At 42.5% G+C, this 144,179-nt stretch overlaps 6 protein-coding genes and 1 long non-coding RNA gene across 15 annotated transcripts; 3 read left to right on the forward strand and 4 right to left on the reverse strand.

The window, feature by feature from the left end:
• Positions 1–12,615: 12,615 nt before the first annotated feature.
• Positions 12,616–32,071, reverse strand: trmt11 (tRNA methyltransferase 11 homolog). Of its 2 annotated transcripts, none has more exons than XM_047040993.1 (13): positions 31,973–32,071; positions 31,711–31,776; positions 31,530–31,603; positions 31,218–31,299; positions 31,030–31,122; positions 30,774–30,908; positions 30,227–30,383; positions 30,048–30,128; positions 29,771–29,935; positions 29,155–29,227; positions 28,239–28,373; positions 26,485–26,605; positions 12,616–13,142 (listed from the first exon to the last, which is right to left on the reverse strand). In XM_047040993.1, exons 1-13 carry the CDS (start codon positions 32,048–32,050, stop codon positions 13,131–13,133), a joined length of 1,272 nt encoding a protein of 423 aa, XP_046896949.1. In that variant the 5' UTR covers positions 32,051–32,071; the 3' UTR covers positions 12,616–13,130. The 2 variants fall into 2 exon arrangements, with proteins under 2 accessions (XP_046896949.1, XP_046896941.1); XM_047040985.1 differs by lacking the exon at positions 12,616–13,142 and adding an exon at positions 23,756–24,066.
• A 473-nt stretch (positions 32,072–32,544) lies between these two features.
• Positions 32,545–45,638, forward strand: si:dkey-29b11.3 (actin-binding Rho-activating protein-like). 2 transcript variants are annotated; one of them, XM_047035289.1, is made up of 2 exons: positions 32,545–32,621; positions 44,444–45,638. In XM_047035289.1, exon 2 carries the CDS (start codon positions 44,521–44,523, stop codon positions 44,998–45,000), a length of 480 nt encoding a protein of 159 aa, XP_046891245.1. In that variant the 5' UTR covers positions 32,545–32,621; positions 44,444–44,520; the 3' UTR covers positions 45,001–45,638. The 2 variants fall into 2 exon arrangements, with proteins under 2 accessions (XP_046891245.1, XP_046891250.1); XM_047035294.1 differs by lacking the exon at positions 32,545–32,621 and adding an exon at positions 43,330–43,436.
• A 571-nt stretch (positions 45,639–46,209) lies between these two features.
• On the reverse strand, positions 46,210–48,932 carry hint3 (histidine triad nucleotide binding protein 3). The gene is made up of 5 exons (XM_047035276.1): positions 48,777–48,932; positions 48,101–48,218; positions 47,747–47,816; positions 47,001–47,127; positions 46,210–46,779 (listed from the first exon to the last, which is right to left on the reverse strand). Exons 1-5 carry the CDS (start codon positions 48,894–48,896, stop codon positions 46,732–46,734), a joined length of 483 nt encoding a protein of 160 aa, XP_046891232.1. The 5' UTR covers positions 48,897–48,932; the 3' UTR covers positions 46,210–46,731.
• Positions 48,933–60,432: 11,500 nt separating this feature from the next.
• LOC124476889 (nuclear receptor coactivator 7-like) lies at positions 60,433–64,411 on the reverse strand. Its single transcript, XM_047034322.1, has 6 exons — positions 64,198–64,411; positions 63,210–63,347; positions 62,904–63,056; positions 61,851–61,946; positions 61,694–61,767; positions 60,433–61,578 (listed from the first exon to the last, which is right to left on the reverse strand). Exons 1-6 carry the CDS (start codon positions 64,264–64,266, stop codon positions 61,443–61,445), a joined length of 666 nt encoding a protein of 221 aa, XP_046890278.1. The 5' UTR covers positions 64,267–64,411; the 3' UTR covers positions 60,433–61,442.
• Positions 64,412–70,398: 5,987 nt separating this feature from the next.
• LOC124482623 (nuclear receptor coactivator 7-like) lies at positions 70,399–78,253 on the forward strand. Of its 3 annotated transcripts, XM_047043061.1 has the most exons (8): positions 70,402–70,439; positions 74,816–74,969; positions 75,228–75,465; positions 76,311–76,448; positions 76,602–76,754; positions 77,712–77,807; positions 77,891–77,964; positions 78,080–78,253. In XM_047043061.1, the coding sequence occupies exons 3-8, from the start codon at positions 75,397–75,399 to the stop codon at positions 78,213–78,215; spliced, it is 666 nt and encodes a 221-aa protein (XP_046899017.1). In that variant the 5' UTR covers positions 70,402–70,439; positions 74,816–74,969; positions 75,228–75,396; the 3' UTR covers positions 78,216–78,253. The 3 variants fall into 3 exon arrangements, with proteins under 3 accessions (XP_046899008.1, XP_046899017.1, XP_046899025.1); XM_047043052.1 differs by lacking the exon at positions 75,228–75,465 and having other exon boundaries at positions 70,399–70,439; XM_047043069.1 differs by lacking the exons at positions 70,402–70,439; positions 74,816–74,969; positions 75,228–75,465 and adding an exon at positions 75,670–75,732.
• A 4,375-nt stretch (positions 78,254–82,628) lies between these two features.
• Positions 82,629–87,892, reverse strand: LOC124477625. Its single transcript, XR_006957171.1, has 4 exons — positions 87,565–87,892; positions 85,819–85,957; positions 85,643–85,715; positions 82,629–85,416 (listed from the first exon to the last, which is right to left on the reverse strand). It is a non-coding gene; the product is annotated as an uncharacterized LOC124477625 (long non-coding RNA).
• Positions 87,893–87,930: 38 nt separating this feature from the next.
• Positions 87,931–120,320, forward strand: LOC124477599 (cytosolic non-specific dipeptidase-like). 5 transcript variants are annotated; one of them, XM_047035513.1, is made up of 14 exons: positions 87,931–88,122; positions 101,501–101,539; positions 101,641–101,769; positions 101,955–102,065; positions 102,211–102,354; positions 116,243–116,405; positions 116,844–116,932; positions 117,277–117,474; positions 117,875–117,959; positions 118,490–118,650; positions 118,848–119,012; positions 119,178–119,319; positions 119,463–119,610; positions 119,887–120,320. In XM_047035513.1, exons 4-14 carry the CDS (start codon positions 101,955–101,957, stop codon positions 119,963–119,965), a joined length of 1,485 nt encoding a protein of 494 aa, XP_046891469.1. In that variant the 5' UTR covers positions 87,931–88,122; positions 101,501–101,539; positions 101,641–101,769; the 3' UTR covers positions 119,966–120,320. The 5 variants fall into 5 exon arrangements, with proteins under 5 accessions (XP_046891469.1, XP_046891486.1, XP_046891461.1 ...); XM_047035530.1 differs by having other exon boundaries at positions 87,931–88,074; XM_047035505.1 differs by lacking the exon at positions 101,501–101,539 and having other exon boundaries at positions 101,608–101,769.
• The last annotated feature ends 23,859 nt before the right edge of the window (positions 120,321–144,179 follow it).

Below are 144,179 nucleotides of genomic sequence, written 5' to 3' on the forward strand. Positions count from 1 at the left end.
AAAAGTTTGTAAAATGTTTGTAGATCATGCTGATAGGACCGGAGAGGAGGATTGGGAGGAAGAAGTGGCATAGCTGAATGTCCCGATAAAGATAACAGCCTATCTAATGAGAGGGGGATTTAGCAGATTTAGTAGTTCTGATTTAGCAGTTCTGCATCATGAGTCCCACATTATTATGTTAGAATAAATCACTTATTTAAAGATGTTATCCCCCCCCCCCCCGCCTCCACATAACCGAGGGCATCTCAAAGGTGTTGCCTACCCACGTTAATGCCCGTGGTTCTCGTAAGTCCTCATGGGGAAGCACCATAAAGTGATCCCCTTGAAACAAAGGACACATTTTCCATCAAGGGCTGGTGTGATTTAATCAACTAGCTATTTCCATCTCTGGGACACAAAATTCCCAGATCAAGTGTGTGCGTTTCTATTCAATGTCAATACCCTTTGTTAATACACCATTCCAGCAGGACTGGTACTGCAGATCCATGTTGGGCCAGGAGTCCCAGTATAGACTCAACAACAAAGGTCCAAATGTAGTAGAGGTACTGCAGCAGGAGAGAGATTGTTTCTTCTTTATTCCAACAGCTACACCACAAGCTCTCCTCCTACAGTAACTTTTTGGATGATGTCACCTCAATAAAACTGTTATTCCCTAATGAGCCCTGTTCCACATTAATAAGTTGATTTGGAAAGGAGCTGTGGATGTGTGAGTGTATAGAAGGTAGGGGGTATGCCAGGTAGGTACCATGACCACCAGGTCTGTTTTGCTGCAGGGGCGAGGTTTTACACATCTGATACAGAATCAGTTCAGCAGTTCCACCATTCGTGCCGAGAAGTTTGAAACTGACCAAGGATCAGTGTCTGGAGGTAATCTACACTGTATGTTAATCAGCCTGTCTCCAACCCCTCCCTGTGTTTCCTTGTTAATAACCACTTTAGTTTATGCAGTGGTTTGCCTCTGTTACTGTAGTCCTGGTGAGGTTGCTGGGAAAACGGCAAAGAGAGAGTCACAGAGAATTATGTAGAAAGAGAGGTGTATGTGTACTGCGAGCATATGTGTGTTTGTGTGTGAGACCACCTTGTTGGCCCAGATTAGACTGTGTGAAGGGCACTGTCTAAGCTCCCTGTAGGGTGCTGACACTACGCCTGCTCCCCCTGCCAAGTGGAAAAGGTCAAACACTCATCCCTTTAACCACACGCCGTCGTAAACAGCAGGTTTGAACTGTAAAGTTCTCAAGAGGACTCAGGAGGTCTGGGGTGGGCTGAGTACAGTATGGTTGAAGAGGGATTAGGAGGTCTGTGAAGTGGGATGTTGAAGGCTGGGGAGGGATAATTATAGGGCTGATTACATCTGGGAGGGCTGAGGAGGGCAGCATAAGTCTGAGGAGGGCAGAGGAGCACTGCAGTGGTCTAGTGAGGGATAGACAGGGTCAGGGAGAGCTCAGAAGGACTGGATAGACCTACATTATGAAGGGCTGTGAGGTTTAACAGGGCTACGGAGAACTAGTGAAGGCTAAACATTATGTTTATGTTTTACTTTTTGATATTTCCAAAAGTTTATATTTATGATTGTACTCTTTTTTCCTGCGCCAGCAAGCCTGGCTGGCCTAGACTCTGAGGCACAAACTAAGGTTGGATGGCACTAAAAAGCGGGAATATGTTAACAGCCGTTACCTCAAACAGTGCACTCTCATGGCTAGCATAAAAATGGACTTGCCAATGAGAGGTGAGAAAATAAAGTGAAGTGGAACTTGCAATGGGTCTCGCAATTTATGTTCAGTAAAAAAACTAACAGATTAATTCAAGCGCATTAGTGTCAGTTACACCTACATTAAATATCTTGAGGTTTAGCTTTAGGAAAGTTAGATGTCAACACTGGCAGAGAAATCTACTTTACATCCCTGCTCACTGGCATCTCATGGATGGAAAATTATACCAAAGTAATGGGAATGGGGGTATAGGTTGACTGCTTCAGACCCATGGTGTGTTTGTTTTAGCACAGATCCTATAAAACCAAGGATCATCTGACTACCATGTTTTATCCAATCCCTAATTCATTCCTTATAATGTAAAGTTTCCCCCACCTCAAGGGAACCCTGGCAGTAAATGAAACAGACCCTCAGTCTTCTCCTGGTGCTTGGAATATCTGCTTTTTATTAAATGTCTGATGTTTTTTCTTACAGTTTTTCTTCAACTTTCATTACACAAAAAAGTGTTGGATTTTTGGAAATACTTTAGATGAACGACTTTTGGAACCACACACTGTAATTCTCCATTAGACACTTACTTATCGGTGATCAAGGGTGTTTTGGAGGGCCAAGGAGACAATGTCCCATATCCTTTTTTAAATATGGTCATATCATGCACAGCATGTCTCACAGCAAGGTTACCATAATGGCAAACCAACCACACAGTGTCCTTTAAACTGTAATTCAAGATTTAACTTTACTGTCATTGTACACAGTACGAGTACAGAGGCAATGAAATGCAATTAGAATCTAACTAAAAGTCAACATTTATTATAAACTGAGGTATAAAGTGTGCACGAGGTATGATGGCAAAAGAACAAGGTAAATTGACTCAAAAATGTAAGCTCTACCAAACAACAGTGAGAGAGAAAAGGACTGTTTTGGCGTAGCAGTCAGAATGTTATGTTATCTCATGATATGTTAAGCCCAGAGACATGCTGTTCAAAATAATTATCGGGGAGTAAGCCTGAAATAGCTTGAGTCTCATGAGGCACAATTTAGCATAGTCATAGTTTTGACCCTCTGGCCCAAACTGTGGAGAACATACCAGGGATGGTGCTGGAGTTGGTCCGGACCAAGGTTGGTTTAACGGCTTTGTCTGGCTGTGTCTGATGTGGTGCTAAGTGTCCAATAAGACATATCAACACTAATCGGTAGAGGGTTTCTTTCAAGACACCCCAACCCCAACTTGGCTTGTGTGCCTGTACAAATACACACACACTCCTAAACACAGGTGAAGCCAGTTTACTTCCACTTATTGCTTAACGGATGATAACATTATGAGAGAAGTTGATCAGCCTTTAAAAGCATATCATTTTGAAATGTCCCTGTTTTCTTGTCATTGGCTAAAAAATTTAAAATGTCTTGTAATTAAGGGAATATGTAAAAAGTTTTCAGTTTTGAAAATGTCTGTGCCATGTGCTTAATGCGAAAGCACAAAATATTTTGACAGCTTTTGTGTTTTTTATACAGTATCCCAAATTATTTTTTAAAGCTATTTTTGTTATAAATGCAGGGTCAACAAGAAACGCAGCAAGGTGAGGGTCAGCAATGATGTCATATTCAGCTTGAATGACTGTTAACTATCCAAATTGTGTATATTTGAGGTATTTGTAAATTTGATTCCCCAATGATATTACCTTATATAAAATGAATGTGTAACTTTTAGTCATTTGTACATTAGGTCATGTATTTGTGCAGTTGATGTCCGGCCCCAGTAGCCTACCTGTCATCAGGGCAGTATATTTCTGTAGGGCTGTTTTGGCAGCCCCTTTGTCGTTGGTCACCAAGACACTCGTCTGGGACAGTCGTTGATTTGCATGTATGCTAAAATAACAATCACACCTTAATGACACACCTCTGGAGAGGTAGTTTCAACAGTTGAAGAGGATGGTGGACAGAGGAAGACTCTGAAATATCATTAAAAGTTGTGTTCTTGAAAATAAGGTTCTAAACAGCTTTTAACATAATGTTTGATATGCTTTTGTTATTTTATGTATTACATGCTTGTAATAATTTTTATACTGTAACATGTACATGTACAGGGTTTACAGAGTTTGTGCCTGCAGCAGACCAACATGTGTTTAACATATTCCCTTGTCTTGCAAGGGCACCACTTGGTCTACTGTGTTAGTTAGTTAGGCCTTTATATTTATATTAGTTAGTTATGGCCTATATATACGGAACATAGGCCATTGATGAATTGTTTCCAACCTCGTCTGTCTTGAGCCATCCTTTCCAGCTGTTTCAGGGGGAGTCAGATGGCTGAGCGGTGAGGGAGTTGGGCTAGTAATCAGAAGGTTGCTGGATCGATTCCCTGCCGTGTCAAATGTTGTTGTGTCCTTGGGCAAGGCACTTCACCCTACTTGCCTCGGGGGGAATGTCCCTGTACTTACTGTAAGTCGCTCTGGAGAAGAGCGTCTGCTAAATGACTAATTGTAAATGTTTCCACGTCAGCCCCTTCTTTATGAATTCCTGCTCTGTGCTCCTTCTCCAGGTGTTTTTGGGTCGTCCTCCATCCCGTTTGCCTTGTGGGTTCCATGTCAATGCCTGTTTTGTTATTGCTGTTGTGTTTCTTCGTATTGTGTGTCCAATCCAGCTCCATTTTCTCCTTAACAGCTGTATATCTACTGTTTCCTGTTTTGTGCATTCCCACAGGTTGATGTTGCTAATTGTATTTGGCCAGAAGACTCCAAGGATGCGTCTTAGACAGTGGTTTATGAAGGTTTGTAGTTTGTTTGTGGTGTTAGTGGTGGTTCTCCAGGTTTCGGAGCCATAGAGCAGCACGGTTTTAACGTTGGAGTTGAAGATTTGGAGCTTCGTCTTGAGGGAGATGTTTTTACTTTTCCAAATTTTGTTTAGATGTTAAATGCTGTTCTTGCTCTCCCAATTCTTTTATTCACGTCCCCCTCTGTCCCACCATCAACAGCTATCACACTTCCCAGGTAGGTGAATTTGTCGACATCTTCCAGCGTCTGGTCCCCGATGGTTATTGGGTCCGTGTTCTTGGTGTTTATCAGCATTACTTTGGTTTTTGGTCCATTTAGTCCAAGTCCAGCTGTCGTTTTTTCTAGCAGTTTGGATTTGGCCTGCATCTGTTGATGGCAATGGGAGAGTAGTGCGATGTCGTCTGCAAAGTCGAGATCCTCCAGATGTTCTGTTAGACTCCACTGGATGCCAGTCTTTTTATTGTGGGTTGATTGTATCATGATCCAGTCAATGCACAGAAGGAAGAGGAAAGGGGAAAGCAGGCAGCCCTGTTTCACACCAGTGAGCACTTTGAATTTTTCTTGTGCGCATCCCTGGAAGAGTACGCTGCATTGCATGTCCCAGCACATGTTCTTATTAATTTTGGTATACTTTGGGGGGATTCCATTGTGTGCCATGAGTTTCCAAAGCATTTCACGGTCTACACTGTCAAATGCCTTTTCAAAGTCTATGAAATTGATATGGACAGGTGTTCGCCATTCTATAGACTGCTCAATAATGATCCTGAAGCTAGCAATTTGGTCGCTGCATGATCTTTTATTTCTGAAACCAGCTTGGTTTTCTCTCAATTCATCATCGACCCCCTAGCGCAGTCTCTCCAAGATGATGCGGCTGAACACTTTGCCTGGTGTTGATAGCAACATGATCCCTCAGTAGCTGTTGCAATCCCTGAGGTTTCCTTTCTTTGGTATGACAGCAATGAGCCCGTCCTTCCAGTCTGTTGGTATGTTTCCTTCTTCCCACCATATGGTCTTTATTAGCTGGCGGAGCATGTTTGATGCATGGTTGCATGGTTGAGGTGTCGAGATCCACTTGTAGAGCCTCTGATGGGATGTCATTTGGCCCTGCTGCTTTACCACATCACAATGCCTTGATGGCCTTCCTCACCTCAGATCTTGTTGGGGGGCCACAGTTGATGTCCAGCGAGTGTGTGGCTGGTGGGATCTCTACCTTTTGGGCTGGGGGCTGTCTGTTGAGCAGCTCCTTAAAGTGTTCTGTCCACCTTTGATGTTGTTCTTTCTTGGTGGTGAAGAGTCGTCCCTGTTTGTCCCTGATCTGGGTGTTTGTCTGCCTAAACTTTACAGCTAGTTTCTTGGTGGTCATGTAGAGTTCTTTGAGGTTGTTTTTTCCAGCTGCTTCCTCTGCTTCCTGTGCCAAATTCTAAATGTTATTCCGCTTGTCACATTTTGCACTTTTCTTCACTTCTTTATTTGCTGTTTCATATTCTTCGTGAGCTGCTGCCTTTTTTGCTCAGGTTTTGCTTATGTTTAGTGTGTCTTTTTTTGCCCTCCTTTCTTCAATTTTCTTCAGTGTGTTTGTTGATAACCAAGGTTTATGGTTTGTTGCTTTTCTCCCCACTACTTCTAGGCACGTCTCCTTCCATATGTTTTTCAGGTTGCTCCAGTGCTCTTCCACTGATTTGTGCTGTTCTTCTTGTAGGGCTTGGAACCTGTTCTGTAGGGTGGTTTGGTACAGTTCAGTTGATCCTATGTCCTGGAAGAGCTGGATGTTGAACTTTGTTCTTGTGTTGACGGGGTTGTCGCATCGCTTGAGCTTGAGCTAGAGTTTTGCAGCCAGTAGGTGGTGGTCTGCCCCCCTCTTCACACGGACATCTAGGAGAGAGCGCCTGAACTTCCTGTTCATGCATATGTGGTCGATTTGATTTTCGGTAGTGTGGTCAGGTGACATCCAGGTGGCTTTGTGGGTGGGTTTATGTGGAAAGACTGTCCCACCTATGACCAGATTGTTATCAGCACAGGTGTCTGCAAATCTCTCGCCGTTTTCGTTCATGCAGCCGATTCCATGGTTCCCCATCACCAGCTGGTCTCCGCTGTTGTTGTTTCCCACCTTTGCATTCATGTCGCCCATGAGTAGAAATATGTATTTTTCTCTCTTGGCCTAGAGTAGCTGTTGTAGTTGGTTATAGAAAATGTCTTTCGTTTCCTCCTCAGTGTTGTTGGTGGGTGCATAACACTGTATGAGTTGTAGGTTGATTCTTTTATGGGTAGTTTTGAATCTTGCTGTAATAAGCCTGGGATTGATGGGCTCCCAGCTGATGAGGGCCTTCTGTGCTTCTTTGGAGAGCATGAAGGCCAATCCCTCTGTGTGTGGTGCTTTATCATCCGGGTGTCCAGAATAGAGTATGGACTCGCCACTGGCCAGTTTCACCTCTCCTGTCTGGAGCCATCTGGTTTCTCACAGGCCGAGGATAGAGATCCTGTATCTCCTCATCTCACTTGCTATGACTGACGTCTTTCCTGCTGTGTACATGGTCCTGATGTTCCAGGTTGCAATGTTGGTGGGTTTCCTGGGAGATAGAAGATTCCAATGCACACTCTCCGAATGGTTTTCGAAATGCGTCTTCATTTCCTCTTCAGCCTGTATGGTTGGAGAGTCTTCTTCTCCCAGGTTGCAGGGTTTCTTTTTCTTCATCAATGTTTCAGAAATAATTTTTATCCACTTCACAGGTGATTGGCCTATGAGCTTCACCAGTGCCCTATTGGCCATCATTACCTGTTTCCACCTCTCACGACGAGGACGTTAAGGTTGGACTTTGAGAGGCACTTGGTCTACTGCAGCCTTGATTAATGATCCAATTTGAATTTGCATGCGTTAGACAACTTTTCAGTCATGTGACCGGTGACCCCATTTTAGTCAGGTTTGGGTGTATATAGGAAGAAGTTTTACCAATCACTTCGAGTTCTGTTTGCGATACAGCTCCGGTGCGTTAGGCGCCTAGTCTTCATTGTGAATACCTTTGTTAACCATTGCTCTGAAGGTATGTTTTGTATTGGATTATATTTCAGTATCATTGTATTGATTATCTTACTATTTAGATAATTAACTATTATTGTGCATTTTGAAGTTACTTGTTCTCCTTGAAACGTATCTACCAAGCTACGGCGGTGAAAACTTTGATCTAGTCTGGTTGATGCGGCTAACTGATTATAAACATAGACTTTTGGAGTAGGTTTTAACTTAAGGCCTCTGAGTCACTTACAGTGGATCTCCACGCTCCGAAGGAATTTACCGGAGCCTCTGAGTGATCGATTGCATATCCTAATAGGTCTGCTATAATAAATCCATATAATAGTAAAGATAAACGACTGTTCAGTGAACACGCATACTTTACGTTGCGTGTCCACTACAGCGGAGCAAGCGGCGCGTGTCCACTACAGCGGAGCGGCGGCTTCCAATTCATTTTCAATGAAACCGGGCGTTGACGCTCGCTTACGCTCCCAAAATGCCCTACACGAGCGTCAACGCCCGGTTTCATTGAAAATGAATTGGAAGCCGCCGCTCCGCGCCGCTGTAGTGGACACGCACGGTTAGGGTCGGTGCTCTGATCAAGCAGACGATTTTTACCTACGTCAGAGTTTCATGTCATTAACTGTTTAGCGCTCAAGGTTACAGGTAACGAACTTGTGCACATGTTTAAAATTAGAGTCAGATATTAACGAGTCAATTATCTCCCTGAGAATCTAACCAAAAGTGAATTGTGGTTCCCAAGCCAGGGACAAACACCAAGCGTCTCTGGCCTTTCAATTCACCGCCTACATTTCCAAGACAAACACCTTCATCTTCCACATTTCAGTCAATCAATCAGACTGCATTTTAATAGAAATACTACCAGTCTGACAGATGGACTGACTGGCTTACTGATACTGTAGACTCCACTGGCATGCTTACTATCTGCTTCAAATAAAACCTGATTCAAGTACAAGGGAAGGGTTTTGCTATTTTACAGTTGATGAATCACTCCACTAGTCCCTCTGGTGTGAGTACATCGGATCCAAGGGCGTAACCACGCATTCTTTGGCGGGGTCGTGTCCCCCCCAATATTGAGAAAATACGTATCTGCCCCCCCCAATATGTAGCAGAAAATATGTAAAATATACCTTCTCCTTTTATGAACCCTGTCAATGGACCGGTCTCTTGTTATGTCTTATTTATTTTACATTTATTTCCATTTGTTGAGAAAAACATAAGTGTGTAAATCCCCCCTCCTAATTGTACACTTGTGTGATTTTGTTTGAATCCACCTTGCGTCGTTCTGCATTGTCATGGTTACCTAACACTTTTTCGTCAGTCAGTTGAGCGCAAAGAAAGTAATGTTAGTTAACTTGTTGTAGAGGAGGTACAGTAATGGAGGATTTGAGGTTACCTAAAAAGCTGAGAAAACTGCACCAGCAGCCAAGCATACGCAGTTTTTTTCAGACAGTAAGTAACTTGATACCGAGCTAAATGAGTCGCTGTTTTTCTGATAAAATGACATGTGGTCACAATGCAGGCAGTCACTGTCTCAGAGAAATTACACGATTCCTTTAGATGTGAATTAAAATGGTCAATGCAGTCCTCGAAACTGTTCTAAATGTGCACATTTTCATATATAAATATAGAATTGTAGGCAATGCATTTAACAACAACGACAAAATATGGGGAAGGGTATTCATTTGGACCCCCCCATTGTCCAAACCATGGTTACGACCTTGATCAGATCAGTAGGAATTAGGAATGTGAACATTTGTACAACACAAGCACATTTATTGTGGAATATTTAAACACAGGCTAGAAGGAAAGAATATACTGTGTGACTAATATTTGGCATAAAACATTTAAAAAGCAAAGTGTAAATATACATTCATATCATGCAATTTAAGGAAACTAAATGTTTGTGTTGCTATAATGCCCATTAATTGAATTTAAAAAGTCAGTGGTGACATTACTTTTGTATTCTTAACTTAATTGGATGCCCCCCCAATTCACGACTGCTCCCCCCTGTGCCCTAGCCTGGTCCTAACCAAACCCTCGTACATTTCATTTGTAAAGAGGGTCTGGGATATCTCCATTGACAAACGTTAACTTCCTTGAAGGCGGGTCCTCTGTTGAAGTTGAAAACTATTGAATCCGCCCAGAGCCACTCTGATTTGCCATAACCAATCGCAAGCGTTCGCCTTAGCCAACTCCTTCACCACTACTGTAACGGAGCTAGCTGCCGTAGCTGGAAAATCAAACTTTTCCCAAACCCCGTGGGGAGGAGGGCCACAACATCATGGCCACCAACAAAACTCAGCAAGGAATGTTCTTGCTCCGGCTTTAACCTATATTCGGCAGCGTTGCCACAACCGCAGAATAGTTTCGCTCGCATCTTTCTCCGCCGCCATTACTGAACTACTCAAACAAGTGCAGACATTAACGTCATCGTTCTCAGCCACTCCCTCTGTTCGCTGATTGGACCTACAAAAAATGTGTTTCTGGAAACCGACTTCAGAGCCGATATCCCAGACCTAGTACAAAAGCAAAATCCAAATTGAGCGGAAGTACGTAGGAGGGCAGAGCCAGGCTACCTGTGCCCCTCCACTGAAAATATTCTGAAACCACCCCTGGCTGGGAGAGATTGTCCTGAAGCAGGTCTGTAACTATGGCTTGAGTGCATAAAAAAATCCTTTAATAAGAATGTTCCACAATATATCACACGGCTGTTCTTGCTGTAGAATGCTTTATTCACTTGAATGGGGCTTCCCAACGTTCTGCGGTGAACTATATTTTATATTTGACCGTTGCTATGCATATTTGACCACTGTCAAGGGAAGTGGCCTTTTTGCCTCGGATTCACGTCTTCCGCAACTAGTCCGGTAACTTTTCAACCCCAGCGTACTTCGTTGCTTAGCGACGTCAGCTGATTTGAAGCCTGAAGAATGTTCAACGTCTATGAAGTTCAACGTGTTTGATGAACTATTTCTCTGCTGATCAACACTATGAATGGTAAGACATACCTTGTAAAAAGGCACACTATGTTGTGTTATTTTATCGGCAAGTAGCCGTGTAATAGGCGGGATAATGTATAGCATGCTGTTCGCCCTGTTGGGGTTTATTTTCCCGATAATGACCGGCGTTCTAAACATTATCCCTTACTTATTACACGGCTGTTCTTAACGCTGAATGCTCCATTCACTTGAATGGGGCTTCCCAACGTTCTGCGGTGAACAATTTTCAAAGGTCTAGGGTAACTTTTCAGCCCCAGCGTACCCAGCGAGACGTCTGCTGATCAACACTACGAATGGTAACAAATAAATGGTAAAAAGACACACTATGTTACATTATCCCTTACTTATAACACGCTGTTCTTAAGGCTGTTGAATTTAGTAGACTTAGCATGATCAATATATGTGATCATCAATATACTGTTTTGTAGCCTAACCGTGGCTCACCAGCAAAAACAATATCCAGAAACAGGGCTGGCCAAAGCCTTTATGGGGCCTTAAGCAGAATAAGAGGCATAACAAAAATTAAATGATTTTTTGATTAATTAACCTGTAATTTCATGTGCTCTTGGGGGCCCTCTGGTGGCCACTGGGGCCCTAAGCAGCCGTTTAATACGCTTATTCCTTGGGCCGGCTCTGTCCAGAAGGTCTCGAGCTTCTATTATGTCACAAGTATTCACAGCTCACTTATTCACAGCTCGCATATTTATGGTGTACTTATTTGTTTTCTACGTCAAGCAACATTCTGGATGCCTAAAAGGGATATAGGCCATAGCTTCTATCGGCTATTCATTGGTTACTCTTTATGAGACATCTTTATCACCTTCTTCTATCTTTTAATGCCAATAATCTGTGTGTCTGTGTTTTTATTATGGGATTTTAGGGGAGCCAATAAATGAATAGTTAAAAACATGACTGAATTTATAATGATATCATACAATTAGAGCTGTCAAACGATTAAAATATTTAATCACGATTAATCGCATTAATGTCATAGTTAACTCAAATTTTTATCTATTCTAAATGTCACTTGATTTCTTTTTTATCCATTATTTGTTCAAATTTTAATACTCTTATCAACATGGAAAAGTGGTTCGGATTGCTTTGTGCAACCACCAAATTTAAATTGAAAACGACATTGCAATCGCCTGGCATTGACGAGCGGGCGGAGAATTCGCATCAGCTGTGTGCTTGGCCATTAAAATTGTATTTTAGACTCCACGACGTGCTGCGATGATAGCTCAGTTCACAACGACAGAACACACTGATCACTTTCGTCTTGTCAATGGAACCATTTGGCAACCTTTTAAAAGTAAACTTTCCATTCAGAATCTTATTGGCATCTATTTTGGCGTCTGGCGCTGGCAATCAACTCAAAACGTAATGTTAGCCTACTACCAGAGAATGTCTAATATCCGTAAACGGGCTCTGCTACTACTCCTTAGCCGGCTCGCAAGCCCAAACAAGTGTGTGTGGCGTGCTATTGTTTTGTTTCCGGTCTAGCTAGATCCGGTGCGATATTGTAGTTTTTCTAACGTCAGTGGTTGTTGCAACAGAATGTGAAAAAAACTAGAAAGTTTGCTAGGTCAAAAAGAGCGTTAATCGCGCGATAAAAAAATGTACGCCGTTAATTTGGGTTTGCGTTAACGCCGTTATAACGCGTTTAACTGACAGCACTACATACAATGCTTAAATAAATTACTTAATTATATAATTAAATGCCTAATTTACATTCAAAATGTATGAATTACAAAACACTTAATTTCATAATGGTCAAAACGTGTCACAACCCGTCAAACGCGTGGTGAAGTAACATGAACGAGACACATCTGTCGCTCCCTGCATTGAATGATTATTGTAGGCGAGATTTATTGAATCTGGCCTAGATGAGGCAGTCCCTGAATCTGTGATGCAGCTGTTAAATATAATGTTGGTTAGTTAATTTGGTGTTAGGTATTTGGAGTTTATGCACAATTGCAATGTGGAGTGTTTGCATCAGGCTCACCCGTTCTCATTCCCAAGTCGTCAAATACCGACACTGTCATGGCCGTAGGTGTCGGATGTGGACGCACATGGTACCCTGTGGCGTCAGTATGAGACAATGAAAATTAGGGTTAGGGTTTTGAGTTCCTTTTATTGTACATAGTCATGGCTTGGTACAGTGAATATGTGGGGTTAGTTATACACAATTGTTCAATATCATAACCCTAGTACCAACAGGGGATCAACAGTGCCACCTACAATACCACATTTTTGGGTAAAAGTTCAGATGTCAATATTTCACATCAGGAACCAAGTAGAGCCTTCAGAATGACATTGTGTTACTCTACTAATCAAAACCTATGCAATTATATATTTGGTTTGATCCGATGACAAATTCAAATTTTCACCCTGCTGGACCTTGACCTTGTGTCGGGCTGTAATGATCGAACTCAGGAGAAGTGGTAGCAATCCAAGTGCGGGCTTTTAATGAGAGTACAGAGTAGTCAGACAGGCACAGGTCGGCAACAGGCAAACAGCAAGGCAGCCAAATCCAAAGGGTGGTCGGGTCACAGGCTTGGGTCGAGCAGGGGCTGACAGGAATTGCACAGACGAGGCACAGAGCAGGTATGATGTCAAGCAGGGGTCGTTATCTCCGTTTCTAGGAATCCAAGGGGAAGAGCAGAAGAATAGGCGAGGCAAAAACAAAGGTTCGGTACACACATGAATCTCTTAGAAAGTAACGCTCGGTATTGCAGGCAAGAAATAACTAACAAGACTTTGTAAAGAAGAAACAAGCTAAGCTGGTATATATAAATTGACATCTAATCAGGCAAACAAGATGCAGGTGTGGGTGTGGAGGAACTTCAAAACTTTGGTGACAGTGATCTGGGAAGGGGAGCCACCACTGTCACACGGGCATACATTTCAAAGAGACGAGGAAAGGTCAAATGCAAAAAAAATGATTTTGGGTATATAGTGGCCAAATTCCTAAATTATATTATTTTTTTAACTTACTATTATTGTTAAGTATTTTACATGGGGCCAAATACAACTTTTACACAAATGTACAATATTAATAGGGGGTTGCAGTTACACATGCAGTTTTGGTCCAAAAATAGGGTTAGGGATTTGAGTTCCTTTCATGGTATATAGTCATGGCTTGGTACAGTGAATAACTGGGGTTAGTTAAACACAATCGTTCAATATTATGACCCTAGTTCCAACAGGGTATCAACAGCACCGCCTAGAATAGTTAATGTATTAAAATTAAATTCTACTTTTTATTTCATCTGATGCTATAATCTTCTTGAGATTTTGTATTCAGACTCAAAAGGGTTTTCTTTAAGTACAATGTCAAACCACGCTAAAACGTTGTAGAATAAGGTTAATTAAAAGTAACATATAAAGCGGTTACATTTGGACTAATTGATAACTGATAAATTATGACTTTTCAAAGAGACTGATGTAAGTAAATATTACATAATAAGATAATCTGGTACTACTTTAGGACGAAGAAAGTATCAAATGAATATGAACAGACAGAACTACAATTCCCAGAATGAATTCCACCAGAACGTTTTGACGACAAACATGCGCCATTTTTGTAGTCTGCTTATATGCACATTTGTGCTAGTTGCTACTGCTAGACTCCATGACTTCATTTTCCATTAATTTCCACCAAAAAACTCTCTCTCTCTCATTGTATATTCCAGGAGGAGATTCCCCCGCCATCTAAAGAAGGGGGGAAACTGACAAACTAGCACTAGCTAATATCCCTTTGTATTGTAAATAAAAATACATACATGCGAATAATCTTAACATTTACAAACACTACCCAACACTCATTGTCCCTTTTAATATTAAAGATAAAACATGCATGTTCCTCAAAACACAACTTTGCATGCCAGAATCAGAGCTAGATATGTTTGCTACTTTACCGGGAGAATGATGAAAACGCACTGAAGAATTACTGCGGTAAAATACTAAGGGCAGCCTCTGAGGGTCGTTCCAATACAAATGCGTTGATCCTTTATCATGTCCTTATCTTACCTTGTTAAATATTTCACTCATTAATGCATTTCCCCTAAACTATTAATAATATGCTTACAGGGCTGCCAACTTTTCCAAAAACCTTGGCGTGAGATTTGGTAGCCCCCCCCGGGCGAGCTTTTGCGAGCTTTACTCCCCCCAAAGGCGAGTTTACACGGCTGCATAGCCGCGGGAACATATTTTGGCCCTGGACTTTGATCCAGACCGGCCCACCAGAACTGTATGGAGGATTATAGGGGCCAAAACTAAATAAATAAATATTATAACACAAAGCTTAAATAAATGACTAATTATATAATGTAATGCCTAATTGACAGACAAAATATATAAATTACAAATTAAATGAGACACTAAATATATAAATGTTACATGTAATTGTGTATATATATATATATTTACGTTTTAATGTGTTCACATTTATTTATTTATACTTACATTTATTTATTTATCCTTACATATATTTATTTATTCTTACATTTATTTACTTATCCTTACATTTATCCACGGTCTAACTTGCTGCAGCAAAATAAATCCGTCGTCCCGCGTCACCAAGTCAGGGGGAGGGTTAAAGCCTCTGATTGGTGGTTCAACTTGAATCGACTGCTTTTGACTATTCCAAGATGGCAGCACCTTGTGCGGATTCAATGAATGAAATATTGAATGCTACAGTGGGCGAAATGTTGGCGGAAGCTGAAGAGATGGAGGCACCTGCCAGTTCACTTCTTTTTCACATCATATTGAGAGCTTCGCTGAAATTATAGGAATGATATTGGCCCCAACTGACACAGACATCAATGAAAATGTGTTCACGATCCTCAGCGAGATGATACAGCATAGGGGTGGGCATATCAATCTTAAAACCGACAGTGGCCGGGTTGGGAAACCCGGCAACTATCGATACCAACGTTGGTATCAATAGCCTGATTGATAGCGTGATAAGATGGATACTTAAGTTTCATTCCACACTGAGTACACAACTCCCTTTACATCATAGTGGTTGTGCAAACACCGTCTAACTTCGCTCAAACTCACTTTGCACCTCCACTGCTTTTCTAAGCCAAAAGTATCGGTATTGGCAATACTGGCCCTGTGTTTACTCATTGGTATCGGATCTATACCACATCATGCAGTGTCGCACACCCCTGCCAGCTGTAGAGTGAGGCGATAGAGGATCCCTCTAGATTGAAGAGAGCTTGTTCGACTGGTTGAGCCTGCCTGGTGTGTAATACTGTTCATTCACCAATCAGAGGCTTTGACCCGCCCCCTGACTTGGTGACGGGGGGACGACAGATTTATTTTGCTGCAGCAAGTTTCACCGTGGATAAATGTAAGTATAAATAAATAATTGTAAGGATAAATAAATAAATGTAAGTACAAATAAATAAATGTAAGTATAAATAAATAAATGTAAACACATGAAAACGTAAACATATATATATATATACACACAAATACATGTAACATTTATATTTTGTGTCATTTATTTAAGCTTTGTGTTATATAATTATTTATTTATCCAAGTATTTATTTATTTAAATTTGGCCCCTATAATCCTCCATAGAACTGGCCCCCATATACGCCACCACAGCTGCCCTGCTAATGCAAGCATAGGCTGTTTATCAATCCACGTTTTTTTCTGTTCTTGTGTTCTTGCGTACTGGTTTGACGTCATCTTTTATTGCCCAAGTACGGTTCCAATCCAAAGAACACAAGTCACCAAGAACACCCGGAAATGTTCTTGATCCGCCCCTTTTATCGAGGATGCATCGGATGGTGACTTGACCAGCGAGAACGCTTCTGATTCCCCAGAAGTCATTGCAAGATGTCAAGCGAGGCGGACAAACCTCACAACTGTACATTTTTACCTTTCATATTTCAGCTAAACGGAATACGTGTAAATCAGCATCTGAATTAAAATGTGACGAGAAATAGGCAGTTCAGTCGCTGAAAATGTTCTTATTTTATTGATGAAACGGCTAATTTGTAAATTTGCTCCGACTTGTCGATAACCTAGCTCAGTGCAGTGCAGACACTTGTTAACAGGTACTGTAAGTTAGCAAGGGCTACAGAAGACGTAAAATTACAGGTAGACGGACCATTTTTTAGCTTTGTTATCTAGTTTTTGTAGTTAGTCAGTGTTATCATAATGCTGTGAGTCCAGGAAAACCCTAACCACCTCAATTCATTCTCCGTCCTTGCAAGACCATTCTTGCAAGGAGGCTTGCCAGAACGTTCTTCAAAAGACTGTACTTGCGTTCTCAGCGTTCTTCGGATTGATAAACAGCCATAGTCTGTGTTCAATGGGATGCGAGTTAGGGAGTTCAATCCTTAAAGCAAGCGCGCATAGCGCGCGAGCCAAACATTTTTGGGCCTTTATTTGAGCGCAAAATAGTTGAGCTTCATGTAAAATAAACAGCCGTTTTTCAATTGGTAAAACCTTGTCTAGTGAATGTAATTTCTTTGTCTCTTAATTTTTCAGCCCCACCCTACGTTTCTTAGCCTGGTTTTCCATAGTTATTCCTTTCCCGGTGCTCCCAAATGCCAGTCCGCTACTGCGGAGCTGTGCCACGGTGGTGGATTTTTAAGTCATATCATTTTAAATTCTCGTGCGATCAGGGGGTGCTGCAGCACCCTCGAGCACCCCTAGTTCCCGCGGCCATGCACGGCTGTTTGCGCGTCAATGTTGCTTCACTCGTTTAACCTGCGCGTCGTCCGTTAATGTTTACAACGTTAGTTTGGCTACTTGTTTGGCTTTGCCTTTACAGCGTGAGATATACAAGGTGTGGCGTGAGAGCGTGAGAAATGGGTGAAATGCGTGTGTCACACGGCGAAACCGTGAGAGTTGGCAGCATTGAACTAATCTCTCTCCGGTACTGTACAGTAGGCCTACATGCATGAAGCGCAAGATGAAATCAGAATATTTTATAATTATAATAAGTAGTGGTGGGCCGTTATCGGCGTTAACATGCTGCGTTAACGTGAGACTTATCGGGCGAAAAATATCGCCGGTAATCTATTCTCAAAGTTGGGTTGGGAGCTGGGTCTATACTACGCAAGCTATGATGACTTTCACCTTCATATTTTAGTGCGGATGTATACCTAGCCGAATTGCATTGTAGGGGGCGGGAACGAGTCTTCTAACCTGTGTGTATGCCTTGTGTATGAAATTACCACATCAAACATGACGTGGTAACATGGATGCAGCTATGAAGCCGCCGGGTTTGTTTCAGGGAAAATTTATTTTTAAGAAGCTTCCCAACGGAATCCTCGACAAGACTAAGGTTGTTTGCACCTTGTGCAATGCGACGCCTAGGGCCGTGACAAAGCGTTGGTATTTGATGACTTGGGAATGAGAACGGGTTCTCTGGCTCTGCGATCACTATATGAAAGAGACGAGCATAAACTAATGCCCCTCTACTTGTTTAAGGTCCAGGGTGGCTCATTATTAACACACACGGCTTAGCATATCATTAGACAAATCAAGTAATTCCAACCTTCTAAACTACTAGTAGGTCAAGAGGTGCCCTACTACTTGATTCAGATGGCTGATTTTTTTTTATTTTTTCTGTGAATAAATTGACAGATTCATACTGTATCGGGTGACATGGCAGTTAGCTCCGCCTCTTTCTTCACGCACGCACTCACAGTCACACACATACAAAGAAACACAATATTTGAAAAGCCATGGAATATACTGACATAGTCACATCAAATCCAAACTACCTGCATGTAGTGTAGATAACTGATATTCCTACCACAGCCCTCATCCAGATGTATTCAAGCAAGACAACAGAGACGGGTCTCTGTTTGGTTAGCAGAAGGAGTGTGTGTGTGCGCATCTACCACTCAACCCAGTGACCTAGACCTGACAACCTTTGGCAGGCTGGCCTCGCTGGAGTTAGCGGTTTGTTTATAATTTCATAGTGAAAAGGGGTTGCATAGCAACATTGTTTAAAAAAAGTAAAAAACTGAAAATAGCAAAAATAAACAGCATTTCTGGCAGTGGCCTCTTAAAGGCTCTGGTCTGACAAAAATCAAGTTGTTAACCTGCCCACAACACTTGATTTTACACATGCCATACTGAAGTACCTCCTTGTACTCTAGGCTCCTGTGGGAAAAGGAGGGAGAGAGGGAGAGCAAGCTAGAGAGAGAGGGAGAAACAGAGAGACATAAATAAAGCATATCAAATTATGGTGGGAGTCAAAAAGAGACTGTTTTACAGGTCCAATGCTATCAAGAATACAGTGAGACAAGACTACAGTAAGCCAAATCAATGTAACTTGTTTCTTAACAGCACTTTCACAATAATTACTGACCACAAATATGTAATTAAACTGAACTGTGACTTCATGTCTGCAGCATTGTGAGGATTGAAACCTTGGCAACAGTATACAAGTACTTTTACAAGTTGGTACGTTTCTGTGACCACATCATTATCCTGAGATTATACATGTGAATGGACTGGGGCCGATCAACCAGATGGCTCACCTGTGCACGGCAGACAGGTGTGGTTGCGTCTGTCTCTGGCCGCCACATACCCAGCTGCCTGCACGGATCTGCTCCTGCCGGGATAGGGGCGACTGTATCCCCACGTCCTGAGACGGACGGAGACGGCTCCGGCTCAATAGCGTGCGCACTTCCTGGCCTCCACAAACGCACGCCCTCATGGAGCAAGCATTCCAGTAAGTAATGCAGCCGTGAGGCGCAGCACCAACTCCCTCCCCCCACTCCCCCGGATTCTCACTACATACACACACACACCAATACCCAAAGTCCACACGCACCCACACTTCCACAATCAGACACTCCCCACACTAAAAATGCTACACATTGCCAAAATGTTAACCCAGAACCACTCCCCACCCCCACCCCCAGCCGACACTCTGCCTTGCAGAGGGATGAAGGCTTTGAGGGTGGAGGCCTGGTGGTAGCAGGTAGGCCTTGTCGAGATAGAAGCTGGTAGCTAAAGCCACTGCTCACTGAGAACACCTGTGCCATGCAAGTTCTAATCCTGAGGTCAAATTTGAGCAACAAGGAGTAATAGGATCAGAGACAAACTAAGAGATGGATAGACCATTCCTGGTTTTGTGACATTTTAAAGCTGTTGAGAACCGTAAAAGGTATTAATAGCAAAAAAAATGAAAAAGAGTAAACTAACATATTTGTTGGTGTACAGTAAAATACAATTAAAGCCGGCTAAAGGAGTGTTCCGGAACAAGACTTTGGTTTGTTTACTCTCATGCTGTATTTCACCCCAATCAAAAACATGTGCATTGGATATACTCTCACTACAAGGTCAATATCGAACCTCAAAATAAAACCTTGCTTTTATTGTTGTGTTTTTGTGGCAGCAGTGTTGTCTTTCATGCACTTGCAATAGGTGCCACTGACACGCAATAAATTAGTAAGTATTTGTCTCCGTTGAGACGTCACATCCCGCCACGTGTTATAAGCATCTTCAATATTCATTTGGTTTCGATTTATTATCGTTATTGAATGTTTTCTTACCCATATTCTTTCCAGGTGTATGTTTATAAACAACGTGTAACTTAAGCACAAGGGAGAAGGTGTGTAAGCTATGCAGGACTTTGCTAGATTGCATGAACCCGTCAGGAAGACGGAAACGGTAAGTCACAGTGGGAGGCTGACATGGATTGGCCGTCACTTATTGTCAGCCATTACTTCAATTACAGGTGTCGCCAATTCCAGCGGTTAATTAGCGACAATTCACTTCAAATGTATCCGGTTGAACTTCCTTTAACTCCCATAACAAGCTCTTAAATTGATTTTATTAACAGTATTAGCGGTGCGATTCCTTACCATTCTGGAACAGGAAATGTGCTGCTGATGCGTCAAGTTTGTCCACTTGGCAATGTGGCGTCATTAAAAAAGGGCAGGACGAACCAGTCCGGAGGTTCGTCTCATTAACAAAGCGTGGCTGAGAAGGCAAACGCCAGTATAGTTTACTGACTTTTTCCTTTTCCGTCGCTCTCTCTTACTCACTCAGCCACGGGCATATTCCGTATTTCTCAGTTTAGTCTGCCAGCTGCTATGTAAATAACACCTTTTTTCTTTCTGTGCCCGCCAAATAAAGTAATGATAGTTTTATTTTCACACGTGGAAATCAGAACAGAAAAGCCTCCAATCGCATGCAGTTAGGACAGGCCAGCCTCTGTAAACCAGGCCCACTTTTCATTCTCTAAACCCATATGCAGGGACCTCAGAGCTGTTGTTGATGCCAGTGCTGAACTAAACAACTCTGTGTGGTCAAACCAGGCCATGGAGAATAGTTCCTGATAAAAGGCGCCGTTGCAAAGGGTCTCGGAGTGTATGTCACCGATTGGTCGGGCAATGGCCTCCCTTACTTCCGTGTACCTGACCTGCATCACTTCTAGGCATCTATTCCTCACTTGTCTGCCTTTTCTCACACACTCCTCTCTGATGGGCATCTCAATAGGCAAAGCTGGGGCCTCGTCCCAATACAGTCCCTGATCCCTATGCCCAGACATTATGCACTTGAATTCTGAGAAGAATAAGACGCAAAAAGTTGGAAAGGGCTATCCCTTTAAATGTTCCACAAGGGCAGTGTAACGTTGTGAGATCAGACTCCGCAGCTGTAATGAAGTACTGGAAGTACTGGACTTAACATGCAGGGATACGGACATGGCAGGAAAAACAAAGTGTTGAATAGTGAAGTGTTCCAGTTGCCACCATTGAAACCCATCCTCCCATCTCTGCATGATTTGGCCATTTAATTAACCTTTACTCAAGCCTGTCACCTAGTGGTGACAGGCTAGAGGCTATCTTCACTTAAAACAACAAACAGCTAGGCTCTGAGGTATTCTTCTCTACTCCTCTCGCCTGAGTTGGAGTTGGGGACTCGAGCAGTTGATGTCGCAACCCCATGTATTTTCTTTGTCAGTGGTTTATGTTTCACAGCTGTGCTTGTATGAGTGTGTGTGTGTGTGTGTGTGGGGGGGGGGGGGGGGGGGGTAGGTTGTAAGGGTTAAGAATGATGCAGTGATTTGACCGCAGCTATATAGTGACTTTGTTGCTAAATAATGACCCTCTTCACACTAGTGTTTCTCGAGTAGATCCCAAAATGAGTGGAGTAGTGGGAGTGGGATAGGAAGGATAGGTAGACAGGGGCTATATAGTTACCTGAGGGCAGGGGTTGAGGGAGGTAGGGGGCGAGGGTTGTGGAGGAGGATAAACCTGCAGGTGTGTAAACTTCTATGGCTACAGACAGATGGGCAACGCACCTGCAGCAACTATCTGTAATCACTCACAGATACATTCAACACCACACACACACAGTGTCCCCTCCTCCCTGTACTTTGAGCAATTTTGAGCTGTCTTGCGTGTGTAGATGGAGTGCTGTGTGTTGTGTGTCAACACCCCCTGACCTAGGCGTCTCTGGGAAGGTATAGAACTTGGTTTGGTGTACCAGTCTGACTCAGCAGAGTAGAGGGCACTTTCACACGGACAAACATAGCAATCAGGGGGCAGTGTTCCAGGACAATGGTTTTGTGATGGTTTTCCTGAGGCCTGTCTAACCAGAAAGGGAGGAGAGAAGACATAGTATGACCACATGCATCCCCTGCAGTCTGTAACAACAAGCCATCTGTTGTAGCATTTCATAAAAATAAATACCTAATGCACCTTCTCAATATTCATTCAGAAGTAATATACTACAATCATAAACTACCAAATTACAGCATACCAAGACATCTAAAGTATTTCCCAATGTTGGCCTTATTAGGAGGAGAAAAAAAAACTGAAAACAAACTTCAGTTCAGAACAACCAAAACCCAACATGGCTGAACACAGAGAGTTGTGTCTGGACAGCATTAATGTGTGCCGAGAGGACCCCAAATCCTTAGCAAACCACAGGGCCATGCTGGAGGAAGAGGAGCAGTAAACATTGTATCGCTGGTGTTGTGGCTACACTACAAAATGAAAAATACATAAATAAACCTTTGATGAGATCCTCTCATTTCCTCTCATGAATAGTTTGTTTATATGTGATTGGAGCAGGAGTGAGGGAAGAGGAAGAGCGGACATGTCTCCTTGTCGTGTGGTAAGGGTCGTTTCGCCCCGATGGAAAGTTGAAGGGAGAGTGGGGGCATCGCGTGATCATCCTTTTATCCTTTTTGTTGGCTGGTTGAAAGGATTGGTTGTGGTAGTGTGGTGAAATTGGAGAATTATGGTGAAAGCAGTACCCTCCACCCCATCCACTTGATAAACAGTCAGAAGGGTAGAGTAAAGGCAGAGGCAGGCTGCCCGGTCTTTGGAGATGAAAAATCGGTCGGCCACACGTAAACTGTGGTCGGAAAACACAAGAGCTGCTGACTAGCTGCAGGAGAGGAGGGAGGTGGGGGCGTCCTGTTATTTGGTCTGGGCTTGGCTGCTAGAGCCTCTTTCGCCTAAACATGTAAAACAAAATGTGTCTGGCTGTATTTTGAGTCACCATCTGCATCGTGTAAAGCACCGCTCAGCACCTTCCTCAGAGAAGCCATCTTTTCGAAGACACCCTGCTGATGTTACCAGCATGTGAGGCCAGACACATCCTACACCATTGACATTTCACTTCGCTCACCCTTACTTTTTTAATACCCCTTTACATTTTCTGCCTGTTTTACAACCGAGTCGATAGCTACTGGTTGGCAGTACAGTCTCGGATGAATCTAAAGTCTTTCTCTACGCAGGGGGAGTTCATCCATCCCACCCCCACCACATCCAGTTCAGAATACTGCCCTCATCTGATGGCTCATGGAACAGACACTCAGGCAGTTCCATTTCATACAACCTGGAAAAGGCTTTGCTCTTGGCGACCACAAACGTCATGCTTACGCACACACGCATGTCTAACCAGGCGAGCCAAGAATTTGGCATCACTTCCGAGAGAGACACTTAACAAAACAATGGAATTGGCAGGTCATTTTGTAATGGAAAAACAATGAATCTCGATCCTAGCTATGATAAAAATTGGATGTAGGTATCTCTGTTGATGGTTCGCTGTCCTAATTCTCAGTGGCGGCATGTCTTTATGAACTTATAAGGTTTGGGAATGTGGATTTATTATGAAAATCAGCGCTGAAAGAGGAAACCCTGTCCATAAGCGAGCAGTACCAGATCTGACCGGGGACAAGGCAGCATTGTTTTATTACAGTCACACAATTATATTTTCAGAAACATTAACTTCTGTCCATTCATAATGCATATTTTTATATGGTATTTTATTTGTTTATAAAGGGTAGCAGGCATAGAAAATCATGATGATAACAACAACAAAAAAAGATTAAAAGAGAGAGGTGTTTGAAACAGAAGTGGAGCCACTGACGCAGGCATTATCAAGTCACCTTGATAACGCAGGCATTATCAAGTCACCTCTTTCACTTTCCATTGTCGGCCCTTTTGTCATCCTTGGTGGTTTTCTTGGTAACACCGCTAAAGTACTTGTCCCTGAAGGCGTTGTGTCCTTGGTAGGGGCTATATCGGGGGTCAAACAGGTGGGCCAGTACATCTGCCTCCTTAGAAGATAAAGACATAATGGTCTGTTCCTGTTATGTCTATACCTTGTCAAACCCTTACCCCAAAAACCCCCTCAGCCCTAGTACCCACAAAAGCCAGCCATGTCAAGTCAGGTCTACTATCCATCTTTCCATTATCTAGCTGTATTTCCCCCCCCAGAAATAATAAATGTACAGTCCTTGGCCTTAAATTTTGGCCTACTAAAAAAATATTCTCAAGCAATATCATTTTGCAGCACACAAAGAAGCAAAGACAAGGAACTAAAATAATAAACCCTTTGGTCTTAGCCAGGTATCTTTACTAATAAACCCCCGAGAGGAAGACACAGTGTTCCGTATCCACTCCTAGCAATGTGAGGTACATGCTAGCAGACAGTTGAAACGCTTGCTGGAGCTAAAACAGGGGAGATGTCTCAACTGGAGCAGTTCAGAAACTGAGCAACTGAGTTTTTGATAGCTGCTGGGGCAGAGTACCTGGCTGAAACTGGGTTACCTAGCTGGGGCATCTAGCTGAGGCTGGGTTACAGAGCTTGGGCTGGAGTAACTGGCTGGGGTATATAGCTGGGGCTGATGTATCTTGATGGGGTATCTAGCTGGGGCTGGTGTATCTTGTTGAGGTATCTAGCTGGGGTTGGTGTAGGGCATTTAGCGTCAATGTCCTACTACTAACTTACAAATCACTTCACAAATTAGCACCGCCTTACCTTCTGGTATCCTCGCACCCTATCACCCAATAAGGAAACTATAATCCAAGATGCCGGTTATCTGGTGATTCCCTAAATCAACAAAAGAAACTGCTTGGGGCAGGGCGCTCTCACATAGAGCACCTCTTCTCTGAAACAAACTTCCTGTTTTAATTAAGGAGGCCGACACCGTCTTGACATTGAAAGCTAGATTAAAAACCTTCCTGTTTCGTCAGTTTTACGGCTGCTGAAGTTTGTGTCTGTATTTATAAAAATGTAATTAAATACAATTTAAATACAATTTATTACAAATAAAACAATATGCCTGTGTCTATATGTCTGTATGTGTATCATACAACTTTAAATTACAAATGAAGTGAGCCTGAACTTGTTTGTTACTTCTGTTGCTAGTTGGAGTACAGGGCAGGCTTATTTAGAGTTTCTTTTCTCTGGAATAAATGTAATGTTCCAATCTAGGGGGGCTGGGGTTGTGTTGGTGTCTAGGGCTACATCAAATACCCTTTTTTGCCTGCTAAACTGCTGCACTAGTTCACACTTGACCGTTACTGTTACAATTTGTTGTTCCTTTGCATTTTCTAATCCTGCGCTCTTCTCTCTGTCCCCCCTCCACACCTCCACTGTGGTGTGGGGGGTTGAGCTGCCAACATCTGCCTGGTCGCTGGTCTGCCAAAGTTGGACTTAGTCGCCAAGTGGACATCGGTCTCCACTCCCGGGGCTGGGGTATCTAGCTAGGGCTGGGGGTACCTGGCTGGGGTTTAGAGCTGGTGTTGGAATCAGACCAAGCAAGGGGCAGTGTTTGGCGTGGCTATGCATGAGGTGGTCAGATGGAGGCGTTTGCATAGGGAGTAATGAGGCGTCAGGAGAAAGAGCGATGACTCCACCACCCGCCTGCTTATCATCAGCGCCACCTTGCTTCATCGCCAAAGACAATGATGCCAGGCAACCTAAAGACTATATCCACATCTATCCACATCCAGGAGCCAAGTGCATAACAAGACAGGCGGACAGCACTTTCTGGTTGGGATTTCAACCTCCGCCTGAGAGGCAGAGTCTGAACAGAGTATTCACCCTGACAGGCAGCCTTCTAGCTGCACTCTGAAAACAGCTAGGAGGTATTACGGAAACAGAACATGTGTACCTTAGTATCTGGGTATAGCTATTTACTGAATAAACAGCAGTCTGTCTCCTACTCCACTAGGAGCCTTAGACACATGCCAGTTGATTTTGATTAAATAGCAACGTGTTAGCGTGTGTGAGGGCGATATTGTGTGTGTGTATGATTCACTGAGGCCTTTATGGGAGCAATTTGGGGTTTTGAAGTGAAATGAGACGGTTGTCAAGTCCAAAGATGGATTATTTTCCATACAATGTGTGATTAAGTCATTTAAGTGTAGTATAAAAATAAGTCAATCACAGCCAGATGGTGAGGTTTAGCCCAGGTTCTATCAGTCTCAACACTCTCTCAAACACACACATATACAGTATGCACAAACAGTGTCACTCCACACAAAGCACATGCAGGTCTATGTGCATGTTCACACATACAAACAGAATGTAAACATATTCGGTGGCACACACAGGAAGTTACTCTTGTGAATGTAGAAAGATTCATTATAATGTGTCCACACACACACACATATATATATACATATACACAGTAGGGGGACAGTAGGGAGATTCCTATGAATGGATTATCACGTTATCAACTAAATACCTCCGGCTCCTTGATCTTCTCCATGGTGATGAGTCGTCGGGAGGTGTGGCTAGAAAGGGTCTGTTCACAGTTACTGGTCAGCTGGAGGCAGGGATGCAGGGGGACCATCTCCTCACAGTACCTGGCACACACACAAACACAAACAAACAACAACAAACACATTTACAATTGCCTGACATCCAACCCAAATGAAGAAGCCAAACAGAGGCAGTAGGCCTCAAATCCTGGGTCACCCTCTCTTCTCCTCAACCCTCTAGGTACAGAGGGTCTGTAAGGCCCAGCACAGCATTCATCCAGGATGCAATCCCCCCACACCACCACTCCTCTCCAGCCTGTAATCCCTTCAAAATTACACTTCCCTTCTTTGCCAGCTTCTATCCCAGTCTACTGGTTCCTCCCTCACATCTTGGTGTTGCTAGCCCGTCAGTGACCAGGAGGGAGGGAAAGCTACTGTGAAAGGTAGATTACACTAAGGCAGCGGAAAAATTGAGTCGTTGTCAGGAGCCCTGTGAACTCCAGCCAAGCAGCACTGCTACAGCAGACCAGAGAGCGGGACCACGGCCAGACTAGGTATTTTGGCTGGGTGATGTATGTGTTACAAAGTCAGTCAGTAGCTCCATTCTCAACCCTCAACATAATGTTTTTGTGTGTTTTATTTCTTGCGTTTTGTCGGCAGCGTTGCTATGGACACTATGGCATATGGGCCTCTCGAGTGGTGTGGGATGTTTGTCGGCACAACGACCAACGGCATAGCTGCCAGTTCTCTCTTAAACCAATCATGTGACACCTGGTGGAGTGTTGGACTTGCCCTTGTGCCAACCACAGGTCTTTACACTGAATAGTGGAGTGTGACTAGGCTTTTCCTTGTCAAATGGCATCCCTATAAAGATGTGGAATGGGCAAGGGCCAGTCTTTGCTACATGTGTATAGGATACATAAATATGCACTTAAAAGCGACAACTAAAATAGCATTGATTCCTGCAAAAGGTCCCCCCCCAATCCCCTAAAACGTACCATCACGCAACCAAAATGTTTTATAAGCAACCCTGTTACTAGAAAGTCGCACCATCAGACTGAATCCTCTCGCTCAACACTTTCTCAAACGCCTCAGGTGTGGCATCAGTCAACAGTGCCCTCTGGCTGCAGCAAGGAAGTCGACACTCAACAAAGGCGAGCAGTGTCAGACTCATGTTCTGGGATCTCTCAGTGACATTACTCGCAGTGACCCCCTGCACCTCCTCCTCCCTCCCCAGCTATGAGGCCTGCAGCTGTCTCCAGGGAACTCCAGTGTGTCTCTGACAGAACAGGCTGGGGCCTGTCATGACTTCATCTTCCTCCTTACACCTGCCAGCCTGTTATCCTGTGGTCAGTTTATTTTGCCTTATGGGGTCGCACACATGCACACACACGTGCACACAGGTCCAATCATGTGGACAGAACAGGTGTTGTTGATAATCAGATTTTTGGAGGACTCTGTAGGACTAGCCACAGATTAAACCACTGGTTTATGAAGACAGACGGTAAAAAACCCTGACAAGGTTGTCCCCTAGTGGTCATGACATGGATATACAGGAATAGGCAGTGTACCAGCCAAATCTCTGACTGATATACTTAATGGACCTGCTAGTAAGGATAGCGATTAGACACTGTTCATAGTCTACGATTGAAGATCCTGTGTACCCAGTAGATTTGTGATTAGAAGAACACAAAACTATAAACTGACATACATAACTTAATCTCTATAGCGTACTCACTCTGGTCTGTAGATCGGCAACCAATAAACAAGTCTACCGCCCAAAACCAAGTGGTGAACAGCAAAGTTCAATAGGTCGGTGAAGATGTCACTCAAGTGGTAAGCCATGGATACAGGGACGTGGCTCTCTCCAAAGCTGGGGGAGGGGTTACAGTGGTATGTTACAGAATGTAGGTACCTTTAAATACAAACTAACTAGGATATGTTAAAGACCAACGTTATCATAGATCTGACTAACTGAATGGATGTGGTGTTTCATGTAGACATCCCCATTGTCATGGCACACATTTTGGTTAACACACAAGCAGTTGAAAAGGAGCTTCTATTTAACATGTAGGGGACTAGCAAGTTAAACAGATAAGTGCCTTTAGCTTGGGTGCCGCCCAAACTTAGCCCCACCTTCAGCATTTGAGGTCTGGCATTGCTCCGTTGGGGCGCAACTATGCCCGAACCAGAGCTGTTCGTACCAATCAAATTGTCAAGGCAGGCTTTATACAATAATGGACAGATGATCAACAGTAACGTAATCAACCACGTCACCAAAGAGTACTTGGGTTGAATTAGTTTTCAACAAAAATGGCTGCCGATTGGTTGTAAGTCTATCCAAATGACTGAACAGGCATTTTTTTCCGGGTTTGGTTGAAACACGCCACAACGTCAGGCTAAAGTGCCTTAGCATTTTACAAAGATGTCTGTTTACATCTCACTTAAATAGTGGCAATAATTCATGAAAATACAGCTTGTATCCCACAACATGTAGAATTCCAGTCTCATTTAAAACAAATGTTGGTCCATCAGTTTGAAATGTTATGTTGACATTGGTATTATGTGTTGACATAAAGCACAGGGCCCAATATAAGGCATGAGTATGGTTGATTAGGTTGCTGACATCTAAGAGACAAAGAAAATGATCTTACAAGTCTTCACTGGGTTTGGAGGAGTCCTTCTGAGATCCTGTCCTCCTGGTGGATTCGCGAATCCCATAGGGGGCTTAGAATAGATCATGCACTCTGTCAATCACAGATCAATGTGGGGATCCATAGCCATGTCCTCCATTTCTAAGAAGGCTGGAACCCTCGTCTTAATTTTTTTTTAACCATTTCATAAATAAGAAAAATCTAAACTATTTTAAGAATGTAGGCTTTACTGACATTTTACATTTACATTTAGTTATTTAGCAGACGCTCTTATCCAGTGCGACTAACACTTAAGTACAGGGCCATTCCCCCGAGGCAAGTAGGGTGAAGTGCCTTACATTTACATTTTACATTTAGTCATGTAGCAGACGCTCTTATCCAGAGCGACTTACAGGGACATTCCCCCGAGGCAAGTTGGGTGAAGTGCCTTGCCCAAGGACACATAGTCATTTTGACTCGGCCGGGAATTCGAACTGGCGACCTTCAAATTACTAGCCCGATTCCCTAACCCCTCAACCACCTGACTCCCCTGAGGCTGAGGCTCACACTGATAAAAAAAAAATACACTTTCCCTTAACAGAACTTAAAAGTGTGTGGTCTGTTAAACAGAACCTACGGTCTGTGATGATGGCGTCGAACAGGAGCGCGTGCCTCCAGACAGACTTGGCGGCGTCAGACACCAGCACGTCCACGTACAGCCTCTCCGTGCCATACTGGCGCAGGTTGGCTCGGATGTTCTCATCGGGGCCTCGCCACTTTTGGTTTTTACGACTTGCCTTGCCTGGAACCACACACATTTTACACAGCAAATCTGTACATTCAACACAAGCGAAACATTTTATTGCAGAAAAAGAAAACTAGTGTTTGTATCATTGATAGATTTTGGGTCCTACCTATACCATGGATAGTGTTGTAATCGATATCTGTTCCACATACATAGGCACCGAACTGAGAGCAAGCAACTAGCAGGCTTCCTACAGGAGACACATCGAGAACAGACAGTTAGAGTGGGACTACCCTACCAGTGTTTTAAGAGACAACAGGAGATATTTGGGTTCCTAAAATCCCTTGCCTGTCCCAACGAAAGGGTCATAGACGAGGTCATGCTCTTTGACCTTGGCATGGTTAGCCATGATGAAGGACAGGCCGGCGTCCATGCTGGTATTGCCGATGAAGTGCCTGTTCTTCACACTGTGGGACCGTATAAGCTCCCTCTGACCATCAGCAATCTGACAATATAAAAGAGAATGAACAGTCCAACACTGGCATGTCAAACATACCACATTACACTAGCAAGTAAGCTTCTGCTTTGCATTATAGAAGATAAAAACCAAAGTTTAGTTAGACGTGTGCTTCGGATCTAAGTTTTTTTTGACTATTTGGTACCAAGGACTAGAAAAGGCATTGTCTGTGTGTCCTAGGAGGAGATATCGGCTTCAATGTGCAGAGCAAGTTAATGGATCTGGTTGTCTCTACAGACCAGCACTAGTCCTCAGGGCCGTGTTTGAGAACTGCTTATCTAAATGACCCAGATGAAAAGGTTAAACTGAACGTAACACGTTTCTTTTTCAACAAAATTGAAACGTTTCTGACACACCTATGTGTGTGCCATTACTTACCCATCTTCCAAAGTAGATGTGGAAGGGCTCTTCTGGGATGTTGTTGGGGTCTGTACCATAGTCCTCCAGCAGACAGAAGATCTGTTGTGGGTTCTTCAGACTGACACTGCCCTGAAAGGGAAGATGTTCCAGTGCCTGGGGAGAGACACAGATGAACATCATGGGCATATGGAAACAGGAAGGCAAATATGGACATACAATCCTACTGAAATATTTGCATCATGTCCATAAACACGAAAGGGTATCTTCAACTCACATCTATCTTTTTAATCCTGTCCTGGAACTCCAGAGTCTTGTTGAAGGTGTACACATTGATTTTATATGTTGAACTCTTCTGTAGGAAGGGTGTCTGTTGAGAGGCATGGTCAAGTGAAACATTTGTAGTGGTGTTTTTATGTAAAAAGTCTACAAGAATCTGTGTTGTTAAAAACATGTCAAACCAACCATGTCCTCTGTTGGATATTGCAGGAGAGACATCTTAAGTTCACTCTGTGTTTTTCCATGCCCCCACAGTTCAAATGCAGACCTGATGTACACAAAACAATACATGATCCTGACAAATGCCAAAGAAACGATAAACTCCAGGAAGGAACTTATCAACAACCAGCATGATTAAAATCTTGTTTCCCCTGTCTTGTTGCTACATAAGTTGTCACATTTTAGCTGTAACGTCACAGGGGACTGAGGTTACAAAGCAACGTTGTACCTGCATCTCCCACCAGTCAATGTACTGTAAGGTTAGCGAATGTCACTCACTTGGCACACACTGATCTGCCCATGATGTTATGGACATCCTCTTCTGATAAACCATCGAGCAGCCAGAAGGGAGACTAGTTAGGAGAAGAGTGACATTTGGAAACAGAGTAAGCATTAATAGAATTTGAGCTTGCGAGCTACAGACAAAACTCTAAAGCAGGAGGAAGTTGACACATATCACCTTTTCTTTGAAGTGTTCCCCTGGATGAAAAGGTTTTCCTCTTAAAGAGAGCAGCGCCTTGATTTCCTGTATGAGGTGAGGAATTATACAGCTGTAATGTATTTAGAATGGTACTGGGTAGCTAGTTGGCTAGCTTAGATATGAGGCAACATGGAAATTGTAACAAACAACTTGCGGTGCATATGCAGTTTTTCATTATTTGTTATAAGCCGCGTGGCGTCTGTGTGACAGTAAGCTAAGATATGAATGAAAAACGCCATACCGGTAGCCTAAAATCAAGATGATCGTGAGCAAGATGAAACAAATACTGCAAGCATGATCTACTGTAGTGCGTCGCCATTTTTTTCTCCCTCAAAATATATCCGGCCAGAATACATACATGGTTCCAGAGGGTTCCGGATTCAATCCAATAATGGAACATTGTTTAGCCTAAAGTAAGACATAACAAAAATTGCATTAGGCTGTAACTACCAGTGATTCAGTAGGCCTGTGACCTACATGGGCAACAGCTATTTTATATATGCGTATTTTGTTTTATTCAGATTTGAGCATAAACAATCAATTTACGGTCAACATTACTTGTCTTGAAATTCAAGTCAGTTACTTTGGTACTGGGACTTGCTGGGTGCAACTAAACATATCTCTTCTTTAAGCTGCTTTACTTCAGAACGGCATTGACAGCTAAGCACATGACATCTCCTAAACGATTGGGTCATCCTTGGAGCATCTCATCAGCACCAGGCTGTCATTGGTCGATGTCAATGTCTGTCAGCATTTTAGCCGAGATAATTCTCAGCCGGACAGTGTAATGTAAAGTTCCATAGAATGGACTGTGTTGCCGACGCAGAAAGGTGACTCGGCTTAACTGGAGCAAAGGACGCAACAAGTAGAGATGCACAGAGGTTTATGAGGTAAGACATCATGATTGTGACAAGTTTGTTCTTTACTGTAGCTAGTCTATAGTGAATAAGCCAGAATATTTTTTGATCTGGACTATAATCAGTTGGACTATGCTTTTCATGAATTTGACCTGCTCTGATGTGCTGCAGAACACTTGTTCATAAAATCACTTCAAGTTGTAGCCTATAGGGTTAGGGTTAGGTCTGTCCATTTTGCAATTACACTATTTATGAACTTAATAACGTATTGAAATCAAAACATTGTTTTACGTTTTAATATGGAGCTAGAAAGCTGACAAAAGTATCTGAATTTGAATGTGAAAGATTTGAATTATTTGTATGTCGAATTTCATAAAACTGAAATATTTTACTGTTGAATATATACTATCTGATTTATTTGTATGCCGAATTTAACAAAACTGAATTATTTTGATCCAGAAATACAAATATCTAAAATTCAGATTGCGTGAATTCAGATTCTTGAAATTCAGATTGCGTGAATTCAGATTCTTGAAATTCAGATTGCTAAAATTCAGATTCTTGAAATTCAGATTGCTTAAATTCAGATTGCGGAAATTCAGATTCAGATTTTGTCTGAACTAGGCCAAAGGTGAAACAGTTTGCCTTCACAGGGAAAAGTAGACGATTTCAGAACGACCAAATCTAGACGTTCTCTGACCGAATTTGACCTCAAAACAAAAACTAAGAGTTGCTGGTTGGAGGAAGAATATGTAGCAAGTGCTTATGAAACTTATAAAAACTTGTGTCTTCTCCTCTGCCAAAATCGGCAGTTACTGTTACCAAGTGAGTCGAGACGGAGTCGGAGGGCGGCGGAGACCGATGGAAGACGCGGAACAACTGGCAAAGCTATAGCCTATATATTAATGTTCCGTTGTTGTCTTTTTCTGTGTTGGAGTTCTTTTAAGAGCTTGATGGCATCAACATCCAGCCTGATAGTGCAAAGTGCCTGTGATAAAATTGGTGGCACACACACACATTCCTGGAATTATAGATAAGGCACAGCGCCCACAATGATGTTGGTGACACACAGATTTCTGGAATTATAGATAAATAGTGCAGTGCCCGTGATGCAGCTGGTGATGACATTTCTTCTCAGTGGTTTTGGTACCTATATCTCTCAGATCACAATTGAAATGCATATCATCTCTAAAGTTCTTGGTCGACCTTCACATCTATTCTATCAATCAATCAAAATGTATTTGTACAGTGCATTTCATACACAGAGGTAACACAATGCGCCACACAGTAAAAAGGATTTAAAAAAAGGGGGAGGGTGGGTTAAAAACACAAATAAATAAATATTCCATACATGTTAAATAAATACATTTTACAGTGAGTGATAAGCAAGATCAAAGAGGTACGTCTAAAGTGTATGTTTAAAAGTTTTAACCGTTTCAGCCATTCTAAGGTATTCTGGCAGAGTGTTCAAAAGGCTGGGAGCATAGAAACTGAAAGCTGCTTCCCTATGTTTCTCTGTCCTGGCTTTTGGAACTGTTAGGAGTTCAGTACCGGAGGACCTTAGGGATCTAATGGGTGTGTACCTTGAGAGCATATCTGTAATATATTCAGGTGCATGATTATGGAGTGATTTATAGATTAGTCGGTGAATCTTGAACTCTATTGTAAAACTAACAGGTAACCAGTGCAGTGATTTTAATACTGGTGTGATGTGCGCTCTCCTTCTTGTTTTAGTAAAGACTCGCGCTGCTGCATTCTGTATAGTTGGTAGCTGACTAATGGCTTTTTTTAGTAGACCGGACAAAAGCGAGTTACAGTAGTCTAGCCTGCTTGTGATAAATGCGTGCATCAGTCTTTCAGTGTCAGCCTGAGCGAGAAACGGTTGCACCTTAGCAATGTTTCTTAAGTGATAAAAATATGTTTTAATTATATTTTTTATATGGGTTTCAAAATTGAGATCTGAGTCAAATATGACGCTTAGGTTTCTGGCTTGGTGCTTGGCGTTAAGTGCTAGTGTTTTTAAGTGTGCAGATAGTTTCTCTCTTTTGTTTTTTTCACCAATGACTCTGTTTTATCTTGGTTGAGCTGGAGAAAGTTTTGTGACATCCATACATTTATATCAGAAATACAATTTACCAAACAATCAATAGAGCTGTAGTTATTGGGTGTTACAGAAATATAAAGCTGGGTGTCATCTGCATAGCTATGATAGTCGATGTTGTGCCTCCTAATTACACTACCAAGGGGTATAGACTGAAAAGTAAGGGCCCTAAAATGGATCCTTGAGGGACCCCACAGGTCATAGAAATGTTTTTTGAGCTGTGGTCTCCGAGGGCGACAAAGTGTATAGACTGAAAAGTAAGGGCCCTAAAATGGATCCTTGAGGGACCACACAGGTCATAGAAATGTTTTTTGAGCTGTGGTCTCCGAGGGCGTCGTCGTCGTCGTCATCTGCCGCTTGTCCGGGGATCGGGTCGCGGGGGCAGCGACCTAAGCAGGGAGGCCCAGACTTCCCTCCCCCCGGCCACTTCCGCCAGCTCTTCCTGGGGGACCCCAAGGCGTTCCCAGGCCAGCTGAGAGACATAGTCCCTCCAGCGTGTCCTGGGTCTTCCCCGGGGCCTCTTCCCAGTGGGACGTGCCCGGAACACCTCACCAGGGAGGCGTCCAGGAGGCATCCTAATCAGATGCCCGAGCCACCTCAGCTGGCTCCTCTCGACGCGGAGGAGCAGCGGTTCTACTCTGAGCCCCTCCCGGATGACCGAGCTTCTCACCCTATCTCTAAGGGAGAGCCCGGACACCCTACGGAGAAAGCTCATTTCGGCCGCTTGTATTCGCGATCTCGTTCTTTCGGTCACTACCCATAGTTCGTGACCATAGGTGAGGGTAGGAACGTAGATCGACTGGTAAATAGAGAGCTTCGCCTTTCGACTCAGCTCCTTCTTCACCACGACGGACCGATGCAGAGCCCGCATCACTGCGGACGCCGCACCGATCCGCCTGTCGACCTCGCGCTCCATTCTTCCCTCACTCGTGAACAAGACCCCGAGATACTTGAACTCCTCCGCTTGGTTCAGGATCTCCTCCCCGACCCGGAGATGGCACTCCACCCTTTTCCGGTCGATTACCATGGCCTCAGATTTGGAGGTGCTGATTCGCATCCCAGCCGCTTCACATTCGGTTGCGAACCGCTCCAGTGAGAGCTGAAGGTCACGGCCCGATGAAGCCAACAGGACCACATCATCCGCAAAAAGCAGCGACCCGATCCTGAGGTCACCAAACCGGACCCCCTCAACACCCTGGCTGCGCCTAGAAATTCTGTCCATATAGGTAATGAACAGAATCGGTGACATAGGGCAGCCCTGGCGGAGTCCAACCCTCACCGGAAACAAGTTCGACTTACTACCGGCAATGCGGACCAAACTCTGGCACCGGTCGTACAGGGACCGGACAGCCCCGATCAGGAAATCCGGTACCCCGTACTCTCGGAGCACCCCCCACATGAGCCCCCGAGGGACACGGTCGAACGCCTTTTCCAAATCCACAAAACATGTGTAGACTGGTTGGGCGAACTCCCATGTACCCTCCAGGACTCCGCGGAGGGTATAAAGCTGGTCCACTGTTCCACGGCCAGGACGAAAACCACATTGCTCCTCCTGAATCCGAGGTTCGACAATCCGACGGACCCTCCTCTCCAGGACCCCTGAATAGACTTTCCCAGGGAGGCTGAGGAGTGTGATCCCCCTAAAGTTGGAGCACACCCTCCGGTCCCCCTTTTTAAAGAGGGGAACCACCACCCCGGTCTGCCAGTCCAGAGGCACTGTCCCCGATGTCCACGCGATGTTGCAGAGTCGTGTCAACCAAGACAGCCCTACAACATCCAGAGCCTTAAGGAACTCCGGGCGGACCTCATCCACCCCAGGGGCCCTGCCACCGCGGAGCTTTTCAACCACCTCGGCGACCTCAGCCCCAGAGATAGAAGGGCCCCCCCCGACGTCCCCAGACTCTGCCTCCACGTCGGAAAGCGTGTTGGTGGAATTAAGGAGGTCTTCGAAGTATTCCTTCCACCGATCCAGGACGTCCCCCGTCGAGGTCAGCAGCGCACCATCCCCACCGTATACAGTGTTGACAGAGCACTGCTTCCCCCTCCTGAGCCGCCGGATGGTGGTCCAGAACCTTTTTGAAGCCGTTCGGAAGTCATTCTCCATGGCCTCGCCGAACTCCTCCCATGCCCGGGTTTTTGCCTCCGCGACCGCCAAAGCCGCGTTCCGCTTGGCCTGCCGGTACACATCAGCTGCCTCTGGAGTCCTACCAGCCAATAAAGTCCGATAGGCCTCCTTCTTCAGCTTGACGGCATCCCTCACCTCCGGAGTCCACCACCGGGTCCGAGGGTTACCGCCGCGACATGCACCGACCGCCCTGCGGCCGCAGCTCCGGTCAGCCGCTTCAACAATGGAGGCCCGGAACATGGCCCATTCGGACTCAATGTCCCCGGCCCCCCCCGAGACATGATCGAAACTCTCCCGGAGGTGGGAGTTGAAGCTCCTTCTGACAGAGGGTTCCGCCAGACGTTCCCAGCAGACCCTCACATTACGTTTGGGCCTGCCAGGCCTGACCGGCGTCCTCCCCCACCATCGAAGCCAACTCACCACCAGGTGGTGATCAGTTGACAGCTCCGCCCCTCTCCTCACCCGAGTGTCCAAGACATGCGGCCCCAAGTCCGATGACACGACTACAAAGTCGATCATCGAACTGAGACCTCGGGTGTCCTGGTGCCAGGTGCACATATGGACACCCTTATGCTTGAACATGGTGTTCGTTATGGACAAACCGTGTCTAGCACAGAAGTCCAACAACAAAACACCACTCGGGTTCAGATCGGGGGGGCCGTTCCTCCCAATCACGCCCCTCCAGGTCTCACTGTCATTGCCCACATGAGCATTGAAGTCCCCCAGGAGGACGAGGGAATCCCCAGGAGGAGCGCTTTCCAGCACCCCCCCCAGAGACTCCAAAAAGGGTGGGTACTCTGAGCTGCCGTTTGGTGCATAAGCACAAACGACAGTGAGGACCCGTCCCCCCACCCGAAGGCGGAGGGAGGCTACCCTCTCGTCCACCGGGGTGAACCCCAATGTACAGGCGCCGAACCGAGGGGAAACCAGTATTCCCACCCCAGCTCGACGCCTCTCACCAAGGGCAACTCCAGAGTGGAAGAGAGTCCAGCCCCTCTCAAGGAGACTGGTTCCGGAGCCCACGCTGTGCGTCGAGGCGAGGCCGACTATATCTAGCCGGAAACTCTCTACCTCGCGCACCAGCTCAGGCTCCTTTCCCGCCAGCGAGGTGACGTTCCACGTCCCCAAAGCTAACTTTTGCAGCCGAGGATCGGACCGCCAAGGCCCCCGCCTTCGGCCGCCGCCCGTCTCACACTGCACCCGACCCCCATGACCCCTCCTGCGGATGGTGAGCCCACTGGAAGAGGGTCCCACGTTGTCTCTTCGGGCTGTGCCCGACCGGGCCCCATGGGAAAAGGCCCGGCCACCAGGCGCTCGCCATCGAGCCCCACCCCCGGGCCTGGCTCCAGGGGGGGGCCCCGGTGACCCGCTTCCGGGCAGGGGCAACTGAGAACCATTGTTGTATTTCTTCATGGTTGGTTTTTTGAGCCACTCTTTGTCTGGTCTTTCACCTGGAACCTGTTTGCCTTGGGTGACCCTACCAGGGGCATGAAGCCCCCGACAACATAGCTTCCAGGATCACTAGGACACGCAAACCCCTCCACCGCGGTAAGGTGGTGACTCAAGGAGGGGGGTCTCCGAGGGCGACAAAGCATTCTCGGTCAGTTAGATAGGTCCTAAACCAGTTTAGGACCGGGCCAGCGAGGCCAACCCAATTTCCAAGTCTATCCATAAGGATATCGTGATCAACAGTATCAAAGGCTGCACTCAGATCCAGAAGGGCCAGGACAGATCGTTTTTTGGAATCAGCATTAATCCTGAGATCATTTACAACCTTCTAGTCAAACTGCCAATGCTGTATAGCCTTCATTTGTTCAAGTTCAAGTCTTTTATTGTCAGGTACACAGAACAACACAAGGTCAGACTGAGCACTGAAATTCTTAAGACAAGACAACGCAAGCACCTGGCATAACATAATATAACATGTAAGTACACAGAATATAATTTACATCTATGCTAAGCTTAAATAAGTAAAACTTCCTAAATATACAAATAACAATAAATAATACACTATACTAACCCTAAATACACAAACGTCCTAAATATACAGATACAAATAAATAATACACTATACTAACCCCAAATACACATAAAACCTAGTACAACCTGTAATGGAAATGTTGGTCATATGCATAGATGTATGTGTATGAAATCTATAATCTTCTATGTTCATTGGTAAGAGACAGGAAGGGAAAATAATTAAGTTGAGTTCAAAGGAATGTGAGGTGCTGATGGCTCTGTGGGCAGCTTGCCCTGGGGGATGGGTGAAGCATTTTATATGGCCTTCTGTCCTCTGGTTACTGTAAGGGGTCAATGAGACAGCTGCTCTGAACTTTGGCTAGAAGGACTGTGTCCTGTTTCATTGCTTGTGTTAATTAAAAGTATTGTTTGAAGATGGTCACACAAAGGACAGTTGACCATTTGACTGGTCAACCCCTGTGGCTTTATTATCTACTGCTCTGGAGAGAGCTGTGACATCAAAGAACTTTGGGACACACCGGAGATGTATTGTTTCAAACTGTCACTAAGTTGAGTTAGCCAATCACAGAGTTTGCTACATTGATTGATTGACCATATAGAATGCCATTTGATCTTAAGTTTATATAAGGCAGTGCATGTGTGATGGCTGACCATCACTCCTGCGAACGACCTGTGTAGATGACACCTCCTTCGCTGTGATTGATCAGCAAAGCTTTGTTTATGTAATTGTATAGTCTAATAAATTGTATTAAAACTAGTGCTGTCAGTTTAACGCGTTATTAACGGCGTTAACGCAAACCCAAATTAACGGCGTCAATTTTTTTATCGCGCGATTAACGCTCTTTTTGGCCTAGCAAACTTTGTAGTTTTTTTTCACATGCTGTTGCAACAACTACCGAAGTTAGAAAAACTACAACACCACACCGGATCTAGCTAGACCGGAAACAAAACAACAGGCACGCCACACACTTGTTTGGCTTGCGATCCGGCTAGAGCGTAGTAGCAGAGCCCGTTTACGGATATGAGACATTCTCTGGTAGTAGGTTAACGTTACGTTTTGAGTTGATGGCGAGCGCGAGACGCCGAAATGGATGCCAATAAGATTCTGAATGGAAAGTTTACTTTTAAAAAGTTGCCAAATGGTTCCATTGACAAGACCAAAGTGATCTGTGTGTTTTGTCGTTGTAAACTGAGCTATCATCGCAGCACGTCCAGTCTGAAATACCACTTGATGGCCAAGCACACAGATGATGCGAATTCTCCGCCCCCTCGTCAAAGCCAGGCGATTGCAATGTTGTTTTCAATAACAAAAAATATTTGCACGAAGCAATCCGAACCACTTTTCCATGTTGATAAGAGCATTACAATTTGAAAAAAGAATGGGACAAAAAGAAATCAAGGGACATTTAGAATAGATACAAATGTGCGATTAATTGTGATTAATCGCGAGTTAACTATGACATTAATGCGATTAATCGCGATTAAACATTTTAATCGTTTGACAGCACTAATTAAAACCATATTTACATTTACATTTAGCAGACGCTCTTATCCAGAGCGACTTACAGTAAGTACATGGACATTCCCCCTGAGGCAAGTAAGGTGAAGTGCCTTGCCCAAGGACACAATGTCATTTGGCACGGCGGGGAATCGATCCAGCAACCTTCTGATTACTAGCCCGACTCCCTCACCGCTCAGCCATCTGACTCACATTGTCCCATTGTCCCATATCCCTTGACTATTTAGATCTACACAGTGCCACTCGAATTCTTCCTTAACAAACCCTCTAACCTTCTTCTAGCCTGTGGAGTACAGTGAGTGCAATAGTGCAAGATTACAGAAAGAGCAACTAGCCCCTCACACTGTGACCTGAAAGTCACAGTGTGAGGGGCTTAATAGCACTTGAGGCCCCTGGGCTATGGATTTTTTTCTCAATTTTTTGAGACCCCCCGCCCGCTAATCTCACAATCAATTTCTCAACAGCGATATAGCCGAATAGCCTACATAAGATCATTGCCTGCGTGATTGAACCGTTGCACGGTTTAGGCTGAAATTCAGTTTTTGTGGCAAAAATTGGCTTTTGTCAACAAAGGGAACTCAGTGCTAGCCTACGTCACAATGTCAGCACAGACGCATGGATACAACGTGCATTGCTGTTGCACAGCCTTGCATTGCTGTTGCACAGCAAGGATCATATCGTGCCATGGTGTACTAGCAGCCTTGTAGACCAATTATCACCCTACGTCACACAACTGTCAAGCAGGCTCAACTGCGCATGTCGGTTGCAAAAGACGAACTTCTCCCCGGTCTATTACACTTGGAGTGTCGATCAGGTCATCATATATCTCTGGCCACTGGATTGCAGGGCTTGATATTAACTTTTTGAGGCTCTTGGCCTTTGGACAAATACATTTACGTTTCACTTGTCTATACACAAAAGTCACTTGACCCCGATACCCTTAAATAGCCTGACAAAGTGATCGGGCAAAACTAGCCTGGTGGAGGTCGCTTTCTCAGGCAATTGACGAATGAAACAGGCTCAGTTAAAGAAATCCGAGATGCTGGCTATCTTCATCAGGCTCATATCTACATTAGGCAGTCCTCCCTGACGTTTCTGGTGTAGAATGGAGTGAAATACAACATTGTGCACACTGCCAGTGAGCGAGTCTGACTGAGACTAAAGTCAAGGAGGCATTCTCACTCAGATTGCTAGTTTAAACAGATCAGAAAAATAATCGGACCAGCTGGCAAAAAGCAGAATTCCCCTATCTCTTGAAAGCTGCCCTGCTCGACTTTTTAGATCTAGAATTGACTGTAAAACTGTAAAATTATTAACTTTGTGACTTGACGACATGGTTGCCGCTGGACTATGCGGTCTGTACCGGGCGACATTCTCACTCAAATTTCAAGACTTTCGTGACCCAAATCAAAATTCTGATGCGACAGATCAATGGGTAATCGCTTTCACTCTTATAGGCTGTCCTCCTCGACGTTTTTGGTCTTTTTAAATCTAACTATTTGTATTATCCGTGTGGTCCTTTTGCCATTTAAAATGCTATCCCAGCTAACACATGACGTTGTGGCAATGTTGCCAGTAAGTGCTCAGTTGGTAACCCGCGACGTTACCTTCTGGCAACGTTGTGGCACGTCGTACCTTGGTTGGCTGGTTACTTTGTGACCCGTGGACAACGTTGCCGCAACGTTGTACCTTGGTTGGCTGGTTACGTTATTTTTTGGTCCCATGGACAACGTTATTTTTTGGTCGCATGGACAACGTTGCCGCAACGTTGTACCTTGGTCGGCTGGTTACCTTATTCGACTGGATACATTAATTTTGGTATCATTAAGTTGCCGTTAAGTTGCTCTTTGGTCGCAGCGTGTATCCCTTGCGCCAAAACAGACAACACAACTTCAAAATTCGTTTTTAATGTATTTCTAGATAATATAGTGGTGACGACTCGCAAGCAAACTTTTAATGTCCTTAAAAGTCATTTCCACGCATGAAAACAGCAGATCTAATGCACGCTTCTGTGCATGCGATATCCATCAGATACTTAAGCGTGGTAACGAGAAGGTTTCTGGAGCTCCCCAGAAACTTTGTTGTGCGCACCAGATTTTTTTTCATGTCCCTTTAGGGGCTCTGTATGAATATGTTAACTGGAGTTAATAAAATAAAATAGGGGTTATGCGGAGCGCTCAGCGTTCGAACCGGAAAACAGATGTAATCGTTTCCGCTTCTCACTTCTGTACACATCTGCAGCGCTGGGTGATCCAAATAACTTATATTGAAGGGGAAGTTCAAGGATTCAAGGAAGGGAAGTTGTATTACTCTCTACATTAGGGTAAGTGTGACAGGAATAAAGTGATGAGTTCATATAACGTTATAACAGCCTAATGTTAGACCGTTTCCCAGGAGGTAGCACTAACACTAGCTCTACACATTAACTACAATGTTACAGTAGGCTACATAGCTACACAACTAGTGCTAAGTTATCAATGAAATATATGAATTCAGCAAATTAATTTAAAAAGCCAATTTTAATTTAGTGTCATATCCATATCATTATTCTGGTTTCTATAGCTAGGATCTATCGTTCCTAGAAGGAATTACGTTTACTAGCCTACTACTAGGCCAAAAAAAACGTTAAAGTTAGCAGGTGTATAAGATTACGCTACGACAAAATTGACCGGTAAATAAATACTGTCACACTGGTAGTTGTTGCAGTTGATTGCCAAACACTGCATTCTTTGAGTCCACTTGGACTTATACAGGTACAGTCTTCGTTTGACTGTTTTAATCGTCTGCAAGCAACAACAAAAAAAGGCTACTCCCCAGGGTACTCGGGGCTCTGGAAGTCCGTTTGGCAATCCTGTGTACATGGGAAATTGTAATTAAGGGTAGCTCCTTTAAACACCGGCTATAGTAGGTGGCCTTTACTACGCTGTGTTTACCTCTAAAGCGGCCGGCCGGAAGTAGTTACATCTGTTTTGTAGAACCCGGAAGAATGTTGCGCATAACCCCTATTGACCGGACGAGTTGGGTACCTAATCGGAAATGCAATACCACCAACATCCACCGGGCCTTTACCTCAAGCCAAGAGCTCGCGGCAACCTGTACAACTCTCGGTTGTTGAATTTGTGCGTAAGTGTCTTATAACTTGCGGGTGAAAAATTCCCACGCTTAGAAAAAACTAAGCGTGGGAAATAGTCTACGCGCTCACGACTTTTGCCATCAATCTGACACCACAGCCAGTGCTCTGTTCTGGCAAATCTACCAACATAATTTGATTTCGTTGTTGTTTTGGGAATTTAAATTGTTTAATTAAAGAGTAGCCTAATATATTGGCATTGCCATGATATGTTGAAGCATTTATCATTGAATTAAATAGTTAAATAACTGACTAACTGCTAATAAGTAGGCTACAAAGCCTATAGCTGTCCGCCCTACCCCCCAGCCAACGAAGGATACAATCATAGCAAGAAGTTTGTTGTGGGGAAAAAGGTAACCAACGCCAAATTAGACTCAAAGCAGCAAATGTAATTATGGGCTGATTATGGTTATTAAGCCATCCATTTCACTTAGCAAGCTGGACAAATATTGTGTTCACTCTTTTAAACATAGGCTACATCGTAGCTAGAAAAGCTTGGATTCTGGAGTTGTGAGTAAATTGTAATGATTATAATAACCGTCCTTAGGATCCTATTGTTCAAGGTAAGACTGTCATTGTTATCAAACGACTTCGTTTGAAATCTCTGCTAGATGGGGACATATAGAAACAGGCTAAGGGCAACCCTTTATATTAAGGTTACATTAACTTACATCTAACTACATAGCTGCATATCCTTACATGTAAATTGCTAGCCCATGGTAAAAACATTATAGGTACATATACATTGTTATGTAATGAAATTGTATTAAGTGTTAGGGTATAGTTTATTGCAATGTAAGAAGGCATTTTTCCAAGGGCTCCAAGGTAGAATTATCCTAAAGCAGTTAAACAAAACAAAATAACCATTTATTATGAAAATGTCAAACAAAAGGTTTGGCATGGAGAGGTCAACTCTACAGTATATATGCTAAACTACCTTGTTTTACGTAGGCTCTATGGTTCTTTAACTATCTTGTTCTGTGTTCCTGCTTGTCTGCAGAATGTAGGCCTAGACCATGTCCAAAAGTGGAACACCTGAGGATAAACCAGCCAAAGTACCAGCGCCGGATAGGCACCATGGAGATGGCCAATGACGCCCCACCCCCCTTTGAAGATGACCGGACTGTGTGCATGGTGTCTGTGAAAGGTCTGAAGGAGAACTGGCAGAGGTGGTCCAACGAACACCAGGAGCACCAAAAACACAACCCCTTCAGCAGCAATGGCCTGCCAGTCTGCATGCAGCCCCTGCTGGGTCAGAATGGCTATGGCCGCCCCCAGGAGGGCTCCCTCACTCAGCGGCGGGGCCAAGACGCCCAGTCCCACATTGGCCGCGAGGTCCAGGAGCTCTGCCTGGTCATCAAGGAGATGGGAGGAGGGCATGGGGAGGAGGGGCAGCCAGTGGTAGAGTTTGGCCAGCTGTTTGAACGCTATGTGACCATCTCCAATAAGTTGGTGGGGATACTGCTGCGAGCCAGGAAGCAGGGCTTGGTCCAATTTGAGGGGGAGATGCTTTGGCAGGGTCAGGATGACCATGTGCTCATCACACTGCTGCAGTGACTTTCACAGATGGCACCATAGAAAAGTCAGATACTGTATAGGCAAGAGAGGTCCCTTCTTTTTGAGGGTCATTGAGTATCAGCAGATCACTACTCTACTCTAAAATGTCACCATTGATTGTATATTTTGCTGGACATCTTATCCTAAGTGTACACTTCACATGACCACGGTTCTATGGATTAGAAAGACTGGGAGGCGATGTAGAAGAGAAAGGGGGAACAGACAGATAAATAGTCACACACTTCAAATAGACAAACCAGGCTTTTGTCAGAGAACGTTGCAAAATAAGATGCAGATAGTAGATTAGTACTGTATTGATCCTCAGGGGCAAAGTGCACTGTACAGCCACATTGACAGGCACAGTAAAAATATACCTAAAAAGTAATATATATTAGCATAAAAACACTGGTTGTCTGTAAATCCACTGTATGAGTCCTAGCACTCTTTGTGCAGATTTCTCTTTTCAGGTATTTTACACCTCAACCTCTTACATGGAGAAGTGAAAAGGTCCACACTGAATTAGAAAAATTGTAGGGAATCGAGACAGAGCCCTAGAGAACCTGAGGAGGCAACAGTGACATGTAATATAGGGCTTAAGAACAAACCCGATCCCGCTGGCCTAAATGGACACTGTTTCCTGCTGCACTCTAATAGAATAAGGGTGATAACAAAAACACTGACAAGATTCTGAGGCTGCCAACAAAGTACTCACCTGTGAAACACTGCATACTTTCACTGAAGATGGTAAAACACTCCATCATAAGAAATACAAATGACAAAAAAAGGCTTTTTCAGGCATACACACACATCCCATAGTTAAAAGTCATGAACTCTTTCAGAAATCTACAAGATGTCCAATAATGTCATGCATTCACATCCAACAGTTTTACTTTGCAGGTACATAAAGGTAAAACAATGTTGTTGATTTTTTCCTTTATTTAAAGTACTGTACACAGCTATTTATGTTTACATCGCATTATGTTTTTTGTAAGAACATTGACACTAATTCATTGTCTGAGATAAATTCGGAATGTCAATCCAGGCAGTCCTGAGCTTTCACATAATTATTGGGAAATCAGCTGGAGCAACTGTTAGCTGTTCCATTAGAATGGTGCTTCCCTTGCAGGGGGAAACATGGTATCATCCCAGTCATCATTAAACTGATACTGGTTAGCAGCAGCATCACATTCATTAAACATAATCCATCAATCAATAGATAAAACACATTTTATTGTAATGTAGCACTCAGTCAAGAATACATTGTCATTCACTTCAACATTCAGCTGTATAATAATTAACTTGACAATATTCTACAACAAATGTTGCTACATGCTCATGAGTGTCCTTTGTTGACTGTGCTCCCTGACAGACACAAATATAATGGGATGAAAGAGACCTCTATTGATCTTTTTACAGGTCAAACTTGGAACATTTGTCATTACTTATAAGATCGATGTATTGACAATCATTTCACAAACATGCTGTACGTTTCCATGCATCTTTTGGTGGCCAATTTTAAAACAGCTCAAAAGATATATTTTTGATTGAGTTTGATTGACTTGATACGACAAAAAAAATTATGTTTGTCATCATGGCAATAGCACCCCTACTAGTCATCAAACACATATATAAAAGCTCACCCACACACACATTCCTCACATGCACATACCTTCTCACACAATCAGACTCGAGCCCAAAATCAGCTTCAAATGATGTAATTATGTTTTTCACTTAATTTGGCACTCCTTTGGAGTTCAGGTGTTCAATTAGCTGGTCTGCCTGCGGGGGATGAACAGACACAAGGCATTGTTTATGTCAAGAATGGCAAAATAATATATTTGCTATTGGCAAGACAGAGAAAGTGAGACAGTCAAGAACTAAGAAGCTATAGTTGCTACAGGAGGAGGGACATTTATGTGCTTGAGTGTATGTGTTTGAGTATGTTAATTCATACAACTGAAGAACTAGACCCAGATGACATGCATGTAATTGGAGCTTACTGTGATGAACCAATAAGAGTTGAGGCGGTAAAAGAGGCGGGACATCAGGCCCATTTGACTGGCAGGAGCCAGGACATGCAGGTGCAGGTGACTGACAGAACAGAAAGGAGGCAAGTGGAAACCAAACCTGCAGATACAGACAAGGGATGTATTATTAGGTGTCTAATCTTCACACATCCTGCCTAGATCAATATTGACATTATGGGTCTCATCTAGTACTGTTGTGGTCACAAAATAACGAATGTATTCAAACTACATGAAATTATGTAACTACGTAATGGTAAACTATTGCTTTGTGTTTGTAGCTGGGTCCTTAGTTAAGTTTTGGTCTATTTTTGCTTTGTCAGTAACTTGCTTCAGTATGAAATCACTCAATCAAAACTAGTTTGGATGTTTTACTTTTGATTTCCTTTCACAAGATTCAAAATTCAAATAATTAATTTGGCAACACAACATTAAGGTTAGGCTACATTAACTACCACGTAATTAAATAGTTACACTTCATTACGGTTTAATGGTACAAGTTATTACACATGTGAAAACGTGTGTAAGGTTTGAGTTTTCAGAAGTAAGTAGGTATTAACATCAAATTTGTATTGCTAATAATCCTCAACTGCCCCTTTTTACATAGCAATTAATGTTTACATATAATGTTTTTACTATACTTTTGCTATATAGCTATAGTGTAGTGAATGTAATCTTAATGTAAAGTTTTGCAGGGTTTGTATGGTTGTGGGCTGGCCTACCTGGCATCGCTGAGGTCTGTCACTCTGTTCTCCAGCAGTATCTTCTTCCCAGTATCCACCATGCGCTCCACTGTGGGCACATAATACACTGCTTTACATTTACAACTAAATATGGATGACATGCAAGATTTAAGAACCATCAAGGTTATTCCTAACTCCTGTATTCATATGACATGATGCCTTAGCACGTCAAATTAAATCCTGTCAACAATAGGCCTACATTAGAAGTGAATTTGCATAAGGATTTTTATTTCAGTGTTTTGTGTTACCTCTGCTACTGTAGCAAGTGCTGCACAACTCTACACATGCATGTATATAATACTGGATTCTTTAATAAAACACTACTAAACCTACCCAGGTGCACGTGCGCTTTGCTTAGTGATTTACAGTTGCCAACGTGTCTGGTGGGCACGACAAGGTAGTGATGGGGTGCTCCAGGCCTGATGTCTTTGAAACAGGAGATTTCCTCGTCCTGTCAGACAAGGGTCGGTTATTGTCAGCCACGCCTTAAACGACGGTTTGTATAGCTAGGCCAGGGGAAGCCAACCCTGGTCCTCGATAGCCTCAGTCCTGCATGTTTTAGATGTTTCCCTGCTCCAGCACACCTGATTCAAATGAATGGTCGTTATCTAAGCCTGAGAATAACGTTCCACCTTCGTGCTAGAGCTCTGACTGTATAGAGAACTGTCATTGGTCGCCCGCCTCTCAGTGTTGCCAGATGCATAATAATTATCCTCCAAATGCGATCATTTTGATCCGATGGTTTGATCCCAAAGTTTTTTTTTTTTTACTCAAATCTGGTCACCCTAATATAGCACAAGATCTATCCACGTTGTAATGCTCATTGCTCTGAAAATAAACATCTTTGTGTGGTTTCATGTAAACCACAAAATTGTATTTGTATCCAGTATTTTGCCTTGTGAATCACTAGCCTATCAATGGTGCTAGCATCATGCTATCTTATGTCTTTCAGTCTGTCATTAGTATACCTAGGATCTACAGTTTGTTGGTCCTGTCTCGTCATACATACCGAATGAAGAAGCTCTGTGCCCATTTCTTTGTTAACTATTTTACAAAATATACACTTTTTGTCGTAACCTTCGCCTGAAATCTCAACTTGGCTAGAGCCTATATCCTCGTTTGTTGCCATGATAATAATTAATGAAAGACCTTGCAAAGGAATCTAGAAATCATCGCGTCAAAGGGAAAGCAATCAATTATCCATGTAATCGATAAGAACTTGCAGTAAAGACAAAAAACACCAGAGAGCGCTATCCTCAGTCAGTCAAGATTGGAACTTATATTTTGAGTTCTTTCCCCTGGAACAGATTTCATGTTCCAACCGAGGGAGGCTGTCGCTGTCTTGGGGGCTGCAACAAATACCCCCCTTTGCTCTGTTAAATCGCTGTACTAGTCCACCCTTGACCGGTGGGGATCTCATTCTATTATGCCTGTAACTCTTGCCCCCCCCACACACACACACATCCCCTGTGGTTTGGGGGTGTTTGAGCTGTCAGCACCTGCCTGGTCGTCAGTCGGCCAATGCTGGACCTGGTCGTCAACCGGAAACCAGTCCATGACGGCCAACAGCGAGTCTCCCGGTCCTGTCCTACATCTATAAAGTTGAACAATGGATTTTGGTGTTTCAAAACCCATTGACACTGTATGACTATGTTTAGCCTGTGTTCTGCTCCTCTCTCTCACCAACCGTCTATGGAGGAGGGGATCCCTCTCTGAATTGCTCCTCCCAAGGTTTCTTCCATTTTTTCTCCTGTTTGGAGTTTTTCTGGGAGTTTTTCCTTTTCTTTCTTGAGGGTTTAGGTTGGTTGACGGGCAGTTCTATGTGAAGCCCTCCCAATAAAATATGCTAAGTATACTACATCTTAGCATACTTGAGTATACTTGAAGCCTGATTAATCATCAGTATACTTCAAGTTGTTGAGTGATTAGTTGATTTGAAGTGTGCTATTTTAGAACAACTTTTTTTGTACAAAGTATAGTTTAGTTACACTTTAAGTGTACTAACTATACTTGAAGTTGTTCCACTTTAGCACTTAAAAGTACACTTAATACCCTTTAAATTGTGCTTTAGTATAATTTAATTACAACTAAAATACACTTGGTACAAAATAAGTTGTTCCAAAATAGCACACTTAAAATTAACTATTCATTCATTAACTTGAACTATGCTGATGCTTTACAAGTCTCAAGTTCACTCAACATTGCACATTTTAGTATACTAGTCTTTTTTAATTTTTATTACATGGACCCCAGAGTTGATACTTCATCTTATTTGGAGTACAAGCCGCATTGATATACAAGTCGCACTTCCAATGCAGCCGTTACCATTGCACCACCAACGATGGGCGAAATTACACTCACTCTTGATTACTTGCAATCAACTGCTGTGTGTTGCGGATAGCTTGGATACGTATCTAACTAGACAACATTCCCAATCAGGGTGAACACTCAAATTATCTCAACTATAGACCATAGCATTACACATATCAAAACAAACAATGCTTATTTAACTAAGGTAATGCCCTTAACTTAGTAGCTTTTCAGTTTGCCGCAGGGCATTCTAGGTACCAAGAGCAGCATTGTTTAACACACTTCGGTTGTGGATAGTATCTCCAGAAATAAAGCCAAGTCACTCATTTTGTCCATTGTATGTCTACAAACTTATTTTAGTATAAGTTTAGCTAGCTTGCAAATCATGAGGATAGCCTATTGTAGCAGACCTTTCTATGTGACAACGGTCCCTCGGGAGTTGCCGTAGGCTTGATGGTGAAACCATGACGTGAAATCAGTGAGGGCTGTTCGAATGGCTATGTCAAGAAGCGCAGCGGTAAAATTAAAGTTTTGAAAAGAGACCACGTTCGTGTCTCATTGTCCACACGATCATGTACAATTATATCTAAAACGAACTTACAAAGAGCTCGGTCACACTACCAAAGTTGTAATGTTGGTAATTTTAGCGATGCTAGCGTTAGCTTGCTAGCTAGCCTATAACATTTCACTGGGTTTTGCAGCTGTTTGATTAACTGAAATTATTATGAAGTGTTATGTTCTACTAGCCATTTGCTTACTTTAGCAACTCTGTATTTCCAAGCCCTGATAGTGTAACTAAGACGACACATGAAATAATTCCTCATTCAAGTAATAAGCCCCCGTTCAAGTGTTGAGCAATAGAGATCTTGAAAAAAGCCACTTTTTGTTTTTTTTTGTGTTCTAAAACCGGAATATAAGCCGCTTCGAAATAGAAGCCGCACAAGCACAAGAAAACTGTAAGGGAGAGCGGGGGCGAAAGTAACACGGGACGAAAGTAACAAAGCGATTTTCTCAAAGCCCAAGGTTTCTCAAAGGTTGTCTTGTCAAAGTTTTTCAGTATAAAAGTAAATCTGGTTTGAATGTCAGGAGTTCCTGTCGGGTCGAAAGTAACACTTGTTACTTTTGTCCCGCCGCTAATGCGTATGTGGTGAATTTCTGTTTGTGGAAAGCATTTATTAAAACATGTTTATGTCATATTATATCAACAGAATATGCCAAGAGTGAGGGTCAGAAAGACAGACAGAGGTCTGATTCAGTAAAAAATTATAATAAATATTTGATGCAACTGAAATGTAAAATTCATAGTTTTTTTGCAAAACTAATGGACAAAATATGTTTGCAGTTACATATTAACAAGGTCATAGTCAGATATATGTAATAAAAACCAGAGTAACACAAAAAATCTAGGTTGTATCGTTGTGTTACTTTTGACCCACCCCTGTGTTACTTTCGTCCCAACTGATGGGGTCGAAAGTAACAATGTGCAACTGGTGTTCAAATGAAATTTTACTGAAGTTGTTCGACATTTGTACAAAATACCATCTGGTATTGATAGACCACACTTATAAGTTATAGACCCAAGCAAAAATATATCTATGTCTAAACCATTCTCTTTTAAAATTACGTTTTTCTGAAAAATTGTACTTTCGCCTAGCCTGGTCCTAACCAGACCCTGCACATTTCATTTGTACAGAGGGTCTGGGATCGCTCCATTGACAAGCGTTAACGTCCTTGAAGGCGGGTCCTCTGTTGAAGTTAAAACTATTGGATCTGCCCAGAGCCACTCTGATCTGCCATAACCAGTCGCAAGCGTTCGTCTTAGCCAACTCCTTCACCACTACTGTAACGGAGCTAGCTGCCGTAGCTGGAAAATCAAACTTTTCCCGAACCCCGTAGGGAGGAGGGCTACAACATCATGGCCACCTACAAAACTCAGCAAGGAATGTTATTGCTCCGGCTTGAACTTATGGATATTCGGCAGCATTGCCACAACCGCAGAATAACTTCGCTTGCATCCTTCTCCGCCGCCATTACTGAACTTCTCAAACTAGTGCACGACATTGACATCATCGTTCTCAGCCACTCCCTCTGTTCGCTGATTGGACCTACATTTTTTTTTTCTTTTCTGAAAACCGACTTCAAGGTCAAACTCCCAGACCTAGAACATAAGCAAAATCCAAATTGAGCGGAAGTATGTAGGAGGGCAGAGCCAGGCTAACTTTCGCCCCCGCTCTCCCCTAAAAAAAATAAAAAAGGTAGACTACTTTACTCTACTACACACTACAGTACAGCGAAATGTATACCTTCAGTGTAGTACACTGAAGGCTGAATTAATGAAGGGACTTCGAAAGTAACTTAAAATATCACAACATTTCAGCAAATGTTTATTTTTAAAGTAAGCTTTAAGTGCATTGTTACAAAGATTAATATGTTTAAAAACAAAGTTCCAGTTGTACACTTTAGAAATTACATATATGTTTTACTTAAAGTATATATTTTTAATAATATATTTACTAAAAGTGTACAGAAGTATTTTTTTTTAAAAGTGTGTTCAAAGTATTAACGTAAAAATTGGTTAAAGCATGAGGGTAGTATACTTTTTGTATATTCACAGATAGTACACTTTTTCTTTGTATATTTAAAATGTACTATTGAAAATGTGAATATGCTTGAAGTACTCTAAAGTATACTTTTTTTCACCTGGGTACTGTGGCATGCTTGCGTGTAAAAAGTACACTGGCCCTGAAGTGCAAACACAACGGCAAATAGGAAAACACAGCGGCAAATAGGAAAACACAACGGCAAATAGCAAAACACAACGGCAAATAGGAAAACACAACAACATTAACTTCAGACGGAAAAGGTAGGGCCTATCTAGCAGAAGACGGACCCTCTTGATTGGACAGACGGACTGTCTGTCTTTTACCAAGAAGGAGAACGCCTATTTTGAAAACATGAATCCCTCGAAGATACTTTCGCTATTTTTAAGAATGATTTTGATGCAAGGCATAGGCTACATACGACGTGATAGTTGATATGTTGTCAACTAATCACAACATCAGGATGAGTATAAGCACTTGAAGTACGTGTAGTGTATGGATACACAGGAATAATAATTGTTTTATTTTGTATTGATGTGTTATACCAGAACTGTATAAATGCAGGCACAGAATCTTTGAGCGCCCTCTTCTTCTCTACTCTCTTCTTACGTACAATTGTGTTATGAGCTCAGATAATTTTACTGCGTTAGCAATAAAACTGGAAATATCTAAGAGCCTGTTTCGGAGTATAATACCTTCACTGTAGATACACAACAGTAAATTGGCGACGAGGATGAGATTTTTCCTTTTTTTATATGCAACGGTTGACTCCCGTCGTGACCAGTAAAAGTTGAAGAGCTAGCTGCTAGGTCAGTGAAGTTGACTAGCCTATCTTAGACGATAGCGTTGTACAGTACAGAAACTGGACTGCAGTTCGACGAAACGGCAGAAACATTCGAAAACTACGAAGAAAGGCTGATGCAATTTTTGGCTGCGAACAAAATCGAGCAAGATCGAAGACGGGCAGTATTTTTGTCGGTGGTCGGATCAAAGACTTTTGCGTTGTTAAAAGACCTCATATCGCCTCAATCGTTTAGTGATGTGAGTAATAATAATAAAAGTATTGAAGGATTTTTACATGCCAAAGAAAAACGTACTGGCTGAGAGATTCACTTTTAGAAGTCGTCGACAACAGACCGGAGAGACTTTTGCCGATTACATAGCCAGTCTGAAAGGATTAGCAGCCACATGCGATTTTGGCGGGAGCCTTGAAGAGCAGCTCCCTGATCAATTCATGGGACATCCAGCAAAGACCTACGTCGACAACTGCTAAATACCGCCATTGGCGAGGGACTGACGTGGAAGAAAATGGTAGAAATAACAAACAATTTTGAATGTACGAGTACTGGCTTGGAGAGTATGCAGAAGGAACAGCATGGTTCTGCGCCTCCACGTGCGGACCATGTCGGAATGAGGAGACACCGGGAGCCCAGGGCTGCACAGAACCCAAGAGAAAAGGTCGGTGACAGCAACCAGGACTGCTACAGGTGCCTCGGGAAAGGACACGGACCGGCGAACTGTCGCTTCAAGGATTTCCAGTGTCGGGGATGTGGAAAGAGCGGACATCTGGAACGCGCCTGCAGAAATAAGCGCCAGGACAAAGAGAGGCGGTTTACTGGACATTCATCTGCACGCCCGTTTCGGACCAAAGGTGGCCCGGAGGTGAACTTTGTGGACCAAGGACACAAGACTCCCGAATTGGTTACAGAGACTGAGTCTACTGAACAGCGAACTGATAGGATACTGTATACAGTAAAGACTGATTGTGTGTATGTGAAACCTTACAAGTTAAAACCGTGCGACGTTACATTGAGAACGTACACTGACCAACTGCTAGTTCTGTTGGGTAACATCAAAGTGAATGTGCATTGTGGAAAGCAGCAATTGCAGCTGCCACTGTTAGTAGCTCGTGGTAAAGCACCTGCGCTTATGGGCACAGTTTTCAGATGGCAGTGAAAAACCGATAGCATACGTGTCGCGAACACTCACCAAAACTGAAATCAATTATTCTCAAATAGAGAAAGAAGCGCTTGGGATCATATTTGGGGTGACCAAGTTTAATGATTACTTATATGGATGGAAATGTACTTTGTTTACAGACCACAAACCACTCCTAAAGATCCTAGGGCCTAAGACGGGAGTGCCTGTCCTGGCAGCAGCCCGGCTACAGAGGTGGTCGTTAACTTTGTCTGCGTATCAGTACGACATCCGCTACAAACCGTCTACACAACATGCCAATGCGGATGCTTTATCGCGCTTACCTCTACAGACTCAGGGTACAGACTCCCCGTATGATTCAGTGTTTAGGGTCTCATTTTTGGACAAGGTGCCAGTTTCTTCACTAGAAATAGCAAAGCAGACAAAAGCGGATTCAGTACTGCAGAGGGCGAAGCAATTAATATTGAATGGAAACACTGAGCTGACTGTCGAATCTGACTGTGTGATGTGGGGTTTTCGTGTGGTCATACCAGAGGTATTAAGGTCGCAATTGTTGCGGGAATTGCATGAAAACCATCAAGGAATGGTAAAGATGAAAGCTTAGCCCGTAGTCATTTTTGGTGGCTGAACCTTGATTCCGACATAGAATCTCTAGTAAGTCATTGTCAGATATGTCAATTGAACAGAAACCAACCTGTTACAGCTCCTGTTCACAACTGGAGTTGGCCTAACCGACCTTGGCAGAGGATACACATTGATTTTGCACTAAAAGGAAAGCAAAACTTCCTTGTTGTGACTGATAGCTATTCACATTGGCCAGAAGTAGCTTTAATGAGTAGCACGACAGCTGAGAAGACTATAGAGGTCTTGAGGGGATACTTCTCTACTTGGGGTCTTCCGGATTAACTGGTGTCTGATAATGGACCACAGTTTATATCTTCTGAATTTCAGACATTTCTGTCAAACAATGGTGTTAAACATATTAAGAGTTCTCCTTATCACCCAGCTTCTAATGGCGCTGCAGAGCGTTTGGTACAGACTCTCAAAACAGCTGTTGAAAAAGGAAAGAAGGGCAACATGACATTACAGCATTGTGTCCACAATTTTCAGTTTTGTTACAGAAGCACGCCACAGTCTACGACAGGGAAAACCCCTGCGGAATTGTTTCTCAGACGTCAGTTTAAAACAAGGTTGTCTCTAACCAAACCTAGTTTTACAGATTCTATGCAACAGAGACAGGACAAACAACTGTCAAAACAAGCTGAGAAAATGGCTCAACTTAGATGCTTCCTGCCGAAACAGAAGGTGTTGGTTCGTAACCACAGGGGAGGGGAAGGTGTCCAATGGGTACCTGGTACTATTGTGAAGGGGCTCGGTCCTGTCACTTATCTGGTTAAAGTTTATGGGAAAATGTACAATAGACATGTAAATCAAATATCACTACTGAAATGGAGATTAGAAATGTATCAGATTAATTTTATAGGGATGCAAGTGATGTGGGTGTGGTACCAAATGTGTCTCATCATACATGTGTTGCAATGCCTGTAAATGATCCAGAAACCACTGAGAGAGTTGAGCAACAAAGTTCTGGTGATATCGCTTCTAAGTTCAGAGAGTATTCAAATTCAGAGGCCCCAGCGGAATGTGAAGCCGCCTGATAGGTTAGATTTGTGAAAATAAAATGTGATACCGTAATTGTATTGGGTGCAGATTTCAGGGGAGGAGTATGGATACACAGGAATAATTATTGTTTTATTTTGTATTGATGTGTTATACCATGACCTCTGACCTGACATGATTGGATAAACAGAACTGTATAAACGCATGCGCAGAATCCTTGAGCGCCCTCTTCTTCTCAACTGTCTTCTTATGTACAATTGTGTAATGAGCTCAGATAATGTTACTGCGTTAGCAATAAAACTGGAAATATCCAAGAACCTGTTTCGGAGTATAATGCCTTCACTGTAGATACACGACAAATTAGTTCTAGTTATCGGTGTTCGTTAGCATACAAAGTTAGTCTTCTCCTACTAGCCTAGTGATTAGAGCTAGCAACAATGAATTGCAGATCAAGGGTTCCTATCGTCCAGCTAGCTCTCAACGCTCGGCAGAAATTTCAGGTCCACGCACTAAAAACAATGACCCTCTCACTGGACATATTGTTTAATGAAATGTTTTAATGAATGCAATTGTTTGCCTTGTATATTCTGTTTTATTTACCAAACTCCTTTATTGTCTTAAATTGAGCAGTTGCTGGTGTGATTGCTATCTTGATTAGATTCAACTTGCATCAAGTAGGCTACTACAAATATAAATGCTCAAGTTCAAGTCTTTTATTGTCAGGTGCACAGAAGAACACAGGGTCCGACTGGGCACGGAAATTCTTAGGATAAGTAGCAAAGCAACCTGGCATAACATATAAGTACACAGAACATAACACATATTGTTAACCTGGTACATTGTAAGTGGGCTGATGAATAAAAAAACGTGTTTAACAAGTCCCATTTATTTCAACATTCGAAAGTTAAATGTTGAGTAGAACAATAGCCTAGTCCTCAATCATTAGGCTAAGGTACGCAGCTATAGCATAGCCATTTCTAGCTCTGTTTCACAATATGGCTTCCTATTGTTCATGTAATACATGAATGTTAATAAAGTATGAGACATATACATGATGCAACACACCAGTAACCAATTGATATTATGTGTTAGTATACCGAAAATGTCAGTAAATCGAGATGGTGCTGCTGTCTGCCCCGTCGAAAACCATTCAGTTCGTGTTTTTCACCGCTCCTTCCTGTTAAAAGACAGACAGTCCGTCTGTCCAATCAGGAGGGTCCATCTTCTGCTAGATAGACCCTACCTTTTCCGTCAGAAGTTAATGTCGTTGTGTTTTCCTATTTGCCGTTGCGTTTTCCTATTTGCTGTCATGTTTCCCAGAGCCATAGAAAAAGAGAAAAAACGCTTTGATCTCGCCGACACGTGATCACGTGGTTCATGTAGCTCGCTGTAGTTCCAAAAAACCCCACTGCTGTCAACCTTTTTGAATGGTTTTCAATGGAGCTGGCAAACGGAAGTCGGTTTCTAAGGCAAATGACAAACGAAACAGGCTCGGTTGAAGAAATCCGATATTCTGGCTATCTTCAGCTGACTCGTATCTACATAAGGCAGTCCTCCCTGACATTTTTGGTGTAAAATGGAGTGAACTACAACATTGTGAACACTCACTGCCAGTGAAACGCAGGAAAAAAGCTAGAGCTTTTTTGTCACGTGGTTCCGGTAGCTCGCTGTAGTAAAAAAAAAACACTGCTGTCAACCTGTTTTAATGATTTTCGGCGGGACAGACAGCAGCACCATCTCGATTCACGGATATTTTCGGTATATACACAATGTCAATTGGTTACTGGTGTGTTGTATCATGTATGTATGCTACTTTATTAACATGTCTGTATAACATTAACTTATAATACATAACGCAATGTTTTAGTAAGACGTGAATGAATGATATTCGCTCAAGTCATCATACTGACTGGTTTTGTTACTTTCACTTTACATTTACACTTACAGTTTAGTGCATTGTAATTGTTTGACGTGATAATTAAATGCTAGTGTGATAATACATGACCAAATCATACAAACTCATGATACATTATTTTAATGCAGGAATTTCTTTTGAAATAGTATCTGCTGGTGCACATGTCATGCACTAACCTACATGAGAATATGATACGTGTTTGCAGTGGACGTATAGCCCCCCCCTCCCCCCTTTGAAATGAACGAATGACTCGAAAAAAGATTCGTTCATTTTACTGAACAAGATTAAAAGAACCGAATCAGTAAAAGGAACCGAACTTCCCATCACTACTAGACAACATCACCAGGATAAGTTCAAAATAAACCAACAGTTCTTCTACGAAATGTTCCTGTAGTCAGTCTCTATTTGTAGTCTGTGGTAAAAAAGTTCAATGTTTTATCTAAGCCACTTATTTGGCATCAATCACATCAACATCTTGACCTTTATGGGTCTCTCCGTTAATGGTGCGAGTGCGGGAACGCAAAAGGGGAGGGCTTAGGGAGTGTCTCACAATACACAGTACTAATACTAATGTGACTAGAGTTAGGGTTCATCCACTTCTAGAAAGTGAAACTAACAAGGGTTACACTGGGGACACACTAAACAATTTTTTAAATCTTACAAGATCTTCAAACTGTGAGAGACCACAAACATGAGGACAAACAATCCTAGATTCAGCAATTTTGCTCCTACAGTGTGTGGTGTGCCATTAATTGACAAAGACAGCACACCACACACAAACATATTTCCAACTAGTGTCCCGACTGTTAACACAAGAAATCTTGCAAAATCTGTCGAGATTTAAGAATAAGCATGGCGGACGATATGCAGGAAGAAATTGCGATGATAGTGTTTGGAATGATTTTCAGAGAAAATTCACGGAAAAAAATTAAAGGGTTTGGTTAACTTTGTACTGCGCCGTGACTCAGTTTGTTATGCTTCCGTCTTCTCTCAGCTTGCTTTCTGATATTGTTTAGTTTCACATGATAAACTCGGCGTTTGTCCTCGGGGTTCCTAGCCTGGCTCTGCCCTCCTACGTACTTCTGCTCAATTTGGATTTTGCTTCTCTACTAGGTCTGGGAGTTTGACTTTGAAGTCGGTTTTCAGAAACACATTTTTTGTAGGTCCAATCAGCGAACAGAGGGAGTGGCTGAGAACGATGACGTTAATGTCCTGCACTAGTTTGAGTAGTTCAGTAATGGCGGCGGAGAAAGATGCAAGCGAAACTATTCTGCGGTTGTGGCAACGCTGCCGAATATCCATAGGTTAAAGTCGGAGCAAGAACATTCCTTGCTGAGTTTTGTTGGTGGCCATGATGTTGTGGCCCTCCTCCCCACGGGGTTCGGGAAAAGTTTGATTTTCCAGCTACGGCAGCTAGCTCGTTACAGTAGTGGTGCAGGAGTTGGCTAAGGCGAACGCTTGCGATTGGTTATGGCAAATCAGAGTGGCTCTGGGCGGATCCAATAGTTTTAAACTTCAACAGAGGACCCGCCTTCAAGGAAGTTAACATTTGTCAATGGAGAGATCCCAGACCCTCTGTACAAATGAAATGTAAGAGGGTCTGGTTAGGACGAGCCTGAAACCCGAAACACGCATGTGCACCTTTTTTTGTCTCATAGCGTGCATACAGAGCGCAAACATAATCATTCACCAGAATGATCTACAAAAGTTATAAAATATTTAGTCATAGTTTTTTTTTTTCAAAGGTCCGTTTTTGTCACGTCTTACTGGTCTCGTTTTAGTCATGAGAAAAAGGTCATTAACGAACATTTTTCGTCATAGTTTTCGTCGACGAAATTAACGCTGAAGTGGAAAAAGTAAGTGGATTGATCAGTTTACCCCCAGCTGGTTCACTTTACCCCCTTGATTTCCCTGGTCTGTTACCCCTTTGTCCTGAAGACATTCTGATCATTTACATTGCTTAGAAACATCCTGAATTATTGGGAAATGTGTACATTTTACTGATATATCATTTTAGCTTGCCTAGGGGAGCAAATGTAAAAAATGTCTCACATCACCCCGCTCTCCAGGAATCACAAAATACATTTGTGAAGCGCGTTTGTTTGTGAATCACAAAATACATTTGTGAATCGCGTTTGTTTGTGAATCACAAAATACATTTGTGAATCGCGTTATGTTTGTGAATTATGAAACTAATCTAACTCCTTATAACTCGGCATTACATAGAATACGTCCACTATTGCAAAGATATACATATTTTTTTTTTTTTTTTTCGCATTATAGACAAAGCATCATGACACTGTATGATTTGAAATAATTCAGTATCACACTAGCATTTAATTCCAGAGATGCTTTAGTGTTTTCTATGACGTTCAAACCATTTTGACAAACAAGCACAAAGCGATGCCATCAGTCACAGCAACAGACATACTGAATATGAACAAAAACACATGTTCGACCAGACCAATAGGATACAGACAACAAAACTGTGCATCCTTTGGACTGCATTTTAAATAGAAAAAACATGCACATTAACATATTTTTTGAAAAACGTTTTAAAAATGATATCTCTTGGCACAGTTAAGAAAGACACAAAAGAAAGCAACTGAAGCAAATTACATCCTGTTCACTTTTTAATGAGATGCTTTTCTGAAGTTTAAATCTTTATAGGGTACTCAGCCTCCAACAATTTGGAAAACATTTCTCATCATGGAATCTATACTATCTGTAAGATAAAACTTCACAGACTTGCAGTAGTATTTCAGTAAAATTGTCATTACAATAATGTTAAATGTATTTAGGACCTTTATCTTAAAAGGACATTTGTTCAGTGATGCTCTACTCACAGCCAATAACTGACTGAATGTTTAAAGCTTAGGTGTCAAGTTGAAGAATAAGGTTCGTAGCTTAACAATAAATCCATCTCCTGCTTCTGCAGAGGAGGAGCACCGGCTTCTCTGTCCACACATACACTTTTATCCAACTCTATCACAGCAGATTTACAACCAGTCACAACAGCCCTGAGACTAAGGGTAAAACCAATGACAGGCTTATTGTAATGCACTCTACAATGGGGTAAAGGCAAACTCAGACACAGGTCAATACCCTATTTCTTAGAATAAAAACGCTACAGCGTTTATTAAATAACGTTCATTTTTGGTGCAGCGTTTATTCAAGGGCGGCGTTTATTCAAGGGCGGCGTTTATTCTAAGAAATACGGTACCCTTCTTTCTCTCAGTCTTTCTCCCTTCTCCATCTCTTGTTCTCATTCTCTCGCTCTTTGAGTCAGAGTTCACCAGACAGTCCAGACCTCCAGGGCCAGAACCTTAAAATCCTGCTCACTGGACAGCTGCTGATTTTGGAAGGTGGAGCAGGTAAAACTTGAACCTTGGTACAGGTCACTGTCTAGCCACAGGCCAAAACGTCCCCTGGAGGCAAACAATAGAATAACACATTAAAGAGGTTTATTGTGTACTGCATTGTATGAATGTGTGCGTGTTTGTATATTGTACTCAACGTAAATAAACTAGTTTGAAAACGTACCCTCCTCCACCAATCTGTAATGAATCCAAGTGACCTCTCACAAAGTAACAGTTCTCCCCACTCCACCTATAGGCCTAAAGGTCAAAGAGGTCAGTCCCAGTCATCAATGTCTCACCAGCATGCACATGCTCTCTCTATATGTGTGTTTGTTGGTTACCTGAAACTCAGGGCTGAAGCTGTAGAGAAAAGTCTCCCCTGTTCCGTAGCAATAGTTACTCACTCTAAAGGGATCTGAGGAAAAGGCTCCGAATACCTGGAAGAAATCATAGATCCTTTAGTTTTAGTTAGTAGAAAAGATCTATCAGAAAGTCACAAGTGTTATAACAGTAAAGATATGGATACGATAGAGGGAGAGAAAGAGAGGACACAAAAGACTGAGGCCCTCATGTACGTACATTTGCAAACGTAGCGTTATCAGCGCCATGGCCAACCCGCAGAAAGCGCACGCTGCGATACTTCAGTTTACGTCGTATTTACCAAACCTGCAGGTAATCAGCGCCTTTCTCTGCCCACTATACCGTAAATTGCGAGAATTTTAACGGGCCGCCTTCTCTCTTTCTATCATGGATCAGCCACCAAAGCCAAAACAGCAAAAACAAAGATTTTGTGATAACTAAATTGATGTGCTTGTTCATGAGGTAACAGCAAATTTGAATATTTTACAAGGCCAGAATTCCACACCGACCAAAAAAAAAGCCATCTGGACCGAAATGACAAATTCCAGTAACTGTATTGCTGCATGGCTACTTAATCTGTAACGCGTAATAATTTCATGTTCACTCACTGTCCACTTTTTCTTGCTCAGATTACTGCTGCCATTTCACCAGGAGGCATATGAGGAAACCTGCATCCTGGTTTACACCTGCTTTTAAGAGGCGCAGAATTTTCACCGCAAAATATAGGTGCGCTTTCACCAGGGTTTTTGTACATACCGCGGAATACATCATTAGACACACTTTACAGATCCCCTCCCATCTCTTTATGGGAAACTCCCATTTTCCCCCTTGACCCTCCCGTGAATGCATATGCATGACACGGAAAAGCGCAATTTGCCATTTGCAGTTCCCGCGACAGGCAGTCTGCGCTTCTACCTCAGTGCGGCATTTGTACATACCTCACCATGCTTTTACGCGCACGTTGCGAAACAAATACGCCTGAAGTGGGCGCAAAAGTATTAGTGCATGAGGCTGTGAGGATGGTAATAGCTTACCTTATGTTCCAAGTCTTTGATGACCAACAACACAGGGCTATCTACTTCAGCCATTTTTCTATAGAGAGTCTTTAAGCTTGAGCCATGAACTGCCATGCTGTAAACCAATCGCCATGGATATCCCTGAGTCCGCGCCGGCATGTGATTGGCCAACTGCAGGTGCGAGGAAATCAAGGATTACAACAAGAATCATATACATTACATTTTTAACCTCTAAAATGCTACTGTCAATGTGGCCTGTTATCTCATTAAAAGTTTTTGAGATGTGTGCGCAGAAGGTTCTTGTGTGAAAGTGCTGTGACTTACACTTTCTATGTGGTGGTCATCCAGGAGCTGACTGGGTTCCACCAAAACAGGGAGAAGGTCCTCCCGTTCTACAGGTTCCTCTTCATCTTCTAAGCTGCACACGCTATGACAACACTTCCCGTCATTTTCAGTAACAATCTGAAAGTGGGGGAGGGACTATGTTAACACCCTGTCTGAAATGACTCAATACATATGGTCACCATAAAGATTGAACATACACAAAGTAAGAATGTATGAATAAAATTATGAATCAATGTACAATTAATGTACAAATATACAGTAGGCCTACTGTGCAGAAGTTTTAGGCACCTAATATTTTTTTTACATGAATACTGTCTTATGTATACATTTTTTGTGAAAATGTTTGTTTAGTCTTTTAATTTCTTTACTTCTTAAAGCTTTTTTGCTTCACTTTTTTGTTTCTTATTAGGCATGAGACTTGCGGTTCACATTATTGCAGTGTCAAAAGTAGGGATGCACCGGGTCCAGGATTCGGTTTCGGATTTGGCCTAATATTGGGCTTTTAGACGGGGTTCAGTTTCGGCCGAACTTTAGAATTTCAGTCAAAACAAGGCGATTCAAGTCGAGCTACATGTTCAATTTGCAATGCCGATTTGACTTGTGTTGGCAAAGACCCTAAACAATACACATCTCCGCTGTTAAAACATTTGCGTATGATACATCCGAAAGAAATTCAAGAAATCTAAAAGGCTAATATTTTGGATATTGATTGGATCTTGAGATAGGGTAAACAATGGTCATTTATACAGTAAAATTTAAAAAAAAAAAACACTGCTGTGGACGTTGTTAACTTCTTTAATGTGTTAGCTGTGTTAATGGACTGAGGATGGGAGTAGGATTCGGTATTCGGATTTGGCCAAACCCCAAAAATCTGGATTCGGTGCATCCCTCGTCAAAAGATAACGGCAACTCCAGTACCTGTTTAGTCTCACAAAAAGGAAGTATATCGCACAGAAATTCAACTTACCTGTACATATGGTTCCATCCAGTGCTTTGCAAAGTACATAATCTTGAAGTTTTCTGTCCTAGGTCTCATTTTGAAAGTATTTCTTGCTCAATGTTGAGAAAGTTTTAATATCCACTAACTGGGTCTGCACATGTTATATACTCTTCATGTGCTTCTTTCAACTACTAGAAGGTTGATTCGTGTTGGCTGCTCCTTGCTCCACCCTGAAGAAACCTATCTGAGAGGCTGGGCGTCATTTCTCAAAAATCGAAAGTGGCCGTTTAGTAATGGAGGTATGACCACATATGGGGTGTGGACGGAAGGAAGGAGGGAGGAAAAACAAAAATACAGGGTGGCAGAGGAAATACCTTTTTGGAACACATCACATAGTTGTAGTTTATACAGCCAATCTACAGTATGCTTCCATTTCCACTGAGATGTAACTAACTAAACTTTAAACATTATTCTGTAATATAATTACAGATGTTTCAGTGCATTATCCTTCAGTTTAGACGGCAGTTCTTACCTCCCAGTTTTTGGCCGAGGGAACAGTGACCCTTGTACACTTGTCAATGGCTGCAAGCTTATCTTTCTTCACCATTAAGTACAGGTGGTTTCTCAGGATCTTTATTGTAAATGTCCAGGGACCACTGGACAAAGAAGGTGTAGAGGTGGTCCACCCTGGGAAGACGGACACAGATTTTGTTGAGATATTTGCAATTGTATATTAAATTAGCATATTAACGCAATTCGACGATGACGTCACGTTGGGGAGTCGTGGAGCACGGTAGTCTCAGTCTAGTACTAGACCTATGGCGACTGACCTGGATGAAGAAGAGGTGGCAAGAACCACTAATGTATATGATGGCCCGCAGCCGGCCGTCAAAGCCAAATAAATGATTCATATATCATTTATTATATGATTCATTTATTAAACGGTTCATTGTACCGAGGAGAATGAGTGGAGAGTTGATGAAGTGTCCTCCTGGTGAGTTGCTATCATTTAGCAACGCAGGAACGATCTCTGGAGCTCATATACGAACAGCAGTGCACATATACAATTTATTTTTACTGTCAGTGAATAGCACCGAGTGGAACTCAACGTTTTCTTTATATCTAGTGATCATTCAGTGCCTGGCATTACTAGGCACTACACTAGCCTACATTTACGTTTCCCATCCATAGTCGATGGTTAGAAATACAATTCTGTTACTTTAGACATGTAGGTTTCTTTTCTTAAAATACATGGAAGTGTCTCATTAAGGACAAACAAGGACAAAGACATGCCACTAGTGATTCCCAGAAGTGATCCACTTTCCCTACATTTCCTTTTATTTCAAATTAGTAAAACAAGTTTAAACAGACGTTAAAAACAAGTTTCAATGGCTCTGCTGGTAGAGACAGTAAACTTGTCATAACACCCTAATCTTGATTTCATCACAGATAAGTGAATCATACAAGCTTACTGGTGTACACTTACTCTCTGATGCTGTAGGCAATTCCCAATATCAGTTTCTATTTTCTTGGGGGGGGGGGTACATACTCGGAAACGTTAATAAAGGCATTTCAAGGTTGGAAAGGTGGTGCGTCTGGCATCGCTTCGTCAGGTTGGTCTTCCTGAACAAGTGGAATGCCATGCTTGATGGCAATGTTATGTAGTACACAACAGGCCATGACTATGTTGCAAGCCTTTTCCGGTGTATACTGCAAAGGACCCCCAGCAGATGACAAACAGAGCCACAGGCCTTTCAGAGTTCCTATTGTGCGCTCCACGATCAACCGAGCGACTGTGTGCAGCATTATAGGCTCTCTCCTGTGCCGTCACAGGATTGGTCAAAGGAGTCATCAGCCACGTTTTCAATGGATAACCTCTGTCTCCTACAGGGAAACTCATATAGGTAAATATAATACACTAATGGCAAATACTTGATGCCTGGGCAATACATACATATAGGCCATCCATCCTGAACAGCTCCCTCCTGTAAGCGAAGGCCAACATTACTGTTCTGCAGAATGAACGAGTTGTGCGTTACCCCCGGCCATCTCGCTACCACATTCAACAAGTTATTTTGCGCATCCGAGATGATTTGCACATTAATTGAGTGGAAGCCTTTTCTGTTCATGTAATTGAACTTGTTCAGGGATGGTACTTTAATTGCAACGTGGGTGCAGTCCACTGCTCCAATTGTGTTTGGGAAGCCGCCGACCGCAAAGAAGCCTTGTTTGACTTCTACCTGTTGTGCTACTGTGTATGGGAAAATTATGTACTGACGGGATCTACTGATGATTGCATTTAAAACAGCAGGCATCGTTAGGCTGATGGTCAATACTATGCGTAGCTGAGTACGAACATTTCCAAGTGGTGAAACAAGGCAATTGCATCGTGAACACGGGAACTCTATGTAGGCCTACAAGATTTATATCAATAATGAAAGGATTTCCATTAAATATTGAATTCATAAAATATTGTAATGATATAATTGAACACCAGGGTGTTGTTAATATTGTCGAATTGATGTAATGTATGATACAACAATACAATGCTTGTGGACCGATATAAAAGACGGTCAATTAACACGGAATATCTAATATGAAGACGGCAGATATTAGCTTGGCTCTGCCCTCCTACGTACTTCTGCTCAATTTAGATTTAGCTTCTGTACTAGGTCTGGGATTTCAGTGCATCAGTCGGTTTTCAGAAGAAAAAAAATGTGGAGGTCCAATCATCGAACAGAGGGAGTGGCTGAGAATGATGACGTTGATGTCTTGCAGTAGTTTGAGTTGTAGTTCAGTAATGGCGGCGGAGAAAGATGCGAGCGAAGCTATTCTGCGGTTGTGGCAACGCTGCCGAATATCCATAAGTTAAAACCGGAGCAAGAACAATCTTTGCTGAGTTTTGTTGGTGGTCATGATGTTGTGGCCCTCCTCCCCACCGGGTTCGGGAAAAGTTTGATTTTCCATCTAAAGCAGCTAGCTCCGTGGTGAAGGAGTTGGCTAAGGCGAACGCTAGCGATTGGTCATGGCAGATCAGAATGGCTCTGGGCAGATCCAATAGTTTTAAACTTCAACAGAGTACTTCAACAGAGTTCAACAGATCTGCTGCCATAACACCCGCCTTCAAGGAAGTTAACGCTCGTCAATGTAGCGATCCCATACCCTCTGTACAAATGAAATGTCTGAGAAGACGCTGCGTTAACAGCAATCGCTACCTTTTCCCAAACAATATTTTTTTTTTGGTGGTCAAACCGTCAAAGCACCGCTAAGTGTTCCGAATAAAATGTTGTGGTTGCACTCATCCTCCGACACCAAAACCTCCATTTCCTTTTGGGAAAAAATATTTTCTTTCCTTTCTTTTCTTGCTCCATTTTCATTACCAATTTCTAGTTTAACTTGTCAGCTCCCTTTTTATTGGTGGTGATTCAACTAATTTAGATAATATGGGGTGTTTTGTATGCAAATACTTGCGTTCGTGCACAATATTATAGACCAGGGGTCCCCAAACGTTTGTCTGCGAGGGCCAGATAATTTTCCTTTCTTTAATGAGGGGCCGGGTCGGAACATAAAATTACTTGGGCCGGAGTAACTACCAGTGTTATTGTGGAGATTTTATTATTAATTTAAATTAATTTATTATGCTAGATTAGTTTATTACTATGTTATGCACCGTACATTTGTACATATCAAAAGGATATATACAGCCTATTAGCATTATTAATATTGTAAATAACTTTTTTCATATTCATTGCTATTGAAATCAAAACATCTACTTAATACAAATATTCGTATATTAAAATATTCCCGCGGGCCGTAGTTTGGGGACCCCTGTTATAGATTGAGAACAGGTGAGATTTATAAAGGAAAATCTCCTCGAAGTGTGTGTACGCCGCTCGTACGATGGAATGTTTGATAAATCGCACCTTGAACTGTTCGTGTTCTGTTCTATGCACGCTTGATAAATAAGGCCAGAGGTGCAGATGGAAGTTTTGAACTGGGGGGGACCAAGCTGTCAGCCAATGGTTCCAACTCAATTAGTTATTTTGTGGAATAGATATGTATATATTAGTGCTGTCAGTTAAACGCGTTATTAACGGCGTTAACGCAAACCCAAATTAACGGCGTCAATTTTTTTATCGCGCGATTAACGCTCTTTTTGACCGAGCAAACTTTGTCGTTTTTTCACATTCTGTTGCAATAACTACTGACGTTAGAAAAACGACAATACCACACCGGATCTAGCTAGACTGGAATCAAAACAACAGGCACGCCACACACTTGTTTGGGCTTGCGAGCCGGCTAAAGAGTAGTAGCAGAGCCCCTATACGGATTAGACATTCTCTGGTAGTAGGCTAACGATACGTTTTGAGTTGATTGCCAGCGCCAGACACCAAAATGGATGCCAATAAGATTCTGAATGGAAAGTTTACTTTTAAAAGGTTGCCAAATGGTTCCATTGACAAGACCAAAGTGATCAGTGTGTTCTGTCGTTGTGAACTGAGCTATCATCGCAGCACGTCGTGGTGCGCTATCATCGCAGCACACAGCTGATGCGAATTCTCCGCCCGCTCGTCAAAGCCAGGCGATTGCAATGTTGTTTTCAATTAAAAAAAAAAACATTTGCACGAAATCCTAACCACTTTTCCATGTCGAGAAGAGCATTAACATTTGAAAAAAGAATGGATGAAAAAGAAATCAAGGGACATTTACAATAGATAAAAATGTGCGATTAATTGCGATTAATCGCGAGTTAACTATGACATTAATGCGATTAATCACAATTAAACATTTTAATCGTTTGACAGCTCTAGTATATATACTAGGGCTGTGAAAATGATTAAATTACAGGATTCATTTGTTATTTTTGTTTAACGCATTTAACGTAATATACCCACAATTCCACCCAATTTGCAACTTCTGGATGACAAGTTTGTGTTCCAAAAAACCCAAAGTGATATGCACACTCTGTGGGAAGACGTTATTGCTCTAGATAAGAGTGTCTGCTAAATGACTGAATGCTAAATGACTGAATGTTATCGTTTCACCGAAGCAATACCTACGGTGGCCCTGAAGTGCAAATGACACCCCCTAATAAGAGTACATCCCCCAAATGAAAATACTCCCACCAAATCGGATGACTTGTTCACCTCCCCCCAATACAAAAACGCGCTCCCCCAAATGGAAAACAACATTACATTAACTCAAAAACACATTACATTAACTCTGAACGGAAAGGGTAGGTATGGTACTACACTTTAGCGCTGATTGGATGCAGTAGGCTAACTAACAAGAAATAAGAAATTGATCGACAGAAGTACAAAATGCAATAGCCTGACAGAGTTACGTGCACCAGGACATTTATTTGGGTATCGAAGCATGTAGCATAGGCTGCGTATGCAAAAGCATAAATTGCGTGTTAAACGTAAACATCAATAGCCAAACAACTAGTCCATGTAACTCTGTCATTATCATGAACTTAATCGTTTTGATTGGAAGGAAAGAGGAAACATTAATGTTTACAATTCAGAGTCAATACACTACTCTTTATTTTCATTCCTATTAAATAATCTTAGATCTGCTGTTAACGTTTCACAATATAAGTAGCCTATGTGCACCCTAAAAACGCAGTTGAAGGAAGCAGGACTTTTCAGAAGAAAAAACTAATAGTCTACAGGAGGTGAACAAGTCATCCGATTTGGGGGGAGTTGACTCGTATTGGGGGGGAGTGTTTTCATTTGGGGGATGTACTCATATTAATGGGTGTGATTTGCACTTCAGGGCCATCGTAAATACCAGCCTAAAGTAACCTATACCACCTCAACGGGAAGGATGCGTTGGTCGGCGAGGGGAGTTCAAGTACAATGCGCCAAACCACCCTCACTGAACGTAGGGCCCTCACTAATTCTGCCTGTGACAAGGTGACTAGCACAGTTGCCAAATGTATAGAGGGGTTTCACCGACGCGTCATCAGACCGGAAGTCGCCGTCTTGGAGACACTCCGCATCACAACAAAGCACTGGCACTGAAGTATATCCCGAATGTCGTCAAGGAAAATTGTGAATTATTGCCGTGTTTCAGGTTGTACAAATAGGACAGATCGTGAAAACATTTGGTATATTATCGACTTACAAAAGTTATTAAAAACCAGGGAAAGGAATGCCAGAGATTGTCAGAGGAAAGGAGGCGCTTGTGGTTGGCAAAGCTCAACCAAGATCTACGAGGGAAAAATCTTGACAACATAAGGATTTGTTCGGCACATGTCTTGTAAGGTATTGTGAAATGTTTATTTCAGCGGCTCAAAACACATTTTCTATTGTAATGATAATATTTTTAATAGTAAATGGTAAAAACAATTAGGCCTACTGCTTTTATTGTTTTTACTGTGCGCTTATTTTACTGTAAAGCTGACATTGACATAATATAATTCATATCAAACTACTGCATGTGTATGGGTTCGGCGAGAAAACCAGGTAGCGTTAGTTAACAATATCGGGATATCCAACTGAAGGCAGAATCACCGGGTCGTCACGGATCCAAGTAGAGGGAGCTAACTGGTAGGGATCCGCACCGCCAATAAATCCTAATTTCTCAAAATATCGACCCTTTTCTTGTGGTCCAAGTCCTTCCCTATATGCCTTTGGATCTTGGACGCGTTTTGATGACCATTTCGGTCGTTTAGACATGGTTGTACCAAAGAGTATAGAATATACGTTCTTTGGTTGTACTCCGTTCAGTTGTTTACACCGAGTGCCTCCAATATGGCCGCGCATCCGGGTTACCACCCAGAACGTGACGTCGGTGAAAACCCTCTATTGCAAAAAGCTGTAGACCGATTTATATTGTTGAGGACGAGGGGTTCACCAAAGTTTTGCGAGTGGCAACGAGCATCAAGGTACCGCAAAATCAAAGACGCACACTAATGACAAAAATTCGGAAAATTGGTAATATGTAATTAATCATGATTAATCCACAGAAACCTGTGATTAATTTGATTAACATTTTTAATCATTTCACAGCCCTAATATATACTGAAGATGCAATAAACTTTAGTATGTCAATCACGCACCAAAACTTCATGTCCTCTGCAAATGTTTTATTTAAACAATTGCTGATCTCAGCAGGATGTAAATGATTACAAATATAACAATGTGTATGAACACGGTAGTATAAACACTTAAACAAATGTACATAAATAAAAATAAGTATAGCCTACATACCATGAAATCTGAAATGAAATTCAAATGTTTTAATTAGAGCTGTCAAACGATTAACATATTTAATCGCGATTAATCGCATTAATGTCATAGTTAACTCGCGATTAATCTCAATTAATCGCACATTTGTATCTATTTTAAATGTCCCTTAATTTCTTTTTCATCCATTATTTTTTCAAATTGTAATGCTCTTATCGACATGGAAAAGTGGTTCGGATTGCTTCGTGCAAATGTTTTTTTTTTTAATTGAAAACAACATTGCAATCGCCTGGCTTTGACGAGCAGACGGAGAATTCGCATCAGCTGTGTGCTTGGCTGTGTGCCATCAACATTCTATTTTCGACTCCACGACGTGCTGCGATGATAGCTCATTCCCTCCGGCTCAGTTCAAAACGACAGAACACACTGATCACTTTGGTCTTGTCAATGGAACCATTTGGCAACCTTTTAAAAGTAAACTTTCCATTCAGAATCTTATTGGCATCCATTTCGGCGTCTGGCGCTGGCAATCAACTCAAAACATAACGTTAGCCTCCTACCAGAGAATGTCTAATATCCGTAAACGGGCTCTGCTACGACTGTTTAGCCGGCTCGCAAGCCCAAACAAGTGGGTGTGGCGTGCCTGTTGTTTTGTTTCCGGTCTAGCTAGATCCGGTGTGGTATTGTAGTTTTTCTAACGTCAGTGGTTGTTGTAACAGAATGTGAAAAAAAACTACAAAGTTTGCTAGGTCAAAAAGAGCGTTAATCGCGCGATAAAAAAATTGACGCCGTTAATTTGGGTTTGCGTTAACGCCGTTAATAACGCGTTAAACTGACAGCACTAGTTTTAATTAAATATTCGGAACTCCCTATGCAAGTATGACTTTTCATAGAATTTTTTTTCCAATAATAAAAAATAAATAAAAATAATAATAATAATAATATTCCCTCTGCTGCCAAACAAATTTACACTTTAGAAGCAGACTCAATAGGTCCCAAAAACATCTTTCTTCCTTTCATTTCCCTGAAGATATTGCTGGGCAATATCTTGTCTGTCCAGTTTGTCAAGTAGGCTACGTCTTGGTGAATATGGCACACAGCAATGCCATTGAGTTTTTTTTGTGTCATGGTTGATTGCAACCATGTTTTCAATCTGCGTAACGCACTGAAACTGCACTCTGCCTCTGCAGATGATATGGGCACCATCATCAGAAACCTTACTAGTGCCTCTACCTGCCTACACTCTAACAACGTTACACACGCTAAATCAAATCAAATTTATTTGTATAGTCCTTTTTACACGCAAGCATGTCACAGAGGGCTTCACATGCGCCCATAGAACTGCCCCTCAACCAACCTAAACCCTCAAGGAAGACGAGGAAAAACTCCCAACGGGAGAAAAAATGGAAGAAACCTTGGGAGGAGCAATTCAGAGAGGGATCCCCTCCTCCAGAGACGGTTGGTAGGAGAGAAGAGCAGAACACAAGCTAAACATAGTCATACAGTGTCAATGGGTTTTGAAACACCAAAACCCATTGTTCGCCTTTATAGACGTTGGATGGGACCGGGAAACTCGCTGTTGGCCGTCATGGAGACTGGATTCCGGGTGACGACCTGGTCCAACGTTGGCAGACCGACGACCAGCAGGTCCTAACAGCTCAAACCCCCCACACCACAGGGAATGTGGGGGGGGGACAGAGAGAGGTGAGCAGGGATTAGAGAATGCCAGGAGCAGCTAACAGTTACAGTCATAATAGAATGAGATCCCCACCGGTCAAGTGTGGAGCAAGTGCAGCAATTTAACAGAGCTAAAAAAGGGTATTTGATGCAGCCCCACACACCAAAACAGCGACAGCCCCCCTCGGTTGGAACATGAAATCTGTTCCAGGGGAAAGAACTCTAAAATAGGTTATACTTATAGGTTATACTTATACCATACTAATACATATATAACATCGCCTAATCAGCTGCGCAGTTATTAACTGATGCTTCTGGCCTTACGTAGGGAGAGTGGTGGGGACGGATCAGGGTCACTAGGAATCTGGGGGGGACATGTCCCCCCCGTCCCCAGTGCCGTCTGCGCGCATGAAAGAGGCCCCAGGGCAGGTCAAATTAATGTGTCACAGAGACTGTCCTTCTAGCCCCGTCATGAAATTTTGACGGAGCTATGGCCTTGACGGATCTCTGGACAGGAGAGTTTATGGTGAAAGGGGCTTATCTCAGCGAAAGAGCTGGAAGTATAAAAGGCCGGCCACAGCAATTGCTCAGGGTGGACATGCTGCTAAAGCCCTGAGCCTCCAAACCCTCCACCTCTTCTGCATCTCCTCCTCGCATCTCCTCTCCCATTTCCGCTTACAATTGGGAATTGCCTACAGCATCAGAGAGTAAGTGTACACCAGTAAGCTTGTATGATTCACTTATCTGTTATGAAATCAAGATTAGGGTGTTATGACAAGTTTACCGTCTCTATCAGCATAGCCATTAAAACTAGTTTTTAACGTCTGTTGAAACTTGTTTTACAAATTTGAAATAAAAGGATATGTAGAGAAAGTCGAACACTTCTGGGAATCACTAGTGCAGAGCTGCCAACTGTCACGGTTTTGCCGTGTGACACGCATTTCAACCATTTCTCATGCTCTCACGCCACACCTTGAGTATCTTACGCTGAAAAGGCAATACTGGCATTGTATCAAAAGGATCGATTCTCAATATGAAATATCGATCCTACCTGGGATTTCTTTTAAACAACTGATTTTAGAATATTCTTATAACAGTAGAAGGCCGTATAATATAGAAATGTACTTAAAAAATAAAATTAATGGGAACAATTTTTTCTTCCCCTGTGTCTGTGCTTATCATGAGCGGCGGCGGCGGCGCGCCGCGTTCTCTCACTCAGTGAAAGCACACTCAGCGCAGATTCGAGTGCATTGCTGCGTCATGACTGAAAGAAAAAGACGCATAATCTGGAGTTATATCACTCCAGTTAACAACGATGAAGCTTCATGTGACATTTGTCAAAAAACAATACATCATTGTGGCAATATCACAAACATGACAAAGCATCTAAAAGCTAAACACCCTAAAGAGCATGACGAAGCACAGTTGACGCGAGCAGAGGAGGCAACACAGACACGTAATGTCTATTGCGGTTTATTTAATATTAGTAACGATAGCTTTCAGAATGCAATATAAAATTACTCAACCAAAAATATTTCATAGAAGTATCGGTATTGATATCGACGATACTGGTCTTGAAAGTACTTGGTATCGGATCGAAAAGAAAATTATTGAGATCGCCCATCCCTATCATCGACTCCATCTGAAATTGTATACAATCCTCAACCACAATCTTGCTGACCAAATAGTTTAATATATTATATATTCCTCACAGCATATTGTATCCTTGCATACAATTGCAAATATCTCAACAAAATCTGTGTCCGTCTTCCCAGGGTGGACCACCTCTACTCCTTCTTTGTCCAGTGGTCCCTGGACATTTACAAAAAAGATCCTGAGAAACCTCTGTACTTAATGGTGAAGAAAGATAAGCTTGCAGCCATTGACAAGTGTACAAGGGTCATTGTTCCCTCGGCCAAAAACTGGGAGGTAAGAACTGCCGTCTAAAGCGAAGGATAATGCACTGAAACATCTGTAGTTATATTACAGAATAATGTTTAAAGTTTAGTTAGTTACATCTCAGTGGAAATGGAAGCATACTGTAGATTGGCTGTATAAACTACAACTATGTGATGTGTTCCAATAAGGTATTTACTCTGCCACCCTGTATTTCTGTATTTCCTCCTTCCTTCACACCCCATATATGGTCATACCTCCATTACTAAACGGCCACTTTCGATTTTTGAGAAATGACGCCCAGCCTCTCAGATGGGTTTCTTCAGGGTGGAGCCAGGAGCAGCCAACACGAATCGACCTTCTAGTAGTTGAAAGAAGCACATGAAGAGTATATAACATGTGCAGACCCAGTTAGTGGATATTAAAACTTTCTCAACATTGAGCAAGAAATACTTTCAAAATGAGACCTAGGACAGAAAACTTCAAGATTATGTACTTTGCAAAGCACTGGATGGAACCATATGTACAGGTAGGTTGAATTTCTGTGGGATATATACTTCCTTTTTGTGAGACTAAACTGGAGTTGCCGTTATCTTTTGACGAGGGATATGCCGAATCCAGATTTTGGGGGTTTCGCCAAATCCGAATACCAAATCCTACTCCCATCCTCAGTCCATTAACACAGCTAACACATTAAAGAAGTAAACAACGTCCACAGCAGTGTTTTTTTTTTTTTCTTACAGTATAAATGACCATTGTTTACTTTGCAAAGCACTGGATGGAACCATATGTACAGGAAGGTTGAATTTCTGTGGGATATATACTCTATCACTATCTCAAGTCACTATCTCAAGATCCGATCAATATCCAAAATATTAGCCTTTTAGATTTCTTGAATTTCTTTCGGATTTTTCATACGCAAATGTTTTAACACCGGAGATGTGTATTGTTTAGGGTCTTTGCCACCACGAGTCAAATCGGCATTGCAAATTGAACATGTAGCTCGACTTGAATCGCCTTGTTTTGACTGAAATTCTAAAGTTCGGCCGAAACTGCAATAATGTGAACCGCAAGTCTCATGCCTAATAAGAAACAAAAAAGTGAAGCAAAAAAGCTTTAAGAAGTAAAGAAATTAAAAGACTAAACAAACATTTTCACAAAAAATGTATACATAAGACAGTATTCATGTAAAAAAAATATTAGGTGCCTAAAACTTCTGCACAGTAGGCCTACTGTATATTTGTACATTAATTGTACATTGATTCATAATTTTATTCATACATTCTTACTTTGTGTATGTTCAATCTTTATGGTGACCATATGTATTGAGTCATTTCAGACAGGGTGTTAACATAGTCCCTCCCCCACTTTCAGATTGTTACTGAAAATGACGGGAAGTGTTGTCATAGCGTGTGCAGCTTAGAAGATGAAGAGGAACCTGTAGAACGGGAGGACCTTCTCCCTGTTTTGGTGGAACCCAGTCAGCTCCTGGATGACCACCACATAGAAAGTGTAAGTCACAGCACTTTCACACAAGAACCTTCTGCGCACACATCTCAAAAACTTTTAATGAGATAACAGGCCACATTGACAGTAGCATTTTAGAGGTTAAAAATGTAATGTATATGATTCTTGTTGTAATCCTTGATTTCCTCGCACCTGCAGTTGGCCAATCACATGCCGGCGCGGACTCAGGGATATCCATGGCGATTGGTTTACAGCATGGCAGTTCATGGCTCAAGCTTAAAGACTCTCTATAGAAAAATGGCTGAAGTAGATAGCCCTGTGTTGTTGGTCATCAAAGACTTGGAACATAAGGTAAGCTATTACCATCCTCACAGCCTCATGCACTAATACTTTTGCGCCCACTTCAGGCGTATTTGTTTCGCAACGTGCGCGTAAAAGCATGGTGAGGTATGTACAAATGCCGCACTGAGGTAGAAGCGCAGACTGCCTGTCGCGGGAACTGCAAATGGCAAATTGCGCTTTTCCGTGTCATGCATATGCATTCACGGGAGGGTCAAGGGGGAAAATGGGAGTTTCCCATAAAGAGATGGGAGGGGATCTGTAAAGTGTGTCTAATGATGTATTCCGCGGTATGTACAAAAACCCTGGTGAAAGCGCACCTATATTTTGCGGTGAAAATTCTGCGCCTCTTAAAAGCAGGTGTAAACCAGGATGCAGGTTTCCTCATATGCCTCCTGGTGAAATGGCAGCAGTAATCTGAGCAAGAAAAAGTGGACAGTGAGTGAACATGAAATTATTACGCGTTACAGATTAAGTAGCCATGCAGCAATACAGTTACTGGAATTTGTCATTTCGGTCCAGATGGCTTTTTTTTTGGTCGGTGTGGAATTCTGGCCTTGTAAAATATTCAAATTTGCTGTTACCTCATGAACAAGCACATCAATTTAGTTATCACAAAATCTTTGTTTTTGCTGTTTTGGCTTTGGTGGCTGATCCATGATAGAAAGAGAGAAGGCGGCCCGTTAAAATTCTCGCAATTTACGGTATAGTGGGCAGAGAAAGGCGCTGATTACCTGCAGGTTTGGTAAATACGACGTAAACTGAAGTATCGCAGCGTGCGCTTTCTGCGGGTTGGCCATGGCGCTGATAACGCTACGTTTGCAAATGTACGTACATGAGGGCCTCAGTCTTTTGTGTCCTCTCTTTCTCTCCCTCTATCGTATCCATATCTTTACTGTTATAACACTTGTGACTTTCTGATAGATCTTTTCTACTAACTAAAACTAAAGGATCTATGATTTCTTCCAGGTATTCGGAGCCTTTTCCTCAGATCCCTTTAGAGTGAGTAACTATTGCTACGGAACAGGGGAGACTTTTCTCTACAGCTTCAGCCCTGAGTTTCAGGTAACCAACAAACACACATATAGAGAGAGCATGTGCATGCTGGTGAGACATTGATGACTGGGACTGACCTCTTTGACCTTTAGGCCTATAGGTGGAGTGGGGAGAACTGTTACTTTGTGAGAGGTCACTTGGATTCATTACAGATTGGTGGAGGAGGGTACGTTTTCAAACTAGTTTATTTACGTTGAGTACAATATACAAACACGCACACATTCATACAATGCAGTACACAATAAACCTCTTTAATGTGTTATTCTATTGTTTGCCTCCAGGGGACGTTTTGGCCTGTGGCTAGACAGTGACCTGTACCAAGGTTCAAGTTTTACCTGCTCCACCTTCCAAAATCAGCAGCTGTCCAGTGAGCAGGATTTTAAGGTTCTGGCCCTGGAGGTCTGGACTGTCTGGTGAACTCTGACTCAAAGAGCGAGAGAATGAGAACAAGAGATGGAGAAGGGAGAAAGACTGAGAGAAAGAAGGGTACCGTATTTCTTAGAATAAACGCCGCCCTTGAATAAACGCCGCCCTTGAATAAACGCTGCACCAAAAATGAACGTTATTTAATAAACGCTGTAGCGTTTTTATTCTAAGAAATAGGGTATTGACCTGTGTCTGAGTTTGCCTTTACCCCATTGTAGAGTGCATTACAATAAGCCTGTCATTGGTTTTACCCTTAGTCTCAGGGCTGTTGTGACTGGTTGTAAATCTGCTGTGATAGAGTTGGATAAAAGTGTATGTGTGGACAGAGAAGCCGGTGCTCCTCCTCTGCAGAAGCAGGAGATGGATTTATTGTTAAGCTACGAACCTTATTCTTCAACTTGACACCTAAGCTTTAAACATTCAGTCAGTTATTGGCTGTGAGTAGAGCATCACTGAACAAATGTCCTTTTAAGATAAAGGTCCTAAATACATTTAACATTATTGTAATGACAATTTTACTGAAATACTACTGCAAGTCTGTGAAGTTTTATCTTACAGATAGTATAGATTCCATGATGAGAAATGTTTTCCAAATTGTTGGAGGCTGAGTACCCTATAAAGATTTAAACTTCAGAAAAGCATCTCATTAAAAAGTGAACAGGATGTAATTTGCTTCAGTTGCTTTCTTTTGTGTCTTTCTTAACTGTGCCAAGAGATATCATTTTTAAAACGTTTTTCAAAAAATATGTTAATGTGCATGTTTTTTCTATTTAAAATGCAGTCCAAAGGATGCACAGTTTTGTTGTCTGTATCCTATTGGTCTGGTCGAACATGTGTTTTTGTTCATATTCAGTATGTCTGTTGCTGTGACTGATGGCATCGCTTTGTGCTTGTTTGTCAAAATGGTTTGAACGTCATAGAAAACACTAAAGCATCTCTGGAATTAAATGCTAGTGTGATACTGAATTATTTCAAATCATACAGTGTCATGATGCTTTGTCTATAATGCGAAAAAAAAAAAAAAAAATATGTATATCTTTGCAATAGTGGACGTATTCTATGTAATGCCGAGTTATAAGGAGTTAGATTAGTTTCATAATTCACAAACATAACGCGATTCACAAATGTATTTTGTGATTCACAAACAAACGCGATTCACAAATGTATTTTGTGATTCACAAACAAACGCGCTTCACAAATGTATTTTGTGATTCCTGGAGAGCGGGGTGATGTGAGACATTTTTTACATTTGCTCCCCTAGGCAAGCTAAAATGATATATCAGTAAAATGTACACATTTCCCAATAATTCAGGATGTTTCTAAGCAATGTAAATGATCAGAATGTCTTCAGGACAAAGGGGTAACAGACCAGGGAAATCAAGGGGGTAAAGTGAACCAGCTGGGGGTAAACTGATCAATCCACTTACTTTTTCCACTTCAGCGTTAATTTCGTCGACGAAAACTATGACGAAAAATGTTCGTTAATGACCTTTTTCTCATGACTAAAACGAGACCAGTAAGACGTGACAAAAACGGACCTTTGAAAAAAAAAAACTATGACTAAATATTTTATAACTTTTGTAGATCATTCTGGTGAATGATTATGTTTGCGCTCTGTATGCACGCTATGAGACAAAAAAAGGTGCACATGCGTGTTTCGGGTTTCAGGCTCGTCCTAACCAGACCCTCTTACATTTCATTTGTACAGAGGGTCTGGGATCTCTCCATTGACAAATGTTAACTTCCTTGAAGGCGGGTCCTCTGTTGAAGTTTAAAACTATTGGATCCGCCCAGAGCCACTCTGATTTGCCATAACCAATCGCAAGCGTTCGCCTTAGCCAACTCCTGCACCACTACTGTAACGAGCTAGCTGCCGTAGCTGGAAAATCAAACTTTTCCCGAACCCCGTGGGGAGGAGGGCCACAACATCATGGCCACCAACAAAACTCAGCAAGGAATGTTCTTGCTCCGACTTTAACCTATGGATATTCGGCAGCGTTGCCACAACCGCAGAATAGTTTCGCATCTTTCTCCGCCGCCATTACTGAACTACTCAAACTAGTGCAAGACATTAACGTCATCGTTCTCAGCCACTCCCTCTGTTCGCTGATTGGACCTACAAAAAATGTGTTTCTGGAAACTGACTTCAGAGCCGAGCCGAGCAAAATCCAAATTGAGCGGAAGTACGTAGGAGGGCAGAGCCAGGCTATCGGCGCCAAGCCCTCGCCCCTCGGCTTGAAGCAACGGCCCCGGTGGATGTAGGTGGTATTGCATGTACGATTAGGTTTCCGACTCTTCCGGTCGTTTTTATTCTATTAACTCCATTCAACATTTACAAAACTATCTCCCCCAATAATTTTTGTTTGATTCTCAAACCTGGCTCATACTACTAGCTTTTTCATAGAATAATTTTTTCCGACTTTTGCTAAGTTTGAAACCAATCCTAAATGGGTAAACTAGCAACCCATTTATTTGCTTAGTCAATGAAAGTTGCCTGCAAATGTGCTCGCGGATACTAAGAGGGCACGAGCACAAAAGTTCACATTGGCCGATTTAAATGAGCTCTCGGAGCTAAGGAAAAAAAGAGCCACTGTTTAAAGCTAGACAGGAAGACACGGAAGTGGAAAGATGGCCGCGTCCGGACTCGCGCTCTCGCTTGCCTCACTGCGCCACTGAGCACTTTTCATAGAAATAAATGGGGATGCCATCTTGGAAGACAAAAGTAGCTTACTCTAGATATATTAACTCTATGATCGGCGCACACCTCTCCCGCCAAGTTCAATGTGGTTTTCTGTAGGTTTTATAAAACAAATAAAACCGGCTTGGATTTAAAGTAAAGACTCCCACAGTTATTTCAACAACTTTCATTAACGAGAAAAGACGAAAATGTTGGTGTTTGACGGAGTCACAATACTTTTTTTCTCCAATAATTTTAGAGTTAGATTCCTCCTCTCTGTTTCTTAAGCGCGCTCTCATCTCTTCTGCTGTCAGTGGCCGATTCTTGTCTCTCGGCCAAGTTTCGCGCAAGTGAGAGGCGTGTTCGGGCGAGTGAGTGTTATCAACCCATGCAATTGGCAAGATATGTCGTGCTGCTATAAAGTACACAGGCAACATGGCTAATTTAGGTAGTCACCTGAAGAGGCTATATGGTATTTGTGTGGAGACGTCTGCCTCCCCCTCGGATTCAGCTATGGCTACAGTCAGTGGCTAGCTCCACCGGTATCCCTAGCAAGAATAGGAATTCTATATTTTCCGACAAAACAAATCCCTGTTGTGTACTGCAAAGTAATACGAGAGATAGCTGAGTCATTGAGAAAAACCTTAAAGTAGGACATTAGTTCAATTTAGTGTGTGGTGTTAAATGAGTGTTTACAGCAGCTTGACTGCCAGTAATAGTTTAGCCTTTTCTAAATTCAGAGAACACATACAACAGGAAAGAAGGACTGGTTTAAGGTAAGGTCCAGGCCTGATGTTATTTTATCTTTTGTCAGAGACTGTGTTCAATATGTGAAGTACAACTTTCACTTGTTTAGTTAATTGATGATTTGCTGTCTGACAAAGAAATACATCATTATGTACCATATTAAATTGCATAGCATCATATTATTTTGCATGGCATCTCATTGAATCACATCTTGTCAAATCGCACTGCATCGCAATAGGGGTGAATGGTATCGCATTAGTAGTTGCTTTTATGTATGTTTAATGTATCGGATCGTTGGCAGTGCATCGAGATGTGTATTGCATCGTCCTCAGTGACGGAGATGCACATCCCTACTGAGAACATTTACATTACATTTAGTAGACGCTCTTATCCAGAGCGACTTACAGTAAGTAAAGGGACATTCCCCCGAGGCAAGTAGGGTGAAGTGCCTTGCCCAAAAACAGAACGTCATTTGGCACGGCCGGGAATCGTACCGGCAACCTTCTGTTTACTGGCCCGATTCCTTAAACGCTCAGCCACCTGAGAAGGGGAAAAAGGAGTTTAATATTGTAATTTAATGTGACTAAAACTAGACAAAAATTAGTTTTCGTCAACTAAAACTAGACTAAAACTAAGAAGGATTAAAATGACTAAATGACTATACTAAGTATTTTCGTCTAAAGACTAAACCAAAATTGCTGCCAAAATTAACACTGTTCCACTTTAAAACTACCATAACAACACATGTTGTAATAGTTTAAATCCTGACAGCTAGATCAGAATCAGAATTGGAGTTTATTCGCCATGAAAGTTTGCACAGACAAGGAATTTACTTGTCAGCAGGAGAGCCTACCCAGGCAGCCATTTTCGGCGCCAATTGACAATTGACAACCACACATTCCAAAACTAATATCAGACTAGTAACAGTATCATGGGGATTTGTCAAGTAACTTGTAAGCACATTTATTTAAACACTCGTAAGTAACTCTGAACAAAATCATGTACAACATAATATAATTCAATGTTTTAATTAACATTCAAATGACAGATAGAACCAGTTATATTAGAACACATCAGGGGACCATAATCAGAACCAGCAAGAACAGTCTGGGTCTCACACAGGACCAGACCCACCAGGACTACACCCACCTGGATTAAAACTAGGGTTGTGAAATGATAAAAAAATTTAATCAATTTAATCACAGGTTTCTGTGGATTAATCATGATTAATTACATATTACCGATTTTCCGAATTGTTGTCATTAGTGTGCGTCTTTGATTTTGCAGTACCTTGCCACTCGCAAAACTTTGGTGAACGGTTCCAGGGACGGACTGGGGGGAAAAAGTGGCCCGGGAGTTTTACTGTCAGACCGGCCCACTCAGTAAACGGTGCCCGGCCCCCTCAAAACACGTTGTCCACTCTATGCATCGATCGCACGTATCGACCAGTCATTGGCCTACTTGAAAAATTACCAATTTCCACTCAGCATTATTTTGGATGATTACAAAGAAATTACATCATATATGTTGAATTTCTTACGTTAAACTTCCGTTTAACGTAAAGTCCGTAAGAACACATTTCAGAACACAGGTCAGAACATTTTTGAAAAATCGGCACCATGAGTGTAAATACAGATCGCAAGGAGCAGTATAAATATCAGTCAGTGGTATTAGTCGACGAAAGGTCTAAGAACTATTTTTACGTATTCAAGCTGTGACATGTGAAATAATATGAGATGTTGGCGATGTCAGAGGGCCGGTTGGTAATGGAAGTGGGCCGGTGTTTTGGACCATCCCAACCCCATCGGCCCACCGGGGATTCTCCCGGTATCCCCGATGGCCAGTCCGGGCCTGGGTGAACCCCTTGTCCTCAACAATATAAATCGGTCTACAGCTTTTTGCAATACATTTGGCAGTGCTAGTCACCTTGTCACAGGCAGAATTAGTGAGGGCCCTACGCTGTTCAGTAAGGGTGGTTTGGCACATTCTACTTGAACTCCCCTCGCCGACCAACGCATCCTTCGCGTTGAGGTGGTATTGGTTAGGCTGGTATTGCTTCGGTGAAACGATAACATTCAGTCATTTAGCATTCAGTCATTTAGCAAACGCTCTTATCCAGAGCGATAACGTCTTCCCGCAGTGTGCATATCACTTTGGGTTTTTTGGAACACAAACTTGTCATCCAGAAGTTGCAAATTGGGTGGAATTGTGGGTATATTACGTTAAATGCGTTAAACAAAAATAACGAATTAATCCTGTAATTTAATCATAACGCGTTAACGCGTTATTTTTCATAGCCCTAATTAAAACATCAGCCTCATACTCTATAAGAAGGCCTACTCTACATTCCAGCCCTGAAGGTTACAGGGAAAGGTGAAGAGGTGCTGTCTCCGTGTGGTTCTTCCAGGCCTATTAGGTTGAGGCAGCTTCTTCACCACATCACCTTTAGGAACATGTGCCACATCATTTTCTTTTACAGCAAACGTGGGTCTCACCCACTCTTTTTTGTTTCCCTGGATTCTTCTGAGGAATTGTGTAAGTATTTTGTCATCCTCAACTTTCTCAAGCATGCCAACGTAACCGAGACTCCTGTGTTTGGTTGCAAAGTTAACTAGGACAGTAACCCACGGACAGATCTGTGTTTCCAGGATCACTCCTCTCATCCTCAGAGCTCTTTTTGTCAAACTCATCATCAAGTGTGACAGGGACATCGATCCTCAAAGCTGCTATCTATGATTTTCTTTTTGGGTGCTTTCTTTTTCGGTTTTCCCTTTTCTTTGCCATTTTGTTTTTTCCCTGCCAGTTTATTTTGTCTCTCTTCATAAGCCTTTTCTATTGTCTGCTTCTCAGGAGTATCAGTTAGGGTGGCTGTCTTCACACGCTTTCTTTTGTTTTGTGCTCTGGGGGGACATTTGGGAAGTTTAAGGATTTCACAAGGAGACACATATCCAGGGCGGCTGGGAATATGTCGCACATCTGAGTCAGCTGGCGAGGCACGTCCAGGTGGACCACACGCAGTGGATGGATTAGCATCAGCGAGTGGATCATCTGCAGCAGGTGGTTCATCTGCAGGTTGTTCATCTGCAGGGGGTGGATCATCTGAAGGGGCGTGGACCATCCGGATCATCTGAAGTGGATGGACCAGTGGATGCAGCTCAGGATTTGGCCGGTCTAACACCATGGATGGTGCAAACGCTTCCTCAGGAAAATATCTTGGTTATTTAGGAAAATCCCAGTGGACTTGAATCCAGAAGTGATATTCCGTGGTGTCACTGCTGACAAGAAGGCCTCATTCACAAGTACTGTTTTGCCAGGGTTAGATCTCATCCCCCATCAAGAACTCGGCTGTATGGGATCTTGAACGGGCCATTCACGGTCACGTCGAGAGGCTGCATGCGATGGGATGTGTGGGGTGGAAGGGTGAGCAGAACAATACCGTTGCTCTGTGCTTTTTCTACTGCCTTGAGTGTGACGTGAGCTTTAAGATTATCAAGGTTTAGCAGCATAAGATGGTCAGCAGTGCACTTAGTGTGCTGTATCAGGTGATCAAGGAACTCAGGCCAGGTGTCTTCATTCATCCATCCCGGCACCTTTGGCTCCTGGAGGTGCTCTTATCATGAAGTCGTCCTTAAGCCTAACTCTGGGGAAGACAAACATGGGAGGTATGGCATTACCAGCAGCATTCACTGCACACACCACAGTCACCAGTTCTCCTCTCTCAGCTGATGTGATAGAACCAACTTGCTTTTTTCCTTTCTCTGTCACAACCTGAATCAAATAGAAAGTTTAGAATCAATGGCATGTGCAATCAGTAGGCTACTATTGGTCTAAAGGTACATTGTATTTCGTTTCAGTCCATTCATTTTTTCCAGTTCACAGGTTCACAACATTACAAATGGCATCAGTTTCAGCATTCTGCCAATAGCTAGCTGGTCATTATCACAAGCCACTCAGAATCAGTCTGGTGCTCTCTAGTGTATCATGTGTAGCTTACCTGCCATTGCTTTTGTACTGTAAAGACGCCTGTTTCAGCCACATTGTAAATCATGTGTGGAGGGAATGTGTGCCTGTTAAAGAATAGGCAAGGGAAAAACCTTATCAGAATCAAAACCAAATCTAACAGGTAAAGCCTCCATAAAACATTTGCAACTAAAGAATTCATTCGGTCACCTGTCCACCACTACTGCCAGATTTTCAAAGAACTCCACCTCTGTAGTTTTATTGAAGGCTGTAGCTCCCAGTGATGTTGCCTCCGGAGTTCGGACAGAGAGATGGCGAAGTGCTAGGAGGCTGCCAAACCACTCTACTCCTAAAGAGTTGAGAATTCATTATTATAAGATTTAGCTTTGTGGCAAGATCAGTTGGCCTAAGTCAGGGGTGCAGATGGAATTTTTGAAATGGGGGGGACCAAGTTCAAACTCAATTAGTTATTTTGTGTAATTTATATGTATATATACTGAAGCTGCAATAAACATTAGTATGTCAATCATGCACCAAAACTTCATGCCCTCTGCAAATGTTTTATTTAAACATTTGTTGATCTCAGCAGGATGTAAATTATTACAAATATAAAAAAGTGTATGAACACGGAAATATAAACACTTAAACAGATTTACATAAATAAAGTGTAGCCTATATACCATGAAATGTGAAATAAAATTTAAACTTTAAAATAAATATTCGGAATTCCCTCTGCAAGTGTGTCATTGTAATTTGTTTCCAATAATAAACAAAATTGATTAAAAAAAAAAAGAATTCCCTCTGCTGCCAAACAAATTTACTTAGAAGCAGACAAAATAGGTCCCCAAAACATCTCTCCTCCTTTCATATGCCTTAAGATATTGCTGGGTAATATCTTGTCCGTCCAATTTGTCAAGTAGCCTAGGCTACGTCTTGGTGAATATGGCACACAGCAATGCCATTGAGCCTTTTTTGTGTCATGGTTGATCGCAACCATGTTTTCAATCTGCGTAACACACTGAAACTGCGCTTTGCCTCCGCAGATGATATGGACACCACCATCAGAAACCTTACTAGAGCTTCTACCTTCTAATACACGCTAACAACGTCACACACGCTAATTAGTCACAGCTAACCGTGTGGGTAGCTACCCAAAATGTTTTGCCAAAATCCTCTGCAATATTCTTCTGTTGGTAGTCACTCTCGTTTTGAGTTGCTTGGTGAATTGGATGATTGCACTCCCCCAAACAACAAATATAGGCAATTTTTACACTTTATTAATTTTACACTGTCAGGAACCTCAGTAGCGTGTGGAAGATCCATATGCAGCCACAACAGCTTGGCACCTCCTCCTCATGCTGGTCACCAGCCTGGTCACACACTGCTGTGGGATGGCATCCCATTCCTCAACCAGGATTTGTCGCAAGTTAGCCAACATGTTTGCGTTGGTCACCCTAGCACAAGCTGATCCCACTTGAAGCTCAAAACCAGAGTGAATACCAACAGAAGAATATTGCAGAGGATTTTGGCCATTTTTGGGGGGGGCGCTACCCACACGGTTAGCTGTGTTGCTCATTCCACAAATGCACAATCCTTACAAGTTGTACCTCATTGTAAAGGTGACTAATCAGGCTTTACAACAATATAAAATACAATACCAATTGGTATTATTGAAGGGGAGGAATAATCGACCTAAATAACGTTTCCAAACTTTTTTTTTGTTTATATAAACTTGGAAAAACATTGTCTTGAATTGTTTATTTTTGAACTACTCAGAATGTTAACTGTAGGCTACCGTTATTAATCTAGTCTATGCACATCAGATAATTAGTATAATTAATTGTAAAATAAGAAACCAAAGCATATTAGTATGTAGTAGATTCCTTAACTCTCATATTGACATCGTTTTCAACTATCCTATACTACAACAGCATAATAGAATTCCTGACATCCTACCTGGACAAACGCTTGTGTCCGTTTGAAGGATTTCATCAAGCCATTCGTGTTTAAATGTAAAACTGCCCTTTATTGTGGTAGTTCTAACGTTCCTGATTTTCGCTGCTAGGCAAAGCTTCAGCTGAGCGCCAGGGTCGTCATTTTGTCAAAAGCTTTAACATTTATAGTTTTTCTAAAATAATAATTACAAAAATATTGATTTTATTTTGTGCGCGGTCTGAAAAATCTAGTGCGCGGGTCCTTCAACTGGTCTTCGCGGCCGCGCAGTTTAGAGGGAACATTGGTGTGCATGCATAAGTGTAACTAAGCCTGGCTGCTTTCCAATAGTGTAGCTAAAGTGGACAGAGAAGCAGAGAGAGTGCATGAGAGAGAATGCCAAGCGTTGGAGATAATGAAGCTTGTCGCATGCTCGAGGAAAGGGGCTGTTCAGTGTGCTTCTATACTCAAGGCCATTCATTCAATTCCTTGTCAGTCCACAAGTACAGCAAAGCAAGGTGTACTTCTGTCTGTGTGAGTGTACCTTTGTGCAGTCGTCAGTATACTGGCTTTGATTCCTTGGTAAGCCTACTTTCTGTTTTGTACAAACCTTTCTGCTGGCATACTTCCTAAACGGACTTAAGAACGCAAAAATGAGCGGAGCAGCGCAGAAAAGGTAGCTACGTAGTGACTGAGGTCAGGGCAGTATGAGCTAGCTAGCTGCGTAGCATAACAGTATATGCTAGCTAAGGTGCTAGCAACAGAGAGCATAACAGAATGCGCTAGCTAAAGAGAGCATATCAGATTGAGCTAGCTTGGCAGATAGCTACGGAGAGTTAGAGCTAGCTAGGTAACTACCTAGAGCAGGGGTCGGCAAGTAACTTGGGCCACGGGCCAGTATTTTTCCTCGCCACTAGACGGCGGGCCAGAGTCTGGGTTACTGCCTATTTAGACGCTGCGATAGGTGCCCTTGCGATACGTGCACTCGCAACAACTAGGCCTATATGGAGAATGGGTATGTCTACTACAAATAGCTAACGATAATAAACCATGTGCATGAGCCCATTGGTGGTCTGTTAACGAAGTGTATCAACATGGTCGTCACTGTCATCCCAACGTGGTGGGTCGTCATCGTTGGTGCACATAAATACTGTCATCAAGTGAGAATAGGATTACTAGGACCTAGTCAAGGTTTTAATGTGAGGTGAAATCGGAACTTCACATTAATGCGAGCAAAAATTTAATTTTTTACCTGGCTTTTTCAGTTCCTCCTGGGATCTTATCCCTTCCATTTTATTTTTTTCGCTTCAGCTTAATCTAGCTAACTCCCTCCACAACAATAAATTATGGTTTGTGTTTGAGAAACATGCGCGACAACTGAACTGCACTTTTTAATGCACGGTCTGATCATGCGCTTAATTAGATTAAAACATAATGTAGCCTATTAGCTTACTTTTCAGTCACACAGTAACTTAACAAACTTAAGGCATATCCTGTTATTCGGTGTGTGAAAAAAACAAAGAGAAAGCAGGCGATCTTCTGGCCCAATTTATAAGCGGGCAAAGCGGCCCACCGTGAATTCTCCCTATTCTCCCGATGGCCATTCCGGGCCTGAAACTATAAATTAATAAGCAATGTCGTGGGGGGTGCTATCGGGGTGCTTTGGTCTTTCTTGGGGGTGCTGAAGCACCTGCTAGCCCCTTCCTAGCGCTGCCATAGAGAGCGCTGCCCATGATTACTAACCATAACTGTGCTTTCACCTCAGGCGATCTGTCAGCCGTGAGGTGTAGCGATCATATGGTAGCGATGACATGGCGAAAAAATACTTCAGAAAAGTCAATAAGTGTATTCGACTTCATGCAGCGACGGCAGCGCCGACAGCCGGCTGCCTTGAAGCTGAGAATGCCATTGGTTACTTCAAGTCAACCGGGCTGCAGGCGACGCCGGCGCTGCATGAAGTCGACAACATCTAATGACACCATACCCAGTTTCCGGTTTCAAAATAAAAGTCGACGGGGAAAAAAACGTTATAAAAAATATATAATTGGAAATATTTTGACGGGCCAAATAAAATCGCTGGCGGGCCACAATTGGCCCGCGGGCCGCCTGTTGCCGACCCCTGACCTAGAGAAAAAGAACAGCAGCATGAGCTATCTTGATGCTCCAGAGAGCAGAGCAGGGAGAGCTATCTAGCACTAGAGCTAGCAAGACGAGCAGCTCCTGCCTCCACACTCACATTGTTGCCTGTGGAGCCTGCACCGCCCAACCTAGACCTGCCCCTCCCCCACCATATTTTCCACCGTCCCCTCTCTTGCCTGCCGGCTCCCCTCTTACTGCGGCAGGCAGGCGGACAGGGCAGATGGTAGTGGTGTGACCTCGGCGTTCCTGCCTCCTTGTTTTGATCCTGCAGTCCTGATTGTTCTGTGTAATCTTACTTACCACGATTTAAGGAAAATTAAGTTTAAAAAGCTATGAAAGGAGTGTGGGGTAGGCTATTGTAGTTATCATTTATTTTCACACAATTCTTGGTATTACAAATGCAGATTCTAAGTGAAAGGACAACCAATTATTCTTTATTTTTCTGTTCTCAATATATCACTGAATGTATTATTCACCTTAACTTTGGACCTGACAAATCCTAAACCATGACCATTTTAATCACTTTTTCTCCTCTCTGAATTAAGTGAGAGGGGTGTAGAGCTAGCTTTGTTACCTAGGTTTTACCTAGGTTTTAATCTCAGAGGTATGACTTTAATCTGTTTCCCTAGTAACACCATAGAATTATGAGACACAGACGTAGAAACACACATGCACAAAATTACCAGTTTGCAAGGAGTTTGTTTGGGACAATGCTTGTTTTTCCTTTTTCTGCCTGTCATGTCTTCTCCATGTAATAAATTATATAATTTAGTTTGATGGCGGAAATAGGTTTTGGGCCTGTCTCACTGGGAGAACTAAGAACACATGACTCAGCCAAACATTTTCTCTTTTCTGAAAATAACAATTTGTTCAATAACCATAAACGTTTGATGGGATTATTCTGTTTTGAGAACAGATTAATGCCTTAATTGGTGTTACCACTGTGAACGCAGCAAGCAGAGGGATTCCCTCATAAACGTCATAATTCCGATTGATTACAATCAAACCCAGCTGTCAAAACAGGCTGTCACTGTAAGGTACATTTACACTTCCAACTCAATTGAGTATCCCCCCTTTTCCATTTCCATTTGGATTATATTAGAAACCAAAATACATACATTTGGGAAAATATAGCCAATTGTGACACCTGCACACGATTATTTTGATCAATATTGAGATCACGATTATTTGTATAATTTTAACCTAATCAAATTTGTTTGTCACAATGCATTGTACCTGCAGAACGGATGTGAATAAAACTCAAAATATACAATCAATAAAAAACAAACGATCTCCGTCCACACTAGCATTTTCATATCGTTTTCCAAATGTTTGCCGTCCACACTAACACGGGTACATGACAATCGTTGTCATGGTTACGCCACTCCTGCCCCACCCTCCCGCCACGGTGCCCTGTTTACATACTCCTCTGGCAATAGTCCCACCAGCTAGCTGTTCAGCCAGGTCTCACCTAGAATCACCGCTGTGTTTGGTTTAAACCATCTTCACTGCCTTTTCCCCTATCGTTCAGGCACACCGAGTAGGACACTCGCCTTCTGCGTAGGAGTAACGCATATCTATTAAACTTAATAGATGCCCAAGCCCAAGATCACTTGTGATAATACTTGTACCTGAAGTACACTAACTAAACTGGTAAATAAATTATAGAGATGGAGCAGCATATTTCTTTCACCTTCCATGTTCATCTTGACATAATAGCATTTTTTTTATTATATGGTAGTTGGTTGCAAACACTCGAGAAAGCACCTGAATGAGTGGTTAGATGGTGCTACGACCACTTCTGTTTTAAAACCTAGAATCGCCTCTAGAATCGACTCTAGCCTTTTACTGTTAGGCTATACTACAGTATTGTTTGAAGGCTATTCACATTTTGTTGGTGTTCCTTTGTCCTACTGTTGCAGTGGATTTAATAATTATACATTGATATATGGATATAATAATTCAAACCTTTCAAAGTGCCAATACACACATCTATAAGCCCGGCATGAGGTGTGTAGCCAACCGGTGCTTGTTTAAAGCAGTCATAACCGGGTTCATAGGAAAAATAGATACGTAGGCACTTCAGGCAGTAACAAGACACATAAATAACCCAGCTAACACATGACGTTGCGGCAACGTTGCCAGTAAGTGCTCAGTTGGTAACCCGCGACGTTACCTTCTGGCAACGTCGTGGCAACGTCGTAGCAACGTTATAAAGGGAATGTTGCCAGTTGGTCCCATGGGCAACGTTGCCACGACGTCGTTCCTTGGTCGGCTGGTTACGTTATTTTTAGATCAGTGGGCAACGTTGCCGCGACGTCGTACCTTGGTCCGCTGGTTACGTTATTTTTAGACCAGTGGGCGACGTTGCCGCGACGTCATACCTTGGTCCGCTGGTAACGTCATTTCTAGGTCCGTGGGCAACGTTGCCGCGACGTTGTACCTTGGTCGGCTGGTTACGTTATTTTTTGGTCCCATGGACAACGTTGCCGCGACGTTGTACCTTGGTCGGCTGGTTACGTTAATTTTGGTCCCGTGGACAACGTTGCCGCGACGTTGTACCTTGGTCGGCTGGTTACCTTATTTTTAGACCCGTGGACAACGTTGCCGCGACGTCGTCCCTTGGTCGGCTGGTTACCTTATTTTTGTCGCAGGACAACGGATCTTGAGTGCAATATAGTGGTTTATATATATAAATGTAGACACTGCATGTAATTCATGTGCTGCTCAGCCCCAGCAGGTCATTGGTCATCAATGTTCTCATATGCAGACACATCGTAAATTAAAAAAGACAGAATGTGGAATATAATTTAGTCTTTTATTCTTTACTATAAACATGTACAAAAGCAATCAATGTGTGATGAGTAACATGATTAAGCAAACATTATTTGTAGGCTATAGCACACCAAAGCTGTATGACATGCAAATTTGTGCTCCAATAGTTTTGTAATAGGCCTACAAAATTGTTAAATGTGACCAAAAGGTAAGCGACTCTTAAGAGTTTCATTTTCAAAGACAAGTCATCACAGAATATTACAATTCTTCCTTAGCAAACCTGCCCCTCAGTCTGCCCCTGAGCAACAACTTTGCGCATGCCCATTTCAAGGCATAGCTGAAACTGGGCTTCCTAAACAGTTTTTGCCGGGGTCCTACCGTCTTTCACACAATGGATTTTACCTGGAAATAAGTTACTTCAAAGGTGAGTTTCTTTACAGACATAGTTTTAAATATATAAACATATTTTTAGAAATTGGATGGGGCATATAGGTTTGAAATTGAGTTGTTTATAGCGTTATATCAGATTCACATTGTTTACTAGTAGGCCTACGTTAGAATTTCGCTAGCTAGGTTAAACCCTCCAGAAAGTTGTTTTGAAATACTGAAAATGCATACATGTTATCAAAGTTTAGAGTCTCAAAAATCACCCTCAAAAGAATCAGTGAAAATAAAAGTTCAGAACTGTTAGAAAACCTTGTCCCAAAATAGTTTATTTAGTTAGCTAGCCCTGAATTTTCAAAGACGCTAGCGCGTGGCTGATCACGTTCACAGTCGGTCATGGCATGCACAGCAATGGCGTCTGTAAAAGTATCATGTCACTAATTCTTCCAATTTGTACATGACATTTGTTTTTGGATAAGTGTATTCGTTTTAACCTTTAGATGCGTGAGTTCTAAATATTTCAGACACTTTCACAAGAGTACGTGAGTTATTTTTCCAAAACGGAAGGTATGTAGCTTTAATTAGCTTCCGTTACCTAGCAACCTAAGATAATACTCGTACCAATGCTACTACTTGCTAGTGTTACTTGTTAGCCTACTAATTGTACATTTTGAAGCCATACTGTAGTGTTTATCATATAGTTTCTGCCCATCGGAAAATAGTTGGTTGGAATGTTCAGAATCACACATGTGCGATGCTACGCTGTGGGGCCCTGCTTTCGAACGATCACATATGTGCGATGCTTCTTCAATATCAATATACTAATAGGCTACTATGTACGTAAACTACATTCCACTTTCATTTCTGTACAGGTGATCCGACCACCATCACAAGTACTGTGTCCCTTGGAAATTATGGTAAAGTAATGAATGACCGTTTATAACAGTGACAATAATTGTATGAGCCATGGCAACCCTAAAGGCTATGCTTTGAAGCAAAAGTATGACTTAAAACGTTTGCATCACCAGATGCCATACCTCTAGGTGTCAACTCTGGTCTGGTGGAGGAGAACCCATAGGGTGCCCCGGAAAACAGCTGGCAGCCAGGCAAGTGCAAATATAAGACACTCAAAAAAATACTCATACCATTGCCATTGTAAGGCATACCTAATTGTAAGGCATACTTAAGTTGTTCTGATCGTGGGGGAAACATATTTGTCAAAACAACAAATGTTGTCTTACTAATGCTTTGTATACCCCATTCAGCTGTACCATCTTGGGCAAAGACCAATCAAGGTAACATTTGTTATGTACATCAATGTTACAGCTAATCTAGAAGAACCACAGTGTATGCCAATCATGCAAACTCTTGTAAACTTGTTTTACTTGTCTTTAATTACAGACACATTACAGGTTATGCTCCGGAAGATGGAGACATTGGAAGAGAACCAGCGAGAGGCTCTCCTGTTCAGGCGACCACAGGGCAGACACACTGAAGAGGTGCCAGTGATGGACCTACAGGTGGCCCAAACACAGGCTGAACTTCAAGACCTTGAGGAGTGCCTTAAGGTGCTGGAGTTGCGAAAGAGAGCGGTAAGTGTTTGGAGATCCCACAAACTATGGCTTACACGCATTCAACGTTCACATTGGTGCTGACAATAAGTTAATGACTTCTAATTCCAGACGCTGTGATGAAGTAGAAGACGGGACTGGGAGAGAAAGCTGTGGAGCTCCGCATAGAGGAAACACTCAAACACACCCCGGCAGCCCATTCAAAACCAGCCAGGTGAATGATCATGTTTGCAACTTCCATATCCAATCTTTCACATGGCTATGACACAAATCTAGAATCACATAATATTTTAATTGATGACGTATATTATTTTAGATGTGATTTTTTTAATGACTTGTAAAGCCCCTTTTCACACGTGCGATTATGTTAATCGAACACTAACTTATTTTGTGCTTCCTTGTCAGGGCCAACAGACAGAACTCATAGCGGGGACTGGAAGAAGATTTTAATTCATTTTTTGCACTTTGTTTGTTTGGCACTTTTGTTTTGCAGTGTTTGTTTTGCAGTGTTTTTTTCTTTGCAGTGTTTGTTTTGCAGTGTTTGTTTTGCAGTGGCACTTTTTATCACGTATGTATATATTTTGGCCATTTTAGTTTTTTAATTGTAAATGTTACATGCATACTTTGTGCATTGTCATTTTAGCAGATGCTCTTATTTACAGTAAGTACAGGGATATTCCCTGGAGGAAAGTAAGGTGAAGTGCCTTGCCCAAGGACACATCATTTGGCAACCTTCTGATTTAATAGCCTGATTTCCCAACCGATCAGCCATCTGACTCCCCTTTAGTATAGGTAGACCACATATTTAGGATTCCTATATGGTGAATGTGTATACCTTCCTGCCAAAGTAAATTCCTTGTCTGTGCAAACTTTCATGGCGATTAAAACACTTTATGATTCTGAAATGCTGCCTCGTTTATGATTTAGCTTGAGTCAGGCTACACATCACACAAACATATTCCTCCTAACGTTGGCTATCTATTATACCAAAACAAGTAGCCTTCTGGGCAAATGAGGTCTGCATATGAAATATAGGTTACTTCATAATTAAGTAAATTGTTGACGTTGCAGTTACGGACTAGCAACGTCACAAAATTACGTTGCTAGGAGGTCGCCGTTACGGACTGGCAACGTCACAAAACAACGTTGCTAGGAGGTCGCGGTTACCGACTGGCAACGTCGGAAAATAACGTTGCCACGACGTCGCGGTTACGGATTGGCAACGGCCCAAAACAACGTTGCTAGGAGGTTGCGGTTACCGACTGGCAACGTCGGAAAATAACGTTGCGACGACGTCGCGGTTACGGACTGGCAACGTCAGAAAATTACGTTGCTAGGAGGTTGCGGTTACGGACTGGCAACGTCGGAAAATAACGCTGCCACGACGTTGCGGTTACGGACTGGCAACGTCGGAAAATTAACGTTGCCACGACGTCGCGGTTACGGACTGGCAACGTCACAAGATGACGTTGCGGCAACCTACTGGCGCCCCACAGATGCACGGTCCCGCAACGTCGCCAAAGACGTTGCGGCAACGTATGTTTGGTCATCGCGTGACGTTGCGACAACGTCAGGGCAACGTAAATGTGTTAGCTGGGAAGGATAACAGTGTACTGCCTGTCTTGTCCTTCTGAAGTTGTTAAATTGAATAGGCTGAACATCAACGTGTAACATCAAGTATAGCCTAGACATTCCAAACGAATTAGCGTTAGCTTTTAATTTTACGTATGCCTAGGCTACTTGTACCGTGTCCTGGCAATAAATAAAGAACATTATGCTACATGTTTTGCTAGGATAACTGGCAAGACCATTGAATGTTCATGATGTTCCTGCATGTTTATTCCTTTGACAACAACGCGATCAGTCAACCGACTATAAATGTTTTTAATGTCGGGCTACGAATTAATTGAACAACTTCTGTCTGATACGTGTGGCATCCTTTAGCCAAATAATTAGCCTACATTTTGCTGAGAGATTGAAGAGCTAGACAACAAATGTTCTAATGAATCACTGACTAAAAGTCATCTTCTGACATTGCCTTTGCTCCATGTTAAAAGCTCCAAAATGATGGACTGGCAAAAGCTTTATAACTATAAATCTACTCTAAATGTACTTAAAAGTATGGCGACGACGTTATCGAACGAAGTACATGCTACAACTTTGGCAACTTATCCAGTAGTAAATGTCAAACGACAAGTATGTCAAAGTAGTACAACCGTGATCCCAAGCTAGCATAGACAAATCGCTGTGTTTACACTGGCAGACGCTGTGCAAACCACTTCCGGCGGAAATTAATTTTTACATATTTGTAGAGTTATGGCGGCCCCTTAGTTTTGGCGCGTAAACTTGTCTATAGAGCGAAAGCTAACCCAAAGCCATAGCAACTGGACGTCATCGCATCTGAAAAGCTCCGTGGACCCCGTCCACACTACTACGCGAACCCGGTGTTTTCAAATGTCTCCGGCTAGGGGAGCGTATTCGAAAAGCTCAATTTTCCGTGTCCGAATATGCCGTATTAAGGCCGATTTATACTTCTGCGTCTCCGTTGACGGACAGACGCACGCATGGAGTCTGACGGATTGGTTGAATTTATACTATTCCGACGGCTCTGGGTGCTGAAAGCAATTCACAGCCAGAACAGTAGATGGCGCTGCACTGCGATGCTAGCTAGGTTATCGAAAAGTCAGAGCAAATTTACAAATGAACCGTCAATAAAATAAGCAAATTTTCAGCAACTATACTGCCCATTTCTCGTCACATTTTAATTCAGATGCTGATTTACATGTACTGTTTAGCTGAAATAAGAGTTGTAAAAACGTACAACAATGGCGGTCAAAGGATTCTGTTCTCTTGTTGGTCACGGCAACCCCGCCCCCACCCCTGACGCAAGCGGTTCTTAATACGGACCAATCAAAGACGCACGGACAGACGGATAGTCAGGAAAATCAGGAGGCGCACGCAGAGCTCTGCGAGGGCTCTGCGAGGACACGCAGAGGGCGTTTCTTGATGGAGAGGGCAAGGTTCAACATAAAAAAAAATTGCGACTGGCCCCAAGGCCATTTTTACTGGCCCCCCCCTCCAAAAGTTGTAATTTATCATTGTTGCAACAAAACCAAAGACTTATAAGTTGGGAGTCAGATGGCTGAGCGGTGAGGGAGTCGGGCTACTAATCAGAAGGTTGCCGGATCGATTCCCCGCCCCGCGAAAATTACGTTGTGTCCTTGGGCAAGGCACTTCACCCTACTTGCCTCGGGGGGAATGTCCCTGTACTTACTGTAAGTCGCTCTGGATAAGAGCGTCTGCTAAATGACTAAATGTAAGTTGTTATTCTGTTAACATGTTTAACCATTTATTAAACACATCCTGGATATAAAAAGAGCAAAAATGAAATCACATTTCTAGTGATACATAATAATAAGGTAATAGTCAGCAAAACAATTGACTTTTAACCTAAAAAATGACGTTCTCTCTTCCTTGCTGACAGCCATCTCTGCACGACTGTCTAGCTGAAACTGAAACCTCTGGTCCTTCAATGCTAATTTATAAAAGCTTCCATTGCATTTCATCAGTATGATACTAAGTACCCAAGTCAACACCATTCTTCTGCTGCAGTTCAATAGCCCGGGGGAACAAGGTGAACGTCTGTCCGTCTTAATTACGTGATATGCCGTTGTTATAAAGGCCGAAATATGCTTCTGCGTCTCCATTTACGGATGGGCGGGCGCACGGATACGCACGGATACGGACGGATAGACTGCGTTTATGGTTCTCCGTAGGCTGTGGGTGCTGAAAACAATTCACCGCCAGAAGAGTAGGTGGCGCAACGGTTTTTTGTTTAGACGTCGTTGAGTGTTTATATACCTAGGTTACCGAAAAGTCGGAGCAAATTTACAAATTAGCCGTTCCATCAATGAAATACGCACATTTTCAGCAACTACACTGCCCATTTATCATCACATTTTAATTCAGATTCAGATTTACATGTACCGTTTAGCAGAAATATGAATTGTAAAACCTTTACAAGCAATGGCGGTCAAAGGATTCTGTTCGTCCTGCTATCACGGCAACCCCGCCCCTACCCCTGATGCAAGTGGTACTTAATACTGACCAATCACAGCCAAGGGGGTCTCCGTAGCTCTCCGTAGCTCTCCGTAGCTACGACGGATAGTTACAAAATTAAGGAGGTGCACGTTAAGCTGTCCGAGGCTCTACGAGGGGTGACGGAGAGCTTTTAGAGGGCGTTCCACGGAGACGAGGGCGTTCCCATGTGTCCGTATACGCAGAAGCATATATCGGCCTTAAGTCGTGCAATAACATGATGGGCATCTGCATTTAAATTCCTAACCAGCATGGTCAACGGCCTGGAAGACGGATTGTCAACCATCCGTTTAACTGTCACGCAAACCAGGTGCTGTCTGCTATCATGGCTGGTCAGGGATTGTTATCGAAAATTGTCAGTGCCTGTGTAAAAAAGATCCACTTTTGTCTGCTTTAGACGGGAACACACGACAGACGACACAGTGCATCTTAGCTCCATAAAAAAAGTTGCTTCCGTTTGAACTCATAGCTCTACTTTGCTTTCATCTTGAAAAAAAAATGTATCGAGATTAGAGAATTACAATTTGGCAACCACTCGTCACTTACTCAACTCTTGATTTGCCAAATGTGCGCCCCACGAGCTGCAGAAGTTATGTATGCATTTAGCAGATAGCAAAACATGAAGGATGTTAACTTTTACGATGCGAATGATAATTTTTTCATTCAATAATTTGCAGTGGCCCGATCGGGCCAGTGAGTTGCTATTTAAATGTTCCGACTTTACTTTTTACCGGCCCCGGGCCATCGGGCCATCGCTTATGTCGAACCCTGTGGAGAGGGCGTTCCCCGTGTGCGTAAAAACGCAGAAGTATAAATCGGCCTTTAGTGTGGACGGGGTATGTATGCGTTTGTAAATTTGCTAGTGTGGACGGGGCCTAAACTGATGTGTGATGTTTAGCGGCCTGTCATCAGGTATTAGTGACAAAAGAAAGTCGGCAGACTGGAAAACTGTCACTATTTGCGCCCTTTCTTGTTTTTAACCTGCAGCACTTTGAGATTTAGCTAAATGTAAAGTGCATTACAAATAAAATTATCATTATTTTTATAGGGCCATCAATGCTGTGGGTTCAGAGAACCGGACCATGGCAAAAATTAAGAAGAAATGGTCCGAAACTTTAATGAAGAAACGAGTGGTGGTGCATCGTAACAGCATGGCAGATATAGGGTTAGCGTGACATGCATTTCCTGAGTAATTTTTCGTTCGTTTGACAGCCTGAAGTTTAACAGAAGTTATTAAGTAGTGGCGGTATAAACAGAAGTCTATATAGCATTTCCCGTTTTGGGTTTCGGCATTTTGATGTGATCATCTACATTAATGATCAAACTTTTATTTTTATGTTTTTTGAATAGTCAACGTCATAAACGCACTAGTGGAAACTTAATTTTGTAATGTTTGGTGAGTCTCGGCACTTTTCAGTTAGAATTTGCCATGTTACAGAGCCTGACAAGACTTTGCGGACGGTCTGCACATTCTCACGTCTGCTCAAAAGTTTCTGTGACGGCCCGCACATTCTCACGTCAAGTAAATCTTTATACATCACAAAGTGTGCGTGAAAACCAGTGTACGCAAGCTTTTTGTGCGTACGCAACATTTATACATGAGGCCCCAGGACTCTTCCTAGAGTTGGCCGCCTGGCCAAACTGAGATCGGGGTAGAAGGGCCTTAGTTAGGGAGGTGACCAAGAACTCAATGGACACTCTGACAGAACTCCAGCATTGCTCTATGAAGAGAGGAGAACCTTCCAGAAGGACAACCATCTCTGCAGCAGGAGGAATATATTTTGCAAGCAAACTATTCTGTGCTCAAATGTATTTAACGTGCGCACGTGGAACTTCAATCTCAAAAGATAGACTCTCAAAACACAGAATCTCTAAATACAAAATCTCAGGGCCTCTTGTACGTACATTCGCAAACGTAGCGTTATTAGCGCCATGGCCAAACCGCAGATTGCGCACGCTGTGATACTTCAGTTTACGTCGTATTTACGAAACATGCAGGTCATCGGGCAATCAGCGCCTTTCTCCGCCCACTATATCGTACATTGTGATCATTTAAACGGGCAATTTAATGGGCCTCCTTCTCTCTTTCTATCATGGATCAGCCACCAAAGTCGAAAAAGTGATGACTGTTTGAAATGATCCTGATGCCAATATTTGTATTGTATTGTATTTGTAGAGTTTATCAACTGCTGGAATGGAATGTGAACGCTGAGTCGGAGATTCGATGTAATCTTTGATTCTTCGAGTAACTATAATATTGCATGGCTGCAGTAACGCGTAATGATTTTGTGTTCACTCAACTCAGAAAGTGTGATCCTTGTGGCAGAAATCCTTTGGCCTTTGTCTTCGTCTGCGCATCCTGGTTAATGCCTGCTTTTAAAAAGCATAGAATTTTCACTGCAAAATAGAGGTGCGCTTTCACAGGCGGTTTTTGTATATACCGCGGAATACATAATCAGGCGCACTTAACGCATTCCCTCCCATCTCTTTATGGGAAACTCCCACTTTCCCCTTGACCCTCCCGTGAATGCATATGCATGACACAAAAAGCGCAATTTGTCATTTGCAGTTTCCGCGACAGGCAGTCTGCGCTTTTCCCTGAGTGCGGCTTGTTTGTACATTCTTTGCCATACTTTTACGCGCAAATTGCGAAACAAATACGCCTGAAGTGGGCGCAAAAGTGTAGTACATGAGGCCCTCATTGTTACAAAAGTGTAACAAAAAACAAAGTAAATTCTGATTGACATTTTCCAAAAGACAGAAACTATGGATAAAGACTTAAAGCCACCAGACATGACCGAATCTCAATCTAATGTGGAAAACAGCGACAAAACGCCACTGGGTTTACACCCACCCTATATACCCTTGGTAAAGTTTCATATTTGACACAATGGGGGTTCTGAGTACTGTGGTGATAAATCCCTGTGGTCATATCTTTGTTTGCCCAAAGTCACTAAGCACAGCCCACTTGTTATTTACTGTGCTTTGTTCAGGCCGAAACATTGCAGGCTTTTGTGGATTTGGATCAATAGGTAAGTCAATTGTGCCTGTCCGCAAGAAAATACAATTTGTCATGTCAGCTGTCTTGGCATTCCTCCAGGAAATGGTTGACCTTAAGACCCTGCTTCCGCAGGAGGCCGGCTGTCAAGCAGTGGGTGTGCTGTCCAGCGAGGGGATATAAACCCCACTCAGACCCCATAAGAGTCAGTCCAGTAGGCTCTGAAGACTGTCATAGCCTCTACAGTGAACGACCCTCGCTACGGTAAGACCATTTACTGCAAAAATGTTTTTCAAGAAAATGAGAGAGTTGGTATCTGTAGTGTAAAAGTTTTCTTCAAATTTGCTTGGACCTCTGTAATTGAACCTACTGCTGCCTCGCTGCATTGTTGCACACTGCAGTTACCTGTATCACACTTTAATCTATAACACTATGGTCTTTTTTTATAGATGAACATCTGGCAGCTGCCCGTCTTTCTGGTCCTAACATCTAATGTGTCCCCATTCCAGTTTGGAGAGCTCTTTCAGTATGTGGACAGCCATCAACAGGAATACGTAGAGGTAAGTTAAGAAAGTTATGTTTTCTATTGTCCGTCTCTGAATGTAACTCCTGTAATACATAGTGTGCGTGTGTGCACATGTACAAGCATCTGTTTGTGCTAACATATGCGTATGTTACATGTGCATCCTCTTGCATGTGCATCAGACCCTGAGGGACTGGGTTGCGGTAGAAAGTGACTCCAGTGACATGTTGAAGAGGTCAGACCTACATCAGATGATGGACATGACTGCTGAGAAGCTAAGGGCCATGGGAGGGAAGGTGGAACTGGTGGATATTGGAGAACAGGAGGTGAGACGTGTCCTATTACTCGTGCTTTATCTATGTTTATCTCGTTTTGAGCAAACAATGTAAAGCAACATACTGAGCTTAGTCTTGGAATTCCTCCAATATCATTACGGGAGTCAGATGGCTGAGCGGTGAGGGAGTCGGGCTAGTAATCAGAAGGTTGCCGGATCGATTCCCCGCCATGCCCATGATGTTGTGTCCTTGGGCAAGGCTCTTCACCCTACTTGCCTCGGGGGGAATGTCCCTGTACTTACTGTAAGTCGCTCTGGATAAGAGCGTCTGCTAAGTGACTAAATGTAAATGTAAATCATTACAAAATATAGTAGGCCTACCACAGGGAGAATTGTTTACACAGAATGTGAAGTTCATATTCTGTAAATGAGTCCAGTGCCGCTATTGATGTTCTAATAAGCATTTCAACTTAAAACTAGACAGGGTACAATTTCTGGGTAAATTGTGAGGTGTGCTTGTGTTGGTTATAGATGGGTCCGTTATTTTTTCAGAAATTTTACAATTGATATTTCTGTATATTTTACATAAAAATGCATACTTTATGAAGATTGCATAGATTTAAAAGTACACATTTATTGCTGCTCATTTACACTTCAAAATACTAAGGTTCTCATTTACTAACATTGCGACCGCAGCTTAATCTGCGCCTTTGCCCAACCGCAAATAGCGCACGGTGTATTTCCGCATTTTGCGTGGTATTTATAAAACCAGATCCCCGTCGGGCAATCAGCGCCTTACTACGCCCTTTACGGTGCGTGTCCACTACAGCAGAGTGGAGCGGCGCGGAGCGTCGGCTTCCAATCCATTTTCAATGAAACTGGGCGATGACGCACGCGTACGCTCCCACAATGCCCTACAACAGCGTCAACGCCCGGTTTCATTGAAAATGGATTGGAAGCCGACGCTCGACGCCGCTCCACTCTGCTGTAGTGGACACGCACCGTTAGTGTTAATTAGCGCGCCGTTAAAAGACGGGAGAAATCGCCTGCATTTTACTGCCACCATGGGTGATTCGAGGAAAAGAAAAAGAAAGTTCAGTGTACAGGAGATACAAATATTGGTTCACGAAGTTATAGCTAACATGAACATGTTACAGGGGAAAAATACACCTCTCCTCCCATCTCTTACGGTGCGTGTCCACTACAGCGGGGCGGAGCGTCGGCTTCCAATCCATTTTCAATGAAACCGGGCGTTGATACTGGTGTAGGGCATTGTGGGAGCGATTGATTGGAAGCCGCTGCTCCGCTCCGCCCCGCCCCGCTCCGCTGTAGTGGACACGCACCGTTAGGACACCCACTTTCCCTTTTACCCTCCCAGCATCGGTAATCTGTGTTTTTACTCATATGCGCTGCCTTTGTAACAGGGGTGCAGATGGAATTTTTGAACTGGGGGGGACCAAGCTGTCAGCAAATGGTTCCAACTCAATTAGTTATTTTATGTAATATATATGTAGGCCTAGAAGCTGCAATAAACATTAGTATGTCAATCACGCACCAAAACTTCATGCCCTCTCCAAATGTTTTATTTAAACATTTGCTGATCTCAGCAGGATGTAAATGATTACAAATATAACAATGTGTATGAACACGGAAGTATAAACACTTAAACAGATTGACATAAATAAAAATAAGTATAGCCTACATACCATGAAATGTGAAATGAAATTTAAACTTTAAATTAAATATTTGGGATTCCCTCTGCAAGTATGACTTTTCATTGTACATTTTTTCCAATAATAAACTAAATTGATAAAAAAAAATATATATCCCTCTGCTGCCAAACAAATTTACTCTCTAGAAGCAGACTCAATAGAGGGTTTTCACCGACGTCACGTTCTGGGCGGTAGCCCGGAAGCGCGGCCATTGTGGAGGCACTCGGTGTAAACAAACTGAACGGAGTGCAATGGAGTACTGTGCGCTTTGGATACTTTAAGTGAATGTAGCCATGTCTAAACAACCGAAAGGCTAATCAAATCGCGACCTGGTTGTTGACTATATCGGGACCTTAGATCCTACAAAGGTTTGGAGGCCTATAGCCAGATGGTGTGTGGATGGGTGAGGGAGACGCAGTACCAAGTTATCAACGACCGTTGTGTTGTGATTGTGAAGGCCAAAGTAAGTAATGCAATAACGTCTTTAACCAACCTAACCTTAACTGTATGATATCATTGCGATACTCAAGGTGTAGCCAAGTGACTCTCAAACGTGTTTTTTCCCTCGTAGATCTTGGTTGAGCATTGCCAACCACAAGTAGGCCCTACCTTCTTTCCTTTGATAATCTCTGGCATTCATCTCCCTGGTTTTTAATAACTTTTGGAAGTTGATAATATTCCAAATGTTTTTTCTCGATCTGTCCTATTGGTACAACCTGAAACACGGCAATAATTAACCATTTTCCTTGACGACGTTCGGTATACCTCAGTGCCTGTGCTTTGTTGTGATGCAGAGTGCCTCCAAAATGGCGACTTACGGTCTGATGACGCGTCGTGAAAACCCTCTATCCACCTTATTCTCAGGGGGTCTACTGTAGAAATGATTATGGGTGAAACGTCCGGTGAGTAGCGGAAGTTGCTATTTGCTATACGTTAGTCTTAGTCCCAGCCAGCCGTCAACAGTGATTCTTTCTAAAGTAATTTAAACTGTAATATAACTAAAACTGGTTTGTTTTTAAACATATGTATGTCATTTATATTGTTATTATTATTGTTATAAAATGTCATTGCGGAGCTCTGGTAGGCTACCTGTTGCACTGTTCGCGGCTTTACTACAGTAACAACCAGATTTAGCTAAATCTGTGGCTTCAACGACAGTGTGTTGAACACACCCACGACAAAAAGGGATTGTTCTTGTGACAAACGGTGCAGTTTCCATCGCCTGCCAACAGATGAGGACTACAAAAGAATGTAGCTGAAAAACCTAGCCTTGAAGAGACCACCCAAAACACTATCATTTGTGTACTCATTTTGTGGACAAAAAGTGTAAAATGTAAAAATGTAAATGTATATTTACATACATAAAATACATTTACAATATTTTTACATTTAGAAATTTAAAAAGCCGATGGAGGAAATCCGCATCCTACTTTGTGTTTGGGCTACAAAAGACCTCCACAGATTTAATTGCAGTACTGCCAGTAAAGGTGGGATGCAAGTGTTCATATAGGAATTGTTGTTGGTTAGTCGCGCCCATAATCCAGGAAATGGTTCATGGGAGCTAGGAATCAGGTGGATAGGCCCCAAAAACATCTCTCCTCCTTTCATTTCCCTGAAGATATTGCTGGGCAATATCTTGTCTGTCCAGTTTGTAAAGTAGGCTACGTCTTGGTGAATATGGCACACAGCAATGCCATTTAGGTTTTTTTGTGTCATGGTTGATCGCAACCATGTTTTCAATCTGCGTAACGCACCGTGCCACTCATTAGCCGGGGAGGAGTTGAAAACGGCTCTGTGAAGTCGGACATTCCAGCTTCTCGTGGTTTGCTACGTTGATGTCAGTCATGGCCGATCAAGCGCTTTTTGCTTACTTTACTTTATTTATAATTTAACTTAGTCTTTCCGTTAGTGAAGAGGCTGACTAAAACCCTTTCTTCAACACATTTTTTATTCAATTAAACTTTTTTGAGCGTTGGCGAAACTGAAGGTGTCCGAATATTCCAAAACACATGTCAAAGTTGTCGTGTGCGAGTCTGGCCAATCATGAAATAGCTGTCACTTGAACCCGTGCAGTTGCTCTTGAGAAAATGCGCTCGGCTACACAGCCGGCAGTTCTCGAATCGATCTCACGGTACTTTGAAGGCGACGTCACAGTGACGTGTCCTCTGCGTAGTCTCAAGTCGGACAAAAAGTCTAACCAGAATTCACTGTTTCAAGTCAGCCGCCCAGAAGGGTCCAATTGCAGTGCTCCGTCCTCAGGCCCCTCTAAACCGAAACTCTCTCCTCAGGCCCCTGAAGCCGGAACTCTCTCCTCAGGCCCCTTTTTTCATGTGCATCCGAGGTATAAGCGCCACCGCTGGTCGGAGGATACTCTAGGCCAGCGGTTCCCAAACTTTTTAGGCCACGCACCCCCTACTACATCCCGACTGGGTTCACGCACCCCCACACTAAAATCGTACCAATGAGAGAACAGTTTGCTAGCGCGTGAGTTTGTTTACAAGATTTAGTCCGCTGTTAAATGTTGCAGTGTAAACACAAACCGAACAAAGGGGCAACAGCAACATTTTATCATATTAATCCCTTAATCGGAACAAAGCAAACAAACTACATGGGTGAAAACGCCCTGTTTTGCAGAGTAGGTTTCTGCAGCGATCCTGGCGTAAGTGTTTGACCCAGTGTTAACAGTGCAGGTTAAAGAAACATGTTTTCTGAACTAGCTCTCATGGGAGAGAAAGGAGAGAAATATTTATTTGACAGGAACACATCAATTTATATGCTCAAGTCACGTGCCAATCTTGCTGGCGTTCAATGGCTAACAAGAAATAAAATCCTGGTTCACCTGCAACTTCCTCAAACTCAACAGCAATAAAACAGAAATTCTCCTCATCGGCACCAAATCAACCCTCACAAAACCTGACAGCTTTTCCATCACTATCGACAACACTTCAGTTTCCCCCTCCCCTCAGGTTAAGAGTCTGGGTGTCATCCTCGACAGCACACTATCATTCCAAGCACACATCAATAACATCACCAGGTCTGCCTATTACCATCTCCGCAACATCAACCGCCTCCGCCCATCCCTCACACCCCATAGCACAGCCATCTTGGTTCACACCCTGGTCACTTCCCGCATTGATTATTGTAACTCCCTCCTCTTCGGTCTCCCCCTCAAGTCCATCCGTAAACTCCAACTGGTCCAGAACTCTGCCGCCCGTATCATCACCAGAACCCCCTCCATTAATCACATCACTCCTGTTCTTCAGCAGCTTCACTGGCTCCCGGTCAAAACCCGCATCCACTACAAGATTCTGCTCCTCACCTTCAAGGCCCTCCACAACCTCGCCCCTCCATACATCTGTGAACTCCTACACTTCAACACCCCCACCCGCACTCTCCGGTCCTCCTCTTCCACTCAACTTACTGTTCCACCCGCCCGTCTGGTTACCATGGGGTCCAGGGCATTCAGCCGATCTGCCCCCCACCTTTGGAATGCCCTCACACCTGTCATTCGTAACTCCGACACTCTTTCCACATTCAAGACCCATCTAAAAACCCATCTTTTCAAACTGTCATATTCCATATAATTCATTGTCTATCACACATCTCACCACCCCTGTGTAAATTGTTTTAATGTGTCTTGTTCTTGTTTTTTATCATTGTTGATTTTGTTTTTTAACTATGCCCTGTAAGGTGACCTTGGGTGCTTTGAAAGGCGCCCTCAAATAAAATGAATTATTATTATTATTAACATGTACCTTTAAATAGCCTGAGGAGTGAAACGGTCAAAACTAGCCTGGCTAGCTAGTAACGGAGGTTGCTTTCTCAGGCAAATGATGAAACAGGCTTGGTTGAAGAAATCCGGGATTCTGGCTATCTTCAGCAGGCTCGTATCTACCAAAGGCAGTCCTCCTTGACGTTCTAAGTGTAGAATGGAGTGACAAACAACATTGTGCAGACTGCCAGTGAGCGACCCGAGTCTGACTGAGGCTAACGTCAAAACACTACTGTACAGTAACGGGGACGCAGATTGCCAGTTTTACACAAATCACAAAAATAATTGGACCAGCTGGCAAAAAGCAGAATTCCCAGATCTCTTGAAAGCTGCCCTGCTCAACTTTTTTTGTTGTAGGACTGACTGTAAAACTGCAAAAAAGAATTTCAAATTTCAAGACTTTCGTCCAAATCAAAATTCTGATGTGACAGATCAATGTGGAATCGCTTTCTCCCAAAAAGGTTGTCCTCCTCGACCTTTTTGGTCTTTTATAATCTAACTATTGGAATAATCCATGTAATTCTCTAGCCCTTATAAAAGCTATATTTTCCCCGTTTTCTGCCACCATGCTGCGCGCCCATCCCGAATGTTTACAAACAAATAATTGGTCCGGATCCGTGTTAGACCGGCGAGGAGGGCAATACGCGGCTAGCAGGACCCATTAGGACTTGTACTGTCGTTGCAATATAATAATTCATATTACACCAATAGACCACCATTACATTTTTCCTCTCGCGCACCCCCTATAGGCAGCTCAAGAACGGAATCCCTGATCTAGACGATACTGAAGACATCAACGGCGACAAAGAAATTGTTACCTTTCTAAAAGAGTCTTTATTTGTGTTGGAATTAAAGCCATTTTAGCAGAACCGTGTTGTCCGCTTTCTATCAAAAGTAGGCTAATTGTTTGCTAGACAACACCTGAAACACACCGTGACAAGACTTGAGAGATAGCTACAATAGCCTACCATTTATTTTCATTTACAAAATGAAAAGAGCAAAAATAAAAAAACATATCATGAACATACTAACCTCGACCGTTCGGTCTTGCCTGGAAATATCAAACCTCGGCTTCTAAAACTGGTTGTTCCCATCCTTGATTGTGATTGGCTATATGGCATTCCATAACGTTGTAAAATCCAGCATAACCTCACAGGTTGTCCTCATAACATTCTTTAACATTCCATATTACTGCGCATCGAATATTTCAAATTGAAAAAGACGGCAAAGATGTCCATCTGGCTGTTGCGTGGCAACGATTTATGTTGGAACTATACTTTGTAGTAGCGGAAGAATGACGGTTTATTATTAAACTATTTTGTTTTTAATTGTTTTTATTGATGAAACCATATCAAATATTTGTAGTAACAGTTTTAGAAAAGCAATAAGCCTCGCGAGTCCGTGGTTTACGCTGATTTTAGAACAGGTAAGGGGGTTTTCGGCACTTGCGTCGTGCCTAACAACTCCCCTTACCTGTTCTAAAATTGGCGTAAACCACGGCCTCTTGGGGCTTATTGCTTAATTTGAAAATGTAATTGACGTCATACACATCGCAGTGTTTCCCACACATAGACTAATTTGGGGCGGTGCGCCACAGAATCAACACCGGCCGCCACACATTGCGTTTCGTAAAACATTTTTTTTATCGCTATTTAGGTTAAAACACGCAGCGTATTCGTTCAGCTGCATTTCCTTTCCCCTGCTCTCCCTCCGTCTCTCTGTCACTCATGCGTCTTTCTCAGATATGCACACAGTCACAACGTCAGCACACGTTAGCAACAATGCATACATATGCCGTTCTAGTAAGACCGACAGCTATATCAGCGAGCCTTCAGCATTAGTGCCGTAGCTAAAAGTCGAGGAAAGTTGAGGCTACTTTTTGCTAGGTACCTTACTCACATTTACATTTAGTCATTAAGCAGACGCTCTTATCCAGAGCGACTTACAGTACTCGAAGTTTCCCCTTCGTTCTTTTGATGAGAAGTCTCAAGAGCTAGCTACTTACCCGGCGTCATGGAGCCGACCAGTTAAATAGTTGTTTAGCACTAGCGTTGCTACATGCATAATGCAGAAATGATGTTAGTTGTTGTTAATTTTGTGAAGGTGTGAATCATTTTGGATTAATATGTAATGTAACAAATTATTGTGTAACGAATTATTAACAAAGGAATTATTACGACCCCCCCACCCCTCCCCGCCACAATTAGATTTCTAATCTGTGGGAAACACTGCATCGTACGACCAGAGCTATAAGCTCTGGTTACTTCCACTTTTCTCTCGAGGCATCGATAACACAACTGACAGGTTAGGCTCTCCCTGTCAATACACATGCTAGAAAGAGTTTTGGCTTGCTAATGTTGCTAATGCTCTGAAATTCTGGTTCTGCTTCGGATGCCATCAAGCGGGATCTCTGGTCGTAGTCAGTCCTTCAATCACAGGGCTGCCAACTTTTTCCAAAACCTTGGCATGAGATTTGGTGCGAGGGGCGAGCTTTCGCGAGCTTCACCCCCCCCCCCCCCCCCCCCCCCCGAGGCGAGCTTTCGCTAGCTTCACTCCCCCCCGCCCCACCCCCCCCCCTATGTAACTCTCGCCATGGAGTGGGGGGAGAGACAATGCGAGTTTGCACGGCTGTTTGCGCGTCAATGTTGCTTCACTCCGTTAATCTGCGCGTCGTCCGTTACTGTTCACAACGTTAGATTGGCTACTTGTTTGGCGTTGCCTTTTCAGCGTGAGATATACAAGGTGTGGCGTGAGAGCGTGAGAAATGGTTGAAATGTGTGTGTCACACGGCGAAACCGTGAGAGTTGGCAGCTCTGAATCAGCACTCGTTAGCAGAATGCTAGCGTGTTATGGGCAACAACGACTTAAGAAATCAAAAGGACATAAGTACTGTTCATTCAACTTTTGACCTGCAATCCATGTTGAACATGCAAAAACTACAACTAAATCTGATTTTTTTCAACGATAGTCAGGCAAAAGAGACAAATTTGAGGCGGGTATGGCTGCAGCCTCGTCTCATGCCCTCCCGTCTCATGCCCTCCCGTCTCATGCCCTCCCGTCTCATGCCCTCCCGTATCATGCCCTCCCGTCTCATGCCCTTCCGTCTCATGCCCTCCCGTCTCATCCCGTCTCATGCCCTCCCGTCTCATCCCGTCTCATGCCCTCCCGTCTCATGCCCTCCAAGTGTTGCCAGGTCCGCGGTTTTCCAGCGGAATTGGGCTACTTTTGAAGTGTTGCCGCGGGTTGATTTTTTTGTCTGCTGGTTCGGGCAGGGCCGGATTAAGACCTTTTGAGGCCTGGGGCTAATTACCAGGATGAGGCCCCTATATTGCCCCAACGCACATCATGACACGCACACCAACCCACGCCAGGTGCACTGACACATCAGTGCTTTAAAGGGGCAATTGACTGGGTTTTTTGGGTATTTCACACTGTTCCTTAAGGTCTCCGAATAGGGTATGTAACATTGGTTGGGTTGAAAATGGCCCGGGTGCTGTTCTATGCCCTCTGACAGATCCTCTGAAATGTTCCCGGGAAAAAACACTAGCTTTTCTCCTTTTATGGTATGCTCATTAATATTTAGATAAGCTGCGCGCTGATTGGTTGGTTATCAACGAGTGAAGCTGGGAGCAAAAACGCAACAAGGCCAACAGCAGCACTTGCTGAAACACCGAAGTTGGAGACTTGAAATAAAAACGCGCAAATAAATCTATTGTGTCTACACAACACTGTTTTCAACAGATTGACTATATATCATTTGAAATGATAACATTACTTGTTTCCACTTCTGTTGTTGAAGCAAACTGGATTGACTTAGGTGGGTAGAACGTTAGGCTACAGCTTAGCAACCAAACCATATCGTGATTCTACTCGGCTTCAGTTAGCTAGCTAGGCTAGCTCTAGATATCTTGCTGTAAAATAACATGACAAAGATCTGGACAAACATGCATCGTGAATTGTAGATTTTCATTACACAGGTTATTTATTTGAATGAAACACAGTCAGGAACATGAATCAACGTTAGCCCCATTGCCAATAAACTAGGCTAAATTATCACACATTCTATGCTCTTGCATTAACTAGCAAGCTAAACTTGTTTACATGCCTACAGTCTAGGTGTTACTAGTAACAGTTACTAGCAATGCTAACGTATCCTGTATCTAAAACCTGCCTTTCTCCAGTTCTTTCAAATAGATTATCTAGACAGGCGTTAGCAATAAGCCAGACTGCAGTTCGTTTTCTGGCTATTTTTCGGAAGCTTCCCTTCTAATGCCGACTACAGCTAGTCTAGCTAGAGTCATTTGATGTGTGTAGAAACGTATTTAGCATTCTACCTGGTATGCTATATACAGGAAACGTTAGCATTGCTAATAACTGTTAGCACAACATCATACTGTCCTTATAGCTTGCGGTTGCAATGAGCATACGGTTGGAACAGCACCTCTTTCCAGGTTCAGCTTCCTAGCATATCCTGCTTGAAATTGTCCAAGGTTGTCAAAACTGTCTTGGGTGAAATGTTCAGAGCAAATGAATGATTGACTCAATCATTGAGTGTCGAACTTCGCCGGGATCTTCTCATAGACAACAGCAGCCATGCCTGTTGAATGTTTGGCTCCTTGGGAAGACTGTGAGTGTTAGCCTTCCCTGTACAGCCTGGAACACAGCATTTACGACCGTGGTCCATAATCAATATCCTTGTTATAATTCAAAACGTTCTTCTTTGTAATTCCTTATAAGTAGCCTACACAGAGCAGCGCGCAGCTAAACTAGTATCGGAGATAGACGCTACCTCTGGCTGGTCTGGATGTAAATTCTGGGGCGTGACAAAGATACAGACCAGAGCCAATAAGAGGGCGATCACCGGTCCTACGTAGGACCGGTGGCTTTGTTGAAAAGCTAGCGTTTTACAGCCAATTTTCTTCTTTTTGAGATTTGAATAGGAAAGAGGTGTCAATGGACTTTGATATTCACGGTATGTTCAGTTTACCCTCCGAACTGTCGTTTTTCAACAATGACAAGGTAAAATCGGTTTTGCAGTCAATTGCCCCTTTAAAGTCCACAGAGCCACTCTATAAATATGATCAGTTTAAACATGTGACTCACCATCATCACATCAGTGATATTAAAAGCTCAGTTTTCTGCTCTTTCTCAATGCAAACTCATCAATGAGCTCTTCAAAGTAGAGAACAAGTTGAAAGAAAAGAAAGAAGTTGGTGCAGTATGTCATGCTCTATTGAGTAGGGATGCACCGAATCCAGGATTCGGATTCGGTCGAATATTGGGCTTTTGGACGGGATTGGGTTTCGGCCGAACCTTAAATTTTTTCCCACCGAACCCAAGCCCTACGCTTGCACTACGCCGGTTACGCTGATCAAAATAATGACGCCGCCGTTGAATTCGGGAATGTGTTTATGTAGCTAGGTGGTCTGTTCAAGGCAGTAGGCTGAGAGAATGTGAAAATGGAACTCAAAAGCAGAAAAAGTGTTGGGTGCAGTGGCGATTTCTTTAAGACTGCAATGGGAGCTCAGCCTCCCCTAAAATATCAAAAAACTGATATACATTTGGTGCTTAACCCGAACCTAATAGCCTACCTAGTCAAGGTTTTGATGTGAGGTTAAATTGGAACTTCACATTAATGTGAGCGCGCACGGCGCTCGAGCGGAAATTTTTACATACATTTCAGTGCAAAATTGCTTTTTTTAGCTTTATGTAGCCTAGCCTAATATGAACATTACGTTAGAGTCATATTCTTACCTATATTTTCCGGAAATTACAACCCAAATGTTTACCTGAAAGATTCAGGGCTTTTGAGAAAACATATCGTTCCCATCTTTGCAGGAACCCAGATTTATGAAGTGACAAATCTTTCTTTTTTTACCTGGCTTTTTCAGCATATTTTTTCCCTTCCATTTTATTCTTTTCTGGACGCTCAGCGTCTCTGGGAGTGAATGGAGGAGTGGGCTGGCCTGGACGCTGGGCTTCTGCTTGATGATTGGAGGGTGTGTCGAAAGACTGCATCTCCTTTTGATTGACAACGATTTTGTACTATAAAAAGTTGCCGAAGCTATTCGAGTTTAGTCCCATCGCGGATTTTGGCCACACTCTCTGCTTTCCTTGACCGGACATTTTCGCACATTATTTTTGTTTTCACTCTGAATTTTTCTAATGTTATGCGCGGTGCCGTTGACTCACTCGACATAGGGCAACCTGAGGCCCCCCTGGTGGCGAGGCCCGGGGCTGCAGCCCCTAAAGCCCATTGTCTTAAGCCAGCCCTGGGTTCGGGTAGACCTATTTTGCATGCAAATTACATTAATATCTTTAAATCCTACCAAACTGACTCCAGATCAGCACATACACAAATGGACATGGGGCACGCACACATGCACACATGCACTGTGCGTGTGCACACGTGCCTAATGCTCTCAGTCTCCTGAGAAAATCTCCTGAAAACTGGTTTTAATGCTGGCATACTAAACATTTGGTGTTACTTTGTAAATATTACAATAGATTTGGCAATGAAAGCAATGCTGTTGGACTTTAAAAGCAGTGTATATGGTTTGGCAGGGGCATATTTTGAGTTCTGATATTGGGCTGGTTTTTGGGCTGGTTTTATTGGCCATTGGGCTGGTTTTGGGCTGGTTTTGATAGGCCATTGGGCTGGTTTTGTCACACAGACCTGGCAACCCTGCTCATGCCCTCCCGTCTCATGCCCTCCCGTCTCATGCCCTCCCGTCTCATGCCCTCCCGTCTCATGCCCTCCCGTCTCATGCCCTCCCGTCTCATGCCCTCCCGTCTCATGCCCTCCCGTCTCATGCCCTCCCGTCTCATGCACAAGCTGTCCAACGGTTAATTCAGAGGGTCACAAATTCTAAATCGCGAATAATTTTACGGATGGAGTTAAAGGTAAGTTTGTGAGCACGTTTGTTGCAATAAATTGAACAACTTGAATTTTTTTTTTAATCAATATAGTTTGCTGATTTCTGGATGTTATTATTCTGTCTGATGTTAACTATATTTGATGAAACCTGCGATGACTTTCTTTTAAAACTGCATCAGCGTTTTATGTTGACACTTGTTAGCAAATATTAGCTAACGTTACCTAGAACAATTTATGGTTGCAGACTTTGATGGTTTCTTTTTGTGATTTTCCTTAAGTCACACATCAGTGTCTTAAAAAAAAAAACACACCGCAGGTGACAAAATGCACGGTGTGCTGTATATGACCAACATTTCCATTACACCTGCTAAATGACTAAATGTAATGTAAATGTAAGCACACCCAGAGGCGTTATAACACTACTGGGGCACAGGCCCCTAATTCATATCCCTTTTTTTCTTTTAAGATTGCTGCGCGCAATGCCCTACTAGGCTATAGAAACTCCCCTTGCTTAACCCACTATACAACAGTTCAGAGAAGCAAGTTTGATATCAGCTTTGACAGGGACATCAATAGTTAACGCAACCCCTTTTTTTTGCATTCATTTGGGCGCAAATACTGTTTTTTTGAGCTTCATGTAATATTGTTTTTATGTTGTAGTCAAAATAAGATGATCGGTAGGCCTATCATTTAAAAACCATCTTTAGTTTTGTAATGTTTCTTAACCTACCTCAATTCTGACTTGTGTGCCAAGTCCGACACCGGGGGGGTATTCCAGAAAGCAGGTTATGTGACATACCCGGGTAAGTTAGCTCCCCAGCTGACACCCAGCGTTGTAGCATCATTGCCAGTAGGTTGCTGCAACATTGTGAATCAGCTAGTGGGTTAATTTACCTGGTTATGTTGCATAATCTGCTTTCTGGAATACCCCCTGGACCTATATGTCTGTGCCGCAGTGGCTATTTGGCAAGCTCAGAAGAGCGCACTGACATGGAATTCTGAATGCATATAGGTTTGGGTTTTCGGTCAAACACTTTTGCAAGCATTGATTGGGATACTGCGTACATTTTCTAAATGAATGCACTGACTAATAAAGTAAGTAGTTAAAACTCAAACTTTTAGATTTTACTGGGGCACAGCAGATTTATACTGGGGCACGTGCCCCAGTAAAAAGGGACTAACGACGCCCCCGGAGCACAACCAATGAACAAATACATTTTCAGTCTGGCTTCGCAACCCAGCCCCTTCACTCTGATTGGTCCACTGGTCTGCAGCGAGTTTGCTACGAAGATCTCAAGAACCTTTTTATACTTCAATGGAGGGCAGTACCGCAAATGTGATTAACAAAGGCCTTCGTATTGAAATGAAGTAGTAAGAAAAAATCTGTCTCGTTATTTAGAAGCGAATTCGCTTTTACAACCGATATTCAGCTGCTTCCAAAGGGGCTGGCTATAGTTAACAACAATATAAAGTGGATATATTTTAAATAGATTAGTGAATTTTGCCTGTTAACAAACGCTTATTACAAGCACCTTTATCTAAGGCGCTATCCAGAGATCTTGTCTCCTTGTCCTCGTAGCTCCCAGATGGTCAGAAGCTGGCCCTACCCAAGGTGGTAGCCGCTACGTTTGGGAGTGACCCCAGTAAGCACACGGTGTGTGTGTATGGCCACGTGGACGTCCAGCCAGCAAAGAAGGAGGATGGCTGGTCCACAGAGCCCTACAATCTGACTGACATCAATGGTAAGAATCAGGTGTGGGGTCAGAAACATTCTATTCATAGTTTACATTCGCTTTACTCTGTCATGATGTTGGTGGGTGAGTTTTGGGAAAACGCCCTTGGGCTCCACTGTGACAGACAAGAAAAATATCATCCATAAAAGTAAAAAGATTATTTTGAACAGTATTTTGTTTCTGGTAAGGGTTGTTTTCATCCTTAAAGCCTCTCTTTTTAAGTACAGTAGCCATTACTGTTGGCAAAATGTTGGGCACCAAACCATCTCTGATCCATTGTGTTAGAGCAGTGGTTTTCAGACTTTCAAACACCCTCGAAGTGGCCTTGAAACAGTTTTAGAACCACAGTGTTAGAGGCACCTGAACCACTGCTTGAGATAATGAAAAAAAATTTTTTAGATCTTGACTTCGAGAGACAGTATGTTACATGTTTGGTGTGCTGTACAGGAAACCTGTATGGAAGAGGGGCATCAGACAATAAAGCTCCTGTTCTGGCCTGGATCCACACAGTGGAGGCCTACCAGGCCCTTAACCAGGTGAGTCCTACACAGCAGGGAGGGTTCCCGTAACCATATTGGCCTGAACCAAACTAGAGAACTCGTCCCTTCTCTAGAAATCCTCTTCTGGAAAAAAGCTGGAAACTGTAGAAAGTGACTGGGGTTAAATTGGGTCTGGGAAATGAATGGCTTCAATTACTTGTAATAGGAGATCTTCCCTTGAATTCAAGATGCAGATTGTCTTAAACATGTAATATCGGCATGGCAGAGCCAACTTTCTGAGAATCTCTAGCTGCCCTGTAGAGCACACTGAACGAGCAGCTGTTGTCAGTGAGAATCAGATTGCTTCTATTCTTCAATGTTTCATACTGTGCCCCCTCCAGGACCTACCAGTGAATGTGAAGTTCATCATTGAAGGGATGGAGGAGACAGGCTCCAATGGCCTGGAGGCCATGATAGTGGCCCAGAGAGACACTTTCTTCTCCAACGTGGATTACATTGTCATCTCTGACTGTGGCTGGCTGAGTCGCCGACCTGCCCTCACGTATGGCACCAGGGGCAATTGCTACTTCTTTGCTGAGGTAGATGTATAGGATTGTATTGTGAGTGGGGCCAGGGGTGTGGGTTTGTTTTTGAATGTGGGTGGGATAGCTTTTTTTTTTATATCTGAGGATGCATTCAATATAATTATCTTAATAAAAAGTGTGGGGGGTGACAGATTTGATGTCCTTGAGTGGGACCTTGTTAAAGGTGTTGTGTAATGACAAATATGTAGAGTATGTAACTTAATGTCATTACGTCTGCAATAGACAGTGGTTAAAAGCAGTTACACTAACCAAAATCATCACACTGCAACAGGAAGCTGCAACATAAAAAAGCAGAAATAGACATGCCATTGGTAATGCCTGTGGCTTAAAAAAAAAAGTTTCCATGCATGAAGGATGGTTCATTACAGGTGTGTGTATGCGTGTGTGTGTGGAGGTGGAGGGTCCCAAACAGGATCTCCACTCTGGGGTATTTGGAGGCACCGTGATGGAGCCAATGACTGATCTGATTGGCATCCTAGGTGAATTATTGACCTTCCATTTGGAATCTTTCTTTCATCCATAGCTATTTTCTTCTTACATTTCCTTCTCCCTTTGTCTGAAATGCTTGTCTTTTCTTCCTTGTTTTTTATTAGAGTTTGCTAGGTCATCGGTATGTTATGTGGGCAACAGTGACATGGTTTGAAGGTTCTTTTAATCTTCAATCTGTCATTTCAATTGCACGTAAATCAATTCATTGTCAGTGTGACAGTGTATAGTATTTTCAAATATTCATTGTCTGCTAAAAGCGTCTACTGAAGGAATACATTTGAATCAGTCAGTATGTTTTCATGAGCTTCATGACCATGTGTAAGTACACAGCCACACATGATGTGTGAGCATGTGTCTGTCTCTCTGAATCCATGCAATATTCATGTGGCCTAAAGGGGACGTCTTATGAGTTTCCATGAACACACCTGTAGTTGATTGTGTGAATCGAACATCAGGTGATATGGAAGTACGACCTTCATGACAGTGGTTGTGTCTTGTGCACCCCCTCCCCTTTCCCCAGACACGCTGATCAGCCCCAGTGGTAAGATCCTCATCCCGGGCATCAGAGAAGCTGTGGCACCCCTGTCTGATGAGGAATGGAAGATGTACCAAGACATCGAGTTTGACATCGAGAGCTACAAGAACAAAATGGGTGTCGACCAGCTCATGTACAGCAGCAAGGTGAGGATGCGGAAAGAAGAGTTGTTTCTTTGAATGTGCTTTTGACCCAGTGCATTATTGTTCTGTTTGATTCCAACCCTTTTGTGCACGTTTTTGTACTCTTCCGCTTGCCTTACCAGGCCTCATTGTAAATAGAAACGTATGAATTGAAATGTCTTATTGCATGATGAAACTTAAACTGTGTGTCTTTTTCACAGGTGGACCTGTTGGCTCACAGGTGGCGCTACCCCACAGTGTCCATCCATGGCATTGAAGGAGCCTTCTCAGGCTCGGGCTCCAAGACCGTGATTCCGGCTAAGGTCACCGCCAAGTTCTCTATCCGACAGGTGCCTGACATGGACCCTGCTGTGGTCAAGAAACAGGTGGGTCGTGGACCAACAAAATATGAAAGAAAGGACTACCTTGTCTAGACTTGGTTGACCATCATTAACAAAAGTTATACAAGAACAACTAAGAAGATAGATACTTTATTGAAGTTGTCAGTAACTGAACCAGTGATGCCTGTCTGTCCTGTCCTGTCTGTGCAGGTGACAGACTACTTACACTCTGTGTTTGCCAAGAGGAAAAGTCCCAACAAGCTGAAAGTGACTATGATCATCGGGGCCAAGCCCTGGCTGGCTGACACCAAGCACCCCCTGTACACTGCTGGGAAGGCTGCCGTCAAGAGAGGTATGATTCATCCTTGATGGATGTGATTTCTGGACTGCTCATTGACTGACTGGTGTGGAGGTCCCCTCTTGGCCTAACAATGAATGAGTTCAACAAGAAACCAATATGTGGGAATGTGTGTGTGTTCTCTGTGTGTCTACCAGTTTTTAACGTAGATCCAGATTTGATCCGCGAGGGAGGTACCATCCCCATTGCTAGAACCTTCCAGGACGTGACAGGAAAGAGCATCATCATGCTGCCCATCGGAGGCTTTGACGATGGACTGCACTCCCAGAACGAGAAGATGAGCAGGTCAGCCCCTTTCTTCCTTCCTTCCTTCCTTCCTTCCTTCCTTCCTTCCTTCCTTCCTTCCTTCCTTCCTTCCTTCCTTCCTTCCTTCCTTCCTTCCTTCCTTCCTTCCTTCCAGGCCAGCCAGCTAAAATGTGTTTGCTCACTCACTCACTTTAATTAGCTATTTCATTGATTCTTCAATCAATAATCCCAACGTTACAGTTCAAGGCACTTTTCACTCTAAGTGTGGGCATCTTTCTCCATCCTGACATCTCTCCTTCCCCTTTGACCTCTCAGGTACAACTATATCGAAGGCACCAAGCTGTTCATCACTTACCTACATGAAGTGGCAAAAATCAAGAAGACCCCTGTCTAATTGAATTGTTATTTGCACTTCTGAAGTGGATGGGGTCGCACCACCCCCATTTAAAAAACAACTCCATTTAACAGAGCCTCCTCCCTGAAATGACATGAGTATCGACGTCATGAATGTCAGAATCAGAGTTTAAACTCTGAATCGGTTGTCAACAGTGAAAAGCGCTTTACATTTAAACATGAGTTAATTGTATACGCTCAGCGTTCAGATGTTCTTGTTGTGTGTCAGAGGAGTGATGCAGGCCTATCTCCCCCCATATCCTTCTCTCTGTTATCTTGTGCTCTTTCTCACTTTTTGGTCTCCTTGTTTATAATTTTTTGAAAGTCTCTAATAAAACTGATCTTTGACTGTTGTAGAGGTATTTAGCCTGTTGTTGTCATACTCATAATTCTAGTCAGAATATGAGTCTGAAACTGCTCCGTTGGGCTTTGAGTATGGGGCGTGTTTCAACCGAACTCGTAAAAAAAATGCCTCTTCGCTCAATTGGATATACCTACAACCAATCAGAGCATCGTGGTATGTTGTTTGTTGAAAACAAATTCAACCCAAGCGCTCTTTGGTGACGTGGTTGATTACGTTACTGTTGATCATCTGTCCATCATCGTATAAAGCCCGCCCTGACAATTTGTCCGAACAGCTCCTGTTTGGACATACTTTTTCCCCAACCGAGCGATCCCAGACCCAACTTCCTGACCAAATTTGTTTGTGGGCGGGGCTAAGTTGGGCTGGCAGCCAGGCTAAGAGGTATTGGCTGTGGAGTTTTTGAGATTGTTGGAAAAACGGTCTAGGTTTACTCATTATGAAATGGCAAGCAACATGACACCACAACCTGACAGTGCCTGAGAAATCAGTTGTGAAATCAGTTTATTTATGATGATGTAAAGCAAATGTAAGGATGTTACTACAATAGACAGTACTAAAACATTATACTAAAACATAACACGTCAACTAGAGTTTACCATATCTCACTAAGTTCAAACTGAGGTTCTGTAATACATTTCCCAGAAACACCAGCTACGATACCACTTTAGCTAAGCTAGCAGTACAATGGTGCAGGTGGGCGGTAATCCTAGTCAGAGCTGAATTTACCCAATTTAGCTCAACAGAAATAAAATTCAGTACCCCCACTAAGCCTCCACTGCAAAACAGCAACCCATTCATATTGTTTTAATAAACGGACATTTCAAAATGTAATGAGTTGATTTGGTAAATAAAGAAATTGTACAAAGAGATACAGACAAAGCTTACTTATACCCAACTGAGACTGAAGCTGAAAAATCTTTGTCAGAGACAATTAGACAATTAGACAGCCTTTCATGCTTCATGCTTTTGTATTACCAGAAACCAATTTCTCATCTATCATAAGAGATAACGAGGATAAAAGTGTGCTCAACTCAACCAACATTCTCTCATTGTTGCTTATGGTATTTCTTCAGAGAACAATCAAGAGAATACTTTATTTGAAAGTATATACCCAAACCACAGCAACGTAAGCTCTGGTTCTGCACAGAGAAGGCTTGAAGTGTCGCAGTCTGGGTTGGGACCCTTGAGTGTTCTGGTCGGGGATGGGATGCGATCCTGGCACCTTGTGGTCTGTGGTGGGATATGACCCTGGTGTTGTGAAGAAGCCGTGCCTGGCACTACAGCGGCCTGATTCACAACACCAGCTGCCCTGCCCCACCTGCAGGCTGCCTCTCCTGCTGCCTCTACTAGAGGGCCCCTGTGATGCCCTATCTGGACTGGAACATTTTCGGGTCCCACACTGCAGCACCGTAGCTTGAACTGAGCCCACAGTCCTCTGAAAGGACTGAAGGTGGGCAGGTCTCAGGACAGATCTCAGGTCTCAGAACCTGTAGGCAAGACAACAAACAACACAATCTTTGTTACCCTTTACATGTGGGTGAGGCAATAACTCAGCACATACTGCACATTGCCTGGAGACCCTAAATGTCAATATCTCTAACCCTAACTAACCTTATTCCTATTAAGCCTTATTTTGACTTAATCAATATACAAAACATGCAAAAGGGACAGCTAGCTTTACATTACTTGTGAAATCTCTTACTCTTTAAAGAGTAAAAATGTGGAGAATTGTACATGAAATACTCCCTGACATTAGCAAAACTGGTGGTTATCTTCAGTCTTTGAAAAAAATATATGTAGACCCACCCTCCCTTTACATTCCCAGACATCCCAACCTGCAGAGACTCATTTCCGGGAGGTGGCTCCCACCCCCCCCCCCCCCACCCCCCCGGGACGCAATCAGGACGCGCGATATGCATTTGTTTCGACCATAACTGGCCATTGCATAGCTCTAAATACAAAATCCCCGAATTCCGGGAGATTGTATAGCATTTGCGGGTGTCCGGGAGCCGCTATTGAAATGCGGGAGACTCCCGGAACTTCCGGGAGACTTGGGATGTCTGCATTCCTATTCCTGGTGACTTTCTAAAACTTCATTAGCTGAATAACTGTGGTAGCTGAGATTAAGGAAGTAATTTACTTGACATCACTTCCTGTTGTTAGTTTTTGGTTGTTTTGTTGCAAAAAATGTGACACTGAATATCACAAAGTGTTTCACAGTTTGAACAAGTACCTTCTGAGAAATCTCTGGAAATCTGGAACTTTCCAGAGTGTTGTGAAAAGTTGTAAAATCTAGTGATATCTTTGTTAAACTGGCAACAATGGCTAACCTAAAGGGGATAAGGGGCTGGACAACCCCTTTTAGTTGATGGAACTTACTAGCAGCCCTGGCACATCTCAACTACACAAAATGCACTGGGAGAAATGCTTTGCTAAGTAACCAATAATCTCACATTGTTGTAGAAAGAGAGCCTGAATGATGTTTCAATTAGCCAGTCAGCATCTGTTTTCAACTCAAATTGTGAATATGGATTCAAGTCATTTTACTTCGGCACAAAGCACTTTGCTCTAAATCAAAGACATCACTGATGTGATTTGAAATGTAAGAGGGAAATCAGGCACCCAATTTCTGGTTCTAAAATTACTCCCAGAAGAGCACAGGCAGTTCCCTCAACTGACCACCAGAGAACAGAAGAGAGACTTGGGGTTGGACCAAAATCTCAACACAGTCATTGTTGCTTTCATTTCCCTGGATGAATAGAAAGCTTTTGTTTGGTGCAACATACAGTAATTGTCTGAGGAGTTTTCTCTATTTTTCTCTAGAAGACCAATGTTTCTTTTATGAGTGTAATTATTAGACAGAGCAACAGGGAATTTCAGGCAGAAGCATCGCAGATTTGAACCTAACCACACTTGTACACTGCAGTTTATCACACTCAGAATAATTGCACCTATTCTAACTTTAGGAACTGACAAGGGCTGCATGCACAACCCTTTAGACTAGTTTTAATGAAAGGAGATTTACATGTGGTCAACCATGTTAAGGTCAGTGTGGAGTGTGTACACTATGCATACTTTGCTGTATGCAGCTGTAGCAGAGCACTGTTATATAATTATATCCTCTTCAGGTGAAGAGTTACAACTGTGGATATTTGATGCTCAGCCACCTTTATCTTTGTTTCACTTAGGAACCCAATTAATCAAGTGTGTGTGTGTCCCTTTTGCCTCACTAAACCCGTACGATCAATCCAGGCTAATTCTTCCACAGTTCAACATGTCACGCAGTCCATAATATTCGAGCAATACATTTCTCCTAATCCAGTTTTATCAGCTCAGTTGCCTTTTCTGGTCAATCTAATTGCGACAAAGCCCACATTAGGGTTTTTGTGCCAGAAACTTCTTTTTGCTTTAGATAAAACTAATGGAGCCCCTAGCGGAGGCATCTGGAAGGCAGCCAGTGTCTTTCAGACAAAGAATGTCACTGGACGTAATGGTCACAACAGAAAAAGAGACTATCACTTCACTACCGAGCATGTGTCTGCACCAGGAACTTATTCTCTGGCCTAGAGAGAGAGAGGGACAGAGATAGGGTAAGAGAGAGGGAGGAGGAGAGCGGAACAGGCCTGGAGCAGGGGATTGTGTTAGAGAGGGCGATTGGTGGAGACACAGCCACAATAAGACAGGAACAGGATCTGTGCTGATGCTGATTGATGCATCCATCCCTTAAGGTGCCTTTAGACAGTTGTGCTTACACTGCAGAACAGAGAACGTGAGAAAGAGAAAGATAGACAGAGACAGAAAGAGAAAGAAAGAGCGAGATAAAGACAGAAAGAGAAAGAGAGAAAGATTGAATGAGAGAGAGAGAAAGAGACAGCGAGATAGAGAATGATTTGTATGGAGCCTCCATCTAATGCTGCTAGATCAATCTTCCAAACTTACAAACAGATTTTGGCAAGACTGCTCCTGGTGATCCATCTCTGCACTGAAGTTGGAGAGGTTTATGGTTGGGTCTGTGTTTGGAGCATCACTGGTTGTGTGTCAACCAGGGATGCGTCTCTCCCCTTCCCTCTCCCTCTCCCTCTCCCGCTCCCTCTCCCTCTCCCTCTCCCTCTCCCTCTCCCTCTCCCTCTCCCTCTCCCTCTCCCTCTCCCTCTCCCTCTCCCTCTCCCTCTCTCTTTTCTCTCTCTCTCTCTCTCTCTCTCTCTCTCTCTCTCTCTCTCTCTCTCTCACACACACACACAGTGCCCTGGACCAGCACACACATATAACACATGGCCCTCAGCAGTAACAGTCATTCTGCCTCCTCTATGGTTCGCCTGCTATAACACAATCTCTCTAGACAGGAGTGAATGTGAAAGGTAGAGACTTGGGACGATATAGGAGAGAGTGCAGAGAGGAGGGTGGGAAGAAGGATGTGTGTAGAGGACGGGAGGAGCAGATGAAGAGGGAGGACAAAGGAGATAGAGAGCGGCCGTGGAGGGCAGAGAGCGTGAGGAGGAGAGGGGAGAGGTATACGGCACACTGTCGTGCTGTTGTTTGACTCTGAGGTTAGCAGTTGTAGCTTTCTGCCGCACTGCTGAAGCAGCTGGTCCTCACACACGTGACGGACGGATGGATAAACAGCTAAGGAGATAGACAGAGAGACAAACAGACAGAAAGACAGACAGCTGACAGATAGAGACAGACAGACAGATACATAGACAAAGACAAACAGAAGAACGGACAAGGGAGAATTTCCTTCCCCTTATTGCTTTTCAGTACGTCATTCAGTAAATCAGTCAATCCATCAGTCAGTCACTCAATCAATCAATCAGACAGTCATTATACCATGCTAAAACTCAATATCCCATTTCCCCCTGCATCTGTCATCTGAATGGAGACAATCGCCAATGAGAGCCGGATTGTGCCTAGCCTGCAGCATTACTGACTTTAAAACAGGTCTTCTTGTAATTAATTGCAGGTTAACTTGGTCCCCATAATGTCATGCCCCCCATCACCGTGTCACAAGTGAAAAAAATACATTGCGCTTTTGATTGGTCAAGCCTGGACTTCAGGAGAGCAGTGTCAAGTTACAAATGAAGTCATCCAGATGTATACTTTTCTCAAAAAAATTCTTAGCATATTTGAAAGCATTGATTGATCAATGTATTGCAGTATCGTTAAATCATATTGCTGGTACTTTTCATTGTAATGACATGAATCTCTTTTCTAGATATACTTAGTTTAGTCTCATATTTTAAATATGAGGAACGATCATTTCTATGTATATTCTATTTATTGGATCTGTTTAGAGCTAGTTTAGAAATAATGAATCCTCCATTTACATTGCAGGGATTGTACAGTAATGATGGATAATGGTTGGTTTCAGCTACACCAGGAAACTGAAGAGTGGGATGGTTGCCCAATAGCCTGAGGGGGAGTGAAGCGGGCCGGGTTGGCAATGATTGGGTGAGTGGCAGGCAGGCAGGCAGGCAGGAAGAGAGAGAGAGGCAATGTACCACCAATGTGTACCTGGGGTTACTGAAAGGCTACACTGACATGGGGAATCTGCCCTGATACGCCACACTTAAGAGGGCCACACAAAGGCCACGCGACCAGTCCATTATCACAGCACACAGGGGCCCAGATCAAAGCCATTCCCTTAAACCATTTGCCTGAGGTCTGTGTGTGAGAATGGCCACTTGTGGTGAATGACTGAGATAAATGAATCCCTGGAATCCCTTTTCTATCAGCGTATTGATTCAAAAAGGAATAACCAGTGGACTTAATTATGTGATATTATTTGAGAGGATTTGTATTGATTGTCCTATTCAACTGTTCATATTCATTTCAGTATCATTTTAATTGAACCCTTACCTCTCTTTATCTAGTCCTTTGCAGGTTGTTAATTATCTTGAATATTCAAACTAAGAGCAATTTTTTTATACCGTATTCTTCGAATAAATGCTGCAGCGTTTATTAAATAACAATCTTTTTTGGTGGCGTTTAATTAGTAAGAGAGATTTTGTGAATTGTAGCTGCAGGGCAGCCATAGACAACTTCGTTATTGGCATTGTGACAATGCAGTTAAAAACGCAGGTTTCATTTACTACCCTGACCTCCTTGTTTATTCTTTGTTTGTCTACGAGTGCGGCAACTCGCTGTAAATGTAAATGTAACTCCGTTTGTAATTGGCTATCAATTAGGTGTACGTTGGTAGTACAATTGTCTAAATACAAGTGTTCTACATTGTGTAGAAATCTGAAGCAGCAAGCGGAAACGTTCATACACATTTACAAACATTTACATTCATGCATTTAGCAGACGCTTCTATCCAAAGCGACTTCCAAGAGAGAGCACGTTCATACATGCAGAACATGTACATGTGTAATAAATACTGGGGTTGAATTTAACCATTAAATAATCGTTTGCAGATTTTTTTGGTGCGGCGTTTATTCGAGGGCAGCGTTTATTCAAGGGCGGCGTTTATTCGAAGAAATACGGTATATATATATATTTAGACTATTTTAGGATTTTTAACAATGTACTTGATTCCTGACCAGTAGCGACCCATGGTCATAAATACTTTTGATATTGACCCTTGGCCACGCCCACTTTTGATATTGTTGTTCAAAAAATTAAGTACATTCAAGACTTATTTTATAAATTATTATTATTATCATATTAAAGAACAGACAGTACATATCTGTGAACATTCCAGCCAGCAGCCCACATACCACCGCAGTACACATTTGAAAGATGCACGATAAAGAGCCACCCATGATAAACTAAAGCAACATCTAAATATAGATTACTCCAGTTTTCTATAAATATGAGAAGGACATGACAGTTTCTTTCTCATAAGCCCCATAGCCATGTTTTATTCTCTTGTTTTAGATCTTCCCTATGGTGTCCCAAGGTTTTCTCTATGTTCTGTGTTATCTGTGTTATTCTCTTAATGTCTGGTCGATCCTGGCCAAGCTGCTTGGTTGCCAAACTTGTTTTCTTACCTTAATCTTTCAAATGGGTTCTTTAAAACAAACTCAATTCTGTTAGACACAGAGAGCACAATGTTGGTTGCTATTTCTGCAGCATTAGGGACTAACTGAAGATAATGGTAGGACAGCCCTGATCAACCACCCTCAACCAGCTGTTTAGGGACAGATACACAGCAGAGAACCACCACCTCTGAATAGGTGTTACATTGTGATGCTGCTGTTATGTTTTTGGTATTGGTATTTTTTAGTTATATGTTTGGTAATAAAAAGTTAAACTGGCGAAAACTATAGGTTTTTTTGGTGGCGTATACGGGGCCGGTTCTACTGGGCCAGTCTGGAAAGAAGTCCAGGGCCTATTTTTACTCCCAGTCCGTCCCTGGTAGGGCTGCAGAATAGGAAAATGGGGAATGGAACAGAGTCATCACTGCCTCTGTTGGCATTTCTTGCCAGTTCCATCTTCGACCAGAAGGTGCTTTAGTAAATCTACCAGCATGAGTGGAGCACTGATAACCTGACTCGCTGGTGGTTTGTTACACACATCCATAAGGGAAGATGTCCTAGGAAACAGTTTGGAAAAGGCAGGCATTTTCTAAAAAGGGGTGGGATGAGGGGCGGTGGGTGGGTGTTTGTGTGTGTGAGTGTGTGTGGGGGGGGGGGGGGCTTTGGTTAAACACAGCAGATGAAAAAGTAACTCTGAAAACCACTAATAAACAAATCAGACAGACTTTTCTATAATTACAATTGTAAATTTGTCGGGGGGAAAATCTGTCAGCTTATGCTTTTGCGTGAGTCAGTGGCGTGTTCAGGGAGTGGCCTAGGGTGGCACGGGCCACCCCTGAAATCTGATTGGCCACCCCAATATCTTAAAATATGATTGGCTATATGCCCAGTCAGAGGCGTGCCACCCCTATCAAAAATGTCTGGACACGCCCCTGGCGTGAGTTTGGCATGTTTGCATAAGTGTTTCAAGCAGACATGCTGTCTTCATTCAGCTGACACAATATTGATTCTTCCTCACCTCTTCTCCTCACACACATAAGCCCACACATATTGTATAATTATTTCAAACAGTTAAAGCAATTGTGGCCCACAGGCAGGGAGCCTTCGTGTTGGTGTGGACTGCTCTGCTCTGAGTTTCTAATAAGACCATTAATCATGCACCCGCTCTTGGGTTGCCTTTCCTCTCTGCTTTCCACATCAGAACAGTAAGGTCTGCGATGATTTACCCATTGATTAAGCCCAGTTGGCGGCTGCGCAAGCCAATCAAGTCCCTGCTTGTCGGGGTGTGATTGTTTATTAATTGAGTCATTGATTAAAGCTTGAAGACCAACAAAATTGAGCTTGAAAAAAAGAAAAACATACAATAATCAAGAATAACATTTTGTATTTGTATTTGCTGCCATGTGGAAAAAAGTATCTTCATGCATTGCAGTATGGGCAGTGACAGCTATGTCTCAGAATTATATCAGAACTATAATTGAAATGTCAACTTCATTTACTTAAGAGTCAACAAGAGTTAATTAAGCTTCAACAGTTCCCTCACAACCCCTCATACAGACATAAAGTATATAGAGTATAGATAGTGTAATGTCGACAATAGAACGTTTCAACCCACTTAAGAAATGAGGATATGAAATCAGGGCAGGTCTACAAAACGGAAATAGAAAAGTGACAATGCTCTTGGGTCCAGTTCAAATTTACAACAGTCTACTTCTTTCAAAGTAAATCCAATGTGATATGACTCTAAAAGCAGAATAATGCACATGTGATATTAGCTACTGTACCTTTTCTTCTGCTGCAGGTCTAACTAGGATGGTAAGATTCACGGCTTTGCATCAGGGCACTGGCATAATAATTCACCATGCAATTTCCCCCATTAAAAGAGAGTGCACTGGATAGGCTAAGATTTCTAATGAACTCGGGATGCACAATTTCTAACATCTTTGGATGGGTAAAATTCGATTCATTTAGATACAGTTAGGTGAAGAGACCCCAGTCCTTTATTATCTAGAATTTTGACCAATAAATTGTTAGCAATACTTTTGTAAGTAGATTGATTCCTCCTCTCTAAACAATTTTTCAAGCATGCTCTCTCCACTGCTGTCTAGTGACATCTTTAGTACGACTCTGGTGTGATGAGTAGTCTCCGAGAATAATTAGGTAATTTTCTAAAGGCTACTCATCGTGACTGTTGTATATGCTCAGTAGAGGAAACAGACATGATTAATTCAACACTTGACTGGGTCTTCAGGTATGGCGCTTCCGTTCATTTTTCACCTGACAGTACTGTGTAACTCAACACAATGTAAAGACTCATACCTGAAGAAAAAGTCGAGGGGTTAATGAATAACTTATTTTCGTTACTGACTGTGTCTTCGGGTATAGAGTCTAGTACAGTTAAATAAAAATTAAAGATCTGCTGATAATTATTGTGAAGGCAGATGATATTTGGGGAGAGAACACTTTCTGCATTCAACTTTATACATCATGAAAGTTTGTATGATTTTAAATGGTCATTTATTATCACACTGACTTGTAATTATCACAGTAAATAATTACATTGCACTGAACTGTAAGTGAAAAATAGACAGACAAAAGACCCAAGACCCATGTTGCAATTCTCTTGAAAAAAATATGGGAATGTGTTAGTTTGTGATATGCCGTATGCTTAAGAAGAACCAAAGAAACAAAATCAAACTATAATTTTGTTCCATATTGAATTGCATGGCATCATATTCTCATGCATTGTATCGTTTCGCCTTGAATCGCATTGTGTTGACTCAAATCTGGTTGAATCGTTCTGCATTGAAAAATAGGTGAATTGCATCATATCGCATTAGTAGTTGCTTCTAAATATGTCTCTTTAATGTATTCGATGGGTGGCACAACATCAAGATGTATGTTACATCTGCCTCAGTGATGCAGATGCACCTCCCTAGTGGCTAGATATTTATGTCATGCTTCCCAAGTCTACAGCTACAGTCCAATGCCTAGTAATGAAATTATTTCTGCAATAATGAAAGGCCTGAATAGCAAACCTACTATTATGTGTATTATTATGACATCCTGGCACCTCTGACTTGCTTGGGGCTTGAGTAAGTGTGTAAACATTTGAAATGTGTGTGTAAATGGGGATAAAACAAATCAGAGCCAGAGAGGTTCTGTCTAAAGGTTAACAAGCTATTGAGGGCAACAATGTTCTATCCAAATGATGCCAAGAAGCTGTGCTGTGAATATCTTATGCAAATTAGGTTGATAAAATCTTAGTCCTTAGCTCCTCTCCCTGAATTTCCTCACAGTTCCCACAGTGACAAACAACTGCACTGAATACGGTGAAAATGAGACATAGCACAATCTCACACACAATGCATCAATACAGAGCAGATCACATGCACTGACACTCCAACACACTGAAACACTCACGTATACACACACGCACACACACTCCTGATAAAACCCTACTAGCCGAGCTGTCACTCAATTAATGACCCTTTTTATCTGCCATGCACATACCTGCCAGCATCAGCATAGAATTAAAGATCCATGCCTCTCCTCTCTCTTTCGTCCTTTCTCTCTCTCTCACTTTCAGAGTAAAGCTAAGTGTGGTTTGGATTAAATTTAGAGGTAATAATTTTGCAGCATCAAAAAAGTAGGGATTTTTGTTTTTTCCAACCAAATATTTTATCTTTTTCTGTATGAACTATTCCCTATATTTCTTCTTTTCAATCTTTAAAAATACTGGTATGGCATGATAAACTGTAGTTGATGATATTAATACTAGCTCCAGTATCTCATGCCACAACGTTGGCATGATGCCTCAAATGGCGGATTGGAAAGTGCTGACATTTCATAGCCGATTTTGCTCACTTGCCTAGAAGCACCAAATCCCCTGTTGTGTGGAGTTGGGTGTAAAATCCATTTATGACAGATTCCAGAAGAAAGCTTGTCATCTCACAGAAAAGATCCCTTCCAAAGACTTGCCCATAGGTGTAAAAAAAAAGTATGGTACTTTCAGTCTTTTTTCCCTATCCCAGTTCTTCTCTCCCTCCCCCTGTCTCTTTCTCTCTCGGTCTCTCCCTCTTTTGTTCATGGTAACAAGAAAGGTGGTCTTCTTGTTTCTTATTCTGCTGCTCAGGATGGAGAGAACGTCTGCAGGTACCTGACCAGAACAATGGAAACTAAGATTAATCTGTCTTAAAAGATAAACATTTTGAGCTTCTCATCATAAGCCACTTGAGGGTCGTCAAAGCAGGCTGAGGTCGTCATTTTGATGGCTTTTTCATGACAAACTCTTGACCCTGCATTAAAAAGGACATTATATTGTTAATGTGGAGAAAGTTTTCACCGTGATAAGTTAGTCAATATTGCTCTCTGGCGACCATGGCAAACTGATTGGGCCTTTCGCAAATTTACAGTATACAAGTAGATCACACAGAGTCCAATCATGGTATGATTAAAAGTCTCTATAAGGATTCATATAAAAGAAAACCTTGACTCTTAGGAAAGGAAGCTACTATACTACAAAGCTGCAGCTATGCCAAGGCTCATGTCTAAGGCAGTCAGAGCTGCATTGTGTGGCTGTGTATGTAAAACAAAGGCCCCTCAACGCCACACATCCATACTGAGGGGGGAAGAGGATGGAGCACGGAGAGGGGGAGCCGTCGATAGAAAGCAGCGAAGCGTGCGGAAATAGACCTCTATTTCCCTCCAGTTTTACATGCACGCAGACACGCTAATTATCTGTTTCTTTCTTTTAGTTTCCCTCCCTGTCCGTCAAACGGCTTCCATCTTTCAGATGTCACCCGATGATGACTAGGAGCTAAATATTAGCCCACGCCGAGAAGTCACCATCACACCTGAGCATTTACAGTCCGTCACGGCTGCTTGGTTACCACAATATCTTTGATATGGAAATGTATGAAAAAAATCACGGTATCTTCTACACGAGTGTGCTCTGAGCATGGGAAGACAATGAGAAATAGAGTGTCCTGAGGGAACGTACTTGTAACATGTTCAGACAAATTGGGACTGAGAGAGACACGTCTTCGGAAGCATGTCGAGGCCCAAAACAATCTGCATGTGATAATGACACATGACACAAATGACTTGAGACGAGGATGTGGCATTCTGAAGAGAAGACCAATCTCTTACAATTTCTGTAGTATCGTAACCATTAGAGCATTATAAAAAATACTTTCTTACCTTCCTTCTTGATATGGCCAATTAAGAGACACTACCAAAACACAAGCCTTCAGACTTTAATACAGGCATGTCTTGACACACACAGAGATACACACCACTGTATCTGCACATCAATGGAAGCCCATAATTGTTCACTTGACCCATGCCACAAACACACAAAAAAACGTAAATGCGCACACACAAACACACATCTAAATGAAGATTCTGTGTAGGAGCGACAGCCAACCTCAAGTCATGAATCCTGTGCACATACACAAACATCCACATAGTTAAACACACACAGGCACACTTACGCAAATAGAAAAACTGTATAAATTCTTGACACAGAAATTCCCATACTAACTCAATATGATCATGTGAGGATAAGTGTATACATGGTTATTTGAGTGTGTATTTGTGTGCATGCATGCACAAATGCATTTGTGTGCATTCTTGTATGCAGACTCGATGATAGCAAAATCAAACAGGAGTCTTTAGAACCACCCAAGCAACACACACACACAAAACCTCAACAGTGATTAGCCGTTGGGAGCATGCTTCCCCTCCCCCACTGCCCAGGGGCAAAGCACCTCACATACTTATCCTCCCCCCCCCACACACACACACACTCTACCCTGCATTATTGATAGATGTTAATGGTTCCATTAGACGAGAGTGTGGAGGCCTTAGTTGTTTTAACATGAAAAGGACTGAGGAGCCTTGAAGGCCTGTCCGACTGGTTCTGCTGACTGGAGTGACCCTACACATACATACACACCGACACCTATGCACACTGTACAGTGCACACAGTCAAGTGAATGTCTTAAGTAGCCAATCTCCACAACAAGGCCATCTAGCTATCTGCCTGCTATCTCTGTCTCTTGTACGCCATGGCTTGCTGCTGCTGTGTCTGCCTAGCACAGTGATAGTGTGGTGATTATGTACAACCGTAAGGAATGATGACAATGCACCAAGGCTAAACAGTATGTTTGCAGGGCATTGAGTTCCTAAGCAGACACAGTAACATTTTACTGTTACTGTTTGCTCTGTTGTCAATTTGATGATTTCTATCAATTACTATCTTAAAATAAAATATTATAATAAAACTACATTACAAAGAAACAAGTAATTTGAGTAAAGTGAAAATAATTTGTTGTTTTAATTTGTTTTCTCCCAAAAATGAAATGCATAACAAAGAAGGTCGGATCACACAATACAGATGAATCAAATTAGTTTCCTGCTTTAAGACAAGATAAAATGTCCACCAAGGCTATTTTCGGAAACATAAAGACAGAATTTGAAGAATTTTGTACAAGCTCTCTAATTAAAAAAATAATTAATTTGTTCCTAACTGCCTTTGTTATCGACTCTCTGACGGAGAACAAAGGACCTAAACCCCCTCCATACTCTAGTCGCACACACACATTCACACACATGCCCACACACACCAGAGGCTCCAATGTATAGGATCAATTCTGAGACTCGGATAGTAATTCTGGATCTTTATTTTGCCTTTAAGGTATTGCTCATGGCATCTGTATGTAAAATATTTATGTTTGAATGTGGTTTTGTGTAAAAGGAAAAAAAGATATCCAAGATCATTTTTAGCAATTGCTCACAAATACTTACCACTCAGTATTTGTCAATACATGTTGTAAATTAATCATAATATATTAACATATTAGTTGTGACATTGTATGTAAAAATCATTTTATTGCAGTAAAAAAAGAGGACATTGAATGAAAAAGACAGCAATGGCATGACCAATACCACACCCTAACTTGGATTTACAATTTTTTTAACAGGAGTATATGTGCGGGCTCTCTTGCCTCTTGCCATCTAGCAAGACCGAGTAGGGTATTTGTACTGTACACTACGGAATAGAATAAGAAAGAATAACAATCATCTAAACACCTACAATTCCTTTATGGCAAATCAAACGGCAAAAACAAAAAAACTGTGTTTCAAAAGAGAATTTCCTGCTTTTGTAATATTGTCCATCCCATGCCCTTCCCTTTACATAGTATATATTTTCACTTCAAGATAGATACACAAGCTTGTCTCACAAATGAATAGCCAAATTGTCAAAATAACGTGTTAGTTCAAATGATATCAAATATACACAAAAATTTGTATTACATTTATGTAATAGTAGAAAATGCTGTGCAAATATTGTGAAAAGTGATAAAGGGAAATTAGGTATGCGAGGTACATATTTCAATCACAATAAAATGACACAGTTTGTGTATGCCTAGACTAATACTTTTCCTACTCAAGGCATTTGCACTCCGATTTAGTTTGACACAAAATCCACATGGATTAATTGTGGATTTGAAGTAAGTGTTTGCAGCTGTAAAGGGTGGATAATCTCTTCATTTGCATGTATGAGAAATGAATTAAACTGGTTTTTAGCAGACTGCTGGTACTGAAATGTATTCATATGTCCTGTTCCTTCTCAAATATATCATGAACAACTTCAGGGCATAAAACATGAAAACTATAACAACATCTTCGATTCCTCTGTGTGATTGGTAAAGAACAGCATGGCTGAGAGAAACATTTGAAAACTTACAGATAAGAGAAAGGTGAGGAGTGTGAGTGTGTGTGTGTGTGTGTGAGGTATTAAGCTTGGAAGTGAAAGGCTAGCAGGGTACTCCTGAAAATGTAACATCTGACTTCCCTCCATGGCAACCTGTAGAGCCGGAGCTGGTGGCACACTGCTCTCACTGAGACTCCTAATGATCTACACAAACACACACACATGAACGCGCACACCCATGTACACGCACACCCATGTACACGCACACAAACACGTTTACACATTTGCACACACACATACATAAATGCACACACAAATAAACACACACATAAAAGACACACACATCTGCACACACACATTCCGAGGGCTAAACTAGTGTGGACAGCATTCACCTTCACACAGGTAAACTCTGTCAGCCACGCCCCGTCAGCCTCGAAGACCCTCTCTTTGACAACCCCACTCCCTGGTGTCCATGAACGTCACCACAGCTGAAAACCTTTCACCAACAACCCCCACCTCACCATCATGGCTGCCATGGAAACCATAGACGAGGCCCAACCCCCAAGGGCCACTAACACCGTCCTGGGGGAGCCATGTTTCTCTCTCCCGCTTTATCCATCGTTTTCTTTTCCCCCCTGTGCTCTCTCTCTACCTGTTTCCCTCTTTCTTTCTCTTTTTCTCTCTATCTTTCTCTCTCTCTTTACCCCATTTCTTGGAGCTTGACCCATCAACTACATTTGGTCTTTGGTAAGCCTGTGATACTTAACTTACATTATCCTCAGAAAAACGGTTTGTATATAAATTATTCACTTAATTTAAAATTATTTTCACATTATTTTGTTGTTAGTTATTTCATGATCTACATTGGTTAGTTAAGGGTTTGTTAATTTATCTGTGAACACTTTATTCTGCTCAACCCATTACGAAAGCATCATGCCCTGGTTCTTTTGGGTCAAGTCTCTCTGTCCTCTAGAAGTACCTTCCCTCTGTCTCCCTGCCTGTCTGGCTGTGGGCCGCACCGCTCCAAAATTCTTCAGATGACTTCCGTAACTGGTTTAAGGCAGTGCCTGGCAAATTGGATGGATATTTTCAGAGTGAGGTGTGTGTGCGAAAGTGTGTGGGACTGATAGTGAGTCTGATTGCCTAAATATGTGCGTGTGCATGTGTGTTTTGGAGTGTGTTTGTGGGTGCATGTGTGTGTGTTTGTGGGCGCTTGCACACGTCTGCACACGGATGTGTGTACAAGCGCATGTCTGAATGCCTTCATGGGTATGTGTGTGTCTGTATTGATCCCCTTAGCTCTGTGAATGGAGCTCACATACAGAGATTCCTCTGTCGCCTTAAACTGACTCTTTGTCTCAGGGGAATGCATAATGATTCCATGACAACATGTTAGACATTACATTAAATTGATTCCATGCAGGGTCGGCTCATCTCTCACTGTGTGTCATCCGTTTGCGGACAGCTTTTTAAAACGGGGAGTCAGATGGCTGAGCGGTGAGGGAGTCGGGCTAGTACTCAGAAGGTTACCGGATCGATTCCCCGCTGTGTCAAATGATGTTGTGTCCTTGGGCAAGGCACTTCACCCTACTTGTCTCGGGGGGAATGTCCCTGTACTTACTGTAAGTCGCTCTGGATAGGAGCGTCTGCTAAATGACTAAATGTAAATGTAAAACAGATGCTTATCCTCTCATCAAGTCTCATGCTGAGAGAACAAAGACAAAGTCACAATCACTGGCCAAACGTTTAGGAGAAAGACCTAACTTCTGCTGCTGGTCAAGTAAATCCTCTGTTCTCTAAACTCTTGTCCTTAAAGGTTTAGATTTTCTACCTGCTTCCTATAGATATATTTCTGCAAGGGTATTTTCTGTGGGTAGTAGGCAGGTTTCAAAGTAACGAACGAGAGATCGCGAGGATGAGAAGGGGAGAAGTGACAGCAGACGAGAAGGAGGAAAAAGAAGAGACACAGAGAGTGAGACTTACCCCTGGCTTTCCCCGAGGGCGGAACACACACACACACTCCCCACCGTGCTGGGCACAGACGATGGTTCTTCTACTCCTTCAGGCTTTGCCTGAATGCAATGTTTCAACAGTCACACGCTGCCTGTTCCTTCTGCTAAAGGGTCTCTCTCCCTCTTACTTCTCCTTGTGTACTCTCTCTATGTCTCTCTCTCTCCCCCCGGCCTCTCCCTTGTGCCGGTAGAGCATCATGTAGCTCGCCTGGTCCCGGACTCCGAGAACAGAAACACGCACAGGGGGAGAGTTTTGTAATCTGCTAGGTCGTACCACCGAGGAGAGGCAGAGAGCGTGCGTGGGGGGGTGGCGGGTGGGGGCAAGGCTGGCGGCAAGCCTTACCTTGGGAGAATCCCTCTGTCTGCCATGCAGTGGTCTCTTCCTCTTATCCCCCGCTGTCATTGGAGGGGATGCCTCGCCTCATTAACATTCAAGGAATCTAGAAGGAAGGAAGGAAGGCAGAAAGAAAGAGAATGTGTTGGAGATAAAGAGATTGAGGTGGATGCAGAGAGAGAGAGAAATAGAATGAGGGAAGGTGATAGAGAGGAATAAATACATGAGACAGAGGAGAAATAAAAAAGATGCCTTCGAGCTGGTTCAGAGTGTTGGAAATGGCACACAAGGTTAATGGCTTAAGTCTTATACTCTACATAGGGAGAACCACATACAGTATGTGAATGAAACTGTGTTTTTGGTCTCATTGGATTACAGTTTGAATGAGTGGGTGTTTGTGTGTGTGTTTGTGTGTGTGGTAGAGAGAAAGAGAGAGACAGTTGTTTGTGAGACAACGAGAAAGCCGTTTCCTCATATCACGCCTGGGGTGGCTGACCAGCTGATAGCCTCACTGTGAGTTGTCATCTCCCTCACTGCACCAAACTGTCACACCACCCCTCCTCGACTCGATCGCACAGTACAACACCATGTGAGCCGTTTTGCTGACTCATCTGTCTTTAATGCAATGACCAGTTATCATGACGGTACATAGGAAATCTAATTTCTTCCACAGCTTCATAAACAGAACAGACAAAATATTTGTCGTCAGTAGGGTCATTAGTATGGGATTCAAATTTCACAACCTTCTTAGTGAAAGCACCACCTGAAACCAACAAAGCCATGTAGGATTGCTGCATTACCTCTCTGACTGAGACCTCAGTTCTCCATGTTCAGACAGTGCTGTCTGCTCTCCGAAGGGCTGGCTAGACGTGGCAGGATATGCTAAAATGGACAAGTGGGGTTTCTCATGCAGATGAGAGTGCCAGTGATCCATGAGGGAAGGTGGTGAAGATAAGTCTGACTGCCAGCAGCCTGACCCAGAAGTGAAACATGTCTTTCTCTCTCCTCTCCTCTGATCATGATGGTCTTTGCCATTTAACAGCCTTGTAGTCTTGCTTCCCATGGTCCTTGACATTATAATATTACCTAAGGCACCCACCAACAATTGATTTGTCTGAGGGTTCAGTTGAGTTGGTCTGTGAAGTCCTTTGTCACATTGCTTGTGAAAAAGGGTCCACAAATAAAACATTATTTTATTTGACAAGAAACTGTTGGTAACAAATTGCCAGTTACACGCCTTAATAATATTTTTATAAAATGTAATCTCAAGAGCGCCCGCTCCCAACCCAAGTTCTTCTCCTGTCTGGCCCCCAATGGTGGAATCTTCTCCCCACCTCCATCAGACATACAGACTGTTTCTCCACCTTCAAGAAAAGGCTAAATACACACTTGTTCCTGGAGTACAATGGTACTTAAGAAAGATTTGTTGGATCAGATTTGTGTTGTTTTTGGCGGCCTGTTTTTATTTTAGTTTTAGTCTAGTCTTTGTGTCAAGCTGTCATTTTAGTTTTTAGTCACGTTCATACACTTTTTAGTCTAGTCAAGTTTCAGTCGACTAAAAGTCTGAGCATTTCAGTCTTGTTTTAGTCAGACTTATCCATGTTTTAATCAATGAAAACTGACAACATTTAGTCTAGTTTTAGTCAATGAAAATTATATTTTTGTCTCTTTTTAATCAAAACGAAGTAGTAGAAGTAGTCTAAGGTGTAATCTCGGGAGGCATGTTCATGCCAAAACCATTTGTTTTAATGTATGTATTGGTCTAAATAAGGTATTCAAAGTCATGTTGTTGATACCAAATTCAGTTCAGTATTTGGCCAACAAGGGATGCTTAGTACACATGCAATCAGTCAGGTAGGAACTAAGAACCCACTTTACACCCTCTCATACAAACAAATACACACACACACACACTGTACACACAGTAGTTACACATGTTAACCCACTTTACACTCTCTCACAAACAAACACACCCACGCTAGTCACACACATTTGTCTTTCGTTTTCATCTCCAGCGACTAACGTTTAAAGCTAACGTCTAAAGCTAACATTAAAATGTTACACATTAACCATAGCCTCATAAGTTGGCTAATAATAATAACCCGACTAAACGAGACGAAATAACGTTATACAGTTCGTCTCGTCTTTATTTTGTAAACCATATTTCGTCTTGTTTTTATTAATCAACAATGTTGCATTATTCACCTTATTCCGGAAGTCACAATGGGCGCGGCCCTCCGCATAATCAAATTTCCGGTTTAGTTACTCCCTGATTTATAACGGTACTAAATCAAGGGTAATTGATGGCCAGCGTAAACTGTACGGTTTGTGGCTGCCATAACAACTGGAGAAAAAGTTATCTGACTCTGTCTTATCATTATTTTGAGCATGGAAAGAAGAAGTCCGAGTGTTGTGGGCTGACATTTACTTTGCATCGACCTCCAACCAAAGTCGAGGATCTGCGTCCCTGGCTGAAGGCGCAGAATTTTAAAAACCCACCTAAGTTTCATTTTGTCAGCTCGTATCACTTGCAATATATATTGCGTAATACAGACATCCCAAATCTCCCGCATTTCAATAGCGGCCCCCTGGCGCCCGCAAATGCTATACAATCTCCCGGAAATTGGGGATTCTGTATTTAGAGCAATTTAGAGCGAGCGAGAGGCCAATGGTCATGTCTGGTAGAGACAGGAGCATAGCGCGCAAAGAGCGCTGATTGTGTAAAAAAAACTAGCTATATTTAGGGTTCCTTTGGTACAACCTCCAGAACCCTTCTCCTCATGAACCATAGATCTAATCAACTCGAAATGTGTTACAGATGTGTAGAATACATGTTTTTATAAAAGGTCCAATTGAATAAGAAATGCAATACAAAATGGCTGAAAAGGGTGTATTTATGTAAATGTCCACATTGCCCCAATATCGTTGTGTCAATAAATCTAATATAATTTTTACTCGTGGTTTTTCAAACCTAATAGGGTTCAAGATGACATCACTCTGAAGTACCATAAATAATTTCATATTTTACTTTAGCTCCTGTTTCATTTAGCTTCCAATCGCAGCTCGCCGTTACGAATATAAATTCTTCTTTGGCGGCAATTGCTTTTTTCAACTGGAATCGCCCGATAGCCATGTTGGAGGCAGCCACGTTCGGTAAGTCGTATTTTTACACATTTTAAGCTAGAATCAATGATTGGGTTCATGAAAGTACACTACTCTTGAATTATGGTGGTATGAAGGTTTGAGCACTTTGAGACCTTTAGATCATGAGTTTGAAGTGACGGAAAACTGAACTCGAAAAGTTGCTAGCTTTTCCCTTCTACTGTAGTAAATCATTTAGCATCTCGGCGAATTCATCAAAAAGGTAGAGGAGGGCAGCTTTTAGGAGAACAAGCGATTCCCCACAGACCTGTCGGCTCTGAATTTTTATTTGGGCCCTGAAAGTCTTTGTAATAAGCCTATGTGCCAGGGAGACCGTGGTGAGTGGAGGAGTTGCAGCTATTTTCTCCTCTGAACTATTGTTCAAAATCACTGAGCTAGGTGATTTCACATCATATGAATATCTTGCTATAGAGCTCAAAACTGAATCAATTATTTTTGTTATTATATATTGGCCACCCAAGCACTCGCCAATATTCATACAAGAATTCTCTGAACTATTATCACTATATATCACTAGATTTGAGTAAGTGGTTTTAAACGGAGACTTAAATATCCAAGTAAATAAAAAAGCAGACCCAAGAACTATTGAGCTCTTAAATCTCCTTGACAGTCTCAATCTAACTCAACACATAACAGACCCAGCACACCGGCACGGAAACACACTAGGGCCAAATCCCAATACTCCCCCTTACCCCTTCCCCTTAGTTTACCCCTAGCCCTTGGCCCTCGAAACTGAGGGGTAAGGGCTGCATATCCCTAAGAAATGGGACGCCACTTGGTTACAGGTACATCATCTAGCACGTATCAACATCTCCAAAGCAAGTGGTGTTATGCACTGATATTAAACGAAATTTGCTGCTAATGGAGTTTACTTAAAACTGTAGACATGCTAGTCAGAGAAATTCGGGACTGTTTTGCAATTCAGCACTGTAACATTAGCGTACCAAACTAGCGATTTTTAGAAACGTTTCAATTAAGAAAATGGTTGCAAATATATATGTTCAGGACTGAGTATAACACAAAACAAGACTTTCATAATTCTTTTATCAATTAATTAAGCCGAAAATATAATATTTATCGGACTCTTTGGACAATCTGGCCGCCATTGTTGCCGGTCGCGCAGTATTCACATAGCCCTAGGTTTCAAGTAAGCTCCCGATCTTACTTGGTTTAAAGGGGTGTATACCCCTTAGTCTTAGCCTTACCACTAGCTCAAAAAGAGTATTGGGACACCACTAGCTCTCACGGGAACACACAAAACTAAGGGGAAGGGGTAAGGGGAAGGAGTAAGGGGGAGTATTGGGATTCGGCCTAGATCTAGTGATAACAACTGGACTAAATATCAATAATATTTCAATAACTGATCTACCCCTCTCAGACCATCACTGTATACTTTTTAATGTGGAAATTATCCTAACAAAAACCACGAAATAATTCTTAGTCCAAAGAAGGTATTTAGACGATACAGCTATGATGACATGTTCTGAACAATTTGCTCTATATGAGCCAACTAATCATGATTGCTCTCTAAATGAAATGGTAGAGAACCTCAATGATGCACTATTAACTGTGTTAGACTCTGTTACACCACTGAAAACCAAAAAGAAGTGCACAAGCAGAACCTCCCCATGGCTGAGAAATAAAAATATCAGTGAAACGAAAAGAAAAATACCGTGCAGCAGACAGAAAATGATCACTATCCACCTTTAACAAAACCATCCGTCTAGCGAGGAGAGAATATGGGGGGTTGCTCAAGGAAGCTGCCTAGGTCCTTTACTTTTTTCTCTTTATATGTTACCACTTGGTGACATAATCAGAGAATATAACATTAATTTCCATAGCTATGCGGATGACACACAACTATATATATTAACTGAACCCAATGATACATAGGCCATCAATTCCAGCTGCCCCAAAACTATGGAACAAACTACCCATAAATGCTAGGGAAGCAAATACGCTAGACATTTTTTAAAGATAGCTTAAACCTACCTTTTTACCAAAGCATTTAACTAATTTGTCTTTATCTCAGAAGGGTTTTACAACTTTTAGTAGTTATATTATTGTTTTTATAGATTTGCTTTGGATTCCTGCAAAGATTGCGGCTTGTGTTTGACTTGCACTATCGCTTATGTCTTTCATTTTATTCATTCTTGTTTATTTAGTAGTTTTTATTATTACTTTTATCACTTGTATTATTGTTTTTGATGATTCTATGTTTTTGCTGATTTTATGTATAGCACCTTGAGCTGCAATTTTTGTATGAAATGTGCTATATAAATAAAGTCTTACTTACTTACTTACCAAAAATGTCAAGGAGGGCAGCCTTTAGGAGATGTGGGAATTGTACTTTCGCCAGATGCTCCGATTATTTTTGTGATTTGTGGAAAACTTGCAAGTGGAGTGAGACTGCGCCCCGGGGGTACATTGTTTTGACTTAGCCTCAGAGACAGACCCGGCTCGCTCACTGGTAGTGTGTAAACAATATTGTCTTTCACTCAATTCTACTCCTAAAACGTCAGGGAGGGCTGCTTTTTTGTAGACAAGAGTCTGCTGAAGATAGCCAGTATATAGGATCTTTCAAAACAAGCCTATTTCCTTTGTCACTTTCCTGAGAAAGCGACCTACATTAGCCAGGCTAGTTTCACTCGGTCAGCCTATTTAAAGGTCTCTGACAGTCAGAATCACTGTTTACAGGCAAAGGTCGAGCTGGTCTATAGTCAGATGTGTATATATTAGGGCTGTCAAGCGATTAAAATATTTAATCGCATTATTTCATATGATTCATCGCGATTAATCGCAAAATTATTCAATATATTTAATCTGTTCAAATGTTACCCCCCAAATTTCTTGGAGTGGAAACAACATTAAAAAGGTGTACTTAATTTCAGATAGGCCTAACTGGATGAAAATGTCCGTGAAACAAGTTCAAATGGAACACAACTTAAATTGTGAGGGAGTTTTATTCACTCACAAACTATACTGCTGTATAATAAACATCCACAAAATTTGACTTGATTCTGGAATATAAAATACAGTAAAGCTATGTTGTCTCATAGCGTACTACGATATCCTGCTCCATAATATTCAAATCTCACTCAAACATACTTCATATACTTCACCACAGATTGACCTTAATATTAAACAATTCAGTTTCTATCTTGTTGAACCCAGTCAGCTCCTCGCTTCTTTTGCGAGTGTTGTGTGACATATATTACCGGAGCGAACGCTGCTGCTGCTACCGCTAACACTGCTAACAGCTGTGTGCTTTGCTTGCATGTGATAGTTTAGGCTGGAAGTACTCCGGTGATAACTACTCAGCGTGACAATCAGTACACACAGCCTTAGTTTTGTCAACCGAGCCATCTCGCAACTTTTTAAAATGGAACTTCCCATCTAAAATCCCTCTCTGCATCATTCAGCTACCGTCGGCAGTCGAAATCATGTGACGACAAGTGATTCCCAGGGTCAAAAAGAAACCTGCGTTAATGGCACAATTTTTTTTGTCGCGTTAGTGAGATTGCGTTAACGCGTTATTAACACGTTAACTTTGACATTCCTAATATATATACATAATTGTGTGGAGCAGACAGATTTGAAATATGATCTTTTGTTTTAAACTTGTGGCCATCCTAGTGACGAGTGC

Source organism: Hypomesus transpacificus, chromosome 2 (assembly GCF_021917145.1).
Source record: "Hypomesus transpacificus isolate Combined female chromosome 2, fHypTra1, whole genome shotgun sequence".
Lineage (NCBI taxonomy): Eukaryota > Metazoa > Chordata > Actinopteri > Osmeriformes > Osmeridae > Hypomesus > Hypomesus transpacificus.

Bases quoted from the DNA above. Each gene is read 5' to 3' on its own strand.
- LOC124482623 (XM_047043052.1), top strand. From the start codon at position 74,895: ATGGTGAAGAAAGATAAGCTTGCAGCCATTGACAAGTGTACAAGGGTC. The intron at 76,449-76,601 runs GTAAGTCACAGC...TCGCACCTGCAG, and splicing joins ATGACCACCACATAGAAAGT to TTGGCCAATCACATGCCGGC. The intron at 76,755-77,711 runs GTAAGCTATTAC...GATTTCTTCCAG, and splicing joins TCAAAGACTTGGAACATAAG to GTATTCGGAGCCTTTTCCTC.
- si:dkey-29b11.3 (XM_047035289.1), top strand. From the start codon at position 44,521: ATGGAGATGGCCAATGACGCCCCACCCCCCTTTGAAGATGACCGGACT.
- LOC124476889 (XM_047034322.1), bottom strand. From the start codon at position 64,266: ATGAGACCTAGGACAGAAAACTTCAAGATTATGTACTTTGCAAAGCAC. The intron at 63,057-63,209 runs GTAAGTCACAGC...TCGCACCTGCAG, and splicing joins ATGACCACCACATAGAAAGT to TTGGCCAATCACATGCCGGC. The intron at 61,768-61,850 runs GTAACCAACAAA...TTTGACCTTTAG, and splicing joins GCTTCAGCCCTGAGTTTCAG to GCCTATAGGTGGAGTGGGGA.
- hint3 (XM_047035276.1), bottom strand. From the start codon at position 48,896: ATGGCAACAAACGAGGATATAGGCTCTAGCCAAGTTGAGATTTCAGGC. The intron at 47,817-48,100 runs GTAGGTTTAGTA...ATGTGCCCACAG, and splicing joins CAAAGCGCACGTGCACCTGG to TGGAGCGCATGGTGGATACT. The intron at 47,128-47,746 runs GTAGGCCAGCCC...CTGTATCTGCAG, and splicing joins ACAGACCTCAGCGATGCCAG to GTTTGGTTTCCACTTGCCTC.
- LOC124477599 (XM_047035513.1), top strand. From the start codon at position 101,955: ATGAACATCTGGCAGCTGCCCGTCTTTCTGGTCCTAACATCTAATGTG. The intron at 102,066-102,210 runs GTAAGTTAAGAA...CATGTGCATCAG, and splicing joins ATCAACAGGAATACGTAGAG to ACCCTGAGGGACTGGGTTGC. The intron at 119,611-119,886 runs GTCAGCCCCTTT...TTGACCTCTCAG, and splicing joins CAGAACGAGAAGATGAGCAG to GTACAACTATATCGAAGGCA.
- trmt11 (XM_047040985.1), bottom strand. From the start codon at position 32,050: ATGGCGACGCACTACAGTAGATCATGCTTGCAGTATTTGTTTCATCTT. The intron at 29,228-29,770 runs GTAGGTTCTGTT...ATCTATTCTAAG, and splicing joins CGACGCCATCATCACAGACC to CCCCCTATGGGATTCGCGAA. The intron at 28,374-29,154 runs GTAAGATCATTT...CCCCTCCCCCAG, and splicing joins TCCAAACCCAGTGAAGACTT to CTTTGGAGAGAGCCACGTCC.